This window comes from Mesoplodon densirostris, chromosome 1, assembly GCF_025265405.1.
Source record: "Mesoplodon densirostris isolate mMesDen1 chromosome 1, mMesDen1 primary haplotype, whole genome shotgun sequence".
Taxonomy (NCBI): Eukaryota; Metazoa; Chordata; class Mammalia; order Artiodactyla; family Ziphiidae; genus Mesoplodon; species Mesoplodon densirostris.
In genome coordinates, this window is record NC_082661.1 from 143765144 (window position 1) to 143909322 (window position 144179).

Genomic DNA, 144179 nt, shown 5'->3' on the forward strand with positions numbered 1-144179 from the left:
TTTTTTTTTTTTTTTTTTTGCGGTACACGGGCCTCTCACTGTTGTGGCCTCTCCCGTTGTGGAGCACAGGCTACAGACGCGCAGGCCCAGCGGCCATGGCTCACGGGCCCAGCTGTTCTGCGGCACGTGGGATCTTCCTGGACCGCACGAACCCGCGTCCCCTGCATCGGCAGGCAGACTCTCAACCACTGCGCCACCAGGGAAGCCCAGGATAACCACTCTTAAATATGAGAAGCGAGACAATACAGGAAAATTTCCTGGACAGTCTGGAAAAATGATAAAGGCATTTATGATGAGATTAATGCTTTATTTATTTATTTATTTTTGGCTGCATTGGGTCTTCGTTGCTGCACGTGGGCTTTCTCTAGTTGCGGCGAGCAGGGGCTACTCTTCATTGTGGTGTGCAGGCTTCTCATTGCAGTGGCTTCTCTTGTTGCAGAGCATGGGCTCTAGGGTGTGCAGACTTCAGTGGTTGTGGGAAATGTGCTTAGTTGCTCCACGGCATGTGTGATCTTCCTGGACCAGGGCTTGAATCCGTGTCTCCTGCATTGGCAGGCGGATTTAACCACTGCACCACCAGGGAAGCCCGAGATAAATGCTTTTAGTACACAACCTATTGGGCAAATGAAACTGCCACATAGGTTGGTACTTTCGCTTCTGAATATTTGTGGTATGGTATTACCCATTTATCTGACATTCATACATAAAATTTCAAGTCTGGTTCTCAAAACGGTTGCTTGATGTTTTTGAATAGTGTCTGGTGTACTCAAGAGTGCTTTTTCCATTTATCTTTTCTTCTTTTGTAAGGTTTAGTGGGACTGCGCAATGCTGGAGCAATAGTCCAGAATGTCCTGAATAGTGAATTCCATTGTAACACCAGATCCAGGATAACAGCGAGCTATCAAACCTTCAAAATGCTTGTACTGGCGTATAAATTCATCCTGCATGGAGTGCCACACCACCTATAATAAAAATGAAAATAAGAGTCATTAAACTATGAATGGAAATAATACACAGTCAAGTATGTAGAAATAATGTCAAGATATATTCTAAGGATTTAGAATAGCATAAGAGTTAAGAACATACATTCTGGAGCTAGAAACTAGCTCCTTCCACTTATAAGGTTTGTGACCTTGAGTACGTTACATCATTGCTCTGTGCCTCAAGTTCCTTATCTGTAAACTGGGGTAATGATAATAATACCTTCCTCACAAGCTTCAGCTGAGGTTAAATGAGTTGATACACATAAAGTGCTCAGAACAGTGTGACACAGTAAGCACTCATTACATTTAGCTGTTATTGTATTTACTCCAATATCCAACACCGATGTGGATATGCACAACTATGTATGAAACTAAGACTAATGATTAATGAAATGCAGCACTGAATGCTTAAATTTCATTTCATATGAAAGTTTAACAATTTCTTTATCTAAAACTGATGATGCAAAACATTGCTTGATGCCATGGAGGATACCAAGATGAGTCAGACCAATCATCTGCAATCAAAGGAATTTATAATCTGGAAGTGGAAATCATGATGCAGACAACTATCAAGACAGAATCTGATACACACATTGACATATTAGCTAATATTAATAGGTTATATTTATTGACTTATTTCATATCAGCACAGTACAAAGTGCTTTATGTATACATTATCCTTTTTAAGTCTCATGACAACCTGGTGAGGGTGGGTACTATGAAATCACCCCTATCTGCCAGTTGAGGGGATTTTTCCTTATAAACCCTAAATCTCATAAACCCTAAATTCCTAATAGACAACTTAAGACTATTTACTAAACAGTTTTACTTACACTTTTTTGCTTCTCATCTTTTAGCTCATGGTATTTCACCCACCTGGAAGGCCACTTCTCCTACTTTATCTGTTAAGTTAGTATCTGACTTTCAGAGCCTAACACAAATGCTTTCCTTCATGAAGCCTTCCATGGTGTTAAAATCAGAATTATTCTCACGCATCTCTGGGCCTTTTAGTATGGCTTATAAAGAATGATGGCTCAGTTGGCAGTTTAAATCTGACTCTACCATTCATTAGCTATGGGATCATGGTCATATTACTCCACCTCTCTAAGCTTTGATTTTCTCATGTATAAAATGGCAATGACAGTAATAGTAGTGCCCACTATACAGGATAGGTATTGTTTCTACTTTTCAAATAAGGAAATTGAGGCTCAGAGAGGTGAAGTAATTTGCCCCAAACCATGAAGCTTTATCTGGAGCCAGATTATGAGCCCATTTCCAGCTCCAATCCCCATGCTCAGAATCACTCCACTGTACTATACACCATTCCATTTCCTTGCCACCCTCAAAACTAAAACAAAACAAAAAAGCAACGAAAAAACCCATCCCCAAACGAAAGAAAGACAACTTAATGCCTCAAAACAATAAAAAAGAAATACAAAATAAACAGGAATAGCCATGTAAATTTATATAAATATTATTATTTTCTTCCTCTCACAATTCATTAATCTGGTCTGTACCTTGTGGAACTTTCCTCCTACACTAAAATTAGAAAATGCATAGTATTTCTAGAGGAATATTTTGGAGAAAAGCAATATATGTAAGGATGTGCAATCTAGGATGGTTCAAAGAAGTAAAGCATACCTGAAGTAAGTTCTCCTCTTCACATAAATGTTTGTCAACCTTCTTGTAGAGGTTATCTAGACCTTTTTTTACTTCCTTTCCAGGATACTCTTTAATAACTTTTCGGAGTTCTTGTTTGTTAAATGCAAGTTGATAGCTTACTTCCTCTTCTCTTATACCCTGTGCTACCCGAGCTTCAACGCCTTCAAAGAAATGCTTCGAGGAAATGGAAAGAAATAATGACTAAGAACTGCTTTCATTACCACTTAAATTAAAAAATAATCGGATTATAAAATAGTATATATTCATTATGTAAAAATCAGACAATGTGTGAAAACATAAAGGATAAAATAATAATCAGCTATTATACCACTCAGAGATAACCACTGTCAACATTTTAGATTTCCTGCTAGTCTTTTGATGTGTGAGTACATAAATGAGATTACAATTTTGCATGCTGTTTTTCCACTTAATATTTTATATATTTTCCCAAAGTATAAATTTTAATGGCTGCATAATGTTCCATCCAATGACTGAACTACAATTTGTTTATTCATTCCTCCAGTATTGGGTATTTAATATTTTTCACTCTTTTTTCTTGGAGTTGGCAAAATCTACTCATCAAAAAAAAAAAATCTCTTATAAATACAGTTGTCACAAATAACTTTCATATGTAAGTATTTACCCACATTATTGATTACTACCCAGCATAAATTTCTAGACTATAATTCCTCAGTTGAGGAGTATAATTGTTAAGCATTCTGAAGACTCTTCATATACACGAATTGCTTCCCAGAAAAGTTTATATTTATCTATCATATCAGTTTATATTTCTGTCAACAGTATATGAGACTTTTATCTTACCACACTATCTTACCATACTATCATCAGCATTAGCATAATTGAAAAACAAATCTTTGTCACTTTAAAAAGTGAAAAAAGTTTGTCATTTTATTTCACAATTCTTTGGCTATAAATGAAGTTAACCTGCTTTTCAGATGCTTAGTGGTACATTCAGAACCCTTGCCCATTTATATGTTGAGGTCTTAGTGCTTTCCTCATTGATTTTAAAAAGATCTTTTAGATTAAATATACTGACATGGTGTTACAAATATTCTCCTCAGGTTGTCTTTTAAGTATAATTGGTCTTTTAATATGCATATTGATTGGCAAGTCTTTATTTGAGCACAATATGACTTAATACTAACAAGTCAAATCCAGTCATTACTTTTCTCTAAAATTTTCTTAGCAATTATTATTTATTTATTCTTATAAATTATTAATTTTTTGACAGTAATTTTTGGATAAGTCTATCCCTGGTAATTTTATAATTTTGTTTCTACAGAGACTTTTAATTGGTTATTATAACATACAGGAAATAAACTATTTTTTGATATATTTATCTTGAATCCTATTACCTTACCAGATAAAATAATTCCAACATATTATATATAGGTAATTATAACCTTGACTCTCCTTTGTATATCTTTATGTTTTGGTCTTATTGCATCCGCTAGATTTTCCATAACAATGTTAAATAATAAGGGGTCTATCAATGTTTTTGCTTTAAATTTGATTTCAAAGGAAGTGTCTCTGTGTTGCAGGTAAGTATCATGTAGGCTTTAGGTCTGAGACCAACCTTCTACCCTAAAGGAATATCTGTCTGTTCTTAAGTTTTAGAAAGAACTGGTTCTGCATTTGATTAAATGTCTTTTAATCAAAACAATTCTTTGAATTATTGACAACAGATACATAATTTTTATTTGACTCATTTCAAGTTAAAAACTTATAGAAGATGACTAATCATATTGTGGACAAAGTTAGTTAGAAGGGTCCATTTAAGCTTCTACTATGTTGCACAATCTCTAAAACTATCATTTCTCACTTTTTAAAAAAATATTTATTTTGTTTATTTATTATTTATTATTTTTTGGCTGTGTCGGATCTTAGTTGTGATATGCGGGCTCTTTTGTTACGGCGCACAGGCTCCAGAGCGCATGGGCTCTGTAATTTGCGGCACTCGGGCTCTCTAGTTGAGGTGCACGAGGCTCAGTAGTTGTGGCACGCGGGCTTGGTTGCCCCGCGGCATGTGGGATCTTAGTTCCCCGATCCCGTGTCCCCTGCACTGGAAGGTGGATTCTTTACCACTGGACCACCAGGGAAGTCCCTCATTTCTCACCTTTAATGATCAGACTTGCTCTGGGGAATGAGAAGTCAAGAAAAGAAGGGAAAAGAGAAGGCAACGAACAAAACAATTTTTGGTTTTCCTCTTATCTTGATAAGGTTTTCAAAATCTTCATCTGAACTAGGGATAAAGGTTAGCCATTTATGAGGTAAGAAGTAAGAGTCTGGTATAATGGAAAAGCCTAAATCTACGGTACACCCCCCAGCTTTGCTACTTTCCAGTTATTATAACTTTTCATTTACTTTCAGTTTCTTCGTTTGTAAAATGGGGGTAATACCATCTTACTCCACATCACTGTTTATAGGAATTAAAAGAAATAATGTATATAAAACATCTAGCAGTGTCTTGGCACACTGGCAGCTTAAGTATCTGAGTCTCTCCTTCCTTATCCTCCTGCATCAATATATTAGCAAATTCAAAACAAATGTGTATTGTGTCATTCATATGTACACAGGTTCAAAACCAGGAAAAATATACTTAATGAAAATATACTTACATTTAGTTTTTCAAGAGGTTGTCCTAAAGAGTAAATGACGTAAGACTGAAGGTGATCTGTGTATTTTTGTTTGGCTTCTTTTTTTTCAGCTTCTAGACATGAGATTTTCAAACGAGAAAGCGTTGCAAAAATATGGTGGAAGTTTTCCATCATGACTACATCCCTGGGTGTCTTCTGGCTTTCGTTAGCTACTTTCTCCACTAAAATGAAAACAGAAAAAACATAGTAACATCCTGATATAAGTATAACCATATTTGCTAGGAAAAATTTACATGATTTTTTTCATTTGTAAGTTTAAGAAGTAAGCACATTTCTGGACTTAATAAAATAAAATATATTGTATTGAAGGATTTTCACATCTACCTAAACCTAATAAAAAATCGTTCTGAAACTGTCCCAAATATATATATATATGGAAACTTAGTATAGAATAAAGGTGGCTTTTCAAATCAGTCCCAAATATATATATATATATGGAAACTTAGTACAGAATAAAGGTGGCTTTTCAAATCAGTGGGGAAATGATGAATTATTCAAAATGTTTAGGACAACTAGCTGGTCCTTTTGAATACACTAAATTTGGATTCCTATTTCACATCTTTCAGACAAACAAATTCTAAATTGCTCAAGTACTTAAAATGTTAAAAGCAAATAAATAAATGAATACAATCGTAAGTACTAAGAAAAATAAAGCCAATTAAAGAAATAATTTTGTGATAGTACGAACTTTCTAAGAATGGCCCAAAACTTAGAATCATAAAGAGAAAGATGAATAAATATGATGAATAAATATTTCAAATAAAACTTGAAAGCTCTTGCGTGGTAAAACATACCATAAACAAAACTGATTTATAGTCTTTCAGGTTTACAAAGAATAAAAAGATTGATAATACCTAGTAATATTGGGCTTTGATGCAGATGTGATAGAAACTTTCACCAAATGCTCAAAGCACTAAACTGGTATAATCTTTCTGTGTGGCTATTTGGCAAAAGCCTCAACACAGACACAAAACTTTTGACCCAGTAATTCCATTTCTAATAATTGATCCTAAGGAAATTATTGGACAAGTATACAAAAATATATGGAGGAAACTGGAAACAAACTAAATGTCTATTAACAAAAGATCTGGTAAATAAATAATGATACATGGAATACTATGCAATCATTAAAAATGATTATGGTTATCTATATTAATAGACAAGGAAAGACACTAGAAGTATAGAGACTAGTAGGTTCCAAAACAGTGTGTAAGGTATGATAAAACTTTTAAAATTAGAGAACACACACACACACAATATGTACATATACACCAGTGAGAGAGATATACTCAAAAGTTTAGCAGGGAAAAAATTAAATGTTATCTTTGCATGATTAGATTACAAATTATCCTTATTTTCTTCTTGATTTTTAAAATTAGTTTGCTGATTTTGGGGGTATGTAATGAGCACATATTACTTTACAATCAGAAAAAGCAAAGCTACTTTGAATTTTAAAAGAACTATCAACCATACAAACATTCAATCATATAATTTATCTATCTTTCCCCTAAACCTTTTTCCACTGAAAATATGTTATCTATAAGTGGTGAGATAATTCCAATTCCTGTCAATTTTCTAGCTTTAAAAATTCCTGAATAGATGCAATCAGATCATTTATTTCAAATTAAACAACACATCCACACTGTTTCTGTAATTTAATTGTGTGATCTGACATAGGAAGACGGTGAATTATAGTACTTTAGCATTAATCTATCTTATGTGACACATATGAAAACAGGCCTAAAGAAGTGAATTGATTTGCTTAAGGTTACACAGACATCACTGCTGATCATCTCTGGAAGACTCTTGCTAAAAAGCAATGTAATCCGAGAGATCATTTTTTGTGTTTAAACAATGAATTTCAATTTTGCATAGTGATGAGCACATATGAACCCTAAAATATAAGTGGTTCCTGGTGAATAAAAATGGGTTTTATGTACTGCTTATTTTTCAAATTTAAGAAATCTTTAATTTCAGAAAACTTAAAACAGACTATAGAACATGGAAAATAATGAACACATCTGTCCCCAACTTCTAACTTACCAGAAATAATGAAAACAAACAACCAAAAAATTGTTTAGAATGTAACAAAAGCTTACCATTAACAAACACTCCTCTGATAAGTTTAGTATATGCTTTATCTAGATCTCCACGACGCTCAGCATTTTTAAAGATTGATTCTGCAAGTCCAGCAAATTCTTCAAACTCAGCAACAAATGGGAGAATTCCTACTTTACTCTTCTTTGAGATCTTTACTTCCTCCATTTGCCTTATTTGGTTACTCTAAAGATAGGCAGAACGCAAAGGAGAAAAATAGCCAAGCAACTTAGAAACAGCATATAATTTAAAGCAAATGTACACATCATAGAGACACGACATAATTTAATACCTAGAACATTTTGAATGTTTACTAAATAAAGATTAATACAATATGGATAACTAAGAAAAACTACTTCTACAGATTAAAAAGTACATATATTTTACATAAGAAAATAAAGTCAAGAAAAAATATACAAAGTATTTAAAACAAGATGCAATCAAAGCTTGTGAACCTCAGGTCTTTGTTTAAAGTAAAAACAACCAATAAATATTTTTATCATTTATGAAAGATAAGTATACAGTGATTGCCCATTCTCGGGCAGAGCAGATATCAGAGCACACACAGGATTTCTCAAGATTATTTCTGGTTGGTGGCTATGCAGTCAAGTTTGAGAATCATAGATTATTTCCAAATCACAGCAGCCTAAAACTTGTTTGGATAGAGAAGTTCTGTATTTTTGGGGTATGAGAACAGAGAAGGAGAATAGGCATTTCTACTATTGATTTGCATTATATAATTTTCCATGTATCTATTAGTTACTTACTCTAAATTTGTAAGCAAAGTGCTTCTGTATGATGGTGACAAAGTGCAAAAGGGGTGTTTCATATAGACAGAATCTAGACACTTGGGTTCAAAATGATCCGTGTGTTCAATTACGGTTCTGTGTACTTCTCAGGTTATCTAGATCTAGTCACAGTAAGAATTACATTGCCAAGTAGTGTTGGATCATTTTCAACTCTTACTTAAAATTTCATTGTGTTGAGGTTCTGGGGGTAAAACCTGAAAACCATATGACATGTGGATTAGAAAAGTAATTGTTCTTTTATTCAGTATGTTATTGGAAGTCCCAGTCACAGCAATCAGGTAAGAAAAAGAAATAAAAGGAATCTAAATTGGAAAGGAAGATGTAAAACTCTCACTATTTGCAGATGACATGATAGTATACACAGAAAATCCTAAAGATGCCACCAAAAAACTATTAGAACTAATAAATGAATTCAGCAAGATTGCAAATAACAAAGTTAATATACAGACATCTGTTGTGTTTCTGTATACTAATAAGGAACCATCAGAAAGAGAAATTAAGAAAACAATCCCATTTACAGTTGTAACAAAAAGAATAAAATACCTAGGAATAAATCTAACCATGGAGGTAAAAGACTTGTACTCTGAAAACTAAGACACTGGTGAAAAAAACTGAAGACAACACAAACAAATGGAAAGATAAACCGTGCTCAACGACTGGAATAATTAATATTGTTAAAATGACCATACTTCCCAAGGCAATCAAGAGAGTCAATACAATCCCAATCAATATACCAATGGCATTTTTCACAGAACTAGGACAGATAATTCTAAAATTGGTATGGAAACACGAAAGACCATAATAGTCAAAGCAATCTGGAGAAAGAAGAACAAAGCCAGAGGTATTATGCTCCTTGGTTTCAAACTATACTACAAAACTACAGTCATCAAAACAGTATGGTACTGGCACAGAAACAGATACATAGATTTATGGCACAGAACAGAGAGCCCAGAAATAAACCAGTACTTATATGGTTAATTAATCTACGACAAAGAAGGCAAGAATAAACAATGATGAGACAGCCAGATCTTATCATTTTCAAAGGTTTAAGAGTGCAAATCCATGTCACTATAGTGTGAGGAATCCTGAAAAGCAAACTAAATGCAGCTAAGAAATGTACCGGACTGTAGAGTCCAGCTTGGTAGCACTTGATGTGTCAGTTACTTTCTAATTTTATCTCTGGTTCTTGCTAGGATAACATTTTTAGCACTGTTCCTTGAAGAATAGTTTGGGCTTGGCCACCAGATGAAAGTGCCAAACTCAGGTGCTATCTGTTCCACTTTCTGCAGTCATCTGACATTCATGTTTCTGTCTTAATACACAAAGACCCATTCATTACCCATTCATTATGCCCTAGGTTCTGATCTTGTCCCATGTACCAAAACATATAACACTTACTGAGCAAACACAATCAACCAGACACTGAGAAGATGTGAGTTAAAATAAGAAACAGAGAGTGATGACAGCCAGCAGAAGGAACCATCCTTCTCCCTTTGGTGATAAGAGGTATATCCTTTAGAAATACATGTAATTTAGGAGAAAATGAGTTTATACGTTTGTCTAGGTTAATTTTGCTTAATTTCTTCACTTTCCAGTCTTGAGAGTAACATGAACATTCCTTAATAAACTATTATTAATTACTAGTACTATTATCACCACCACCACCACCACCAGTGCAAGTGATCCATTAGTAAGCTCTTATTCTGTGCCAGGCAAAGTGCTAAGCACTTCATTTGAACCCATGTCTACATCTACCTGATACTACATCTTATGCTTTCAACAACTATGTTCTATTGAGTTGAGAGGTATTATATGAAGTTATATTTTCCTGATAAAAGCAACAGAACCTTCATATTCTGTAAATACATAGTGTCCTCATGATTCAGTGTTCCAGTTATGTTAAATGGGACTCATTATCTTAACTTTGGTAGTTCTTCCTTTTCCTTTTGGCTATCAGCTTGCAATCAGACCTTCCAGGTTTATCATCACCTCTGGAGAAGGCAGGGTAGGGAACAGGATAAGCCTTAAATGGTTAAATTTCATAATATTTCAAATGCCAAGTGAAATCACTTGGTAGGGATGGAGGATTAACAAGACTGTTGAGGTGACATTTAAGTTTCTACAGTGGACACAGACTGTTTTTAAACTTTTAGAATCTCAATAAATATTTTTAGAAAGTATAAAAAATGATATGGATTTTAATTGCCCTTAATATTTTTATTATTCTCCCATTATTCTATGGCTATTCAAAAGCTGGATTTAACTTAGAGGTTACATAGTAGAAAAATTCAGATGATAAATATCCACTTTTATATACTAAATATATTAATAAAATGAAATTTTTTTTTTAGAACCTGGCCCAGTTCAGTTCATACCTACAAGCTTACCAAAACCTAACAGAAAAAAAAAAAAGTTAATGATCTTTTTTCCCTATTAGAAGGAGGAAAATGGTGATTGCCAAAAGTTAACATAAGAACAATTTATTCTTAAAATAAAGCAATATGATTATTAATTAAAGCTATTAAACTAATAAACTAATTTAAATAAGCAATTAAAATAATCCAGTTATTAATTATCTTATTGGAATATATTAAAAGAAGCAAAACAATAAATTCAAGTGATAGTTTCAATTGTTTCATTAAATCTATGGTCATTAATAGTCAACTGAGATTTCAGTTACTTAGTGGATCTCTTATGCAGCTGTTGCCTCTATGCCACCTACTCCAGAACTTGCCAAAATTCACAGTGTAGATGGGAAACTAGCTGACACAGCACCATCCAACTAACTCTGTTCATGTAAATTGTAGCCAACACCCTGCTTCAAGGCTTTGGGCAGTAGATCCCACAGTGGAAAGCTGGAAATCTCTTGGTTTAAATACATTTTTTTTTGCAACGGTTAGAATTCTAAGTTATTAAAAAACAAAAACAAAACAAAAAAAACGAACTTACAATACATTTATCAAAGTTCCTTTTGACAGTCACCAAAACATTTCCCAATGTAGTACTTAGAAAAGAAGCAGGGTCCACATTTTGTGCAGTCCACACATGATGACTCATTTTGACTAGCATGTAAAGGGAGTTAAAGCTATCGATTTTGTCTCCTAATGCAATCAGGTTGTTCAGTTCTGGCTCAATGCAGCGAAATATTTTAATCATCATTTGGCGAATCATATCTTTCCTGTTCAGAAAACATACAAAACACAGAAAAGTTATTACAAGCTTCAGGTGTATTCATCTTCAACTTTATCCCTTGGGTATACACAAAATGACTAAAATTTGATATTTCAACTAACACTGTCCAAATATGATGAACTAATTATCCTATAGTGGTTTCCAATATAAACATATTTTTTTGAAGTTAAGTTTTATCACTCAAAGTAACTTGGTCATTTGTAAAACTGGGTCCTGAAATGTACTTTGTGATTTCTGAGAAATACACTGCAATTCAAATGCTACTTCCTACCAGCAAATATCAAAATTGATTGCATTTCTGTGATTGCTATAACAAAGAAGAGCTGAAGAGCCATAAACAGGACCAATTTTACTTCAGTAAGATGTTTGATAAGACACCAGGCACACAGGCTGATGCTCTGAGTGCTGTCAGTTATGGAGAGTCATGTGAACTCCTCACTGAGCAGCACTCCTTTCTGCTCAATTTAAAGTTTATTTTTTTTCCAAAATAAACAACAGATAGTAACAAACACATACTCAGATGAAACAGGCAGTGGTGTGCCAGCATTATGTTGCCGTGACGACGTTCCTCCATCTACCTCCTCTGCTTCAGTCTGCAAAAATTATTCAGGTACTTTACATGATAAAAGACCAACAATTTGACTAGTTTATATAGCAATAGCCTGCTCAGTCTTAAAATTCCTAGGAGAGAATATATTATGAGAAATAATGATTTTTAAAGGCAGTATTACAGACAAAACTATATAATTTAGTATGCTGTTTAAGAATGTTCAGGAAGTGCTTTGTTCTTAGATTTTATCTGAGAATTACTGTGGCATGAGAAGTTGTGTTTGTGTGTGTGCATTGAGGGGAAAGGAGGAGAGAGAAGGTTGAGGAGGCTCAGAGGAAGCATGGGAATGGAAAGGCAGCTCAACAAAAAGCTAAAAACATCCAGAAACAACTTTCAAGAGAGAATTTTAAAAATTAAAGAAATCTCAATGATCATTTTAATAAAATTTTGGTATTAAAAAAATGCTATCGAGGGCTTCCCTGGTGGCGCAGTGGTTGACAGTCCGCCTGCCGATGTAGGGGACACAGGTGCGTGCCCCAGTCTGGGAAGATCCCACATGTCGTGGAGCGGCTAGGCCCGTGAGCCATGGCCGCTGAGCCTGCGCGTCCGGAGCCTGTGCTCCGCAACGGGAGAGGTCACAACAGTGAGGGGCCTGCGTACCGCAAAAAAAAAAAAAAAAAAAAAAAATGCTATAGAAAGTTCTTACAGAAGCTAACAAGTAAACATATTAACTACCTGGACCACCTACAACAATAAACCCCTAACCATTTAAAATAATTCATTTGTCATTCATATTAGGCCTGCTTTTGATATGTTGGTTCTCTTTTTTAAGATGACCTTAATCTAAAAAAAAAATCACTCAATTTGCACTGTGCTTTTAAGTTCTTCAAAATATTCTTACAAATCTCTCATTTTACTTTCTTACACTTATGCCATCAGAGAGACATGATGAATAGGTACTATTATACCTATTGCATAGATGAGGAAAAACAGGGATTAAATAATTGCTTTAAGGACTCACAGCTAGTTAGTAACAAAGCCATAAGAAAAAGATTCAGATTTGAGGCCTCCCCATTTTTTTTCTTACTTTCTTTTTTATAAAAACCATGGTTATATACGCAAACATCTTTTTTATTTTTTTAATTCTATTTTTTCTTGATGATTACTAAAACTGTTTTTTAAATAGTGTTTTTTGTGGGAACTGCCTAGCAGTCCAGTGGTTAGGACTCTGTGCTTCCACTGCATGGGGCCTGGGTTCCATCCCTGTTCAGGGAAGATCCCGCATGCCACACAGCACGGCCAAAAAAAAAAACCCAAGTTTTTTGCAAAGTAAATTCAGACATTTTCCCCCTTACTAATTTAGACAATGTTCAGGCCTAAAAGAGTCTGGAATATTAGATTAGATGCCCAAACTCTATCACTGTTTTTAGTATCTTGTATGACAAAATGTGTTAAAAAAAATCCTTAATTATAAATTTCGTCTTTTTCTGTTCTAATATTGAAATTGTGGCAATATATTAATTAGGCTAATTATGCTACAGGTCAAAAATACTAGCCAATAAATAAATGTGAGCCATACCATAGTTCCAGGCATGCTTTGATGTTGCTGTAGTTTGAAAAATTTACTTATGAAGTCCTGTTCTGCCAGACACAGGGGCTCCAGTTCACTTAGTACCTGTTCAAAGATCTGAAGAAAACCAAAATGATCCTACAAAGAACTGAACCAAAATGCTTAAAATAACATTCCACATTTAATTACTTTTCTGCAGGGACCAGGGATACTTCATCTATAATCTCAATAGAATCCCCAAAACAAACGCTTTCAAGATTGAAAGGACAATACAGTATTATCAAGGCATAACAGGGCCAGAACATACTTAAAATAAAACTCACAACGATTATTTACTCAAAATCTGGAAAGAGGAACACAGAGATAAACTTTTATTTTTTAACATCTTTATTGGAGTATAATTGCTTTACGAGATAAACTTTTTAAACTTATTTAATGCATTGCAGAGAACAGTTTAGCTTCATAAAAGCTATTTCCTCTTTGCTCTGTAGTTGCTCAAGTAACTGGATCTATGATTGCAAGCACTTTATGATTTATGACAAACTTTAATAAAACTGTTTAATAAAACTGTTACATCATTTAATTGATAAATCACAGTTGACATTTGACAATATTTTTTTCAGATTCAGAACTGTAAAGTAAGATATGGTTAATTAAAAGACCCAACGGAGCCCAAATCTTTGAACACAATGAAAGGAATAACAAACTGATGCTAGAAAACTAATAGTAATGTTTAACAAGTACTTGTTATTTTATTTTACCTTATCAAATTTGGTTCTGTCGGCAACATCGAGATCAGAGGCTGACATGTTTCCCATATCCAACAAGGAAGATGACTGAGATCTGCGATTCCCTGAACTCTGAACACTGAGTTTATTTAGACTAGAAGTAGATCCAGTTAATTTCCCGGAACTTCCATGAAGACCTAAGAAATAATAAAACTTTAAAAGTTGTGACTTTCATGAATAAAAGATCCATAGCATAAATCAGGGCTATCTTCTACTGTCTTGGTCTTCTGAGGCTCATACTAGTTAGGGCACAAATCTACCACACGGGACAGACTGTAGGCTGTCCTTCTCTTTCATTAACATTTGTGTCCTATTCCTAAACATACTGTAAAGAGTAGTGAGACTATACAGAATCATAGAACAGGACTGAACAAGATCTTACAGATCACATTATGCCCTGCCCAGTCTCACCATAAAGATTAAGCTGCCTGATGATTTCTCTAGACTAAAGTAGATGAGGATTTCTTTCCCACTCAAACGACATGACTATGGATGAAAGTCACTGATCCCCTAGTGTACTAGTTAACATGACAGTTATATTTCCAAAAAAACCTGCCATATCCCAATATTACTCACCTCCACATCAAATAAACACATTAGGTGGAACCATATCAAATTATTCTTGCCCTACCAAAAAAGTCAATTACACACGATTCAACTTAACACAGTCCTGAACCCAGAAACTCTGCTTTTACAGTAAGTGAACTGATTAAAGTTCTTTAAAAACTAAACAAAATGAAGAGAAAAAAACAACACCCTGAAAATTTGTTATATTTAAAATACAACTAAAATATAATACATACATCATTAACTACAGATATATATTTTAATTTTTTAATTTAATTTTTTTATACAGCAGGTTCTTATTAGTCATCCATTTTATACACATCAGGGTATACATGTCAATCCCAATCGCCCAATTCATGACACCACCATCCCCGCCCTGCTGCAGCTTTCCCCCCTTGGTGTCCATATGTTTGTTCTCTACATCTGTGTCTCAACTGCTGCCCTGCAAACCAGTTCATTTGTACCATTTTTCTAGGTTCCACATATATGTATTAATATACTATATTTGTTTCTCTCTTTCTGACTTACTTCACTCTGTATGACAGTCTCTAGATCCATCCACGTCTCAACAAATGACCCAATTTCGTTCCTTTTTATGGCTGAGTAATATTCCATTGGAATATATGTACCACATCTTCTTCATCCATTCGTCTGTTGATGGGCATTTAGGTTGCTTCCATGACCTGGCTATTGTAAATAGTGCTGCAATGAACATTGGGGTGCATGTGTCTTTTTGAATTATGGTTTTCTCTGGGTATATGCCCAGTAGTGGGATTGTTGGATCATATGGTAATTCTATTTTTAGTTTTTTAAGGAACCTCCATACTATTCTCCATAGTGGCTCTATCAGTTTACATTCCCACCAACAGTGCAAGAGGGTTCCCTTTTCTCCACACCTGCTCCAGCATTTGTTGTTTGTAGATTTTCTGACGATGCCCATTCTAACTGGTGTGAGGTGATAACTCATTGTACTTTTGATTTGAATTTCCCTAATGATTAGTGATGCTGAGCAGCTTTTCATGTGCTTCTTGGCCAGCTGTATGTCTTCTTTGGAGAAATGTCTATATAGGTCTTCTGCCCATTTTTGGACTGGGTTGTTTGTTTTTTTAATATTGAGCTGCATGAGCTGTTTATATATTTTGGAGTTTAATCCTTTGTCTGTTGATTTGTTTGCAAATATTTTCTCCCATTCTGAGGGTTGCCTTTTGGTCTTGATTATGGTTTCCTTTGCTGTGCAAAAGCTCTGAAGTTTCATTAGGTGCCATTTGTTTATGTTTTTATTTCCATTACTCTAGGAGGTGGATCAAAAAAGATCTTGCTGTGATTTATGTCAAGGAGTCTTCTTCCTATGTTTTCCTCTAAGAGTTTTATAGTGTCTGGTCTTAGGTTTAGGTCTTTAATCTATTTTGAGTTTATTTTTGTGTATGGTGTTAGGGAGTATTCTAACTTCATTCTTTTACATGTAGCTGTCCAGTTTTCCCAGTACCACTTATTGAAGAGACTGTCTTCCCTTCATTGCATATCCCTGCCTCCTTTGTCATTGATGAGTTGACCATAGTGCATGGGTTGATCTCTGGGCTTTCTATCCTGTGCCATTGCTCTATATTTCTGTTTTTGTGCCAGTATCATATTGTCTTGTTTACTGTAGCTTTGTAGTATAGTCTGAAGTCAAGGAGTCTGATTCCTCCAGCTCCGGTTTTTGCCCTCAAGACTGCTTTGGCTATTCGGGGTCTTTTGTGTCTCCATACAAATTTTAAGACTTTTTTGTTTTAGTTCCATAAAAAATGAAATTGGTAATTTGATAGGGATTGCGCTGAATCTGTAGATTGCTTTGGGTAGTATAGTCATTTTCACAATATTGATTCTTCCAATCCAAGAACATAGTATATCTCTCCATCTGTTGGTATCATCCTTAATTTCTTTCATCAGTGTCTTATAGTTTTCTGCATACAGGTCTTTTGCCTCCCTAGGAAGGTTTATTCCTAGGTATTTTATTCTTTGTGTTGCAATGGTAAATGGGAATGTTTCCTTACTTTCTCTTTCAGATTTTTCATCATTAGTGTATAGGAATGCAAGAGATTTCTGGGCATTAATTTTGTATCCTGCAACTTTACCAAATTCATTGATTAGCTCTGGTAGTTTTCTGGTGGCATCTTTAGGATTCTCTATGTACAGTATCATGTCATCTGCAAACAGTGACAGTTTTACTTCTTCTTTTCCAATTTGTATTCCTTTTATTTCTTTTTCTTCTCTGATTGTCATGGTTAGGACTTCCAAAACTATGTTAAATAATAGCGGTGAGAGTGGAGATCCTTGTCTTGTTCCTGATCTTAGAGGAAATGCTTTCAGTTTTTCACCATTGAGAATGATGTTTGTTGTGGGTTTGTCGTATATGGCCTTTACTATGTTGACGTAGGTTCCCTCTAGGCCCACTTTCTGGAGAGTTTTTATCATAAATGGGTGTTGAACTTTGTCAAAAGCTTTTTCTGCATCTACTGATCATATGGTTTTTATTCTTCAATTTGTTAATATGGTGTATCACATTGATTTGCGTATATTGAAGAATCCTTGTATCCCTGGGATAAATCCCACTTGATCATGGTGTATGATCCTTTTAATGTGTTGCTGGATTCTGTTTCCTAGTATTTTGTTGAGGATTTTTGCATTTAAATTCATCAGTGATATTGGTTTGTAATTTTCCTTTTTTTGTAGTATCTTTGTCTGGTTTTCGTATCAGGGTGATGGTGGCCTCACAGAATGAGTTTGGGAGTGTTCCTTCCTCTGCAATTTTTGGAAGAGTTTGAGAAGGATGGATGTTAGCTCTTCTCTAAATGTTTGACAGAATTCACCTGTGAAGCCATCTGGTCCTGGACTTTTGTTTGTTGGAAGATTTTTAATCACAGTTTCAATTCCATTACTTGTGATTGGTCTGTTCATATTTTCTACTTCTTCCTGGTTCAGTCTTGGAAGGTTATACCTTTCTAAGAATTTGTCCATTTCTTCCAGGTTGTCCAGTTTATTGGCACAGAGTTGCTGGTAGTAGTCTCTTAGGATGCTTTGTATTTCTGCGGTGTCTGTTGTAACTTCTCCTTTTTAATTTCTAATTTTATTTGATTTGAGTCCTCTCCCTCTTTTTCTTGATGAGTCTGGCTAATGGTTTATCAATTTTATCTTCTCAAAGAACCAGCTTCTAGTTTTACTGATCTTTGCCATTGTTTTCTTTGTTTCTATTTTATTTATTACTGCTCTGATCTTTATGATTTCTTTCCTTCTGGTAACTTTGAGTTTTGTTTGCTCTTCTTTCTCCAGTTCCTTTAGGTTTAAGGTTACATTGTTTGAGATTTTTCTTGTTTCTTGAGGTATGCCTGTATAGCTATAAACTTTCCCCTTAGAACTGCTTTTGCTGAATCCCATAGGTTTTGGATCGTCGTGTTTTCATTGTCATTTGTCTCTAGGTATTTTTTGATTGCCTCTTTGATTTCTTCAGTGATCTCTTGGTTATTTAGTAACTTAGTGTCTAGCCTCCATGTGTTTGTGTTTTTCACTTTTTTTCCCCTGTAATTCATTTCTAATCTCATAGCGTTGTGGTCAGAAAAGATGCTTGATGATTTCAATTTTCTTAAATTTACTGAGGTTTGATTTGTGACCCAAGATGTGACCTACCCTGGAGAATGTTCCATATGCACTTGAGAAGAAAGTGTAATCTGCTGTTTTCAGATGGAATGTCCTATAAATATCAATTATATCTATCTGATCTATTGTGTCATTTAAAGCTTCTGTTTCCCTATCTATTTTCATTTTGGATGATCTGTCCATTGGTGTAAGTGAGGTGTTAAAGTCCCCCACTATTATTGTGTTACTGTCGATTTCCTCTTTTATAGCTGTTAGTAGTTGCCTTATGTATCGAGGTGCTCCTGTGCTGGGTGCATATGTAATTGTTATATCTTCTTCTTGGATTCATCCCTTGATCATTATGTAGTGTCCTTCCTTGTCTCTTGTAACATTCTTTATTTTTAAAGTCTATTTCATCTGATATGAGTATTGCTACTCCAGCTTTCTTTTGATTTCCATTTGCATGGAATATCTTTTTCCATCCCCTCACTTTCAGTCTGTATGTGTCCCTAGGTCTGAAGTGGGTCTCTTGTAGACAGCATATATATGGGTCTTGTTTTTGTATCCATTTAGCAAGCCTGTGTCTTTTCGTTGGAGCATTTAATCCATTCACATTTAAGGTAATTATCGATATGTATGTTTCTATGACCAGTTTCTTAATTGTTTTGGGTTTGTTTTTGTAGGTCCTTTTCTTCTCTTGTGTTTCCCACTAAGAGAAGTTCCTTTAGCATTTGCTATATAGCTGGTTTGGTGGTGTTGAATTCTCTTAGCTTTTGTGTGTCTGTAAAGCTTTTGATTTCTCCATCGAATCTGAATGAGATACTTGCCGGGTAGAGTAATCTTGATTGTAGGTTCTTCCCTTTCATCAATTTAAGTATGTCATGCCACTCCCTTCTGGCTTGTAGAGTTTCTGCTGAGAAATCAGCTGTTAACTTTATGGGAGTTCCCTTGTATGTTGTCATTTTTCCCTTGCTGCTTTCAATAATTTTTCTTTTTCTTTAATTTTTGCCCATTTGATTACTATGTGTCTCAGCATGTTTCTCCTTGGGTGTATCCTGTATGGGACTCGCTGCGTTTCCTGGACTTGGGTTGGCCATTTCCTTTCCCATGTTAGGGAAGTTTTCGACTATAATCTCTTCAAATATTTTCTTGGGTCCTTTCTCTCTCTCTTCTCCTTCTGGAACCCCTGTAATGCGAATGTTGTTGTGTTTAATGTTGTCCCACAGGTCTCTTAGGCTGTCTTCATTTCTTTTCATTCTTTTTTCTTTATTCTGTTCTGCAGCAGTGAATTCCACCATTCTGTCTTCCAGGTCACTTATCTGTTCTTCTGCCTCAGTTATTCTGCTATTGATTCCTTCTAGTGTAGTTTTCATTTCAGTTATTGTATTGTTCATCTCTGTTTGTTTGTTCTTTAATTCTTCTACATCTTTGTTAAAGTGTTTTTTTTTTTTTTTTTTTTTTTTCAGTACGCGGGCTTCTCACTGTTGTGGCCTCTCCCGTTGCGGAGCACAGGCTCTGGACGCACAGGCTCAGCGGCCATGGCTCACAGGCCCAGCCACTCCGCGGCATGTGGGATCTTCCCAGACTGGGGCACGAACCCGTGTCCCCTGCATCGGCAGGCAGACTCTCAACCACTGCGCCACCAGGGAAGGCCTGTTAAACATTTCTTGCATCTTCTCGATCTTTGCCTCCATTTTTTTCCCGAGGTCCTGGATTATCTTCACTGTCATTATTCTGAATTCTTTTTTTGGAAGGTTTCTTCTCTCTACTTCATTTAGTTGTTTTTCTGGTCTTTTATCTTGTTCCTTTATCTGGTACATAGCCCTCTGCCTTTTTCATCTTGTCTATCTTTCTGTGAATGTGGTTTTTGTTTCACAGGCTGTAGGACTGTAGTTCTTCTTGCTTCTGCTGTCTCCCCTCTGGTGGATGAGGCTACCTAAGAGGCTTGTGTAGGTTTCCTCCATCGTTAACTATATTAATATGGGACATGTGAGTTTAGGTATAAACAAAGGTATCTATCGTACACTTGGGGAAAAATGAGAACAATATGTCTGGACAATATCCTACATACATAAAAGTATTAAAAGATTACATTTACAAGAAAATGTGATATTTTTACTAGAATTAAATTTAAACAATAAAAACATTTTATTCTTCTTGAATATTTCTCAGCTAACCTGTATTATCTGCTCATGGTCAGGAGGGACAAATGATATAATAAGTAATAAAAAGGTATAAGGACAATTAGAGATAAACTTTGGTTTCATTATGCAAAATCTGACCATATGTACAAGAATTTTTATAGTTTCTAAACAGAGCCTGAAAACAAAAGTATAATGGTTAAGACTTTTCATAAATTTCTGACTACCCACCAAATATTTTTAACTATATTATGTATTTCTTGGATGTAGTCATACCACTACCGTCATGTTGCTTTTCTTTCACCAATACCTGGCAAGTCAGAGAAATCAGTATTTTTGGTGTAACTTTTTTCAAGAAAAATAACTAATTTCTAGACATTAAACAAACATGCATTGAGAATACCTACTAATACACTAAGCATACTCACTCTCTGTTTCCTGTTTGACAGCACTTTCTTTTCGAGGCAGTGTAGCTGTGATGGATTAGGTTGCAAGCATCAAAGACAAAGACAAGTTAATAAACTGCAATTTGCACAAACCATGCACAAGAGGAAGTTAAAGCTCTAGTTTAAAAGACACATGCAAAGAACCATGAGCATCAAGTAACGAGAGATGCAACATATGTTTAGTTGGTCAGCTATTGTTTGAAAAATTATGAGAGAAAAAACTTTACTAGTCTTTTAATGTACTGTTTTATGCAAATATTCAGGTAAAAATATCTACATCTGTAAGCCTCCCCCACACTTTTAAATGATTTTTTTTAAGTTTATTGAGCTGATGTACTTAAAGACTGTATTTTCAAGTTTTGTTTTTTGAAGAAAACAGAGTTCAAGTAAATAATTTAATACAGTGAAAATTTATCAGAATGAAGTTGTAGATTTAGACTTTAAATGCATTAACACTCTTGTATTCACTGAAAGCTCCTGAAAGGAATCTCCACTGTACTAAATAATTGTATACTCCATCTGACAGAACATTATATGAGTGGAGCTTTAAAACCATTTTAGAAAAACAAGCTGAACTACTAAGAAACTTAAACTGGCTTTGTGAACACGTAGAATGAAAGGTATGTATAAAATACTAATTATTAGGAGATGGGTAGATGGAAGGGTAAAGCTGAGGGAACAGGTTTAATGCAGGAACTGGAGCTCTTTTAGGGTCATCTGGCATTTCTTTTCTCTAAAATCTCTCTCTAATATTTATTAGATCAATTGTAGAGGTCATCTTGTGAAACATTCTAAACCCAAATTAGAAGTTAATTTGAAAGGCAAAGAAGGAAATTACAGAATGAAACAAAAAATTAAAGGATATAACTCTAATCTAGAAATATTTAAAAAATAGAAAACAATGTGTCAACTGTCACTATTCCTGCCAAACTTCAAGGCAAAATCCCAAGTATGAACTAGTAACTTGCCACACCAGAGACATGTGAATCTTCCCAGCCTTGGCTACCCGAAGCTCAAGGGAAAACGAAAAAATAAGGCTGGACATTAAAGTGGCAAGCAAGGAGGGATGTGCTGGAGCTACTAGCTGGCCATCCTGAATAGTACCTTCTGGTGGCCTTAAGGTGTCACTCTACTAAGTTCACCAATTCCAGAGCAAAGCCTAATGCTATATATATATACACACACACACATACATATTTTAGTAGTCAATAAAGAATACAGAGTTACAAGTAGTGCCCCATTTGAGGCTCATAAAAAGTGTATATTATCACCAACAAGCAACAATATGCTGGTAAACTTTTAAATATCTTTAAATAATTCCTGCTAGACTATAGCTTCAAGAGGGTAGGGTCTTTGCTCATTGCTGGATTCTCAGTACCTAGCAGTGCTTATTATATAATAGGTAATTAATAAACATTTATTGAATGAATCTTCCAGTCAGGACTGAATTCAGTCTTGCATTCAAGACTCCCTTTGGAATCAACAAGATTTCTTAATTTAGTGGAGAAACAATGAAAAAATGTTTCAGGGATATCAATTTTAAATTACAAATATGAGGAAGTAATTATGTAAATATATATGTTAATGGGCTTAAATAATATATGTATCTGTGTCTATCTCAGCTGCAGAAGGAAAAAAAAACAAGCAATTTAAAAAATAATTACTAAATTTCGTTTTCCTGCCTTTTCATTAAGTACATCTGTAGAATACAAAGGGAAAACAAAACACCAAAGTATCAGTCTTGGGGGGAGAATTTCACGCCTTTGAGGATATCAAAGTAAACCTACAGATCAAAAAAGGCAGACCTACAAAAAGACCTTATCACAAAGAAAAAGTACTTTACTGGCATTTTAACATTATTTTAAATTATTTGAACTAAGTAGATGTTAAAGACTTGAGTCAAGTGATTGAAAAAGAGAGAATTCCCCTGAATCTCCATGACTATATATTGACTGCACAATTTCCTTATGCAAAACACATTCAATCTGACTTCCTACTCTTATTAGTATCTGTGACCCAGCATTTTCACAGCAAGTCAAAACCAAATTAAAATTTTACTCATAATTACTTAATTTTAATTCATTGAAAAGTTATCTTCCTAAAATTTTAGGTGTCCCTTTTAATTATAATTACTACTAAAAACTAATTTAAACATAATTTAAATCACTGAAAAGATACCTTTAGAAAGTTTACATTCTACCTATTTAAGAACTTCTTAAGCCATTTGTATTTAACTTGAAATTTATTTTTAAATGTTGACTAACAAGTTAGATCTTCAAAGATGAACAAAACCGTTTTTATCTTCTGAATTGTTTATTATTTAGTTTTTCTTCTCTTGTAACTGATAATATCAAAATAATAGAAACTATAATTTTTCTATTACATCAACTGTTACAAATTACTCTCCTATTCCTTATTATTTAATAGATACATAGAAGAGATATAATTTTAACACTGTTTTAAAACTATAAAAGTATCTTCTCTATCTTGTATTAGGTTAATTAAAAAAATTTTAACAAGATAATTAAAGAACTTCTCAAGGGGTAAGAAAAGAAAAAACTTAACATTTCAGTTTAATGCAATGATACCATTAAGATACTACTGTACTTGGTTTAAATTAGATTTCTATTATGTCATTTATCTCAATGATGATCTTAGGCTTGATAAACTATTATGATATCGGCATTAATAACCTCCTGAGGAGATAATTTTAGAAAGATTTCTCTTTTACTTCAGTTTTCACTGTAGAAGAGTTCTCTCAAAATAAAATGGTTCACTAACAAGTGGTGACAAAGATACTAAATGAAAACATTAAACATGTAACTGTATTAATATGTCATTTACTAAAAAAAAAAAAGTATAACATACCCATGGTGAAACATTAACAAGGATATAAACACACTGCTTTTTAAGAACAATTAACCTTTAGGATGAGTTAGCATTTCTGTTTCCAAAAGCCTATTGTCCCAAGATTCTTATCATTGTCTTTACCAAAGTAAAGACAAGTAATCAATATATTTGTACACAGATTCAAACCATTTAAAAAATCTGGACTAGTATCATCAATATATTAGTGTTGGATTTAAAAAACGAAACCACAAACCAGTGAATCATGGAAAAAATTACCCACTAAAGATAGTCTTCTTTGTCCTAAAGAAAAGAATGGAAAGATGAGCTATCAATTTCAATCCTATCTCCTGATTATGGAAGTTGCTTAGGGCATAGGCTCCTTTCAACAAGCAAATGCTAAACTCATGGTTCTAAAGGGGAGCTATGCAGACACACTGAGTACACACTGTAGCCATTTAAGGCCAGGTTTTGACTTGAGTAGGCACAGAACTCCATCCAAAAGGAAGTCCAGAGATGGGTACATGCAAGAGCAGAATGTGGCCTCGGCAAATCACTTCCTCACAACTTGATACTTTCACTGGTTATCCTTTTAAATCATGTTTTTGTCTGTTTTAACATATTTAGAAGCAACAAAAACCAACTTGTTTCAAAAATATCTCTTTGGAAAAATAAGGTATAATTACAGGAGAAATTTTGGTGACATTTTTATAGCCCCTTGGCAGGGGAGAAAACACTTAAAACCTTCTTTTTGATTCAAAATAGCCAGTGAGAAGTAAGAAGCCAGGAATCACTTTCACTTCCCTGTGGAGAGCAATGACTTAAGAGATCACAGACTTGCCTCCAACTGTTATGAAAGGTCTTTTAGGAAATCAGTAACTGAACTTTCAACATGTGTCTCTTAGTTTAGTTCTTTTCTCTACCAGACTGCACTTCGTTTTCTGGTCAACTGCTTCTCCTATGAATATACACAGCTGTCCCTCGGTTACTGTGCAGGGTTGGTTCTAGCACCTGTTGTGGATATCAAAATCCATGGATGCTCAAGTCCCATAGGTGGTCCTCCATATCTATGGGTTGCACAGCTGTGGATATGAGGCTAATTGTACTTTTAAACATAGCATGAATACACAATTGCTATCAGATTCACATACTGTAGAATTTTAACTAGTAAAAAAATGTATTTACTGACATAAATATTTTTTCTATGAAATACTTATAAATTAAACCAATGCATTAGATTTACTCTTTCATTAATTCTACTGTATCTCCTTCCACTTTGCCTAAAAAGTCTCAGAATTATGTCATAAATAAAAATAAAACCATTTTTAATAGAATAGAAAACAAGGGACTGAGGTGCCTAAGCTTACCAAACTTCTTGCTTTCTTTAGTTGTGCCAGTCATCTTGATCTTTGCAACTTCAAAGAAATCTTTAATTTCTCTCTCATAGAGTCGTGATAAATAATCCATGTAATTCTTAAAAAGAAAAGTAACACGTACTTCTTATTAATAAAACAAACATAACAATTTCCATTTTCCAACCTCCCCCCCAAGTCCTTTGTGCTTGTTTTGAATTTTGTGGTCTTAAAATTTTTTTTTGAATTTTATTTTATTTTTTTTTAATATAGCAGGTTCTTAGTAATACGTATTAGTGTATATATGTCAATCCTGATCTCCCAATTCATACCCCCGCAACCCTGGCTTTCCCCACTTGGTGTCCCTACGTTTTTTCTCTACATGTGCTCTTAAAATTTTGATGCATTTCATAGGATATAAAAAGAAGGCTATTTTCCGTCCTTTAAAAAAATTAAACACATAACATTAAGAATTTACAAAAATACGAAGTTGAACATAATCACACTTACATTTTCATTTTTACGTATTACCTTTCACGTATTTTAAATATAATTGTAATCATACTGTATAGGGTATTTGGGTTACAGCAATTATGTTTCTCCAGTCTCACACTCTAATGATTGCACAGTATTACGCTTTGTTGATGTGCCACAATTTAGTAAACCAATCTCCTAATACAGGCCACTTAAGTGGTTTCAATGTTTTGCTATGATAGACAATGTTACAATAAGTTTTTCATCTCTAATGAATTATTTCCTTGGAATAATTTCCTAAGGGTGGAATTACAGTGCCAAAGAATAAGGAAATCTTTATAACTCTTCCTCCATACTGCCATGTTGCTTTAAAAACGATTATACCAATAGACAGTGTCAATGGCAATGAAGGAGTACACTGAGTTTTACCATACCTTGCCAGCATGGGGTATTACATTACCCCCAAATAGGTTACTTTCAACAAGAATTTAATTAATACATCTTACAGTTTTCATAATTAAATAATTTATTTTTTAAAAAGAAAATTTAATTTATTCTAGTTCAAATGAAAAAAATTATTATTTAACATGCAAACTCATTTCTTCATCATATTTGCTTATGATCACGTAAAAACATCTTATACCCTTACGAAAGGTTCTTCAACAGTGGGAGACCATGTATTTTTCCAAGTCCTAAGTTAAATGCCATATGTAGAGTTTCACTAAATTTAAATAAATCTACAGCAGAAAAACTGCTGTACCTGGCTATTCTTTTAAATTTATTATGGAATCTATGCTTCAACTTCTTCAAATTAACATACCCAGTTTTAGAGAAGGTTTACTTTGCTTTAAACATCAGATGCACCTTTCAAAGGTATACATTATTTAAATATGTGTATACTGATTCATAGTCCACCACTGATTTTTTTTTTAGATATTTTATAGATATATCCTTATAAAACAATTTTTGGATAAAACATAATATAGATCCTGCTTTTTTCGATCTGTAGGCCATATACATTCCCACAGTCTCTGTAAGAAAATTAGTCAAACAGGAACTTCTTTCCTGTGATCTTTGTGTAACTTTAAAAGGAAATATAAATTAAAATATACCCTAAAATTATTCCTATTTCATTGGGCTGTTTCACCTTTTCAGCATCTCATTTTTTCAAGTTTAAGTTCTCATAAAAATATTGAACACTGCAAATCATTGTAAAGGACTGACAAGTGGGAGATTAGCTTCTTACAATTCATAAAATCTTCATTAGTGATTTCTACTCAAATCACTCAATATTACAGACTGCATTCCAATACCCAAATTGTTTAAAGAGCACATTATGACCCAAGCAATTTAAACAGTTTCAAAACAGCTATTTTGGTATTTTGAAAACAGTGATTTGAGCAGACTACTGAAAATCATCTTCGTTTTCAATGCAATTCAAATGACTGAATAGCTTCCCCCAGGTCCTCAACAGAATTCACTGGTGGGAAAGGCCACATCTCAGTTCATTCATTTACCAAATTCTGACAGATATCTCTCACTGTGAGTACGTATTCTTCTTAGCACCTTGTATACAGCACCTTACTTAAAATTTAACTATTATGAGTATAAATATTGTTATTTCAGGCAGTGTTTTCAACTTTATTTTGTGCTGACTGTAGAGCCTTACAGATATCTCCATGTTTTACTTTCTCTTTACACAAAAATTCCACAAACGTAAAACTGAGGTTAAGAGAAGATGTCTGAGCAATCTTCAAGACTGACTGCCAACCTCAGGGGGCTATTAGGAGAGGAAAGCTCATTTCCTACCTAAGCATGGATGGACCATCTCCATTATGAATTGCCCTACATGCATAACCCAGGGCCACAGTTGGCGAGGAAGGACTCTGACAGCAGAGCTCATTACATGACCAAGGCACCTCTATTTTCCTTAAGCTCTAATTATGTATACCAAAAATCAGGGCTTTGCTTAGATTCAGCCATAAGTAGAGTTGGGGCAGGGTCTAGTGATTCTTATCCTTCAAGAATTTAAAACAGGCATTTCCTGGTCCTGCCAGAAAGTGTGAGCTGTGTACACCCAACCAAGTGCAAATAGTACCTGGATTTAATTATCATTTCTTACTAAAGAAACACTGGTTTAGTCTGTTTCCTTCTTTCATTCCTTTCTTCCTTCTTTTTAATAAAATCCTGTTTATGAAAACACTTCAGCTACCAAATTAGATTATGAGGCATAAAATACATGGTCTGTCAAAATTCAAAACACAGGATCAAGTAATATTCCTGGGAAATAAGTCAATTTCATTTAAAAAAGCACATTAATATTGTCAGTTGAAAATGTTGTGTGAGCAGAGAATGATTCCATAATTTAGTGCTAGATTGGCTATCGTCATGTTTCTTCACTTTAAATTACATTCATGAATACATTATATATAAAGATAGGGCAATAATACTCACTGAGAACACAATTAGGCAAAAAAGCTTATTGAGTATTTTACTCATTTGAATACTCACTAGGGGACAAAGCACTTGTTGGCACAGAACTCTTAAGGAGATGTAACCATGTTTAATTATCCAAAATATTAATCCTCTTAAAACTTCGAAAGGCAAAGATTCCAGTAATGCAAATATTTTTCTTTAAGCTATCTCCAAATCAGAATTCTGCTGAATCAAAACAAAACAACACACAACAGTAGAGTACTGAACCCATGGGTTCCTGCTACGATGGCCATGTATCTAAGTCAGATCGTGTCATTCCTCTACTCAAAGCCCACCAACACCACTCCCCTATCTCCCTCAAAGTAAAAGCCAAATCCTTACAATGGTGCAGTCTCTTCCAGATCTGCCCTGCCACACCCACCTTACCTCTCCCACCTGCCCTTCTAATCCTGAACCTGGCTTGCTGTGCTCCAACTACACTGGCCTCCTCGCACTCCTCAAGTGCTCCAGGTTGCTCTTGCCTTGGGGCACTTGCACTGTGGCAGGAAAGCTTTCCCTAGAAACTCCCGCTGCTCACCCCTCATTTTTAAAATCTGTGCTCAAATGTCACCTTCTCATGACACCTTCTCTGACCATCCTTTTTGAAATGCAAACCTTTCTGACGTCCTGGCATTCCCTGCTTTATTTTCTCTAGAGTCCTCAGGAGTACCTTCCAACAAGCTATACAACTGACCTTTGTGTCAGTCCTTCTCCACCAGCATATGCACTCCGAACAGGCAAGTGTTCACCTACTTCCTTCAGTGCTGCATCTCTAGCACTTACCACAGTGTTAGCACATAACAGGTGCTCAATTCATTTGCTTAATGAATATATGAATGACTCTTGTCCACTTGCTGATATTCAGTCAGTGGTATATACCACTGTTCTTCTAATCTCCAAGTCTAGCAACTTTGGCATCATCCCGTCCCTTGTCTTTGGGTTCTCTCTTTTGGTTTATATTCTCTATTCCTGTTATCATCTTTCTTTTTTTTTCATATATTCACTTAGATATTATTATTTACAAGTTAAATTACACAGCAGCTTTACACAGCATGAGATGGAAAGTAAAGGAGGAGAGAGAAGAGGGGAGGAAGCTGGCTCCTGAGGTCTTTGGCCACCTCCACCTCCTCCTCTTGTGCGAGGCAAGTCTTCCATGCTGCCTCTGCCCCAGTTCCTGATCAGCCCTTGGAACACAGGTGTAAGTTGGGTTCTGGCTCCGACAGCCCCAGAGCCACCAGGGCTCCCACTAGCAGCTTCTTCAGGGGCGTTGGGGGTGAGTGTGAAGGCATCAGTTTGTCTAGGCGATGGCGACAAATGAGGCCGTTGGAATTCAGGTAGAAGGTGGAATAGGCATCATAGGTCCGGTAAAGCTCTTCCTTGTCACGCTTATAGAAACGCAGAAAGAGTAGGTGGATGGGCACCCCCACAAGCCGCCAGCGGGCTTGCAGGGTCCAATTCTCAGTTCAATATTTCATTTCATTTATTACATTAAGTTCTAAATTAGTTTACCCCATCTAAGCTTTTCCCATGTGTGAAGAATGCTGTTAGGTCTCAAGGCTCAGATTCTTTAACCTAACTTCTCACTCTTCCAGAATACGGAATTTCTGCTCTAATCAGGCTTGCCTTCTTATAGTCCTGGGAAAAGGGCATATTTTCCCACTTTTGTCTGCACATCTTGCTCCTCATCCCTGGAATGCCCTTCCTCTTATTTCTGGCTAATTTAATTCCACTCATTACTTAAAAGTCAATTCAAGTCCAATGTTTTCCATTAAGTTTTCCCCCGTGGCTTCTGGTCATGGATTTCCCTTCTCTAAACTGCCACATATTTAAACTCATTCCCAGTTTAGCACTTTATTTTTTGCTGATTGTTTTAATTATAATTGCTCTTCCCAGTTGTCCCACAACCAGGAATAGAAATACCCATGTTTCTGTGTGCCTAGAAAAGTGGAATGTTTGTTTAATAATGAGGCACACTGCACTTGCTTAAAAGAACAGATTATAGATTCTTACAGGGCAAATGTCTCACTTACAGCATCTTCATACTCCCTAGTTTTTATATTGTATATAAAGAAACTCAGGAAATAATTATAGCATTTAACTAAACTGAATGATGCTTCAGGCTACAGTATGGCCTAAAACTACATTATATTGGAAGTTCAAAATCTAGCTCTTCTCCACCCAAGTAAATAAAATAAATGTTTTCCCTGGCTAATGAGCACTTAGAAATTCAATTATTTCCTACTTTGCTAAGAATATACAATATTATTTCAAATGTCACCTGGGGAACTGAACACATGGCCTCTTGATTCTAAAAGATTATGCTCTATACTCAGTAATTGGCATCAAATCCATACCTTTGTTAGTCCCTCATACTTTCCATAATCGGTACTCTTTAGCCACTCCATCAGCTTTGCATATCGGAGCAAGTCTCTATGAAATGGATGATGATTAGGTAAAGTCAGTTCAGCAGAGTGCTGAGCAAGAGTTGAACTCTGATCATGGCCCTAGAATGAGTAAGTAAGTAAATAAATATCATAGACAGTATAAAGAAACATTGTTGTAACTAAAAATTCTAAACAGTGATCAAATATGGCCAAGCAAAACCAACAGCACATAGAAAAATAAGAACTGAGTACTTACTTGGCTTCTTTTATCATCCTGTGTATGTGAACTGAACACCACCACCATAAAACAGTCATAAACACACAAGAATGGTTCTCTGATAAATCAACTACTTGTTTTATCTTCTAAAGGAGTTGAGAATGAATGTTTTAATCAAGCTTGCCTCTCCATATCATTTTACAATTTACTAAGCAAATAAATATCATGATACAAACTGTATTAAGAAACACAGCAAATAAGGAAGTCATTCAAAACAAATTGTCTACATCTATGGTATTTCCATTGGAGTCTACAATATTTAAAGCAACAGATGAAAATATATAGGATATAGAATTTCGGAACTAGGAAGGATTACAGATGACTATAACCTGGGCTTTCCAGGATAACCCCTACTAATAATGTAATTTTAATTTTCCCAATAATTTGTTAAGCAAATAAATATATGATTTTTTCATCCTTGACATTATAAATTAATAAGTTTTCAAACAGCCTGAGACAGATAATGCTTCCTGACTTTTGTTTTAGAGTATATAGAACTAGTAGATCATCTGATCCAATAGAAAAATTGAAGAACAAATTGAAACTCAAAGAGTTAAGTGATTTCCACAGGTCACACAGGAGGAAAGCTAGAATCTGAACCTTAGACATCTGAGTCTCACTTCTGTTTTCTTTTAAAAACATGTCAAACAAATCATTTTAACCAGACTCAAAAATTGCCAAAGGTCAGGGCTTCCCTGGTGGCGCAGTGGTTGGGAGTCCGCCTGCCGATGCAGGGGACGCAGGTTTGTGCCCCGGTCCAGGAGGATCCCACATGCTGCGGGGCGGCTGGGCCCATAAGCCATGGCCGCTGGGCCTGCGCGTCTGGAACCTGTGCTACGCAGCGGGAGAGGCCACAACAGTGAGAGGCCCGCATACCGCAAAAAAGAAAAATTGCCAAAGGTCAATACAAACATTACATTACAGAAATGTTTTCTAATGGCCACATCAGAAGGATGACTGGGATTCCATTAAATCACAGATATTAGATACTAAGCATAAATAGATATTATAGTTTTAAGTCTGCTAAGGTCTCCAAATTGTCTTAACTAGATACACTAAAAGCAAAGAACATTTGACAAAACTGTTATAGCTTATAAATGTTTTTCAAACATTCTGTCTTTATTAATAACAATATTAGATATTTTTTCATTATCCCAATCTTCCTCATTAATTTTTCTCAATGACTTAAGACTCAAAATCATTGTTTATGTTCTTCTACAACTGTGTACTCAGACCATTACATGTTAAGTTATATTATTTAATTTAATGCCAGGAAAGCTCTTCAATTAAAAACCTTCACTTCTGCAAAATGGAAGAGTTAACATTTATAGAGGATTTTACAGTTTACAAAGATCTTTCACATATATTACTATTCAAAGCTTTCTTTTGCAAACAGCATTTTAAAGATCACCATCATTTGAAAATTCACTCTGATATAAAGAACATCATTACCTTCAAACTATTACTATTAAGATAGATTAAATGTTATTAGTGTTAACAGAAAGATTTTAGAGAAAATGGTTCCAAAATACCTACAGGAAACAGGAAAATCAAATACTTAAATTGTTTAGTTCAATCAATAATATAGAGGGACTTCCCCCGTGGTCCAGTGGTAAAGAATCCACCTTCCAATGCAGGGGACGCAGGTTCAGTCCCTGGTAGGGAAACTAAGATCCCACACGCCGCTGGGCAACTAAGCCAGTGTGTCACAACTACTGAGCTTGTGCACCTCAACAAGAGAGCCCGTGTGCCACAAACTACAGAGCCTGCACGCCACAACTACAGAGCCTGCACACCACAACTACAGAGCCCATGTGCGCTGCCCATAAGCCACAACTAGAGAGAGAAAACCCGCACGCCACAACTAGAGAGAAGCCTACGTGACACAATGAAGAGACTGCATGCCTCAACAAAGACCTCACGTGCCGTAACTAAGACTTGACGCGTCCAAAAAAATAAAGAAAATAAAATAAATTTTAAAAATATAGAAAACGATCACATCTAGAACATGTGCTAAGAATTTCATTCTTTATATATTTTTAAAATTAAGACATTGTTTAAAGTTTCTTATTATAGATAAGTAAATTAGTAACAATAACAATTTACTGAATGCCTACTACCGTGCTAGGTTCTTTATATATATAAATTCTAATCCTTATAATAACTCTGCAGACTACTTTTCTCCTCATTTAAAAAATAGCAAAACCCTATTATTAATATAATTTTAAAACAATATACTAGATTTTCTCCAAATTAAGCTAAGACAAATACATTTTCTAAGAACTTAGTGAATTATAAATTTTCATTAGTGTGTGTATATATATGTGTATATATAATATATATTATTATAATATAATATGTATTATTATATAATATGTAATGTATATATACAATATATATACATATACATATACCTAGAATTTATAATAAAATTAGCTATTTTTGAACACTTTACTAAAACCAAGCACTGTTCTAAGTGCTGAGCATATAACAACACATTAATCCTCACACCAACCCTATGAAGTAGGTATTTTTATTACTCCCATTCATTTGATAGGGCAACTAAGATGGCACAAAGAGGTTCACTTGCCCAAGGTCACCCAGGCAGCAGAATCAGGATTTGGAATCCAGGAAACTTGGCTCCAGCATCCATACTCTTAATCACTTTGCTTTACTGACCTTCTAACAGAAATGACACATTCATGTTAAATACTGAGCAAATTTTCAAGATTTGGGAACTCTTTCTATGTTATGGCATGTTTATTTTTATTTTCTTAAAGGAAAAAGAAAATATGAGCAAAGTTTCAACAAACATGAAAACCGATCTTAAGTAATCATAGTTCTTTCTAAGTTTTTAACCACATCAACCTATGTTTAGAAGATTGTGAAATATGCTTAAGGAAACAATTTTTGTGGCATGAACTGAATATTGTTGGTTTATTACACAGGTTTTATTTTGCTATATAATGTTTCTGTAAATATATGTTGAAAGAAAAATTTCCAAATTTAAGCATATAGCAAAACCTCCCACAATTTCAGTTTTTTCCTGGCTGTACTTTTAGCTCAGTGCATAATTGGTCTTATCATGTTGCTAAAGGTGGAGCACAGAATCATGAGGTCTCTGTAGAACCAAAGGGGGAAAAGGGGCAGAGAACAGTTATCCTTTCAAGACAAATCTTTCAAAAAACCAAAAAATTTTTTACAATGACATCCCTTTTGCAAATATTTCCTCAATTTTATTAGCCTTAATTTGACTGCCTGCTTCCAATATCAGAATCCTAATTAGAGTAACTGGTCTGATCCCCCCAGATGAATATATTTCTAGATACATGAATCCCTAGTAAATATGTAAGTTATGGGTAAGAGTCTATCATTTCAATGGAAGCTGAGTATGTAAAAAGATCTTAAAGAGCCAAAAAATTTTGCCAATTGTTAAAAATATTACTCTTATATTACAGTAAGAAGTGAATATTGGGCTTCCTTGGTGGCGCAGTGGTTGAGAGTCCGCCTGCCGATGCAGGGGACACGGGTTCGTGCCCCGGTCTGGGAAGATCCACATGCCGTGGAGCAGCTGGGCCCGTGAGCCATGGCCGCTGAGCCTGCGCATCCGGAGCCTGCGCTCCGCAACGGGAGAGGCCACAACAGTGAGAGGCCCGCGTACCGCAAAAAAAAAAAAAAAAAAGAAGTGAATATTAAAGACACATTTCAAGTTTCATTAAAATGTAGCTATGTGGAAGTATTACTGTGAAAGTTGCATACAGAGAGTGTGCTCTGAATCAGTGATTCCCAAATGTGAAGATGTTCTCACTGGCCTGCAGCAATAAGGAAACAAGAAAAGGATGGGAGCCAGTTTCTCATTAAGGTAAATATTCATTTAGAAAGTCTGAAGTTATGTTCTTCCTTTCCTTTTAGTACCAAATGACATTTTAAAAATAAAACGATAGTGAAAGCAGATGGAGATATTTCTTTTTTAAGGTTTTTACTTGGTAAAATAAATTGGTGACTTGGTCAGTCTCCAAATTTAATTTTATTGATGTGTGAATTTTAAAAAGACCAGAAATCAGTGCCCTTAAATCACTGTTATGTTGTGGTCATTAGATTATTTCCACCGGATTCTTCTGTACAGTAGTTATAATATTATATCTATACATTTGCTATAAACTGCATTGCACGAACTCTGTTCAAGACCTGTCTTAATCTGTGATGCCATATCTGACTATTTAAATCCTCAGTAAACTCACTTTTGATTAAACCTCTTTAGCACTTATACATATGAATATTATGTATATGTGGCTATACAATTAGCAATTTAATATACAAGCGTATCTCATTTTATTGTGCTTTGCTTTTACTGTGCTTTGCAGAAATTGCATGTTTTACAAATTGAAGGTTTATGGCAACGCTGTGTCAAGCAAGTGTACTGGCGCCATTTTTCTAAAAGCATTTACTCACTGCATGTCTCTGTGTCACATTTTGATAATTCTTGCAAAATTTCAAACATTTTCATTATTATATTCGTTATGATGATCTGTGATCGGTGATCTTTGACGTTACTACTGTAATTGTTTTGGAGCACCATGAACTGTGTCCACATAAGATGGTGAACTTTAATTGATAAATGTTGTGTGTTCTGACTGCTCCATCAACTGGTCATTCCCCTATTTCTCTCCTCCGGCCTCCCTATTCCTTGAGACACAGCAATATTGAAAGTATACCAATTAATACTCTGATAATCGCCTCTAAGTGTTCAAGTGAAAGGAAGAGTCATACATCTCTCACTTTAAACCAATGATTAAGTTTACTGAGGAAGGCATGTTGAAAGCCAAGATCGGCTGAAAGCTAGGCCTCTTGTATCAAACAGCCAAGCTGTGAGTGCAAAGGAAAAGTTCTTGAAGGAAATTAAAAGTGCTACTCGAGTGAACACTTGAATGATTAGAAAGCAAAACAACCTTATTGCTGATATGGAGAAAGTTTCAGGGGTCTGGAAAGAAAACCAAACCAGCCACAACATTCCCACAAGCCAAAGCCTAATCCAGAGCAAGGCCCTAACTCTCTTCAATTCTATGAAGGCTGAGAGAGGTGAGGAAACTGCAGAAGAAAAGTCTGAAGCTAGTAGAGGCTGGTTCATGAGGTTCAAGGAAAGAAGCCATCTCCATGACATAAAAGTGCAAGGTAAAGCACAACTGCTGATGTAGAAGCTGAAGCAAGTTATCCAGAAGATCTAGCTAATTAAAAAAGGTGGCTACACTAAACAACAGATTTTCCAAGTAGATGAAACAGCCTTCTATTAGAAGAAGATGCTATCTAAGACTTTCACAGCTAGAGAGGAGAAGTAAATGCCTGGCTTCAAAGCTTCAAAGCACAGGCTGACTCTCTTGTTAGGGGCTAATGCAGCTGGTGACTTTAAGTTGAAGCCAATGCTCATTTACCATTCTGAAAATCCTAGGGTCCTTAAGAAGTATGCTAAATCTACTCTGCCTGTGCCCTAAAAATGGAACAACAAAGTCTGGATGACAGCACATCTGCTCACAACATGAGTATTTTACTGAATATTTTGAGCTCACTGTTGAGACTTACTGCTCAGAAAAAAAACCTCCTTTTAAAATATTGCTGCTCACTGACAAGGCACCTGGTCACCCAAGAGCTCCGATGGAGATGTATGAAGAGATTAATGTTGTTTTCATGCCTGCTAACACAATTTCTATTCTGCAGCCCATGACTAAAGAGTCATTTCGACTTTCAAGTCTTTTTTTGCGGTACGCGGGCCTCTCACTGTTGCGGCCTCTCCCGTTGTGGAGCACAGGCTCCGGACGCGCAGGCTCAGCGGCCGTGGCTCACAGGCCCAGCCGCTCTGCGGCATGTGGGATCCTCCTGGACCGGGGCACGAACCCGTGTCCCCTGCATCAGCAGGCGGACTCTCAACCACTGCACCACCAGGGAAGCCCCTCAAGCATTATTATTTAAGAGATAACATTTTGTAAGGCCACAGTTGCCATAGATAGTGATTCCTCTGATAGACCTGGGTAAAGACAACTGAAAACCTGTTGGAAAGGATTCACCACTCTAGATGCCATTAAGAACATTCGTGATTCATGAGATCAAAATATCAACATTAACAAGAGTTTTAGAAGAAGCTGATTCCAACCCTCATGAATGACTTTGAGGGGTTCAAGACTGCAGTAGAGGAAGTAACTACAGATGTGGTAGAAATAGCAAGAGAACTAGAATTATAAGCGGAGACTGAAGATGTGACTGAATTGCTATAATCTCACTTAATGGATTTTAATGGATGAGGAGCTGCTTCTTATGGCTGAGCAAAGAAAGTGGTTTCCTGAGATGGAATCTACTCCTGGTGAAGATGCTGTGAAGACTACTGAAATGACAACAACGGATTTAGGCTATTACATAAACTTAGTTGATAAAACAGTGGCAGGATTTCAGAGGACTGACTCCAGTTTTGAAAGAAGTTCTACTGTGGGTAAAATGCTATCACCAGCATTGCATGCCCCAGAGAAATTGTTTGGGAATGGAAAAGTCAATCATTACAGCAAACTTCGTTGTCTTATTTTTAAAAACTGCCATAGCCACCCCACACTTCAGCAACCACCACCTTGATCCCTCAGTGCCGTCAACATCGAGGAAAGACCCCTCACCAGCAAAAATATTATGACTCATTGAAGGCTCAGATGATGGTTAGCAATTTTTAGAAATAAAGTATTTTTTAAATTAAGGTGTGTACATTTTGTTAGACATAATGCTATTGTACACTTAATAGGCTACAATATAGTGTAAACATAAATTTTACATGCACTGGGAAACAAAAAAATTTGTGTGACTTGCTTTATTGACATATTCACTTTATTGTGGTGGTCTGGAACTGAACCTTCAATGTCTCCAAGGTACTCTGTATACACTGCTGTAGAGCTTTAACTACATTACTTTTAACACCTCCTCACAAGCATCTTGAGGGTGGGAGTCATTTCTTATTCTTATATATGGATGACAGTGAGTACAAAATAGGCATGCAATAAAAATCTGGTGACTGACAAAGAGATAAACCATAATGCGGTAAGCAAATTTTCCCAGCTAGTGTGTCCCACAACCAGGAATAGAAATACCCATGTTTCCCAACTCTTTTGCTAGGTGACACAATGCATTAAATTTAACACACAGAAAATCTCTTTTCTATACTTGGGATGTCGTCCTCCACCTTCTTCAGCACATTCTAGGTTGTTGCAACATTCTGGTTTTCAACATGCATTACTCACGTGTAACAATACACTTTAGATTTTCAGAACTCGGAAGCATTCACTTAAAACAAAGCCATTAGTTTATAAGGCAAGGAAGCAAAATCATAAATAGTAGCATGTTACAACAAACAATTAAGGGTGCAGAAAGGATTATCGTTTACTGACTAGTAATTTCAGTACCATCTACAAGTGTGGCCTATATTACTGTTAACAGGATTATTTTTAAAAACTAGGGAACTGTGTAGAAATAGATATTATTGAAATAATACTGTAAGTAAAATGTGCATTAGTATTTCCTATGTGATTTCTAGGTTTACTTTTTTCTTGATGCTTTTCACGTCAAGTAAAATGTTAAGAGAGTCTTCCCCAATTTCCCCCTTGCATGCTTAGTTAGATGGTCTTCCTTTATGCTCCCACAGTACCACTATCATAACATATACCCCCCTCAGTCCATCAGTCTATTATATCTCCCTTCTCTAGACTGTGAGTGACTTGAGGGCAGAATCAGCCTCTCATCTATTCCAAGTAAATGGCTGGTATGCATCTCTAATCACTTGGCAAATGATTTCTAAATATATGAAGGAGAAAGTGAGTGAGTGACAGAATGACAGGAAGAAAGGCAAGCAGAATGAGATTAAATGCTTTTTTGGCCTAAATAAACTTTTTGTTATGGGACATTAAAAAACTGCTATAAATATGGTTAACAGGTAGCTTAAATCAGTAAATTATAATCTATAAAGATTCTGCTGCTGTTAAGTTTAGTAAACTTTACAGAAAAAAGAAAAGAATCAAAGAAGCTGGAGCCAAAGTTGATGTACTCACAGGCACCGAAAGAAAGTAGGACCTGTTATAGAGTTGAAGGAGGGCCTGAGTAAACTAATCAGAAATAAAATATAGTAAATACAATTGTTTTAGAATACTACAAAGTGAAAACAAAATAAGAATCTAGTATTTCAGACAGCATTTCTTGATGAACAGAATTTCCCTCAATTTTTTTTTGCCCAATAACCCTATTAAAATAAAAGAGATGAAAAATATACGAAACCTAATGTATTAAAATGCCCAGATATTAAAATGCCTTCTATTCAAATCCCTCTAAGGTACCCTTAATAATATTATTAGCATTATTATCATTGCCACAACCTTAATTATAACATCCCTTTCCATATAAAAATGCAGGCAAAGGGTTTATATAAGATTAAATCAACAGGAATTTACAACTGAGTCATTTTTCTCATATATGTAAATACATGAAGCCAATGAAACACTTCAAACATGGAATCAAGCCCTAGTTCTCAATTCAAAACACTGAAAAATAAAACAAGCCAAACAGTAAACATGTAACAGGTTTGGACTTATTTTTATAAATAAGAATGTCTAAATGGTATATGCAACATGTAAGCATAGTTATTTAAAACTCAGGGAGTTTTAGCTAAAAGGAACTAGACTGTCTTCCTAAGGAGGCCACTGAGGCCCCAAATACATCTATGAGCAAATATGCACATATTTGCTCATAGATGTATTTACAAATATTAAAACTTAAAAATATTAAAAATATTAAAATCAAAGAAATGTGTGCAGGAATATACTGTGATCCCAATTAAACACACTAAAATTTTTTCTGGGAATTTAATTTTAAGCTAATATATACTAATTTTAAGTTAATATATATATAAACAGGTTACAAGAACATGTCAGTATTAATAATAAAATAAAATTACCTGTTGAACAAAAACATTGTTGAGGTGACTGGCTAGTCTCCGGGCAAAATGCTCTCGCAAATCACTGAAACGCTGCTGTTGCTGTTTGACTGCCAGAAGCATGTCATGGCCTGAAATCATAACATTTTTTGACTTATTTAATGCGTAAAAAGAGTTCCTCAATGTTTAATGAATACCTTTATAACAGTATCCATATTTCAGTTTTGAAGAACCCAAAGTTTTACTGGTTTATTCGTACGCTTTGTAAAAGAAAGGCAAGGGGAAAAAAACAGTATAGCACAGTGGTTCTCACAGTGTGGTCCCGCCGCAGCATCACCTGGGAACTGTTAGAAATATGGATTCCAAGGTCTCAGCCCAGATCTACTGATTCTGGAGGTGGCACCTGGCAATCTGTATTTTCGTAAGCCTTCTAGGTCAGTGGTCCCCAACCTTTTTGGCACCAGGGACCAGTTTCGTGGAAGACAATTTCTCCACAGATGGTGGTGGCGGGGATGGTTCAGGTGGTAATGCACGTGATGGGGAGCAGCAGATGAAGCTTCGCTCACTCGCCCGCTGCTCACCTCCTGCTGCGTAGCCCAGTACCTAACAGGCCACGGACCAGTACCAGTCGCAGCCCAGGGTGTTGGGGACCCCTGCTCTAGGTGATTCTAATGCAAACTCAAGTTTTGGAACTGCTGGCATAGCAAAACCTTATGTCATCTACTTTGTGCTAGGTCCTATGGACAGTACTGAAGAAAAATCCTGGTGTTAACCAGTCATTGATGGTCAATCAGAAGGAACTGAAATGAACAATTTCTTAGTGCTAATATGAATTATGTTTGATAGTAAGTGAAACTTGTTTTAATAGCTAAGAATGTAACCCTAAACCACTTGCCCCATGCACTTCTTGTCAAAAGCTTTATACTAAGTCACAGGCTTAGTCTCAGGTTCTTGGGCAGATCTTATTGTCACACCTGGTCGAAGAGCCACATTCATGCACTGCAGAAGGGCATCCGCGGCGTTGGTACAGGCCTCGATGCCCCTGGAGGAAGCAAGATCTCCTTCCTGAAGGGCCTTTATATGACCTTTGGCCAAGTCCATGTGGTTCTGGAATATATAAAAATACACTGTTTGTACATGTACTCTTCAGGAAATTTACAGGTAAGATGCTACTCAATCCTATTACTAGGTCTTTGCAATTTCAGTATTTTTAAATCTTGCTCTCCTAAAGAAATTAGAAAATGTTTACAAATGGGCTTTACATATTATCATTAGATTTTTTTTATTGTTGTTGGTAATTTATAATCATGCTTACCACAAGGAACTCTATCTCTGATAGGAGTTTTACATTATTAGTGTTACTAAGATGAATCAGGTGGTTGCTCTCAGAGATCTGATCCATTTGTTCTTTTACACTTTGGAGCATTTCCTCATAACTACTCAGTTTCAATTCAATCTGATCCACCTCCTTTAGAGCCTCATCCAGCAACTTCATTAGGATGTTTACTTGTTTTTCGGAGGCCATGATTGACTGGATGTTGGCCTACAAAGTTAAAAAGATAATACTTCGTATTCTTCAAATGTGTAAAAGAGGTATAAAAGTGAAATATTGATAAATCTCTGACAGCAGAGTAACAAAGGTTGACATACACATTTAAACATCTAATTTATCACTTTGTGTTTACATTCCACTTTTTTACACAGTATTTCAGGAAAGTACACTTTCCTTTATATCAAGGTTAGGGACCATACCTCAGTATTCATATTTCTGCAGACTGAACAAGTAGGGCTCTGCCCCACGATGTATCATCAGTAATGGTATATTCTCATTTCTATAAATTAAGTGGCATTACACTATGCCATCTCTGCTACTCCTTCCAACTCTATCAGCTATAAAAATTTTCTATACTCTGTAATATTTACATAAAACCCTAAACAAAAGCAGAATCATCTATGTTAATACCTTAGTCAAGAGGGTAACAGTAGTATGCCAGTCTTTGAAGAATTCATGGAACTAACTTATAACTGTTGTATGATTTTTACTAACAGGATGTGGAAGAGCCTGTTGCCATAAGATAGCTCCTTCCATGGTATTCTTTCTTTTCTCTTTCATTTGTGACTACTTTTTTTTTGAGGCAAAGCAGTAACAAACCACCATCCCTTTATTAATGTTTTCTAAATGATTCTGACTATTGATTCTGAATCCCCTGAAATATGGAAGCTTTCAAATCCAAAATTAAACTGCAAAGTAATATGATGACTTGCAACACAGATGTAATATTAACTAGAAAAGAAAATACAAATCACTAAGCCACATTAAGAAGGCAGATAACAAATATGAGGAAAAAATTTGGACAAGGAATTAAAAGAGTATCATTGTACAGTTGATGCTATAATTTCACATGTGTTATATTATACACTATTCATAACTCAATTATAGGTGCAGCCCAACTGTAAAGGCAGCAGGGCTCAGACCCACTGACATCAAGCAGCAGAGGTGGGCTTGAACTGACCCAGGACAATTCCTACTTTAACATCTTGAAGTCTCTTCTAGGCTTTACTTCCAGAGGGTTTTATAGATTTGTAAGCTTGGACTGTTCGTGTAAACTCTGGGCCTCAGTTCAATCTCATAACTCTGTATCTTTCATGTACCTTAACATTCTTTAAGTCTTTAAATATTTTTTATTCTGAGGATTTTTTTTTTTTTTTTTTTTTTGCGGTACGCGGGCCTCTACTGTCGTGGCCTCTCCTGTTGCGGAGCACAGGCTCCGGACGCGCAGGCTCAGCGGCCATGGCTCACGGGCCCAGCCGCTCCGCGGCATGTGGGATCCTCCCAGACCGGGGCACGAACCCGTGTCCCCTGCATCAGCAGGCAGACTCTCAACCACTGCGCCACCAGGGAAGCCCTGAGGATTTTTCTTAAATGCATACCTTGTCTAAACAAAACAAAAAAACCCCCAAATGTTCCCATTTTAGGTTTTTCTCACAACAGAGGTGCTACTTGCAGCTTTTTACTTTCTAAAAAAAAGTAAATAAAGATGTGCATTTAGATACAAACTTAGAAATGTGCGTACAAATGAATAGAGTCTATTCCAAAACATTTCAGCAAGGGAGTCAAACATCCTTTTCCCCTGGCTCTCTGTTTTCCCCACACTATCTTGCTCTCTTTGGGTACATGATTCACTTCTTTCGGCCCAATTTCTCTCTTTCTAACCTGTACCTATTTTTTTTTTTTTTTCAAACCACAAAAACGCTATTCTTTTGCACTGAACTATTCTGAGGTGTTTCAGAGGCTGGGGGAATCAACCCTCAAGTTGGTTTCAGGTTGGCTACTTTTTACTTCCATCACTTCAAATCAAGAAGCTCCCCAATCCAGAACCTCAGCCAACTGCCTTCATTGGCCTATTAGGAATGGTTGTCTTTTGAACAAGAACAGTGAAAGACTGATGGCAGCTGGTAATGAACTTATAGAGAAAGACAGCAATAGTCACACTACCCAGGCTTAAGTGCTCAGGCAGTAAAATATAAACATCACCAGTCTCCTCAATCTACTACACACACATCACTAATCATAGATTACAAGAAAGGCTTACCCCATCTAGCACCTGCAGCTCTCTGGACAACCTTTCTGCAAAGGCCTCGGCATTTGAAATTGCATACTCACAGCCTTCCATCATTATCTCAATATCCTGCTCTTCTCTTGCATTTAACTCTTGGTATTCATCCACTGCTTCTTCATCACCTCCTGTCACACTCTGATTTTCTCCACTTGGAACAGATTCTTAAAGAGGGTAAAAATTAAAAATAAAGTAGTCAAAAAAAGTAGGATGGACAAGAGCACTGTACTTATAGGTAAGGTCAGTTATAATCACAGGTCACATTTAGTGGCTGAAAAATAGGAAAAAATGATTCAAAATATATGAAAAAAACCCTTATTATTATGAAGAACCGCATGTGTTAACATAATTATCTATTATAACAAAAGCATGCAGTCTAATTCATTGACTTGTGTTAAAATAGGTTTTAGTCACAGTTTCCCAAAACATAATCAAACTATAAAACAAATACAAAACCAGAAACAAAGCACGTGTGCAAGACTAACCTTTTCCCCCTACCTGAAGTGACTGTTGCTCTAACAAAACAATGATTATGAGTTCAGGACACATGAAAAACAATTTGCTTCCCTTATTTTCCCAGGTAACATTTTCTTCTGTTATCTTTTTTCTTTTTGTCTTTGTTTTGTTTTTTCTCCAAATAACTTTCAACTGAAATTTTAAAAATGCATCTACAATTCACAATTTATTTTGGGCACTGAAAATATTAACTGAATTTTCCACTTCTTTGTTTAAAAAATTTTCACATGTGTTAATAAAATTTCTAAAGATCAGCTAATAGAAACTTTCTCAGTAACTGTACACTGTAGTAAGAAGAGCAACAACTACACGGCTGAGTGAAATTACAAAAATTTAAACTTTTCCTGCTTCAAAACAAAAGACCACGAGGTCAAATCTGAGATGCTTTCTGGGTAAATGTCTCAGTTCCGTTTTTTGAGAGAATACACTCAGCATGTGGGATTTATATAAATCTTTAGGTTAAGAGAGGTAAAATGAAAAAAATAATTTTTACCCCTAAATAAACCTCGAAACAAAGTCACTGATTTTCATCAACTCATATGACATGTTAAAATGACAAACACTGGATGTCTGAAATATTATTTTGTATGAAAATGAATACTTGCATTCAGCGTGACATGACATATGTTCATTTGTCCTAGAACAAAAAACACCTAATTCAAAGTAACGAAGAGTTTACTCTTAAGAATGGCAATTAGGCCGATTTAGTTAATGTCCCAGAAAAAAAAGGAGGGGGATAAAACTTTTGGTACAGGCAATTACAGATTACAGTATATAAATATAAGTTCCTTCAGTAGCATCGCTGAGCTCCTAGTCCTTTGAAACAGTCACTGTGGAAATGTTAAACTGTCATGTGTGACAGCTTCTTAGCCGCTAGGGAGCAGGGAATGCCTAAACCATTCTGTACAGCTCCTTGCACAAGTAAATATTTAAAAATAAACAAATAGTTTAAATGATCATAACTGCTTCCGAAGTATTTTCTCTTCCATAAAAGAGCCCTTTGTAAGTGAATAATGAATACTATCATCGATTTTTATTACCATATGGATTTTGTAGTAATATACTTTTCCCTGCACACAATTTCATAAAATATGCAACCAACAGTACATAACAACGTCAAGTAATAAATATCTATGGAATAGAATAAGAAGAAAAGGTGTTACGCACCTTCTGTAACTTTAGGCAGTTCTGGAGAGTAAAAAGGTATGAAAAAAGCAGAGGAAAGTAAGCAAAGAATATTAGCTGGCTAGAAACGTACACAGGTTTAAATTTTAAAAATACTACCCATATTTCATTCGAACTTCATGCTACATTAAAGCTTAAAAGACAATGTCAAATACAACTACAAACAGGAAATATCCACAAGAAGCTAAATTTCCAGTGTTCATTTTTTAAATTCACTTTCTGACAGTGACTAAAAATACATTTATCTTTCTATTTTCTCTTAGTCGTTTATGAAACAGTACTGCCCAGTCTTTGGAGGAGAAAACTGGGAAACAGATCACTTCCTGGGGATTGTTTATAGGTCAGTTGTGACTCATGCGTTCAGTCTAGTTATTTTCACTCAAGGTCCAAACCTTTACCCAGACACTCCCTCAGAATGGATTAGTCATAAAACATTGTTAGAAAGGACAAGATGGAAGCAGTTTAAAAAAACACACACAATTATCAGTTCAAGCTGGCTTTTAAGGATTCAAGTCAAAGATTTAAAAAAAAAAATCTGGCTGCAAGAATGAAAAAGAAAAGGCCAAACAAAAACTTCACTCTACTTCAACTGCTAACAAAGTCCTGTTTTAAGAACCTTATTCTACTAAGAAGCCCCAATTATTAGCACGAACATTCAATTGTCACCAATAAAAACTACTAAAGCTGCTACTGCTAACATTCCCAATGAACAGTCTTACTTACTTGAATGATTACTTAGCTCTTAAAAGGAGATGTTGATAATTTCTCATTTGTTTTCTAATTTCTCATTTGTTTTCTAACATAACCCAAAGCTTAGAGACTTTTTTTTTAAAATGGGAGTTAGTGGCCATGAGTTTAAAGTCCAGTAAAACATTAAAAAAGTTTATGGACATTAATAAAGCTACTATATGAACTCCATTAAACCAGAGCAACAGTTACTGATTTATAGAAAGTGATTTTCAAAATGAGTTCCTTAAGGATCTCAGTATTCTTAAAATTGATCTCAATTAGGTAATATTTATAAAAATAAAAATGTCTACACCTTCGTTTAAGGCCCTGAAAAATTAAATGTCTTGTCTTTTTTTAAAGCTAGTCACCTCATTCTCAAAAAATAGCAATACTCTTCTCATTGATTTTGGTAATATTCCTTAATGAGGTAAATACAGGTAGGTATGTACTTGCCCATATTGTTGACTGAATGAAATATACTGGTTTAAAATACATCTTAGGCAATAAGTAACATCTGGAAACACATCATATTCAACAACAGAACAGAAAGCTTATGAATCATTCACTGATCAGAATGTTCAACCCTGAAATGGTTTAAAAAAAAAAAATGAAAGCTACTCAGAACAAATTAAGCCACTATTCAAGGCATGGAAAATTACCATAAATTTCTTAAAGGTTATTTCCTCAACACACTCAACCACCAAGACACTGGAGGCTAATGTTGGCGAGATGGCAACCCTGAGGGCTCTGACACAAGGCCAGCCCCACTGCAGGGAGAAGCATGTGGCCAGAGAGACGTGACTTGCCTCTGCAAGTTCCAAGCATCAAGCCTGAAACCAGTAATGGCCTCACTAATTAGTAAGTGATGGACAAGAATACTACATTTAAGGAGAGAAAGATAGATGACCAAACAGCAAAGGAATTAAGTAAAACAAAATGGAGAAAGGACAGAGGCAAGTGACTAAGTCAAGGAATAGTCTGAAGCATCTGAAATTGCCATTTTTATAGGTAAAAATGGTTGAATATTGGCAATTTCAGATGTTTCACTTGACAGAACAGAAGCTTCTATTTTGAAATGCTAATATACAACTTAGGACAAATCTAAGTTTTCTTTCTAATATATAATTTAGAACAAATCTACTTTTTTTTTTCTCAATAAAGAGGGGCAGGGCTTCCCTGGTGGTGCAGTGGTTGGGGGTCCGCCTGCCGATGCAGGGGACACGGGTTCGTGCCCTGGTCCGGGAGGATCCCGCATGCCGCGGAGCGGCTGGGCCCGTGGGCCATGGCCGCTGAGCCTGCGCGTCCGGAGCCTGTTGCTCCGCAACGGGAGAGGCCACAGTGGTGAGAGGCCCGCGTACGGCAAAAAAAAAAAAAAAAAAAGAGGGGCAACAACTCTGTCCACCTGCTGTTACTTCAATTGCTTTCTTTGAGATAAAGAATACAACACAAATTGCATCCGCAAGGCACACAGAACCCATCTTCTCACAATGTGTATGTCTTCATAAAAGAAATTTTAAAAGAGAAAAACCTCATTGTATGTTTTCAACAATTAACAGTAGAGTTTTTCTCTTATAACACAAAATAATCCCTAGTAATATTCCTGAAGACATACTGATCTAAAATACCCTAATTAACCTCATGTCTTAGGACTTTATCCTGATAATAGAATAATAATTGTTAATATATAATTGAGTTCTTACTATATATCTGGCATTGTTCTCATCATGTTCATATATTAATTTAATCCTTAAAACAATCCTATGGAGTCGATACTATTATTATCTCTGTTTCTGACATGTGAGAAACTGAAACATAGAGTAACCCAAGGTCACACAGCTATAGTAAGTGACAAAGCCAGTATTTGAACCCAGGCAGTCTGACTCCAGAGTTGTTTCTTAAACACTACACCTACAGTCTACACAAAAATACAGCTACAAGGATATTCATCTCAGAGCTGTTTAAGATAAGCAAAGATTGGAAAAATTTTTTTAAGTGATTAGTTAAAAAATTATAGTATATCCAATACAATGGAATACTATGGTGCCATTAAAAATAATGTTGGGGTAAGTGTTTAATAACATGGAAAATGTTCATGAAACATTATATGAAAAGCCATGTTAGGTAGCAACATAAATTTCTTTATTTTAAAAAAAGCATTTCAGTATGCATAGAAATGCATAGTTATCTCCGAGGATTAAGTTTAAAAGTGATTTTCATTTAAGTTAATGAATCAGTTTTCTATAATGAACAAGCATCACTTCTGCAATAAGAAAAATTATCTTAAAATTCCTTTACAAAAAAGATAATTCAGAGTTTTAAATACTTTGAGTAATGCCAAATTATATATTCACTTATAGATATACCTGATTTTACATATACATTTTTATTTAACTTTACCTTCCAAAAGCTGTGAGCTAACACTGACAAAATCAATTTTCTTCCGGAGATATCGCTGATTCAGTTTCCAAATGCATGAAATAAATGCATTCTTTTCAGCAGTGCTGCTGGCAACCCATTTATATATTTTTTCAAAATGTAAATCAAATTCAGGATTTTCCTGAAAGAAAAATATACAAAAAATATTGTTTTTGATCATATCCTCTTTTCATTATTGTAAAATATATATTTCAATAAAACAAAAAGAAGCTGAAGCTATTGTTGGAAAAAAAATCACCATTACAAATCTACTAAAAGGAGGACTTCCCTGGTGGCACAGTGGTTAAGAATCCGCCTGCCAGTGCAGGGTACACAGGTTCGAGCCCTGGTCCGGGAAGATCCCACATGCCGCACAGCAACTAAGTCCATGCACCACAGCTACTAAGCCTGTGCTCTAGAGCCCGTGAGCCACACCTACTGAGCCTGTGTGCCACAACTACTGAAGGCCGCATGCCTAGAGCCCGTGCTCCACAACAAGAGAAGCCACTGCAATGTGAAGCCCATGCACTGCAATGAAGACTAGCCCCCAATCGCTGCAACTAGAGAAAGCACGTGCGTAGCAACAGACCCAATGCAGCAAAAAAAAAAAAAAAAAAAAATCGACTAAAAGGTTTTTTCCCTCACTGAAACTGGTAATGTCAACACAAGCAAAACTAAGTTATGTTTATATAATGTCATACCTAAATATCTACACAAAGAGATACCCTCCAATAACTATAAATAAATCAAAATGAAATTCTACTCGAAATGGATGAGATGGAGAATAGATTAGTGGTTGTCAGGAGTCAGGGATTGTTGGGGGGAGGAAAAAGGATGGGTGTGCTATAAAGAGGTAGCTGAGGGAGCTCTTTAAGGTGTTGTAATACTTCTGTATCTTGATTGTAGCGGTGGTTACATGGACCCGCACATAATAAGATGGCAAAGAAGTGTGCACACATGCGCGCGCGCACACACACACACAAAATCGACTAAGTGACTTGCAGAGAATGGTTCGGAGAATTCAATTTATAGCACAAATTTTGTTTACCTCTCAAAAGAAGCTGGATTAAAAACAACACAGTGTTCTGGTAATTTCCTTTCTATGCCCCTTAGGTCTATGAGTGAAAGTATAGGATGTCTACTTAATGGCCCGTGTCTCAGCTTCCTAGTTTATAAGATGACAACGGTTTCTGGTTTTGATGTGGACCTAATTTTTCTTTCAAAATTGCCTATGGGGTTTTAGAGTTATACTTTTTCTTTGATAATGTGCTATTATTCACAGCTGTGAACCTTCTCATTATAACATGTGAGAAAAAATACAATCTATACCCTAGTGTGATTTCCAAGAACAAATGAGGTGAAAAGCAGGGACTGCTCCTGTTTACAATTCTGAAAATACAGAACAATTAAAGGTGTCTCAAAAGTAAAAAATACTGGCCTTTTAAGGTCCTTTCAAATGAAAAAGAAGTTCAACTGGTGTGAGAGAACTGCACTATGCTCTCTACATGTCTCTTAAGCCACATTACAGAAATATTTTCATGCCTTGATATTCTCCCTTGAATTCAGAACTACTTGACTACTGTATAAAATATGAAAACATATGGATGTATACTTTCCCTCACATCCAAGGAATTAAAAATAGGCTCAAATGTTTTTAATGTTCTATAGAAGGCTAATCATGTATTCAATTAATTTAAGGTGTTATTTAGGGGGAATAAAATGTAATAAAGACCATAAGTAGGCAAGGAAAGTGATATGACTTTCACTGTGAAGATCTGGGATAATTTAGGGATCAAGACTTACCTATGGTACAATCATATTACAGTAGCATGGATGTACTAATGAATTTATAGCTCAATAAGCAGAATTAAAGTGACAAAAGATTAAAAACTTTCACTTACAACAAAAAGGTAATTGCACTATAAACTGGTGCAGCCACTATGGAAAACAGTATGGAGGTTCCTCAAATAACTAAAAATATAGAGTTGCCATATGATCCAGCAATCCCACTCCTGGGCATATACCTGGACAAAACTATAATTTGAAAAGATAAATGCACCCCAATGTTCACTGCAGCACTATTACCACAGCCACGACAGAAAAACAACCTATGTGTCCATCGACAGGTGAATGGATAAAGATGATGTGGTACATATATACAATGAAGTACTACTTAGCCATAAAAAAGAATGAAATAATGCCATTTGCAGCAACACGGATGCTACTGGAGAGTATCATACTAAATGAAGTAAGTCAGACAGAGAACAAATACATATGATATCACTTATATGTGGAATCTAAAATGTGACACAAATGAACTTATCTGTGAAACAGAAAAAGACTCACAGATGTAGAGAACAGACTTGTGGTTGTCAAGGGGGAGGAGAGGTGGGGAAGGTATGTACTGGGAGTTTGGGATTAGCAGATCCAAACTATTATACATAGAAAAGATAAACAAGGTCTTACTGTATAGCACAGGGAACTATATTCAACATTCTGTGATAAACCATAATAGAAAAGAACATGAAAAAGAATATATATATGTATAACTAAATCACTTTTCTATACAGCAGAAATTAACACACATTGTAAATCAACTATACTTAATAAATTTCTTTTAAAAAAAGGTAATTGTGGACAAGGATGTCCACTCTCACCACTATTCAACATAGTTTTGGAAGTCCTAGCCACAGCAATCAGAGAACAAAAAGAAATAAGAGGAATATAAATTGGAAAAGAAGAAGTAAAACTGCCACTGTTTGCAGATGACACGGTACGATACATAGAAAATCCTAAAGATGCTACCAGAAAACTACTAGAGCTAATCAATGACTTTGGTAAAGTTGCAGGATACAAAATCAATGCCTAGAAATCTCTTGCATTCCTATACACTAACAATGAAAGATTAGAAAAAGTAAGAAAACAATCCCATTCATTCACCACTGCAACAAAAAGAATAAAATACCTAGGAATAAACCTACCTAGGGAGACAAAAGACCTCTATGCAGAAAACTATAAGACACTGATGAAAGAAATTAAAGATGATACCAACAGATGGAGAGATACCATGTTCTTGGATTGGAAGGATCAATATTGTGAAAATGACTATACTACCAAAAGCAAACTACAGATTCAATGCAATCCCTATCAAATTACCAATGGCATTTTTTACAGAACTAGAACAAAAAAATCTTAAAATTTGTATGGAGACACAAAAGACACCGAATAGGCAAAGCAGTCTTGAGGGAAAAACACGGAGCTGGAAGAATCAGACTCCCTAACTTCAGACTATACTACAAAGCTACAGTAATCAAGACAATATGGTACTGGCACAAAAACAGAAATATAGATCAATGGAACAGGATAGAAAGCCCAGAGATAAACCCACACACCTATGGTCAAGTAATCTATGACAAACGAAGCAAGGATATACAATGAAGACAGTCTCTTCAGTAAGTGGTGCCGGGAAAACTGGACAGCTACATGTAAAAGAATGAAATTAGAACACTTCCTAACACCATACACAAAAATAAACTCAAAATAGATTAGAGACCTAAATGTAAGACTGTAAGACTATTAGAGGAAAACATAGGAAGAACACTCTTTTTTTTTTTTTTTTTTTTTTGCAGTATGCGGGCCTCTCACTGTTGTGGCCTCTCCCGCTGCGGAGCACAGGCTCCGGACGCGCAGGCCCAGCGGCCATGGCTCACGGGCCCAGCCGCTCCGCGGCATATGGGATCCTCCCAGACCGGGGCACGAACCCGTATCCCCTGCATCGGCAGGCGGACTCTCAACCACTGCGCCACCAGGGAGGCCCGGAAGAACACTCTTTGACATAAATCACAGCAAGCTTTTTTCTGTTTTTTTTTTTTTTTTTTTTTTTTGCAGTATGCGGGCCTCTCACTGTTGTGGCCTCCCCCGTTGCGGAGCACAGGCTCCGGACGCGCAGGCTCCGGACGCGCAGGCTCAGCGGCCATGGCTCACGGGCCCAGCCGCTCCGCGGCATGTGGGATCCTCCCAGACCGGGGCACGAACCCGTATCCCCTGCATCGGCAGGCGGACTCTCAACCACTTGAGCCACCAGGGAGGCCCTGTTTTTTTTTTTTTTTAACACAGGTATCTTAAAAATTTATTTCTACTTCAGTAAAGAAACAGCCCCAATTACAAAGTCTTAGCCAGTGGAAACCTTGAAATTGACACTCAAGAGTTAAGTAAGATTCAATTTTTTTTTTTTTTGCAGAGCAGCCACATTTAACATTATTATTATTATTTTTTTCTACATCTTCATTGGAGTATAATTGCTCCACAATGGTGCACCAGTCTCCGCTCCACAGCAAAGTGAATCAGTTATACATATACATATGTTCCCATATCTCTTCCCTCTTGCGTCTCCCTCCCTCCCACCCTCCCCATTCCACCCCTCTGGGCGGTCACAAAGCACTGAGCTGATCTCCCCATGCTACAGCAAGATCTTTTTTGATCCACCTCCTAGAGTAATGGAAATAAAAACAAAAATAAACAAATGGGACCTAATGAAACTTCAAAGCTTTTGCACAGCAAAGGAAACTACAAACAAGATGAAAAGACAACCCTCAGAATGGGAGAAAATATTTGCAAACGAATCAACGGACAAAGGATTAATCTCCAAAATATATAAACAGCTCATGCAGCTCAATATTAAAAAAACAAACAACCCAATTCAAAAATGGGCAGAAGACCTAAATAGACATTTCTCTAAAGAAGACATACAGATGGCCAAGAAGCACATGAAAAGCTGCTCAACATCACTAATTATTAGAGAAACACAAATCAAAACTACAATGAGGTATCACCTCACACCAGTTAGAATGGGCATCATCAGAAAATCTACAAACAACAAATGCTGGAGAGGGTGTGGAGAAAAGGGAACCCTCTTGCACTGTTGGTGGGAATGTAAATTGATACAGCCACTATGGAGAACAGTATGGAGGTTCCTTAAAAAACTAAAAATAGAATTACCATATGACCCAACAATCCCACTCCTGGGCATATACCCAGAGAAAACCATAATTCAAAAAGACATATGCACCCCAATGTTCATTGCAGCACTATTTACAATAGCCAGGTCATGGAAGCAACCTAAATGCCCATCGACAGACGAATGGATAAAGAAGATGTGGTACATATATACAATGGAATATTACTCAGCCATAAAAAGGAACGAAATTGGGTCATTTGTAGAGACATGGATGGATCTCGAGACTGTCATACAGAGTGAAGTAAGTCAGAAAGAGAAAAACAAATATCGTATATTAACGCATATATGTGGAACCTAGAAAAATGGTACAGATGAACCAGTTTGCAGGGTAGAAATTGAGACACAGATGTAGAGAACAAACGTATGGACATCAAGGGGGAAAGAGGTGGAGGGGCGTGGTGGTGGTGGTGGTGTGATGAACTGGGAGATTGGGATTGACATGTATACCCTGATGTGTATTAAATGGATGACTAATAAGAATCTGCTGTATAAAAAATAAAATAAAATTCAAAAATTCAAAAAAAATAACTGCATTAGTATTTATAAAGAAATTTAAGAGTCTTGGCAACTCATATGAAGCTTGACGGGAAATGATCTCTTCCCTGGGAATATTTCACATAATGCCATAAAAGACACTGACTGCTCCAGCAGCAACACTCACACAAATCAATACGTGATGCAGGGACTTCCCTGGTGGCGTAGTGGTTAAGAATCCGCCTGCAAATGCAGGGGACACGGGTTCGAGCCCTGGTCTAGGAAGATGCCACATGCCACGGAGCAACTAAGCCCAGGAGCCACGACTACTGAGCCCGTGTGCCACAACTACTAAAGCCCATGTGCCTAGATCCCATGCTTCGCAACAAGAGAAGCCACGACAATGAGAAGCCCGTGCACTGCAACGAAGAGTAGCCCCCGCTCACTGCAACTAGAGAAAGCCCACGTGCAGCAACGAAGACGCAACACAGCCATAAATAAATAAAAATTTTTTAAAAATTATTAATGTGGGCTTCCCTGGTGGCGCAGTGGTTGAGAGCCCGCCTGCCGATGCAGGGGACATGGGTTTGTGCCCCGGTCCGGGAAGATCCCACATGCCACGGAGCGGCTGGGCCCGTGAGCCATGGCCGTTGAGCCTGCGCATCCAGAGCCTGTGCTCCGCAACGGGAGAGGCCACAACAGCGCGAGGCCCACATACCACAAAAAAAAAAAAAAAAAAAAAAAAAATTATTAATGTGTGATGCAAAATGGCTAATATTAGGCTATGTATAAAAATTTTATGTTTTATATCCACATGTAGCATACACACACCAAGGTGCCTGCATAAAATGAAAAAAAATCCATTAAGCAAGTCAGCAATGAGGTGTCAGCTGAGGAAAGCATTCAAATAAGCATTCAGCAATGTTAGTGAATTACACAAGTCAATGGGGTTATGAAGTGTGGAACTAATGAAGAGAAAAAGGCTTTTTAATAAAGGTGAATTTCTAAAAAGCCTTTGAAGTATTTTGTCTTAACAGAAAATCTCTACTCTTGATCCTTCCCATAAAAGAAATTATTAAATAATTGAAGTGTTTTTTAAAATCTCATTTTCATGTTCTTTCCAAATACATATACATGTACCCACATTCAAAGCACCTGTCAGACCCCGTTTTCCACATCCCACATTTTTCTAAAAACTGGGTGCTTTTTAGGAATAAAGCAAAGGCCCAGTTTGCCTAAAATATTTAAAGAAAAGGCATTCTCTACATTTTGGAAGAAATCTCAACTCTACAGATATGCAGGAGTCTCCTAAAGCTGTTTCTGCTTCATTAAAAAAATCTTCTTGGGCCTCCCTGGTGGCGCAGTGGTTGAGAGTCCGCCTGCCGGTGCAGGGGACACGGGTTCGTGCCCCGATCCCGGAGGATCCCACATGCCGCGGAGCGGCTGGGCCCGCGAGCCATGGCCGCGGGGCCTGTGTGTCCGGAGCCTGTGCTCCGCAACGGGAGAGGCCACAGCAGTGAGAGGCCCGCGTACAGCAAAAAAAAAAAAAAAAAAAAAAAAAAAAATCTTCTTGCACCTGACTCAACTGCCTGTCATGCTGTCCAGCTTTTAGTTCCTCAGAGGTTTGTACCAGGTCAGCATAAAACCAGATTTTTATTTTATCAGACTGCTCTACAAAGGTAGTTCTCACTTCTCTGTGCCTTTTTAATCACTGTATGAGACTTGTAGAGTTCAGTCAATGGGCACATGTAGTTACAGTACTGTAAGCCTTGCTATCAGCCCCATCCACAGTACAGTAGATGCGGTGCAAGGCATTCGCTAGAGCTCTGGAGGTGCCTCTGGGCTGCAGAGGAAGATGAGGGGGAGGGTTAGAGAGGCTGAAGAGGAAGAAGCACCTACTTTAACCTGAGGGGCTCTACTTTATTTCTTTTTTTTTTAAAAAAAGGGTATTGCTGTGAAAAGCCTTGAACTGTCAGGAATAAAGGTGGCCCTTTATCACGATTATTCAATTTTCCTGGCGTTTGAGTGTGACTTAAGGTGTAAGGCATCTTATTCTTTAAATCTTGTTTAATACCTTATTTAATGTCTTATATCTTATTCTTCAAAGTCCTTAAAATAAGGGGTGAAACTCACTATCACTGCCATCACCTGAGCCACAATATTACCTAAGGAAGATTCACTTTGGTTATATTTTCTGTGATTTCTGAATTAGGTTTTACCAAAACAATGATTTTTTTAAAAAACTACTCACACAACACACCACTTTAAAATCCATACTAATTTATGGATTTTATACTAAGTATACCTCATCTAAATATAGAAATGTACAGTCAAGGTTATTTTGCTCTAGTTATGTAGCCTGTGAACAAACATAATTGTAGCTCAAAAAAAAAAAAGCACAAACAATGAAACAAGCTTACATACATACTTATTTTAAGTAGCCTGCGAATGAGAAGTGAGAGAATGGAAGGTTGGATAATACATTTTAGACTAATTGCTGGTTAGGTGGTGAACTACTGGGTCACAAAACAAGTTTAGATCATCTTAGAAGACAACATACTATGTTATAAAATGAAAGACACTTTCTGCATTCATGTCAAAGAACTAACAAAAACATACTTTAATAGCATCCTTGGCATCTACCACAGCAAGGTCTCGAAGGGCCCAAGCAATCTGCCTTTTGTAGAAATCTCCTTTATCAGATTTCTTGACTTTGACCACCTTCACCTGCACGGGGCGTTCAGTTGTCACTGTTGAATAAAACACACACTTTCATTAGAGACATTATTCATTTCCTCATTCTTCATTAATTCATTGCAAACACAGCTGTCAGGTGCCTGTACACAATACTAAAACAGGAATAGTATTTCATAACAAATGCTGTGACTGAGGAATACAAGGAATACTAATGGAATAATCTAAATCGGACTAGAAGGTCAGAGGCAGATTACTTGAGAAGTAAAACTCTTAAAACTCAAAAATAAGAAAAAAAATTCAGATTAAAAAAATGGGTCAAAGACCTTGACAGACACCAGACTAAAGAAGATATATAGACCACAAATAAGCATATGAAAAGATGCTCCACAGCATATGTCATCAGGGAAACGTAAATTCAAATGACAACGAGATACCACTACACACCTATTAGAATGGCCAAAATCCAGAGCACTGACAACACCAAATGCTGGTGAGGATGTGAAGCAACATGCACTGTCATTCACTGACGGTGGGAATTAAAAATGGTACAGTCACTTTGGAGGAGAGTTTGGCAGTTTCCTAACAAAACTAAACATATTCTTACCATATTATCCAGCAACTGCATTCCTTGGTATTTACCCAAAGGAGCTGAAAACATATGTCCACACAAAAACCTGCACACGGATGTTTATAGCTGCTTTATTTATAACTGCTAACTTGGAAGCAACCAAGATGTCCTTCAGTAGGTGAATGGATAAATAAACTGCGGTACATCTAGACAATGGAATGTTATGCAGCACTAAAAAGAAATGAGCTATAAGCCATGAAAACACATGGAGGAAAGTTAAATGCATATTACTAAGTGAAAGAAACCAATCTGAGAAGGTTACATACTATTTGATTCCAATTACTATATGACTTTCTGGAAAAGGCAAAACTGTGGAGACAGTAAAAAGATCAATGGTTGCCAGGGATTGGGGAAGAGATGAACAGGCAGAGCACGGAGGATTTTTAGGGCAGTTAAAATACTCTATATGACATCCATTTGTCCAAACCCAACACCAAGAGTGAAACCTACAGTAAACTATGGACTTTGGGTGATTATGATTTGTTAACGTAGGTTCATTCTTGGTAACAAATGTACCACTGTGGTGAGTAGTGTTAACAAAGCGAAAGGCTATGCATGTGTGGGGAAAGGGGCATAAGGGAAATCTCTGTACCTACCTCTCAATTTTCTTATAAACCTAAAGCTGCTCTAAAAAAAATAAAGTCTTAAAAATGTATTAATGCTAACAGGAGTTATTATTTGCGATAGTATTAAAAATCTAGGAATAGGGCCTCCCTGGTGGCGCAGTGGTTGGGAGTCCGCCTGCCGATGCAGGGGATGCGGGTTCGTGCCCCGGTCTGGGAGGATCCCATGTGCCGCGGAGCGGCTGGGCCCGTGAGCCGTGGCCGCTGGGCCTGCGCATCCGGAGCCTGTGCTCCGCAACGGGAGAGGCCACAACAGTGAGAGGCCCACATACCGCAAAAAAGAAAAAAAAAAAAAAAAAAAAAAAAATCTAGGAATAAACAAATACCTAGGGGTAAATATAACACATGTGCAAAGCCTTTAAAATTATAAAACTTGGGACTTCCCTGGTGGTCCAGTGGTTAAGACTCCATGCTCCCAATGCAGGGGGCCCAGGTTTGAGCCCTGGTCAGGTAACTAAATCCTGCATGCCGCAACTAAGAGCCCACATGTGGCAACAAAGATCCCTCGTGCTGCAACTAAGACCCGGCACAGCCAAATAAATAAATAAACATTAAAAAAAATCATAATAAAATCATAAAACTTATTGAAAGTCTTTAAAACTATAAACCTTATTGCAAGGCATTAAAGAAGACCAAGATAAATGGAGAACCATACCATATTCATGAACAAGAAGACTTAATATCATAAAATGCAAGTTCTCTCCAAAGTGAACTACAGATTCAAAACAATTCCAATCAAACTCCCAACAAAATTTGGAACTTGATTCTAAAATTCAGATGAAAAACAAAATACCCACAAGACAACACAAAATCCATATATAAGAAAGGACCCAGAAACAAACACACTCACACTCATCACTATAAACATGGACACAGGTAAAGCAAAGACTGAAATGCAAAAGGTAAAATTATAAAACTTTTAGAATGTAGTATAGGAGAATACTTTTATTACTCCAGGGCATGGAAGGATATCTTAAAGAAGACACAAAGGGCCTCCCTGGTGGCGCAGTGGTTGAGAGTCCGCCTGCCGATGCAGGGGATACGGGTTCGTGCCCCGGTCTGGGAGGATCCCATATGCCGCGGAGTGGCTGGGCCCGTGAGCCGTGGCCGCTGAGCCTGCGCGTCCGGAGCCTGTGCTCCGCAGCGGGAGAGGCCACAACAGTGAGAGGCCCGCATACCGCAAAAAAAAAAAAAAGAAAAAAAAGAAGACACAAAAAGGGGAAGCCATAAATGATCAGACTGATTAATCTGATTTCATTAAAAGGCATCACAAAAAGTGAAAAGATAAGCCATAAACTGGGATGCATACAATCAGCAAATTAGTATCCAAATTACATACAGAACTTAAAGAAATCGGTAAAAGGACAACCAACAGAATAGAAAAACGAGTAAAAGGCTTCAACAGGCAAATTTCTTAGGCAAGAAAATTAATGGCTAATAAATCCATGAAAAGAGGCTCAATCTCATTATTATTTAGGGACATGCAATTTAAAACCACAATGAGATTCTATTTCACACCCACCAGATTGGAAACAACAGTCTGTCAAAACCAAGTTTAGACTCGGATGTGGAGGACCCGAAACACACACTGCTTGTGGGAGTGAAAACCAGTACAACTACTTTTGAAAATAATCTGCTATTAGGGTAGTGTTGACCATTCACTGCCTATGACCCAGCAATCTCACATCTAGGTGTCTACCCTAGAAGATTCTTGCCTGTGTACACTAGCAGACAAAGACAAACATGCTCACAGAAGTGCTGCCCGAATAGCAAAACCTGGAAACAAACCTCCTGGTCATCACTGGTAGGATGGGTAAGTAAACAGCAGTACTCTCAGAGTAGAATACTACACAGCAGTGGAAATGAAAGAATTACAGCTATGGGAGAAAAACAAGAGATAACACTCACAAACACAAACATACTGTTGAGTGGAAAAAGTCACAAATGAATACCTGTGCTATGATTCAATTTATGTAAAGTTCAAAGACACGCAAATATAACAATGTATATTCGAGATTACAAACACATATGGTAAAATGATAAAGAAAAGCAAGGAAAGAGTAAATCAAAACTCAGGATACTAGTTACCTCTTAATGAGGGAGGGAAGGGAATGGGAGCAGGGCAGGGCACACAGGAGACTTCAAAGGTAATGGTAAAATTCTTCTTATTCTGGATAGTGGTATATACAAGTGTTCACACCTTGTATGTATGTTACAGAAATACTTTTGTGGGACTTCCCTGGTGGTGCAGTAGTTAAGAATCTGCCTGCCAGTGCAGGGGACACAATTTGATCCCTGGTCTGGGAAGATTCCACATGCCACGGAGCATCTAAGGCTGTGCGCCACAACTACTGAGCCTGTGCTCTAGAGCCCTGAGCCACAACTACTGAGCCCGTGTGCCGCAACTACTGAAGCCCAAGCACCTAGAGCCTGTGCTCCACAACAAGAGAAGCCACTGCAATGAGAAGTCTGCGCACGGCAACTAGAGAAAGCCTGCGCACAGCAACAAAGACCCAACGCGGCCAAAAATAAATTTTTTAAAAAAAGGAATACTATTGTATCTACTCAAGATTTAATTAAAGACAATTGAAAAAAAACGAATTTGCTGGCCCAATTTTCCAATCACAGAAACAATGAGAATATTTTATTTATGAAATTGAATTTCTTTTTTTTTTAAGTGATACATGGTCATTCTTTTATTTTTTCAATTTATTTATTTGGCTGCATCAGGTCTTAGTTGCAGTTCACAGGATCTTCTTTGTGGGATGCAGGATCTTTCATTGCAGCACACAGGCTTCTCTAGTTGTGGTGCGCAGGCTTAGCTGCCCCGTGGCACGTGGAATCTTACTTCCCTGACCAGAGATGGAAAGCATGTCCCCTGCATTGGAAGGCAGATTCTTAACCACTGGACCACCAGGGAAGCCCGAGAATATATTAAACAATGAGGAAATGACCCCTAGGGAATAAAAGAATAAAAGAATGCCAAACAGGAACCTTGACTTACTAAATACCCACCTGTGGCGCACAAAAAACAGTTCTTTTTCTTTTTTCCTGCTTTGCAGACATTGACAATACTCAGCAGGCGTTCGTCATTTGGTGTAAAAATGTCTCTTTGTAATGCGTGCTTGATTGCTGTCATCTTTACTCAACTGAAAAAATTCAGAGTACAGATATTATACTCATTCTCAAAATCATTCTATCTTACATTGTTCCATTTAGGATTAAAAAAATGATCTTATTTATGGCAAATAAGTGTAGGTTGAATGATTTAATACATTAGTACACCTACATCATAAAAATAAAAAGTTGTATGTTTGGAAAAGAAATTAGAGAACCAGTATATCAAACTCTCAAATCTTTGGAAGTGTTCACCAAATATTATAATATTTTTTAAAAATTTAGGAAAAAATTTAAAAACCCATGCCCAATCTTCAAATATAAATTCCCTATATAAAGAACTCTTACAACTCAACAATAAAAAGACAAGTAACCCAGTTAAAAACTGAGCAAAGGATCTGAATAGACATTTCTCCAAGGAAGAGATACAAATGGCCAATAAGCACATGGAAAGATGCGCAACATCATTAGCCATTAGGGAAATGCAAATCAAACCCACATTGAGATACCTACCACTTTACACCGCTAGGATGGCTAAAAATTAAAAAGACAAGTGTTGGTAAAGGTGTGGAGAAAAAGGAAGTCTCATATATTGCTGGTGATTATAAAATGCTATAGCCACTTCAGAAAACAGCTTGGTGGTTCCTCAAAAAGTTAAACATGGTTTACCATATGACCCAGCAATTCCACTCCTAGGTATATACTCAAGAGAACTGCTAAACATATGTCCACACAAAATCGTGTACCTAAATGTCCATAGCAGTATTGTTCACCATAGTCAAAACGTGGAAACATCTCAAATGTCCTGATGAACAGCAAAATGAAATATATCCATACAGTAGAATATTATTTGGCCATAAAAAAGGAACAAAGTACTGATACATACTACAACATCAGTGAATCCTGAAAACATGATGCTAAGTGAAAGAAGACAGTTACAAAGAACCACATATTTTAGGATTCCATTTATGTGAAATGTCCAGAGTAGACAAATCCATACAGATGGATTGATTTGTGGTTGCCAGGGGCTGAGGGCAAGGAGGAATGGGGAGTGACTGCTAATGTGTATAGGGCTTCTTTTTGGGGTGATGAAAATGTCCTTGAATTAGATAGTAGTGATGTTTTTATAACCCTTTGAATATACTGGAAACCACTGAATTATATACTGAAAAAAGGTGAATTTTATGGTATATTAATCATCTTTTTTCAAATATAACTTAAGTTACATACTTCAAAAAAACTCACTGCAACTTTATTTTTTGAATATACTGTATATATATATTTGTGTGTATATACATTATTATTTCCAATACAGATGTATAGTATTTCATACGTGTGAGCTTGCTTAGGAAATTAACTCCTAGTTCTAACACTGCTTCTATGGGAAAATGAAGAAATTATGAGTTTTAAAAAAATGACTTAGAGTGAATTTTTATAACACACGGACACTTCTGTAAACTATAGGTATCTCCTATATTTTACTCAATCTGTAAAACTTCTATCTCTGCTCCAACTCAAAAAATTGCTTTTCTCACAAAACTCACACTTCTATCCCTCTTTCACCTCATCTCTGCCTCTAGTCTCCTGACGGCCCCCTCCTTCCTGTTATCCTAGTCCATCTGGCCTCTCCAAGCTTAATTTCTTTTCCAACCTAGCCTAGAGGCAGTGTTCATTTCCCTACACCCACACTATCCCCTTCAATGATCTTGCTCCATTTGTAGACCAGTTCACTCTGTTCACCAATCTCCATAAACTAACTTTTTTCTCTACTTTTCTTGGCTACCATATGCCATTTAAGAAGGCCTCATATCCATGTTCACTGCACTCATTACAAATATTTAAATCCAATCAAAGCTAAACTTTCAAAGTTGCTCAGCAGTTCCTTAACACCTTCTTTGATGATTCCTCTTCCTACTCCCCATCAGTATTGCAAATCCTTATTTCTCTCCTTCAACCCCCAACTCTAGTGTCAGCCTCCTCCCTCTCTGCAAATGGCTTCACCGTCTACCCTGCAGAGAATATAGAAGCTATGAAGAGCAAGTTTCCCCAACTGCTTTCTTCTTCATCTCTCTACATTTTTACCCATCCTAACCTCCATTCCACCTATTATAAAATGTCCATGTTACTATCCCTTAATATGTTTTAGGGCCTACACACTGTGTTAAAAGCTCAACTCTATCCTACGCCCAAGCCACGCTGGATACTGGCCAGTTTGCTTTTCTGTCTCTAGGCTCTTGTTTGTGCAATTTCTTTTCCTGAAATTCTTTTCTCCCTGGGAAATTCCAATTCATCCTTAAGATCTTGCTGAAATGTCACCTCTTCTGTGAAGCAGTCACACACTCAAGGAAAAAAAGAAATTCCTTTCCTACTTCTCTAATATTTCCCCTCTATTCTGCTAACATAGCACTTACAAACCATATTGTCTAGCTAGTTGTATTCTCTCCCCCATTAAAAGTATCTCCTTGCAGGCAAGACCACGTCTTATCCATCTTTGTATTCCAAGAACTTGGCAAAGACATACCAGGTATTTAATAAATTAACCAAAATGACAGCACCAAATAACATGACAACTAAAGCATTCTGATGATTTTCCTTCATCTACACATAATTTATCTTTTCTGCTCCTGCTGCCAACACACTAACCCAGGTTCACATCAACCACATCTATTAAACACCACAGCATCTGGTTATCTCTTTGCAAGCTTCTACAACCCCCAAACTCTCGACAAATAATATTAAAACATAGCTTTCATCACAATTACCCTTGCTCAACATTTTCCTAATGTTCCAAAACACAAACCTTCCACTCCAAGCTCTCTGTTCATTCTGGTCTTTAAATCTTTGCTTAGGAGCTTTTCCATGCAGGGAGTATCATGTATCCAAACCCTAATTACACTCCATAATTTATATGAAGTTGATTCAATAAAGATCTTAATCCAAACTGATCTCTCCTCTCAACTGCTACAGCACTTATTGTATTTACTAAACAATCAAGCACTTGCTGTCCAACTGGTTTGTAAAATCACAAGCTCCTGGATCTCAACAACTCTCTTTAAAGAAAAGGGGGGTGGGGGTGTTTTAGCATAGTTTTGTGTCCTTTATTAGTGGGTACTCAACAAATATCTCTTGCGGTAACTTGAACTGAATAGTAAAAACTGGTTAAATGAATGACTAATAGCGGTCAGCATCGACCACCCAGTCCCTGTTTGGTCAAAAGCAAAGGACTGACTGTATGGTAAGTGGTAAAACAAGACTGGACTGGGAAGAGTTCATAAAGGAGTTAGTAATAATGAAAACACTATGCGACTCTCATTCATTCGGCAAATATCGATGCCTGCGAAGTGCCAGGCAGAATTCTAGGTTACAGTGGTGTATATGACAGATATGTCCATGAAGACAGGAAGAGCCATGACTTCAATGGCATCTACATTCTCAGGGTGGAGTGATTAACTCTCCAGTCTTTACAGTACATTTTTTGTAAGTCAGTGAAGGAACCATTAGAGGTCCTCCAAAACTATTTCCCCCGTTTAAGAACCCATGTCTGACCATGCTCCAGTGGCAGTCAGCCACAATACTCTACATTGGTTCTTGTTTCCTTAAATTCAGCTGGATCATTACAGGGTGTGGCAGGTAACTTGTCTGTAGGAGTGCCATGTCAGTGAGTGAGTGTGGGCTGGGCCCTGTACGCTCTCGAGACATCTTAGCGCGTGCAGCACTGTCCTCCAGAAGAGAACACGGTGCCTGGAGCCAGGGAAATGCACTTAAAAGATTTAGAAGAAAATGTGGATTTGGACCCCTGCTGCTTCACGCCAGAGAGCAAACGGATCAGGGCCCTTTTTTACAGTGAAATCTGGTTTTCATGGGCGGAACCGGAAAGGGGTGTCAGGATTGCCCTCCCAGCCCCCCGGGGCGGGGGATGCTCCTACCGGACTCTGCGTCTTACCCAGACAGGCAGGAAGAGAAGTGGGCCCTGACGGCGGAGGGAGCGGCACCCGACCCCCCGGTGCTGGGCCAGCGGCGGAACTGAGGAGCCGCCTCAGACCCTGGCGTCCACCCGTCCGCTCGTCGGTGCGCCGCCGCCAGGACCGCCCGGCAGCCGCGGCCGAAGGCTTACCGCAAGGCCGAACCGAGCCCGCCTGTGCCGAGGCGAGTCCTCCACGACAGAGATGGGACGGGGCTGGAGCGGCCACGGGTACGAAGACGCGCTCCTCACTCGAGCGGCCAACCGGAAGCGGCCGATCTGCCCCACCTCCCATATCCGGATACGCCGGAAGTCGGTCGGGTAGAGCCGGAAGGAGTCGGCAGAGGCCTTGGCGAGGGGTGGGGGTCGGGTCTTGCCGTAGGGGAGTGTCTAAGACAAGCAGGGGCGGGACTCCGTCGCTCGGAGACTGACTCGGGAGCCGGGGCATTTGGTGCTGCGTGTTAGTTTCTCTTGAAGAGTTATTTATTTAGCTGTTTTCAGCCGTTCTTTTTTTTTTTTTTTTTTTTTTTTTTTGCGATACGCGGGCCTCTCACTGCTGTGGCCTCTCCCGTTGCGGAGCACAGGCTCCGGACGCGCAGGCCCAGCGGCCACGGCTCACGGGCCCAGCCGCTCCGCGGCACGTGGGATCCTCCCAGACCGGGGCACGAACCCGCGCCCCCTGCATCGGCAGGCGGACTCTCAACCACTGCGCCACCAGGGAAGCCCTCAGCAGTTCATTTAAGAAGAGATGCGATTACATGTTTTCTTTCTTGCACACGTAAAGCTCTGTTAACTCTAGATACTTGCTGCTTATGGCATGGAGAGTTTAAATGAATTAAATCAGAATTGGGGGGGGACGCGGGGGACCAAGACACCAGCACTTAAAAAAAATTTTTTTAACTTTTTTAGGCGCGCAGCATATGTGATCTTAGTTCCCCCACCAGCAATCGCACTCGCACCCCCTGCAATGGAAGGGTGGAGTCTTAACCACTGGACCGCCAGGGAAGTTCCCACTAGCACTTTTCACATCTTTGGGGAAAATTCTAATATGCAGCTATGGTGGAGAACCATTGATACAATGACGTTGGTATTTTAAAATGTGATCTGTGGACCAGCTGCTTGGGCATCATCTGGGGGTTCTTTAGAAAATGCAGCCTCTCAGGCTTACTTCAGATCTACTGAATGGTAATCTACATCTTAACGAGATGACGCCTGTTCACGTTTAAGTTTGAGAAGCACAGGTGATGCCAGTGTTGCTGGTTGCAAGGCAAGTGATTTATTTATTCCATATGTTTGGCACCTGTTTTATGCCAGGCACTTTGATCCAGGTGCAGAGGTGATTCAGACATGAATCTCACCCTGAAGACGTTCCCTGTATGGTAGGGCCAAACAAAGTATACATACAAATACATATAAAATAAGACAAAATAAATGACCAAAGAGAGATACAGGTCAGATAAATGTGCTGGTAATTCAGAGGAGCGACTTCTTTGCTCTAGCTCAATACCGTCCTTTGCAAGGGTTCTGCAGGGACCCATTCAATGCAAGCATTCGTTCATTTGAAAACGGAGCCACCTCAATGCTGGGCACTGTATTCGGTGCTGGAGATACAAAGACAGGGATCCCACTAAGAAGGGGACACACCGTCATTGGAGAGACAGAATTAAATAGAGGGATAAATTACAGTCTAGTGTGGTAAAGTAAACAACAAAAGTAGAAAAAAAGAGATGTAGCGCCATAGGAATGCAAAAGAAGGTGTAACACTCTGTCGAGATGGATTCACTGAGAAAGGGACAAATGAACTGTGCAAAGTATCTTTCAGTGTTTAGCTGAAGATATAATTTGGTAGAAAAATCAGCAGACACAGTAGGGACCTCTTTGCTCCTGAGATCAATATGCTGTAGTCAATGCTACTTGAAATGCTTTTCAGTTTCATTGAATGACTTCCCTTTTAAGAGCAGGATCTGATCTGATCTTTAGAAAGACCTCTTGGGTCCTTCCTGCTCAGTCCCAGAATGCTTACTGTGGACACTCTTTATATGACAGTTGCATGTGCTATTTTGTCCTTTTTTTTCCTTTCTCTTTTCTTTTCTTCCTTTTTTTTTTTTTTTTTTTTTTTTTTTTACCTGTATGTTTACAACCCTCTTCAAAGTTGGGAAGTGAATTGCTTTTCAGAAGCCTGGACTTCTTCCCTGAACTCTAGATTTGTTGTTGTTGTTCTCTAGTTTTTTGGTTTTTTAAATTAATTTTTACTGCAGTATAGTTGCTTTACAACGTGAACTCCAGCTTTGTGTATCCACTGCCTCCCCAACATTTCCACTCGGATGTCCATTAGGCATCTCAAACTAAAATTTAAAAATTTCTAAAAATTAAATTCTCATTTCTCCCCTCCTCTCCTGGATTCCCCTCAAAGTAGAGGCTGAAACAAAGGCTTACGTGCAGTATTTTATTTGAGGCTTTGATAGCAGGGAGCAAGTGTGAGAGAAGAGGGAGGGGAAGTAAAACAAGGAAGAGGGAGAGGCATATAAGGATGTGTTATTGAGTTCGTCATCACCATATCTGAATGTTTTCTTGATCCCTTAGGACTTTCTGGGAAGCTTCGTGAGATGATTCGCAAAACTGTCCACTGAAAGCCAGAGTGGAAGAGGCATTTATCTGTCAGCTCCTGTCTCCCTTTGATCAAAGATTAATGCCCCTGGCCATTAACTACTCCACACTTCCCAAATGCACAATTGTGAATGCCAAGCTGACTTCCACATCAGAGAAGTCCTGAGGAAGAAGAGAGGTGCAGTCATGTCGTACTTGCCCAAAGTTCATCAAACTCTCTTCAGAAAAGTTTGCTGCAGCAGTGGTTGGAATACGAGGCTGAAAGGATTTGAGGTGGTGACAGAAGATACACAGATGCTGTCCATTTCAGTCCACTCTTTGTACCACTCACATCCGCTTGGCCTTTCATTACGTCTGGTCTTTTACAGAGTCCCCTTCAAGGTGATGGCCACCTACTATCTCTGCGAAGACTTAATATAAGAGAGTTGGTGGAATAATCTTCAGTCCCTGCTGCTACACTGATGCCAAGACCATGCTTGTTTTCATTAACTCCCTCCTCTACTATCCATCCTAACCTCCCTTCACCCTGGGCCAGCACGTCAGCTGATCTAGGTTGTTTCCTCAGCGAGGTAACTGGAACCTTCAGCCTTTGTTTACCTTGCTCTGGTTGGGCCATGATTGTGTAATTGCCTGTTCAACTTATCCCTGGGTACAGAAACACCAAGGTAAGCCTCAGTTGAATTCCTTCCAGATTTATTCCTCCCTACTGCTATTGTATAGCAACAATCCCAGATTTTTCTGCCAGTCACAGTTGAGTACTCCCACTACTGTAGTAACTCTTTCCGTTGCTACGTGACTACTGCCTTGAGAAACCAAGTAACCAAGTGATAGTGAGGGAGTTTCAAGTTCAGTGAAGCATCCTCCACCCAACTCGTGGAGAGCTAATTATTGTAATCTAGCAAAGCCTAAATTTGGGAGGCAGGAAACACAAATTCTGTGAGTGCATCACTGGAAGTGATGATAAAATGGGCCAATCCTGCTCCCATTCTGGGGTTTCCAGAGCTATGTCTTTAGCTGTTGGGGACAGCTGGCTACTTCTGAGTGATGAGGGATATGGCAATATCAGTGGAGTCTCTGGTCATGTGTATATTGTCACCTTTTTTTTAGGAGGATGCTGTAAAATGGATTCCTTGGTTAAAGGAGCATTGATCAGGATACTATAATTCTGGTGTTATGGATGTTGGCAGAGTCACTTCAGGCAGGAAAGACAAACCTAGGAGTCTGTAAATATTTGTACTTAGGGCCACTTCTCTCTATAAACAAAGCTAACAATAAAGAATACTGCTCCAAGCTCTACCAACTGGCAAGATTTTACTTCACCTTTGTTCTTTAAAGCCACCCCTGAGTGGGGCTATGTGCAACAGCAGTCCAGTTTTTCCTACACACCAACACAATGTGCCAACCCATCTGTGAACCAGGCTGAGATAGGTAGTCATAGGGAACTCCAAGAGGGCATAGGAGTGAGCTGAGGAAGAGATACCAGTGCCATGGGAGTCTGAGTCACCCATTCATGTAATTTACAATACTTGTGTCTTCTGGACCTGCTCAGGCTCAGTCCTATACCATTTACAGACTTCATTGGATTGCTGCTGTACCCATGCACTTATAACTTAGTGGATCTGATAATATCCAGCTCTAGTGTTCCCAAGGAGAATAGTTCTCTGCCTCAGGCATGGCCTTGCAGAACAGTAAGGCTCTGTGATGCAACTCTCTTACTGGGGGCTTTCCAGAGATTTCACACAGGGCTCTTATCCATCACAGATACCTCTAGCACCCTTAGATCTGTGGGAACAAATGGCCTGAGCGTTAGGCAACTAGCATCATAGCCCTTCTGTGCAACATATCCAACCGATAGGTACTTTAGTTTTACAATAAGTTTATTCCAACATCCTTCTGGGAAACATATTCTGGTGGTTCTCTCATCTCACATAATAAATTCGTTCTAACACTTCTGCTCCCCTGAGTCTTCTGATTCCTTTCTCAATACTCGTTCAGAATTGTTCTATGACATCTCATTTAGCACAGGCCATCAGCATAGCCAAGCTTTAAGGAGGTGTTGAGGCTTTGTATTAGGACTGGGTCTGGGTGTCCTTGCCAAAACATTAAATCCAGAATCACAGGTGAATGGCCCCATGTCATAAATTCTCCCTTATCCAGCCTTATAACCTGATTTCTCTGGTTTAGTGCTCTAAATATTCACTCTTACAAATAACCCCCTGGTTTCTATTAGACAGTTTTGAAATTCTTTCTAAGTTCATCTATAGTTCAGTGGTTCTCACCTGGGATGATTTTGACTCCCAGGGGACTTTTGGTAATGTCTGGAGACATTTTTGGTTGTCATTACCAAGGGGGTTCTACTAACATCTAGTGAGTAGAGGCCAGGGATGCTGCTGAACAGCCTGCAATACACAGGCTGTTCAGCCTGCTCCCACAGCAAAGAATTATCCAGCCCCAAATGTCACTAGTGCCAAGGTTGAGGAACTCTGGTCTAGTTCTCCCTGGAGCAGGGATTGCAATCCCCACATAGGTTTGCTGAGCTCTGACCCTGGTTACAGGCTTGAGGCAGTGGTCGTTGGGGGAAGATATTGGGAAAATTAAGGTAATAAATTAGGCTCTTGCTTCAGATATATTCTTTGAAGTAGTTCCAGACAATAAGAGGCTGCTTTCCTTTATCAAGAGAAAGGAGTCTGTTGGCACAGAGGATGACAAAAAATCTGGGGGTTTAAGATTATAAGACAAAAAGCCAAAAAAAAAAAAAAAGATTATAAGACATGTGCACACAAATGTCCCCATTCTAGATCTCAAAGTTTCATTATTTTCCTATCAGGGCCCTAGGTTTGACACGAGTAATATTTTAAGGCTGTGCATTTAGACTCCTTTGCCGCTCTGCCACCCTTTTGATTACATGTCGGAGCTGACTTTTAGCACAGTCGGCTCAGTGGCTACTCTGCCCTAGAGGCTTCTGGCTTTCACAGTGTGCCATGATTTGATTGTTGGCTGAACAGAGCCTGTCATTTTCTTTTGTTAAGATCTCCAAAGCAGTTAACAGAAGTTAGCCCACTTTATGACTATCATTGCTCATAATGCTCAAGTACCATAGCCACATGTAATTCAATGTTTCATCTTCTGTCTGCACCTCATTCTAATCTACAACAGTAGAGAGTCTTGGTAATTAGCAATGCTACTGTATGCCAGGGGTTGTCACCACTTGCAATTTACCACCAACTACTTAACCACCAGCAAGGGTCCTTATTGTCTTGTGATCAGTGCTGTAGGATCAGCCTCCAAAATCCCATACTGAGGCTTTACATTCTGGAGTCACTTTTTTTTTTTCTTAAATCAGATTATAGTTGCTTTACAATGTTGTGTTAGTTTCTGCTGTACAGCAAAGTGAATCAGCTATATGTATACATATATACCCTCTTTTTTGGATTTCCTTCCCATTTAGGTCACCACAGAGCACTGAGTAGAGTTCCCTGTGCTATACAGTAGGATCTCTGGAGGCAATTTTGATGCCCAGTGCTCCCCTGAAAGCAGAGCCCCAAACAAAGGCTTAGGTGCTAGTAGTTTATTTGAGAAAATGAGTTCAGGGAATAGACTAAGGGGCCCAGGGGAAACAAAATGGAGAAAGCGGAAAAGCCAATACAGGATGCATTATTGAGTTGACAAATGCAGTGGGCGATTTGTTGTTTGATACTGTCGAAACTTCTGAGAAGACTTAGCGAAATGGGTCTCAGAATTCTGTACTGAAGTGAAGAAGAACAAAGAGAACGCACTTATCTATCGGCTGCTATCTGCCATTGGTTAAGCTTGCACCACATGCTTCTAATTGCGCGTGTGCACTGTGGGCTGGTTTCTGCAGTATCCCACGCTAGAAGCAGGGAGTGAGAGAGGCAAGGTGCTGGAATATTGTTCTTGGGAGATGATCTTGAGGTTGAGGCCTGCACAGAATTGGTCATTGCAGCAACACCTGGAATAAGAGGTGAGGCTGAAAGTATTTAAAATAATGCATGAAAGATTTCTAAACATGGCTTCTCCCTGAGTTTTCTCCATTTGAGTTAATGGTATCTCTATCTTCTCAGCTGCTCAGGCCGGTCCTTGACTTCTCTCTTTCTCTCATATTCTACATCCAATCTCTCAAGAAATCTTATGGGTTCTACCTCTAAAGTATTTCCAGAATCTGACCACTTCTCCCCATCTCCATTGCTACTCTTTCCTTGGTTATTGCTGTTATCTTGTCTCCTGAATTACTGTCTATCTCCCTACAGTGTATTATTAATGCAGCTGCCAGAGGGATCCTTTTTAAAACATGAGCCATACATGTTACGCTTTGCTCAGAACCCTCCAGTAGCTTCAGAGTGAAAGTCAAAGTTCTTACAAGGACCTACAAGATCCTGCACAATCTCCCCATTTCCCCACCCACCAGGACTTCATCTTCTTCTATCCACCTTGGTCACTCTACTCCAGTTCCTTAGACCTCCTTGTTGTTCCTTGAAAAGTCTAGGCAAGCTGGACTTTTGCTCTTGCTTTTCCCTCTGATTTTCCATTAAATATCTGCATGGCTCACTACTGCATCCTTGTCATGTCTTTGCTCAAAGGTTACCTCAATGAGGCCTTCCATGATAGCCCTATTTAAAATAGTGCCCCAACCTAGCATTCTTTATCTTTCATTTTTGCTTTGTTTTTCTTCATGGTTCTTATTACATTCTGCAATACTATGGCATTATATCTGATATATATATATATCAGATATAATGCCATATATATATATATATATATAGATATATATGTATATATAGTTAACATATGTTATTCATTTATTTATTTACTTATTCTTTCCCTTTCACCAGAATGAAGGCTTATGAAGACAAAGACTTCTGTTTTGCTCACTGATGTATTCCCAGTTCCTAGAACTCATATCAATTCACTTATTATGTTCTCTGTACTATCCTAAGCATTTTACATGTATTAACTACTTTGGTCCTATGAGGTGGGAATCTTTATTATCCTTATTCTAAAGATTAGAAAGCGGCACAGATTATTTAGCCCAAAGACACGTAGTAGGCACATAGTAGTATTTCGGTGAATATCTCTTTGTATTACTATAGTTCTCTGCATAAAGTACACTTGGGAAGCAACATAAGACAGTGGAAAGAACATGGTTGCTGGGGTCGTGCAGACCTGGGTTCAAATCTGGTCTTTATTGGTTCAGTGATCACAGGACAGATTACTTAACTCTTCTGAGCTCGAGTTTCCTCATCTGTAAATTCAAAATTATAAATGTCATCTTTTGGGACTGTCTTGCAATTCGCTGGGATGTATTTCTTGTAAAGCACTTGCACATTACTCGGCACATAGTAAGCACTCAATAAATGGTAGCTATTATTTATATGCAGGTTGGTTAGAAGATTAAATTGGGTAGATTTATGTTCTCAAAAGACATGAAATAGTCACTCAAGCCCTGCAGTCCTGCTTCCCTTTCATAGGCAGAAGGCCACATATATTAACATATATCATATATGAGGCAATCTCATATTTGGATAGCATGGAATAAAGTTTTCATTGTTAATGAGCTCCAAGGTAAAAGTTTCTTCTAAATGGCCAGGAGTAGTGAGTATTGATGTTTGAACAATATTGGCAAAATTGAAATTGGTTCAAGATGGTGGAGTAGAAGGATGTGCCCTCACTCCCTCTTGCAAGAGCACCAGAATCACAACTAACCACTGAAAAATCATCGACAGGAAGACCCTGGAACTCACCAAAAAAGATACCCCACCTCTAAAGACACAGGAGAAGCCGCAATGAAATGGTAGGAGGGGTGAAATCACCATAAAATCAAATCCCATAACTGCTGGGTGGGTGACTCCCAAACTGAAGAACAATTATACCACAGAAGTCCACACACTGGATTGAAGGTTCTGAGCCCCACGTCAGCCTTCCCAACCTGGGGTCTGGCAACGGGAGGAGGAATTCCCAGAGATTCAGACTTTGTCGGCTAGCAGGATTTGATTGCAGGACTTCAGCAGGACAGGGGGAAACAGAGACTCCACTCTTGGAGGGCACACTCAAAGTAGGGTGCACATCAGGACCCAAGGGGAAGAAGCAGTGATCCCATAGGAGACTGAACCAAACCTACCAGCTAGAGTGTTGGAGGGTCTCCTGCAGAGGCGGGGGCTGGCTGTGGCTCACCACAGGGACAAGGACACTGACAGCAGAAGCTCTGGGAAGTACTCCTTGGCATGAGCCCTCCTGTAGTCCACCATTAGTCCCACCAAAGAGCCTGGAGCCTCCAGTGCTGGGTTGCCTCAAGGCCAAACAACCAACAGGGAGGGAACTCAGCCCCACCCATCAGCAGAGAAGGGGATTAAAGTTTTACTGAGCTCTGCCCACCAGAGCAACACCCAACTCTACCCACCACCAGTCCCTCCCATCAGGAAGCTGGCACAACCTCTTAGATAGCCTCATCCACTAGAGAGAAGAAAGCAGAAACAAGAAGAACTACAATCCTGCAGCCTGTGGAATGAAAACCACAGTCACAGAAAGGTAGACAAAATGAAAAGGCAGAGGACTATGTACCAGATGAAGGAACAAGACAAAACCCCAGAAAAACAGCTAAATGAAGTGGATATAGGCAACCTTCCAGGAAAAGGATTCATTATAATGATAGTGAAGATGATCCAGGACCTCAGAAGAAGAATGGAAGAAAAGATTGAGAAGATGCAATAAATGTTTAACAAAGACCTAGAAGAATTAAAGAACATACACCTAGATAGGAATTAAAGAACAGACAGAGATGAGCAATACAATAACTGAAACGAAATATACACTAGAAGGAATCAATAGCAAATAACTGAGGCAGAAGAACAGTTAAGTGACCTGGAAAACAGAATGGTGGAATTCACTACTGCGGAACAGAATAAAGAAAGAAAAATGAAAAGAAATGAAGACAGACTAAGAGACCTCTGGGACAACGTTAAATGCACTAACATTCGCATTTTAGGGGTCCCAGAAGGAGAAGAGAGCAAGAAAGGACCTGAGAAAATATTTGAAGACATTATAGTCAAAAACTTCCCTAACATGGGAAGGGAAATAGCCACCCAAGTCCAGGAAGCACAGAGAGACCCAGGCAGGATAAACCCAAGGAGAAACACGCTGAGACACATTGTAATCAAACTGACAAAAATTAAAGACAAAGAAAAATTATTAAAAGCAACAAGGGAAAATGACAAATAACATACAAGGGAACTCCCATAAGGTTAACAGCTGATTTCTCAGCAGAAACTCTACGAGCCAGAAAGGAGTGGCATGATATATTTAAAGTGACAAAAGGGAAGAAACTACAACCAAGATTACTCTACTCAGCAAGAATCTCATTCAGATTTCATGGAGAAATCAAAAGCTTTACAGATAAGCAAAAGCTAAGAGAATTCAGCACCACCAAACCAGCTCTACAACAAATGCTAAAGGAACTTCTCTAAGTGGGAAACACAACAGAAGAAAAGGAGCTACAAAAACAAACCCAAAACAGTTCAGAAAATGGTAATAGGAACATACGTATTGATAATTACTTTAATGTGAATGGATTAAATGCTCCAACCAAAAGACACAGGCTCACTGAATGGATACAAAAACAAGACTCATATATACGCTGTCTACAAGAGACCCACTTCAAACCTAGGGACACATACAGACTGAAAGTGAGAGGATAGAAAAAGATATTCCATGCAAGTGGAATTCAAAAGAAAGCTGGAATAGCAATACTCATATCAGAAAAAATAGACTTTAAAATAATGAATGTTATAAGAGACAAGGAAGGACACTACACAATGATCAAGGGATCAATCCAAGAAGAAGATATAACAATTATAAATATATATGCACCCAACATAGGAGCACCTCAATGCATAAGACAAATGCTAACAGCTATAAAAGAGGATATCGACAGTAACACAATAATAATGGGAGACGTTAACACCTCACTTACACCAATGGAGAGATCATCCAGACAGAAAATTAATAAGGAAACACAAGCTTTAAATAATGACACAATACCAGACAGATTTAATTGATATTCATAGGACATTTCATCCGAAAACAGCAGATTACACTTTCTTCTCAAGTGCACATGGAACATTCTCCAGGATAGATCACATCTAGGGTCACAAATCAAGCTTTGGTAAATTTAATAAAATTGAAGTCATATCAAGCATCTTTTCTGACCACAACACTATGAGATTAGAAATGAATTACAGGAAAACAAAAGTAAAATACACAAACAAATGCAGTCTAAACAGTACATTACTAAATAACCAAGAGATCACTGAAGAAATCAAAGAGGAAAACAAAAAATACCTAGAGACAAATGACTATGAAAACACGATGATCCAAAACCTATGGGATGCAGCAAAAGCAGTTCTAAGTGGGAAGTTTATAGCTATACAAGCCTACCTCAAGAAACAAGAAAAGTCTCAAATAAACAATCTAACCTTACACCTAAAGGAACTAGAGAAAGAAGAGCAAACAAAACCCAAAGTTACCAGAAGGAAAGAAATCATAAAGATCAGAGCAGAAATAAATGAAATAGAAACAAAACAATGGCAAAGTTCAATAAAACTAAAAGCTGGTTCTTTGAGAAGATAAACAAAATTGATAAACCATTAGCCAGACTCATCAAGAAAAAGAGGGAGAGAACTCAAATCAATAAAATTAGAAATGAAAAAGGAGAAGTTACAACAGACACTGCAGAAATACAAAGCATCCTAAGAGACTGTTACAAGCAACTCTATGCCAATAAACTGGACAACCTGGAAGAAATGGACAAATTCTTAGAAAGGTATAACCTTCCAAGACTGAACCAGGAAGAAACAGAAAATATGAACAGACCAATCACAAGTAATGGAATTGAAACTGTGATTAAAAATCTTCCAACAAACAAAAGTCCAGGACCAGATGGCTTCACAGGTGAATTCTATCAAACATTTAGAGAAAAGCTAACACCCATCCTTCTTAAACTCTTCCAAAAAATTGCAGAGGAAGGAACACTCCTAAACTCATTCTATGAGGCCATTGTCACCTTGATACCAAAACCAGACAAAGATACTACAAAAAAATAAAATTACAGGGGCTTCCCTGGTGGCGCAGTGGTTGGGAGTCCGCCTGCCAATGCAGGGGATATGGGCTCGTGCCCCGGTCCTGGGGGATCCCACATGCCACTGAGCAGCTGGGCCTGTGGGCCATGGCTGCTGGGCCTGCGCGTCCGGAGCCTGTGCTCCGCGGCAGGAGAGAACGTAGCGGTGGCGGGGCCCGTGTACCGCAAAACCAACAAAAAAATTTACAGACCAATATCACTGATGAATATAGAAGCAAAAATCCTCAACAAAATACTAGCAAACAGAATCCAACAACACATTAAAAGGATCATACACCATGATCAAGTGGGATTTATCTCAGGGATGCAAGGATTCTTCAATATATGCAAATCAATCAATGTGATACACCATATTAAAAACTTGAAGAATAAAAACCATATGATTATCTCAACAGGTGCAGAAAAAGCTTTTGACAAAATTCAACACCGATTTATGATAAAAACTCTCCAGAAAGTGGGCTTAGAGGGAACCTACCTGAACATCATAAAGGCCATATATGACAAACCCAACAAACCCAACAACAAACATCATTCTCAGTGGTGAAAAACTGAAAGCATTTCCTCTAAGATCAGGACCAAGACAAGAATGTCCACTCTTGCCACTATTATTCAACATAGTTTTGGAAGTCCTAACCATGGCAATCAGAGAAGAAAAATAAATAAATAAAAGGAATACAAATTGGAAAAGAAATAAAACTATCACTGTTTGCAGATGACATGATACTATACATAGATAATCTTAAAGATGCCACCAGAAAAGTACTAGACCTAATGAATTTGGTAAAGTTGCAGGACACAAAATTAATGCATAGAAATCTCTTGCATTCTTATACACTAACAATGAAAGATCAGAAAGAGAAATTAAGGCAACAGTACCATTCACCACTGCAACAAAAAGAATAAAGTACTTAGGAATAAACCTACCTAAGGAGGTAAAATACCTGTACTCAGAAAACTATAAGACACTGATGAAAGAAATTAAAGATGACACAGATGGAGAGATATATCATGTTCTTGGATTGGAAGAATCAATATTGTGAAAGTGACTATACTACCCAAAGCAATCTACAGAATCAATGCAATCCTTATCAAATTACCAATGGCATTTTTTACAGAACTAGAACAAAAAATCTTAAAATTTTGTATGGAGACATAAAGACCCCAAGTAGCCAAAGCAGTCTTGAGGGAAAAAAACGGAGCTGGAGGAATCAGACTCCCTGACTTCAGACTATACTATAAAGCTACAGTAATCAAGACAATATGGTACTGGCACAAAAACAGAAATATAGATCAATGGCACAGGATAGAAAGCCCAGAGATAAACCCATGCACCTATGGTCAACTAATCTATGACAGAGGGGGCAAGGATATACAATGAAGAGAAGACAGTCTCTTCAATAAGTGATGCTGGGAAAACTGGACAGCTACATGTAAAAGAATGAAGTCAGAATACACCCTAACACCATACACAAAAATAAACTCAAAATGGATTAAAGACCTAAACATAAGACAGGACACTGTAAAACTCTTAGAGGAAAACATAGGAAGAACACTCCTTGACATAAATCACAGCAAGATCTTTTTTGACCCACCTCCTAGAGTAATGGAAATGAAAACAAAAATAAACAAATGGGACCTAATGAAACTTCAAAGCTTTTGCAACAGCAAAGCTGTAAACTTAAACATCACTATAAACAAGATGAAAAGACAACCTTCAGTATGGGAGAAAATATTTGCAAACGAATCAACAGACAAAGGATTAATCTCCAAAATATATAAACAGCTCATGCAGTTCAATCTTGAAAAAACAAGCAACCCAATCCAAAAATGGGCAGAAGACCTAAATAGACATTTCTCCAAAGAAGACATACAGCTGGCCAAGAAGCACATGAAAAGCTGCTCAGCATCTCTAATCATTAGAGAAATGCAAATCAAAACTACAATGAGTTATCACCTCACACCAGTTAGAATGGGCATCATCAGAAAATCTACAAACAACAAATGCTGGAGCGGGTATGGAGAAAAGGGAACCCTCTTGGGCTGTTGGTGGGAATGTAAATTGATGCAGCCACTATGGAGAACAGTATGGAGGTTCCTTAAAAAACTAAAAATAGAATTACCATATGACCCAGCAACCCCACTCCTGGACATATACCCAGAGAAAACCATAATTCAAAAAGACACATGAACCCCAATGTTCATTGCAGCACTATTTACAATAGCCAGGTCATGGAAGCAACCTAAATGTCCATCGACAATGAATGGATAAAGATGTGGTACATATATACAATGGAATATTACTCAGCCATAAAAGGGAATGAAATTGGGTCATTTGTAGAGACGTGGTTGGACCTAGAGGCTGTCATACAGAGTGAAGTAAGTCAGAAAGAGGAAAACAAATATCGTATATTAATGCATGTATATGGAACCTAGAAAAATGGTACAGATGAACCGGTTTGCAGGGCAGAAATAGAGACACAGATGTAGAGAACAAACGTATGGACACCAAGGGGGGAAAGCGGTGTGGGTAGTGGTGGTGTGATGAATTGGGAGATTGGAATTGACATAAACACACTAATATGTATAAAATAGATAACTAATAAGAACCTGCTGTATAAAAAAATAATAATAAAATAAAATTTTAAAAAAGTATTGGCAAAATTACCTAACAATATTGGCAGGAAGTTGTCCTCATAGAATTCACTCTTGATACCTGCACCAATAAATCAGAGGTGTGAAGCTTGTGGAGACTTGATCTCAGAGCCCTCAGAGTAACCTGCACTCATTTCACCCATTTGAAGGGACAGGGGAGTCCCTTTTCCTCATTTTGAAAGCCCTGAAGGAGAAGGACAGAAATGTCCTACTGAACACAGAACTCTGCCTGATGAAGTACCAACAGCTGGGCAGCGCCACTGGCTTTGAGGACTTTGGTGAGAAACCCTGCAGATCTCACGGAAGTGGGTTGAGGCGTAGCCCACTTTTACTGCAGTCCCAACTGTCCCTTAATTTAAGTCTAATTGACTTTAATTTGAGTCTGAGGCCAAGGGATCTCTATATTTTGAAGAAATCATATGGGTTTATTTAATCTCATTTTTTCCTTATCCCTAATTTTGGGAACTTTTTATTATGTCAGTTACTTTGGTATTTCTCTTTTCTATTTCTTAGCATTGTTTTCTTATAACTCAATTATGCACATTCCTGTCTAAGGAAGGAAGAACAATTTTTCAGAGACGTCAGACCATTAGTATCAACACAAAGAACTCCAGGAAAATTTTTTGGAACAATGAGGATTACAGAGCTCCACTTTCCAGATTCTTTCATTATAAATGGCTTTAACAGTGACTGGATGAGAGGAGAGCTTCTGCTATTATGCACATAAAGCAATCAGTGTTTGTTTTGGTTTTATTAGAAACAGATGTAAATATCCCCACAGAATACTTTCCATTTCTTTGCAGCTTTATAGAAGGAAGTCAGGAGACACTAAATGAGGATGGTAATTACTTGTGTTGCTATTAATTAAATAAATACTAAAAATAGATGTTAACTAGATATAGATACACATCTGAAAAACATAGAAAAGTAATACAATGAGGCATACGAATACTATAAGGAAGGCAGAGGTTGGCTTGCAGAATCGCATTGCATCTCCAAGCTTTTTAAATGCAGTTGCCTTATTCAATGTACACATTGTAGGGTGATATTATAATAAAAGGCACAGTGCTAAGCTCCCTATTTACGTTTGGAGAGATTCTCTCAGAAGTGCAGAGATCATCTCTCACCTAATTCAGAATCTCTTCTGGAATTGACTACCATGGACAAAAATACACCATATATTGTGGCTTGAAGTGGAGGTTAATGATTCTCAGGGTGACTTCTTTAATACACTCACATCAAGCCTTGGACACAATATTTTTCTCCTCTTTGAACTTGGGGAATTCAGGAGCAGTGCTGCTGGCAAGCCTAGACCTGCACCCTAGAAGTGTAAGCAAATCAAGATAAATATTAATGGCTTGACTGTGTTCATTTTTTAAAATAAATTTGTTTATTTTTTATTCATTTATTTTTGGCTGCGCTGGGTCTTCATTGCTGCAGAGGCTTTTTCTAGTTGCAGCAAGCGGGGGCTACTCTTCGTTGTGGTGTGTGGGCTTCTCATTGCGGTGGTTTCTCTTGCTGCGGAGCATGGGCTCTAGGCGCTCGGGCTCAGTAGTTGTGGCTTACGGGCTCTAGAGTGCAGGCTGTAGACTGCAGGCTCAGTAGTTGTGGTGCACAGGCTACGTTGCTCTGCAGCATGTGGGATCTTCCCGGACCAGGACTCGAACCCATGTTCCCTGCATTGGCAGGCTGATTCCCAACCACTGCGTCACCAGAGAAGTCCCTGACTGTGTTCATTTTTATGGAAAATCAGATTTAATGTTGACTATTCTAACTGCTTTAAACTTACATCCTTTTTTGTCCCAAAGAGTTATTAAATTGTTTACCATTTGTATGGATAAAATTCAGTGGGACGATATATTGTCACATATACTAAGTCGTAAGTGTTTAAACAGTAGTCAGTAAGTAACTTTCTGGTAAGTGGCACTTAAACTGTACAAAGATAAGGTCTTGCTGTTGCCATTGTTACTTAGTGACAGGTAGTGTAGATCATTAATTTTTACCATTAATGATGGCCCTTGAGGGTCAAGGGCTTTCTATGAGAGTCCCCAAGACTGTTTTTTTCCCCTAGAATTGTGTATAAACTCTGGGACTTCTATAATAAGCTTGTTACCTATTTTACCAGAGACTCTTCAGGCAAAATATTTAAAGTTGGTAGTGAGCAAAAAAGAGATAGTCAAACCATGAAATAGAAAAGCATGATTGTTAGGAGAAATTCAATAAAAGTGATCTGCTATAAGCTGTCCAGTCTGAAATGGTTATGTTAGAACAACTTACAAAAACTTGATATTAAGACTAGCTAGCCGTCACTAAAAAGTTAGTTTACCTGGAACAATTTCCATCAGCATGGTTAAAATAAAAGATTTCTTTCTGAAAGCTGTGGGTGTCTACAAAATTTATTTTATGTTTTCTTGACAGTGAAACATAAATGGGGCTTGTCAGTATTTGCATTGGTGGAGAATTACAGTACAGGTATTTCTATTTGGCTTAACATCCTCAGCAGTGTTCATTTTGGGGATAGTTTATGGTTTTTAGGTTGATTTGTTTAAGGGTGGGAAATTTGAAAGCACAGTGGATTGTTCATTTTCTTTACATTTTCAATTATTTTTTTTAACTTAAAAAATTGTGGTAAAATACATATAACATAAAATGTACCATCTTAACTATTTTTGTTGTGGCCTCTCCTGTTGCGGAGCCCAGGCTCCGGACACGCCGGCTCAGCGGCCATGGCTCACGGGCCCAGCGCATGTGGGATCTTCCCGGACTGGGGCACAAACCCGTATCCCCTGCATCGGCAGGTGGACTCTCAACCACTGCGCCACCAGGGAAGCCCCGAACTGCCTGCTTTGATAAAAGGTATTTTTACCTGTTGTCCTAACTATAGGACATTTCCCATTTTCAGCATAACTAGATAAAGCAGTGATTTGGTTTCCAGGAGGGAGATGCAGCTAACTCATTTTACCACAATTTGATACTATCTGTATAGATGGCCTTCTTCATCTTTTAGCTGCTTCATAGAAATCAACTCAAATAGGTCTTAATTTTTTTAAAAAAATTTAATCTTACAGAGCAATTGCAAATATAGTAGTGAGAGCTCCCATACCCTCTTGGCCCAGCTTTTCCCAAAGCTAACATCTTGCATAACCATAGTCAAATTATCAAAACTAAGAAATTAACTTTAGTATAATATCACTAAGTAAATTACAGATCTTATTCAGATTTCTTCAGTTTCTCCACAATATCCTTTTTCTGTTGTAGGCTCCAAACCAGGACCCCACATTGCATTTAGTTGTCATGTCCCCTTAGGTGTCCTCCAATCTGTTTCTCAGTGTTATGGATTGAATTGTTACACCCCACCCCTCGCCTTCCCCAATTCATGTTTTGAAGTCCTAATCCCCAGTATCTCAGAATATGACCTTACTTGGACATAAGGTCTTCAGAGAGGTAATTAAAATGAGGTCATTAAAGTGGGCTCTAATGCAATATGTCTCTTTGCAACATGACTCTTCCTCATAAAAAGAGGAAATTTGGACACAGATACATGCACAGAGGGGAGATCATGTGAAGACACCAGGAGAAAATGGCCATTACAAGCCATCTTGTAGAGAGAGAGATGCCTGGAATGGATTCTTTCCTCACAGCTCTGGCCAGATAATTGAAAAAAGTCAATTAAGTCAGGAAATTATACAGAATATACACACCTTATACTTTTGTTTCCTTTACTTTCCTTCCCTTTGCCTGGCTCAGAAAGCTGATCTTATTGTTTTTTCATTTTTATTTACTTTATTGTAATTATTTTTTCTTTTTACCTTTGACCACCTTCACCCATTTCTCCCACCACCACCCACCCCCTGCCACTGGCAACCACCAGTCTGTTTTCTGTATCTATGAGCTTTTTTCTTTCTTTCTTTTTTTAAGATTCCACATATAAGAGAGATCATCGGTATTTATCTTTCTCTGTCTGACCTATTTCACTTAGTATAATGCCCTCGAGATCCATCCATGTTGTAGCAAATGGCTAGATTTCACTCTTTTTTATGGCTGAATAATATTCCACTGTGTGTGTGTGTGTGTGTGTGTGTGTGTGTGTGGTGTGTGCATGTATGTCACATTTTCTTTATCCATTCATCTATCTATGGCTGTTTCCATATCTTGATTATCTTGAACAATGCTGCAGTGAACATATGGGGTATATATATCTCTTTGAGTTAGTGTTTTCATTTTCTGGGTATTTAAAAATACCCAGAAGTGGAATTGCTGGATCATATGTTAGTTATATTTTTAGTTTTTTGAGGAACTTCCATACTGTTTGCACAAATTTACATTCCTACCAACAGTGCATGAGAGTCTCCTTTTCTCCACATCCTCACCAACACTTGCTATTTCTTGTCTTTTTGGTAGTGGCCATCTTAACTGGTGGGAGGTGATATCTCACTGTGGTTTTGATTTGCATTTCCCTGATGATCAATGATGTTGAGCACCTTTTTATGTGCCTGTTGGCCATCTGGATGTCTTCCTTGGAAAAATGTCTATTCAGATCTTCTGCCCATTTTTTAATTGGATTGCTTAGTTTTTTGCTCTTGAAGTGTATGAGTTCTTTATGTATTTTGGATATTAGCCCCTTATCAGATCTAAGATTTGCAAATGTTTTCTACCATTCACTAGGTTGCCTTTTCATTTTGTTACAACAGCCATTTTGTTATGTTTCAAGAGTAGTAACTTACAGAATGTCCCTCAATTTGGATTTGTCTGATGTTTTCTCACAATTAGACAAAGTTTTGGATTTGGGGGAAGAATATAGCACAGAGGTGATGTGCCTTTCTTGAATAAAAGGATACTTTGAGGCTATGAAAATGTTCTTTTTTTTTATTAGTTTCTGCTTTATAACAAAGTGAATCAGTCATACATATACATCTGTTCCCACATCCCTTCCCTCATGCATCTCCCTCCCTCCCACCCTCCCCATCCTACCCTTCCAGGCAGTCACAAAGCACCGAGCTGATCTCCCTGTGCTCTGCGGCTGCTTCCCACTATCTATCTCCCTTACGTTTGGTAGTGTATATATGTCCATGCCTCTCTTTCGCTTTGTCACAGCTTACCCTTCCCCCTCCCCATATCCTCAAGTCCATTCTCAAGTAGGTCTGTTCTATTTCTCCTTAAACTTTCATTCACTAATTTAACACACATTTATTTATCTTACCTGCAGCAATTATTACTGTGGTGTTTTGATGGTGACTCTCTATTTCCCTCATTTTTCTACACTTACTAGTTTTCCTCTTTCCTTCTACTTCTCTTATTTGGAATTATACCATAAGGAAGAATTATCCCTTCTTCCCTCATTCATTCATTTTTGTCAGTATGGACTCAGATATTTACTTTATTCTTGTTTTGTTGTTCAAATTGTTCCAGTGCTGGTCATTGGGAGCTATTTAAAGTTCTCTCCTGTGTATTTTTGCTCTCATTCTTTTTATTTATTTATTTTTCTGAGCACTTTCTTATCCTCTGGCACCTAGATGTTCTGGGCTCATCTAGTATTTTCCTTGCCCCAGCCATTCTCAAGTAACTCTGCCTCCTTTTATAAGAGAATGGTATTTCAAAATGATCTTCAACCTTTGTTTCAGAATGATAGATGTAAGTATTTAAAAATGTTTTATCATGAAAAATTAAAAACATACACAAAGGTAGAGAGACTGGTATAATAAACTCCAATGGATTCATCACCCAGTTTCAATAATGACTATAACAATCCTATTTTACATTGTTCTCCATTTTTACTTCCTGCAACATTGGACAATAAATCCCCACTTCATGCCATATCACCAGTAAATATCATAGTATCTAACTGTCTTATCTAATTTATAAAGACTTTTATAAAACATACTCATCACAGCCTTGTAACACTTAAGAAAATTAACCATTGTTCCTTACTATCTAATACTCTCCAAATTCAAATTTCCCTGTTTCAGTCTTTTTATACTTGGGATATTCAAATCAGGGTCCACACCAGGTCCCTGGATAGCATCCAACATGCTATATTTGGATGTTATTTTCTTAAGTCTCTTTTATATTAAGAAATAAGATAATAATAAACAGTTTTCCTACCCCTTCCCCCAACACACTTAAAAAATTGATTTGTAGAGAAACTGAGTCATTGGTGCTATAGAATTTCACATTCTGTATTTGCATGCCATTTAGCTTATTCCTTCATTTCCCATATTTCTTAAAACTTAGTAACTAAACCTAGAAGACTGATTAGATTCACATTCATTTTTTAGATAAGACTCCTTCATTGATGGTGCATATGTACTTCTTACCACATCACGTCATGAGCACTTCAGGCTGGCTGACCCACTTTTGGTGATACTAAGATTGCTCATTGGGTTCAGGTAGAGTCAGCCTGCTCCCTCCATTATAAAATTCCCCATAACCTTTCACCTAATGGTTTTTAACATTCATTTATAATTGTTGCCTAAATCCATTATTTCATTAGAGATTGAAAAATGGTAATTTTCTAGTTCTATCATTCCTACAGCACTCACTATTTGGAATTCTTCTTTAAAAGTTCCCCTTATCGTGTGTCACCTGAAATACAGTTCCTATGGGAACAGCAAGATACATGCTTGAGTCTATCCTTTATTTGTCTATTTTCAGATATTTCAATGACAACAAATGATATATTTTTGTTAGTATTGTAAATTCATGAACTTAAATATATCTGTTGTGCTTCATTCTATTTTAGTCATTTTCCTGTTATGCTCAAGTTGTGTCGTCTTAGGCCAGTGGGAGCTACTTCAAGTTGGCTCCTGTGTCCTTGGACTGACCCCAGTTGACTTTGATAGCTTCCTTTCTTCCTGGTACATCAAGATGTCCCATGTTCATCTTGTACATTTTCTGTCCCAGACCTGGAATCAGTAATTTCTTTAAATAGACTCCAGTCTTTTCAGTGGCAGATGGTATTTGCAGAACATTCTTGCATGCTAAGATGCTCATGCCTCACGATATCTTTGCTTCACGGTTTCAGTAGACAAATCTAGAAAATGCATGCTTTTTTTTTTTAAAAAGAGGGGTTTATATTAGTAAGTTTATATTACCATTTCCAGTTAAATTTACTGTTACTGGGCTTTAATTTCTTTGATTTTTTACTTGTATATTCCCTCTGTTAGGCTTAAAAATCTCAGTTTCTAATGACATTAACGTGATAACATGTGTTTAATCTTACAGTACTCACACTCCTATGATACTGTCAAAATAACACTACCAATATTACTAACAATTAAGCTTCTGGATATGGTTTTAGGTTCGATGGATTTTGACAAGTGTATACAGTTATGTAACCATCATCATAAACAAGATATTTCTGAATATACAAATGGACAATGGCCAGATTATATATAAAAATAGAACTCTGCCCCACCACCTGCAGCCACCAGCTGAGGAAGCCAAACTAGTATGTTCAGTAACCAGTCCAGGAAGTCAAACTACTATCTGTAGCAACCAGTCTAGAAAGCCTAATAATAGCCCTGTAGTAATGGGCCCCAAACGACCAGGACTTGATTAATAACCCGGCTTCCCTAATTTTGGCCCCCACTTCTGACTTAGGACCAACTATAGAGAAAGCCATATACATACCTTTAACCAGTCACCTAGTATGCTCAGCTTCTTGTTAGCCGGCCAACACCTCCCCCATGCCAATGACCTCCAATCAGGCCTCTTCCTCTAAAGATGGATATTCAGACTATTTGAAATATTTCACTCTTGCAAACAATGTCACATGTCTTATGCATTTGTCATTCTGTATCTTTGCCAAAGTACCTTTGGGATGCCTCTGAGTCCTAGAAATAAAATAAAATTTCCATATCAAAGAGTAAATGTATACATAGTTCTGCAAGATATTCTCAAATTCCTCTCCTATCAGATTTGTACTCTCTTGCATTTCCAACAGCCGTGAATGAGGGGAACTGTTTTCCCATTCCCGATGGAATATTGTCAAAGTTTTGAATTTTTTCCAATAGAGAGATAAGAAACAGGATCACATTGTATATTTAATTTGTATTTTTCCTATTATGGGCAAGGTTAAACATCATATGTTTATGTGTCATTTGCAATTCTTTTTCTATGTATGTATCTTTTACTAATTTTTCAGCAAATTGCAGTTAGTTTTTTTAACTCTTCAATTTTAGGAGCAATCTGTATATGAAAGATATAAGTGTATTGCTACATAACTTGCACTTTTTCAAGTTTGTCATTTGTCGTTTGATTGAATATAGTTTTTCTTTTCATGCAAAGTCTTCTTATATTGATGCAGTTAAATTAATCATTTTTCTTCATTGTTTCTAGATTTGAGTGATAGCTAGGAGTTGTCCCCACTCTCAGTTTATAAAAAAATTCACCCATGTTTTCTTCTAGTAGATTTAAAGTAGTCCTTTTCTTCTTTTTCTTTCTTTCTTTCTTTTTTTTTTTTTTGCGGTACACGGGCCTCTCACTCTCATGGCCTCTCCCGTTGCGGAGTACAGGCTCCAGACGCTCAGGCTCAGCGGCCATGGCTCACGGGCCCAGCTGCTCCGCGGCATGTAGGATCTTCCTGGACTGGGGCAAGAACCCGTGTCCCCTGCATCGGCAGGCGGACTCTCAACCACTGCGCCACCAGGGAAGCCCCCTTTTTTTCTTTTTAACATTTTTATTGATGTATAATTCACACACCATGCAATTCACCAATTTAAAGTGTACAATTCAATTATTTTTAACATATATTATTTTTAAAAATTATGGTATAATATATATAACATTAAATTTGCTATTTTAACCATTTAAAAATGTAAAATTCAGCAGCATTTATTACATTCACAGTGTTGTGCAACCATCACCACCATCTATTTCCAAAACTTTTTCATCACCCCAAACAGAAACTCTATAACCATTCAGTAATAACTCCCCATTTTTTCTTCCTCCCAGCCCCTGGTAACTGCTAATCTACTTTCTGTCTCTGACTTTGCTTCGTCTATATATTTCATATAAGTGAAAGCATACAGTATTTGTCCTTTTGTATCTGGTTTATTTTACTTCACGTATTTTCGATGTTCATCCATGTTGTAGCATGTATCAGAACTTCGTTGCTTTTTATGGCAGAATAATATTCCACTGTATGGATATATCACATTTTGTATATCCATTTATCTGTCAATGGACACTTGCGTTGTTTCCATCTTTCAGCTGCTGGGAATAATGCTGCAATGAATATTGGTGTACAAACATCTATTCAACTCCTTGCTTTCAATTCCTCTGGGTATATACCTAGGAGTGAAATTGCTGGGTTGTTTGGTAATTCCATGTTTAGCTTTTTGAGGACAAGTCAAATTGTTTTCCACCATGGCTATACCATTTTACATTCCCATAAGCAATGTATGAGGGTTTCAATTTCTCCACATCTTTGCCAACACTTCTTGTTTTCAGTGTTTTTTAAAAATAGCCATCCTAGGGCCTCCCTGGTGGCGCAGTGGTTAAGAGTCCGCCTGCCGATGCAGGGGATACGGGTTCGTGCCCCGGTCTGGGAGGATCCCATATGCCGCGGAGCGGCTGGGCCCGTGAGCCATGGCCGCTGGGCCTGCGCATCCGGAGCCTGTGCTCCGCAACGGGAGAGGCCACAACAGTGAGAGGCCCGCATACTGCAAAAAGAAAAAAAAAAAAAATAGCCATCCTAGTAGATGTGAAGGGGGTTACAATTTGGTTTTGATTTGCATTTCCCTAATGACTAATGATGCTGAGTTTCTTTTCTTGTATACTTTGTATAGATGTCTATTCAAGTTTCTTGTCTATCTTTGAATTAGGTGTTTGTCTTTTTGTTACTGAGTTGTAGGAGTTCTTTACATTAAACCTTTATCAGATATACAATTTGCAAATGTTTTCTTTCATTCTGTGGGTTTGTTTTTCACTTTCTTGATAATGTTCTTTAATGCAAAAGTAACTCTGTTGAAGTCCAATTTATCTAATTTTTCTTTTGTTGCTCTTCCTTTTGATGTCATAAAAATCCATTGCCAAATATAAGGTTCTGAAGATTTACCCCTATGTTTTCTTCTAGGAGTTTAATGCTTTCAGGTTTTACATTCACATCTTTAATCCATTTTAAGGATATTTGTGTATGCTGTAAGAAAGGGGTTCAGTTTCTTTCTTTTGCATGTAGATATCCAGTTGTCCCAGCACTATCTGTTGAAGAGATTATTTTTTCTCCTTTGAATGAACTTGGCATCCTTTCCAAAAATCAGTTGACCATAGATATATGAGTTTATTTCTGAACTCTCAATTCTATTCCATTCATCTGTATGTCTATCTTTATGCCAGTACTATACTGCTTTGATCACTATACCTTTGTAGTAAGTTTTGAAATTGGGAGGTGTGAGTCCTCCAACTTTGTACTTCTTTTTCAAGATCATTTGTCTATGTGGGGTCCCTTGCAGCTCCATATGAATTTGACTATTGACTTTTCCATTCCTACAAAAAAAGCCATTGGAATTTTGATAGGGATTATATTGATCTGCAGATCACTTTGGGTAGTACTGACATCTTGACAATATTAAATCTTCCTGTCCGTGAAAACAGGATGTATTTCCACTTATTTAGACCTTTCAAGATAATTTTTGATACCCCTTAGTAGAATACTAGTTGAGTCAAAACCATCCAACTCCTTCCAAAGTTACGAAAGAACACATAGGCAAAAGTACAGAATATTGAATGAATGCATCGAAACACATTTCACTGCAATTCACAAAGCATCACTTTATTTTCATATGAATAGGAGTCACTGATAAAGGGAAAAAACAAAATCATGACTATCAATATTTACTTAGGGAACCATTTTCATAGAACACTGATGAAGGAACATGGTATACATATTCAGAGTGGCAGGGGACACAGGGACAAGCACACTAGATTGAAAGCATAAAAGCATATTCTCATAAGGACCAAGCAATCCTTGTTGTTGGAGGACCAAATGGAATCATCATTAATGTAAGTAGAATCAAAGTTCACAATCCGTAAGTCCTTCTTAAGGTATGCATGATTCAGCTTGTTTAGAGTTCGAACAAAGGCATATTTGGAAGCACAACTATATGCTTCCAAACTGTACACTTTCTTGAAGTGCAGATCAAAAAATGGATTGTCCTAGAAGAAAAAGAGAGACATGATTTTGTTTGTAGCCAGGAAAGTAGCTAGATTTCCTGGATTCTCTCATATTGATTGTTGTATTGATTGTAAAGTATCAGTATCAAACGTTTTCCCAAAATCTACAAATGAGCTTTCCAAAACTACCTGTTTCAAACATGTTGCTTCTAAAAAGAACAACAATAAGAAAGATTATTTTTGAAGCATCTGTGATTTTTCAATTATGCAAATAAATATGTGTCAAAATGCGCAGTTACCAAGTCTTCCCAGGGTAGTGAATTTGAGAGGATGGATGGGGATGGAAGAAAAGAATAAACCCAATTATAGGCTTCCACAGGAGAGAAAAGGTTTCTCCTTTTCTCTACTAGGAGGTTGGTCCCTTGTGCTATTTCAGTAGTAGAAGGGGGAAATACAGAATGGCTAATCAGCCTTTGGCATACAACAGATCACCAACTTGCTGGCTTTGAAGTTAATAGCAAGGAATTACTTTTAAAGTTAATAGCAAGGGGGCCTCCCTGGTGGCGCAGTGGTTGAGAGTCCGCCTGCCGATGCAGGGGATACGGGTTCGTGCCCCGGTCTGGGAGGATCCCATATGCCGCAGAGCGGCTGGGCCCGTGAGCCATGGCCGCTGAGCCTGCGTGTCCGGAGCCTGCGCGTCCGGAGCCTGTGCTCCGCAACGGGAGAGGCCACAACAGTGAGAGGCCCGCATACCGAAAAAGAAAAAAAAAAAAAAAGTTAATAGCAAGGATCATTAAATCATTTGACTGAAACTGACAATTTACTAAAGACTGACTCACTGGATTGCTCTAGGCTGTATACTTCTAGTGGAGATGTTTCAGGAAAAAGTAGGCATCAAACCTAATCTAGGTCCTACATGTTAAAATAATAATCATTGCTACTGTTACTAATAGCAGTAACAACTATGCCTTGTATTTATAAAGTGCTTTTCAGTTTACAAAATGCTTTTGCATTCATTATCTGCCTAACTCCTAACTCTCTTTGAGGACAGAGGTTTTCAGTTATTTATCTTTTGTGTATCCACAGCAACTTCTAAGTTCTCAACAAATGTGTGTTGATCTGAAGTCATCCTATAAAAAGAGAAGTGGAGGTAAACATTGCCCTAAATGATAAAGAGGTAGAGAGAGACCAGACCAAGCAAAAGTATTAATGACTTGTTACCATGCAGTGTGTAAAGTTTGTATATAAGAACTTATGTATTTGCAATTTCTTTTTCAAATAGGAAAATTCTTAGAGGAGACAGGAAAAAGAACAAGGGTTTTGGAGTTAGCCAACCATTTTGACTCTGATGTAACCATGGGCAGGGCACTTATTATATTTGGCCTTCACTTTTTAGATAAGGTTGCTATGAAGTTTGTATGAGATTAATCATTTAAACTTTGATACTAGTATGGAGCTTAATGAATGATAATTCCTTTTCCCAAATCTGTCCCCAAAGATTGTGATACAGGTGTTAATATCACCTTGCTTTACACTATTAAAATTTTTAAAAAACAATACTTTAAAAAAAAGAATGTACAAGGGTGATGTGATTTTAAGTACAATGTTCTCTAGTCACACCTTGCAAAATGTTTCCTAGCTGTCATGATTGCAGATTGAAGGACAGTTCTTTAGAGAATCTCAATGAAAGGAAATCACACCCATTCCATCACCAGACACTAATCATACTCCTTATGTAGTTTCCTCAGAGAAACATTTACTCCTTATCATGTAGAAAATATCCTTTGTTCTTTTGAGATACTTGGAGAGGATTAAGTTTTTCCATTAGCCTGATAATTGAAGCCTAAGCAGGCATGAACATAGAATACAAGTTCATCCATCTGTCCCTTCCTTCCTTCCTCCCTCCTGCCCTCCCTCCCTTCCTTCCTTCCTTCCTCTCTCCCTCTGTCTTCCCCTTCCTCTCTCTTTCTTTCTTTTGATAGAGCTAAAAGGGAATCTCATAGTTCATTCAGTTATAGTAGATTAAATATAATGTAATATAATGCAATGTAATAGTGAATAATAGTTTCCAGAGGGGTGAAGCCCAGGTCACACATGTAGTTATTGGCAGAGCCAAGACAAGGACTAAGCTCTCACTCAGCCCAACCCCATTTCCTGCTACATCATTCTCTCTTCTGTTGCACCACGTCAGTCTCCAAATCCCCAGTCATTCTGATTTCTGCTTTATAAATTGACTTCAATTTCAATTCCATTCCATTTTAAGGTTGACAACTTTTGGCTTGAAATAGCTCTATTTAAAACTGTATCATTGCTATCGAGAAAAATATAATATATGCTGACTCCTGGGGATTCAATTACAAAAGGGAGGACAAGTGGAAATTCCCAGAACAACTGAGATATTTTTACTTCAACCACAGAAAAGAAATATTTAAAAGAACTACTCTTTGGATATTTTAGGTTTTCTTCTGGGAATTTAATATTTTAGACCCTAAAGTGATCAGAAAAATAGAAATACTCAATTTCCCTTTTGTATCTAGCTCACTATGAAAGATAACAATCTTTAAATGGGAAAGGGAATAATTAACAACATAGAGATGGAATTAAAGGCCAGAAAGGTGAGGAGAAAATAGAGCAGAGCTAGCTGCTTCCAATGAATCTAAGCTGACAGGCTTGATCCCCGGGCACTGACCAAGCTTATAGAAAATAATTATGACATTAGTAACATTTGGGGTATTACTCTTGGGGTGGGTATAAAAGATGGGGTCTGTAAAATCTTTCTTTCTTAGAAATTTATTTCCTAGTTCTGTAGAAATAGTTGTATTAGATGTTCTCTATCATTTAATAATATACTTGCAGACTAAAAGATATAAGTGCTGTATAATTGGCTGTATAAAATCAGCCAATTGTGTTAAACTAGCATATCTACCTTTATTGTGTTTGTCATTAGCCTGAATAGAAAGGCCTTTAAAATTGATTTTTTTTAGAAAGCATTTGAATGCATTTTGTTTGGTATTATATTTATTCAATAAAGTATTTAATTAGTGCTAATTTGGACCCTGTTGCTAAGCCCCAGCAAGTAATCATCCTAGATAGGGTTAAACCCCTAATAAAATTGACATATTGCACATGTCTTAATGAAGTTTGAATGTTAAATAAATTGTATATTCACTTGAGGACTTGAGAAAAAAATAAGAAAATGGTCAAAAAAAGAGGTGGGCATGATTAATTCTTGAAACTACAGATTAGTCAACTTAACACTGACTTGTGATAAAATTCAATGCAGTATAGAAATTTTGGCAAATACCTAAAAGTATATAGAAGAAAATACTTTAAAAATTTGTACTCCTATGATACAGAGATAATTATTGTTAAAGTACTGGTTAGTTTCATATATACATTTACATACCCACATACATTTTTTTGTATTAAACTTTAAGGTTCAGCTTTCAATTTTCAGTACTATGATAAATTAAATATGTAAAATGAGATAATATTATAGAAAAGTTTTGTATTCAGCTGACTTTTAAAAAACTTATTAAATGGTGAACAATTGTGTTCTGAGGTATTCTTTTGGAAACATGACTTTTAATGACCATGTAATGTTCCAGCATATTGACATGAAAAAATATATTTAACTATTTCCTAAGTGTTGAACATTTAGGTAGAATATAATGTCAGAAAAATGCTATATGATTACTTAGGAAAGAAAGCAATGATTTCCAGCATGCCTTCACCAAGAAGTCATGCCAAACACACCAAATTTTAAAAATAGGATTCCTAGGTGATAAGATAATAGCAGATAACATATATTGATTTCAGTAAAGATCTTAAGGGGAAAATTTAGATATTCAGACTAGATAATTAATAAGGCAGAATTAAGAGCTTATGTCCATCTAACTTAACACTGTATCCTCAGAGCCTAGCAGAGCCTGGTATACCATAAATTCTCAGTGAATGACTGAATAAAAAAATTTGTAGAGATGATAAACAACCAGTCCAAAGAAGACAAATTGATAGATTTGGAGGTAAAGTCTAGTTCCATCTCTAGAGTAGTTATTTGACCTTAGGCAAGTCAGTTAATCTCTTTATGTCTCATTTTCCTCATCTGTAAATCAGGAATAATGATAGAATCTAATTCATGGGATTTTTGTGACAATTATGTGAAGTTATATAGGGAAAGAGCTTTTTGTGGTTCCTGTCATCTGGTAAGAGTTTACTGAGTGTGAGATGGTAGCAGGTAGCAGTGCTGCTAGTAGTGGTAATAATAGTAGTAGTAATGATAACCTACCAATTACCTAGAGGTATGCACTTAGCCCTGCCTGCTTCATCATTTTTGTTATTGACTTGAATGAAGTCCTAAATGCTGTGCGCATTAAATCTACATCATACTATAGTGAATATTAAAAAATCAAAATATTAGAAGATTTGATAGGTGGGAACAATAGGCCAACCTAAGAATATGGCATTTAATCAGTTTAAGAATAAATGAGCTTAAATTCTAATTCATCCAACAATAACAGAAATATTTATTGAGTCCCTGATAACTGCCAGGCAGAAGGCTACAATAAAAGATGAAAAGGAATGGTTACAGTTTTTTATCCAGAGGGGAGACAGAGTAAGTCAACAGTTGCAGTTTGTTGGATTATTTACATCCACTGTGCAATGGGGTTATAGGGCAGGGGGACATGAGTAGGACTTTACTCCATAGGGAATCTGAGAATGGGGTGAGGGATGGAGGTGACTGAGCTTTCTAAGCCCCGAGAGTATTAAAGCACTTTTGCTGTATAAAGTTTTAGGGGAAATGACCAGATATAAAGAAGCCAGATCATGAAGGGCTTTTATTTAGACTTTATTCCATGTACGTAGAAGGTACGGCAGATCAGGTTAAATGGCAATTCATGCCCAAAAGACCTGAGGTCTCAGTTGAGTGTTTACTAGAAATAAGAATCCAGATCAAAGGAAATACAAACTGGTCATGCTAATTCTAAAGTATTGTATTTAATTCTGGAAAAACTGAAACATTCCAGAGGAGAAGAAATTGCATAGTGAAGGGTGTTGCAGCAATGTCATGGGAGAAAATAACAACAGTGTTATGACCTCTTAGTGTTTGTATAATCCTGTCCTGTTATCTTATTTGATCGTCATATGAGCATTATTTAAAGAATGGAATGGTTACATTTAACCCAGAAAAGAGAAAACTTGAGGGAAGATTATTAGTGTCTTCAAACATTGGAAAGGCTGCTATGTGAAAGGAGGATTGGGTTTATTCTGGTTGGTTCAAATGACAAAGCTAGGACTGATGGGTGAATGTTATAGTGAAGGAGATTTTAGTTAAACATAAGTGGGACATGTAAAAATAAAGGATGTTAATTTGGAAATAGAATGGATTTACTCATGTGGTAATGAGTTCTCCATCAGTAGAAGAGTTCAAGGAGAGACTGGGAAAACCACTTTCAAGTGGTCATACAAGAGATTAAAGTACACACCCTTTCCCCACTTTCAACACTGAGGTTGTAGGATTTCCAAGGGTTATTGATCCTTCCAGAGGATCAAGCAGCTAACTGACAGTAAAATCTGAAGAAGATGAGGGAAGGAATCCCCACAACTTATGGAGGAAACTGGGCTGGGGAGAGAGTGGTGGTGGAAGCATCAGATATTTAAAGTTTCAGAACTGACTGGAAGATTGTGTTTAACCTGTTAAAAAGACCTTAGAAAAGATGCTTTAAATCTAATTGACAAAATTCAAATTTAAACTCATAAAAACAGAACAAATAAACCAGTAGATCATCCCAGTAGATTAAACTGTACCACTTAAGAATAATATGTCATTTTAACACTCAGTACATGCCAAAAATATATGAAGTAAGATATTAACCATAAAGGTCTCCAGCATATTGATCCCACATCTCCCTTACAAAACATAACACTTACTGTATCTGCTTCTTTTCCATCGATCATCCGCAGATCGTTCAAAGACCACTTTTTGGTTACTTCATATTTTTCATCTAAACCTATTCTGTAGTGTTTCACCATAATTATTTTTACTTCTTCATTTTTGGTCACTGTAGGACAGAAAAACACTTCATTTACATAGACTCTTAGAAGATAATAAATTATTCATCGTCATACTTTTCAGTATTTATGAATCTCCTTTTCCTATAATAAGCTTGAACGTACATTGTATCTGCACCCCAGTTATGAACTCTGAGGTATCTGAAGCTTCATGAGTATGCCCTCAAATTTCCTCAGTGTGTTAACTTTATTTTTGCTGCAATTGTGGTCACGTACAGCCGCGGTAATGTCTGTCAGATAGAACACCGAGCTCTGTGCTTTCAGCTCTGAGCTTTGTGGTGGAGGATAGAGTTCATCTCAGGTCAGGAAATAGGAGGCTTAGTGTGAGCATACAGTCAGTGCCAAAGTGTTTACCAGAACAAGTTGGAATTTTAATTGATGACAATATAAGAAAATGAGCACAGGAAAGTCAATGGTTCTGCTCACACAGCAACCCACTGTTGAAGACTGACCATGCAAATACTTGTGCACACTTTTTTTTTAAGTTGCTGTGAGATTTTTGATGTAAGAGTGCTTGCAGAACAGCAACTACTGACCTATTTGGTATCATTTGAGATTTTTAATCCTCTGTAGTATGTATCCAAAATCCTAGTATTCAAAATGTGCCATCAAGACAAAAAACTTTAGTACTATACTTTGAAAGATATGGGAAAATCATTGCTTATTTTATGTGAACAACATGAGGGAAATAATTTCCTGGTCTTAAAATCATTGTGTTTGGTCTCATATGAACACATTAGAAGAATCAACATTTGATGTTAGAGTTCCTGGACTGAAAGTTATCAATGAGTTCCCAAGGGAGTATTTACTGGGTATCCACTATTTGCCTGATAGAACTATTACAAATGCCACAGGGGGTACAAGTATGAGACATGGTTCCTGCCCTCTGGAAACTTATGGTTTTGTTGAAGAGACAAGGCTAACACACATGTGTCCCATAAAATATATAATATGAAGGTATACAGGTATACTATAAAGAAGTGGCAGTGGGAATTGAATATCTTAAACTTTCAAGATGGATGATGTCACTTGGAGAGTTACAAGCTGGTTCTGTCTTCTAAGAATGAGACTGGAATTTGTCTTTGGGGAAGACTCTCTTCTGGTTCTGGAAAGCATCACTTTGGCATGACCTCTTAGTTAAGAAGATTAAAACAATATATTACAATATAATCATAGTGATAGATAAGCAATATGGAACAGACTATATGTTCAACAGAAGTTCTAAGAAGGGAGAGGATTCGAATAGTAAAGGAAATAATTATGGAAGAAATAGAATTGGAGATAGAGCTTTAAAATTAGTAAAGGCAAGGATGATACTGATGGCATTTCTAGGTGAAGGACAGTATGGCAAAATGAGTAGACAATAGACCCTGAACTTCACCATGTATGATTAGAGACAGTGGATTGTATAGATTGATTGGTGTTAGGATATGGTTGACAACAAGGTTAACCAGATTGTGAAAATGTTTTGAAAAGTGACAGAAACCACTGTGGACTCATGGTGTCTCAATCCCCCTCTGATGGGAGGGATTGGAATCTGGCCTGGACAGTGAGGGCTCCAGAGTTGGGACTGGTGAAGGGAGTAGTTATCCTCTGTAAGTGCAGGTGATACTGAAATTAAGGCAACCAGTTGAGCTTAGACTTCATGATGGAGCTGAACTCAGTCTCCCAGAGAAGGGAGTCTGAGCAGGTTGACAAATCTAAGGAGAGGGCACTATGTCAGTTCAGTGAAAGTTCATACTGTAATACATATTCAGTAAGTCTCTTTCCTCCTTGAACAAGAGACTAATACAGTGGTGCCCTGTTGAAGGAGTATTTTTCTGGAATCAGTGATGCCCAGGATACACTGAAGAAGAAAAGAAAGAAGAACTGGAGGTCCCTAGAAGAGGTAGTGTGTCTTAGTGGGCTCTGGAATTAAACATTCCGGATTCAAATCATGACACCACTTCTTACAGTGTGGTCTGTAATCTCATTATTTAATCTCTAGAGAGATTAAACCTCAGTTTTCTCATGTTGTAAACTGGACATCAGAGTGATACAAACCCATAGGGTATAAAGATTAAAGTATATAAATGACTTAGGATAGTGCCTGGTTTATAGTAATTGTTTCCGTTTTTGTTCTGTTTTCTTTATGAGGCTGTTGTTGGAATCTAGGCATAGGATGTAGGCAATGGAAATAGAAGTGGTAAATCTAAGTTAGATTTTAAATGAGGCATTCACAACACTGGATGGAAACCAAATACATAAGCATGGTTGGGTGGAATAGTGAATTTAGTCTTTGATGTACAGATGAGCTCCATAAACTATCTCAGAAGAGAAGGAGATGATGGAAGTTTATAGTTTAGGAATGAAGATACAGACTTGGGATTTTTCTGTGTGGACAGGTTTCCAAAACTAGGTTTATAGGGAAAAGAGCAGAGGAAAGAGGTGAAACAGAGTAGAGAAAAAAAAGGTGCCAGCAGAGAGGTCTAAGAAGGGGCCAGCAGAAAAGAGACAAGCCCAACAGTGCAATGCTATGGAAATCAAGAGGACAGAGAATTTCAAGAGCTGGAGACAATCCCATGAAGTTACTTTGTTGGGTAACTTTGTTCAGTCCTGGCATTGAATCTGACTTGGGGAAGATCATTGATTTCTTCCCTGAGGGCAGTTTCTCTAGAATGGGGAGGGCAGAAAACAGCTTGTAGAGGGCTCCTTCATGGACTAACTATACTGAGTGCGTACTATGCACCAGTTCTTATGTTAGGTAAGGTTTAGAAAGAGAGATAAGAGAATAAAGGCTATGATTTAGATCACATATTCCAAGAATTTGGAAGAGGAGTGATTGCATATTTTGAGGACAAAAGGAGTGATTGAGGGGCATGTCCTGGAGGGGACCTAGTGTGGAAGATCTTAAGCCTGGGTAAGAAAACTGGCTCAGAGACTGTGAGTCTCCTGAAACTGCAAAATTTGGTGGGTTTCTGCCCGTGTACACTTCTCCAACCCTAAAAATGGTCCACTTCCACTGGTCTAGATGTTAGCGTCGGGAAGAGGAAAGGAAAAGAGAAAAGAAGCCATTAGGCTGGTGTGTTGAAGTGGAAGCATGTCTGTCATACTTAACTAAGGACAAGATTTTGGAGGCAGTTCCTTCCACTAGGAGGTAATTGTCCAGACAAAGGCTCTACCTCAGAACCAAATAATAATGTTCTTGTTCTGACTAGCTATCTCACTGGCGACTTAGGATGTGGGAGAGGATGGGGATGGGGAGAAATAACTGGATACTGTATAAAAATATCATTTGAAGCAAATTCCACTGCCTCATCTACATGTTATGATAACAAGCTAATTGACTGTAGACCTACTGATTTGTTTCATTAATTTGATAAGTATTTGAGTGCCCCTTTTGTACAAAGCCCTGGGCTAGGCATTGAAAAAGTGCATTCCCCTATGGCACCATTCCTGCTCTTGCTGAAATTCCAGAGTGAGGTTTCAGAGAGAAAACACACGATCAAGTGCTGTGAATGAGGCATGGACAGGGTCTTATAGGAACATGGAGAAGGGACATCTTCATCCCACTAGGGGTCAGAGAGAGCTTCTTGAAGGAGGTTATCTGAGTTGTAAAGGACCATGGGAGTTAGCAGAATGAAGAAAGGGGTAAAGGGAGTTCTGGAACAGCATGTGTACAAAAGCGTAAAATACTTGAATCTTTTGAGTCCTTACAGGCATTTAGTATTGCTGGCATGAAGGGTAGGGGTGAATAGGTGGTAGCAAGCAGGGTAGGCAGGAGCTGGTGCCTGAATGGTCTAGAATGCTATGCTAAGGAGTTCAAATATTATCCTGAAAGCTCTGTTTTTGGGGAGATTGGTGAGGGTGAGGTGTGTTGTCGCTGAAGGACTGTAAGTGAATGGTCAGGCTGAGCTTTACATTTTAGAAAGTTTTCTCGGGCAGTTCTGTAAAGGATGGGTGGGAGGGAGGGAATGAAGAAAGAGATGTTAAGAAGGTAGGACCTACCAGTCATCAAGTTTTCTTACATTAACGGTCACTGTCCCACTAATAACAAACTAAGAAAATAAAATGCACACTTTAAAAGTTAACCTTTTGATACAGTGATGCAGCACAGAGATGGTACAACCTCCTTAATTTGGCAAAATAGCCTCCTCTGTAGCCAAGGAGGTTCCAAGAACTGTCTTTAGCCAAGAGTAAAAGTCTGCGCAGGCTGGAGTGGACCCGATCCCTAAGTTCCATACTTGAGTTCTGCTGCTAGCTAAAATTAAATGGCCGTATTCACATTAAGGCAGTGGCAAAGTGGAAACATCTCATTGTCTTAAAACAGAAATGTTTATATAGTCAAAATGTTAACAGAGATGGTTTCCGTAACATCAGATGTGCCGCTATCTAATTAAGATTTAGTGATATCTCTAGACCCAGGGACTTTCAGAATGAACCTGCTCCAGTTTCCCTATTTTAGTTAGCATTTTCAGAACAACCATCTTAACTTCACGCTAACAACTTATCTTCACTTTTAATTTCAAAATAAACATTGTTGTTAATAACTGCCTTTATTATCACGGTGAAATAGTCACTATTATTCATGAGGCTAAGTGGAAAGAAGATTGGCCAAGTGCACCAATATAATTTGGCAGAGCAGGAAAAATAGTAGCTCACGAGTAAACTGCACAGAAAAACTTTAAATACATAAACCACTGTCATTTTACAATCCCAGTGTTACATAATTGTTTTCATCATTGAAATTAAGTAATAGGGAAAAACTACCATGAGATATCAAAGACAAGAAGCCTCAGTGAAAATGTTTCAATGTATTGGTGATGTCTTGGGGTTGTTGAGAATGCTATTACTGATTTCATCAAAAAAGTAACTTTCAAATAATTTTTCTAGAAATATTTTAATCAAATCGATTTGGGGGCAATACTGGATACTCTAGATTTAATGTTTGTCCCTCCTTCCCCTCAATTCCTATGTTGAAATCCTAACCCCCAAGGTTATGGTAGTAGGAGGTGGGGGTCTTTCAGAGGTGATTAGGACATGAGGGCAGAGGCCTCATGAATGGGATTAGTGTCCCTATAAAAAGACCCCAGAGAGCTCCCTTGCCCTTTCCACCCTGCAAGGTTAGAGGGAGAAAAAGGTGGTCTATGAAGATGCAGATCCCCACCAGACACCGAATCTGCAGGCACCATGTTCTTGGACTTCCCAGCCTCCAGAACTGTGAGAAATAAATGTTTGTTGTTTATAAGCCCCCCAGTCTCTAGTATTTTGTTTCCTTTTCTTGTTAACTTATTTAACACTCTTATTACTGTGAACAGTATAAATGATTTCACAAAATTATTCAATTCTCCGGTTCACAGAGAAGTTCTTTTTTGGCATCAACATGTAATAGGTATGGAGAATTTATGCCTACTATCTTCATAATTCTAGCAAATGCCATTTATTTTCAAATTAATTACCTGTGAATGGAGAATGTTTTTCTAAATATATGTGAATACTTAAATCTGTATCTGAATATGTATACAATTTTTATTTATAAAATATAAATATACAAACTTCCATGTGTTTACTGTATATTTATTTTTATTATAAATATTTATTTACCACATATACTATTTATACATAAATATTTCAGCATATGTTTTCACAGTACATACATTCTTTTCTGTAATTTTAACAATATAACCCCACCTTCCAATTTGGAATAAAATTCTAGCCCTATTTGGAATAGAATTTATCATTTTCCCCCCTAGTTAGGATTTAAGAGGAGAGCACTATGTGTAGATGTAAATGTTATTATTTCTGGTTCAGAGAGGTCAACACCGAGGCCAGAACGTTGCCCCATATATCACAGCTGGCAGGTGGGCAAAGCAGAGTCATGTTTCACACCAGCTGTGTCTGACTCCTAGCCTTCCAAGGTCCATTCCACCATGCCCTGCTACTTCCCATCCAATCAGCCATAATCACTTTACATGCGATTTCAAGTCCTTCAGAATTTCTTTAACTCATTTGCATTCTCATCACTGCACAACTGACTTGTCCCCTTCTTTTTCAGTACTTTATAGAGCTCCTCCCTCCTTCCTAAGAAGTTGCCACTTTTAACAGCCAGGGATAATGATGTTCTAGGCTAGGGGAAGCTAATTTCAAGGGGAAATGACCATGTAAACCCTGATGTGGGAGGAGACAGAGGTGCCAGGAAATCCCCAACGTAAATCCTAGCAAACTTCAGAGAGGGAGACAGAATTTAAGACATCTGCTTTTTGACCTTGACAAAGTAAGTTATAAAGGCAACAGTAAATCACAATCATCTGGTTGTGAGACCCCTGCAAAAGACAGACTCTGATTGGATAAATAGAAAGTTTAACTTATTTAAACATATCTTCTTAAATTTGAGAAATGCATGATGAGATTTAACTACTCTAGACTTAATTCTCACAAATTTAGAACTGCTGGATTGTAGGATATAAAGAGGAAATCATAACTATATGTCTCCCTACTCCCAGAAGGTGGCCAGCATTCAAAACCTGGAGTTACCTGCCTCAACAGTTGAGATATGGCCTGCTTGATTCCTATCAATGGAGATTTTCTGAGTAAAGCGTCAAAGATTTAGGACTAGCAAGCATCACACTGACTTTATTTTAAATTACTGTTCTGTCTAATTGCATTTGAAATGGTCATAAAGAGATACCACATTTGGGGAAAGTGCTCTCAAGTTGATGGATGTGATATGTAGAAGAGTCATAAAGTTGGTGAATGAACATGACTTATAATGTTAACTTTTACCTGGAATATCACAGTATTGTCTTCTCTTTCTCACATCTAAGAGAACCTTGTTTTTCCTTTGCTTCTAACATGACAGAATCATTGAATTTTACTAATGAAAGTGATCACCTACTTCATGTGGTCATTGTCCAGGTGAAAACATTGAACCCTAAAGAGGTTGCCTTCACACATGTTAACAATGCCAACCCCTTGTTGTTCCAATCCTGGTTAAAAGGATTCATGTCATTTATGAAAACAGACAGCAGGTGACCCCAGCCCACAGTGTCTTTCTCAGAACTTGAGGATATTGGGGAAAAAATTACATCCATTTCCAAAAATTTAATTCTAGGAGTGTTTTTTTTTTTCCCGTGCCAGATAGAACAAGTTAATTATATAGTTGGAGGCGGGCATTAAGATACATGTGGTAAATTAGATGTAAATAATGCCTGGTAAATAAATATGCATTATTGATTGTTCTATTTTTTATAAGTTTCTTAAAAAACACGTATACACTAATGTTATGTGATGAGTAATTAGCTTTATAAAGTAGGATTATAATAGGTATAAAATTATTAAATTTTAATGTTGGAATAAGCATATTCTCTAATATATTAAGTCAAGATACTTTGAGATATAGTGATCTGATCGTTTGAATATAATACAGTTTCTAAAATTGTTTCATTTGACCTTTTTCCATTTGATTCCTTTCTTTTTCCTGGACTGATTTTAAGTTTTGTAACTTGCTGATATGCTAAGCCTTACACTTTTTATTTATTTGGCAAAATATGCTAGGTAAAGTATTAGATAAATGTTAATATTCTTATTATTAAGTAAATATTCATATACTTATTAGGAATTACAGAATTTTAAAGAGTTCTTAGCACTTTCTTTAAAGATGTTCTACTTCCCTTATAGTACCCCCTCTTGACAACTTTTGAAAGTTCTTCTAAGCAAATTATCAGGAAAGGAATTATAACAAATTTTCTGAAAAAGCTGAACTGTGTGCCTTAAAAAGCAAATTTTACAATGAAAACTTAGAGTTTCTAAGCTCTTTCCTCCGAAGCCCCTGAAAACTATTAAAAAGCATGGATTGGGAAAAGGAAATGCTTAGATTAAATTCGATAATGGCACAAGAATTTCTGTCTAAATTCAGCACAAAAATTACAGGTTAGGTAAATCATAATTAAGTGCAAAAGCTTATTCCTACCTTTGGACAATTTTCATGAATTTTTAAAATATGAGGGAAAATATTTTAATTAGTTTAGAGAACATTTCCTTAAAGTTCCATCTTCATGAACTAATTTCTATCATTAAAATAGTGTTTCTGCGAGCATACTGTGAGAAAGAATTTTTAAAAGATCATTTCTCTTCTCAAAATAAGCCACCAGGAAGTCTAAATAAGCCTCAGAAGAAAATCTAAGGTCTTTTTTTTTTTTCTTTCCTAGCATGAAAAGAGAGAACCCTAGTTGTCCAGATTGGTTGGAAATAGAGCTATATAACTCAATTCTCCAATATGTTTAAAAATATATAGAGATCTCTCCGTTGAATTTTTTAAAACAAGCTCTTACACAAGAAAACTGCATGCCATGCAAGTGAATTAAATAAAAGACTGGAGACTAAATAATCAAATCAGCAAAAGCACATACCCAGTTTCATTTCTGAACAATTAACCAAAATATCCTTAATACAATATTTTTTTGTCTTCCATTTTAGCACTTAAAAAAATTCTGTAGAATCTACATTCTTCATCTTCACATAGTTAAGTTCTATCACAAGAAGATACACCTACTGTTATTGCATAGGAAAATAAACACCCAAAAATGTCCTTCTATCACCCAAGCATCTTGGGGTTATTTACGTTTTGAAATGATAACAGAAAGAACAGATTACCTGACACACAGAGGTAATACCTGTCCTGGACCGAGAACTCTATTTCAATAAACTCGTACAGATTCTGCGAGAGTGGCTTAAACAGTTTCTTCTCCAAGTCCTCCTTTACCAATGATGACATTTCCTCCAGTTCCACTTGGCCTGAGGTCTTGGCTCCAGCTCACTCTCTCTCCTTCTGCTCCCTAGATTTCTTGTTTTGGTTTGCAGCTCCTCGGTGAGTCCTGCCCACTTCCCAACCCTCACTTTCAACTTCTCATTCCTAGCCAGACCCAGGCTCCTGAGAGCACTCAGCGCGATCAGACCCCTCACTGCGGTATCTGACTGGTGGCAGCAGCGGCGGCAGCCAAAATACAGCAGCGGCATCAGCCCCGCTGTCACTCTCCAGCATCCAGGCTCAAGGAGGCTGCTCTCTGGAGCTCTCCTGTGGTTTGTGGATGGGCAACATATTTATGAACACCAGCAGATACACTTGTGGAGTCCCCTGGTCTCCCTAGTCTAGTAACCTTTTCCGCTTTCACATCACTCTGCAGAAGAAGACCACTACTTCAGCTTGATTCCGTTACATAAATCTGTCTGGCTCTATCGATTGGGATCATCTTCCATTAAGAACTTTGCTGTCATCGGCAAGAGAAAAAGCACGCGTGCTTTCTCCTGACACTTCCAACAAGTCTCTTTCCCTCCTTTCTTTCCCCTCCTGCAATTCATTCAGACCTTTATTTTCAAGAGAGTCAGCATCCATTCCTGCATCCAAATTATTTTTAAAATGGGCTTACTTTAATGTTATTCATTTCTTTACTCACAAAGAGAAATTTACTAGGTACCTACTGGAGCAAAGCATGGTATCTGTTTCTTGGGAGGGTGGATTTCCTATCCTCAAGAAGCTTATAATTTAATAGAGATGAGTACACCAAATAATTATCATAAATGTTTAAAAGTGATAAATGGCACAAGAGAAAGGAAATATAGAAAAGTTATTTGTACCTGGAGAGTATCAGAGACAGTGCTATGGGGGAAGATCTGGAACTTGAAGGGTGAGAGGGAAGTATCCAAGTGGAGGAGGGGGAGATGCATATTCTGTGGAAGGAATGTTGGAATGAAAGCTCTGATCAGTAAGCCACAGGGGGTGCTTGGGAGGACAGGAAGCAGTCCGGTTTGCTGAAATTATATAATTTGTGGAAGTAAAAGATAAGGGTGGAAAGGTAAACTGAGTGGGACCAGCTCATGAAGGGCCTTGAATGCCAGAGTAATCCTTTGGATTTTATTCTAAGGAAGTAGAGAAGCAATGAAGATTTGGGGGCATTCATTCATTTGACAAATATTATTCAAGGGCTGATTTTTGTGCCAGGCTCTGCTCTAGGACTGGGAAATGGCAATGAAGAAATAGGTCCATTCCTTGCTCTTCTGGAGCTTAGTGGGGTAGATGGAAAATAAATAAACAAAGCAGGAGTCCATCCAAGGTATACTCAGCTGCAAGTAACAGAATACATGACATCAAGTTGTAAATAGGAAAGATGTTAAACGATCTCTCATAATAAGAGGTCTGCAAGTAGGCAGTCCCAAATTTAGCTCAGGACTCATAAGTGAGGGTCCCAGGTGCTTGCCATTTTCTGATCTTCTGTCTCAGAGGTTGGCTTTTTATCCTCAGGCCACTGTTGTTCAGCTCCAAAGACAGGAAGAAAGAGGAGGGGTTGTTGCTGTCCTTGATTTCTCTTTTTGTCAGAAGCAAACTCTTTCTCAGAAACCAGCCAACAGACTTTCTTTTACATCTTGGTGGCCATGACTGGGTCACATGGCCATCCCTAGGAAAGCCAGAATTTGTCATTTTTGGTTCCTATCATGGGAAGACAGAGTTTCTAGCAAGGGAGAAGGGCTGGGAATGACTGCAAGCAGGCAGCCAAAAATGTCATCCATGGCTCTCCTGAGAAACGTTAATGGCATGTGTGACTAGGCTGAATCGTGGGGTCCTGGGAGAGACATTTGCCGTTCTGAGCCTGTTTCCTTATCTGAAGAATGATCTCTAGGCTCTTTTCCTACTTTAATATCTCCTATTCTGTTTGTGATTCTGGGAATCTATTAAAGTAATTAGGGTAAGAGGACCAGAGAACTGGTACTCTGCTTTTGGGTATGGAAAATGGAGAAGAAGGAATGAATATAAGATGTGTTTGGATGATAAAATCAATAAGCTGTGGCATCTAATTGGATGTGAAAGGAGGAAGGTGGAGTCAATATGACCCAACTACTTTCCACTTTCACCCAGACAATGAGTAAATGGGTTCACATCATGGGAGGTAGGTTTTCAGAGAATTATTTTCAGCTTTCACTTAAAAAATTATTTTCCTATGGAGGATAAAAAGACTGCTATGACAATCAGAACAACTCATCAGCAATACTGTCATAAATATTTGATTAGATATTTATTTATGTGATTCTTTGTTTTATGTTTTTCTCCCCTCCTAGACTGTAAGTTTCATGAGGGCAGGAACCCATGTTTTTCCCACTTGCTATACAACCAGGGTATGTGATACACAGTACCTAGCACATCATAGGCATTCTTGCATTCATTTATTCACTCAATTTATTTGTAACAATTTACTAAAAGAACAAATAAGAATCAAATAGTCTTCTAATGACTTAAATTTTTTTTTTTTGCAAAGTTGATTTGGCAGTGAAATATCTTCACAGCTGTTAGTGCTGGGGAGGGGGAAAATTTCCCTTTACCTCTCTTGAATTCTTTTGGCTGGTCTAATAATTAAATTGACACTAGACAGATTAACAGGAGAAAAAAAAACTATTTAATTCGTACACACAGAGGTCTCATAGAAATGGGACTCCTGAAGTGGCTGAAGCAGGCTGTATACATATCATTTTTAGATAAAGAAACAATTATTTGTGAAGATTTAACAAAACAAAGAGGATTGTGCTTGGGGTGGTGACTAATGGAGAAGTAATAGGGTTTTTCTATACAGCTTTCTTAACCTTGAATTCCCTAACAGTGATAAGGATGCTTTCTATCCTCCTGGTATAGGGAAAGTAACTTCACATGAGAGATTTATTTCCTGCTTTCAGGGGGAAAGAAAAGGGTCAGAGTTGGTTTTTTAACATCATTTTTTCCCACTGGCTGTTTCTCAAGTAACTTTAATTCAAAATAATCAATATGTCATTGAGGCACATTTTGGGGCAGCCTGTCTTGGGCTCCAACATTAGTCTTACCAATCACTTATCCTGTATCAATATGCATTTGCTCTTGTTTCCATGAACACATGGACTTTAGCTGTGAGACTCAAATACACTTCTGAAGGAAATAAATGCTAAAACTTTCTCTGGACGTTCTTAAGAAAAGAGTGGCTGTGCCGAGATAAACCCATGCACCTATGGTCAACTAATCTATGACAAAGGAGGCAAGGATATACAATGGAGGAAAGACAGTCTCTTCAATAAGTGGTGCTGGGAAAACTGGACAGCTATATGTAAAAGAATGAAATTAGAACACTCCCTAACACCATACACAAAAATAAACTCAAAATGGATTAAAGACCTAAACTAAGACCGGACACTACAAAACTCTTAGAGGAAACATAGGAAGAACACTCTTTGACATAAATCACAGCAAGATCTTTTTTGACCCACCTCCTAGAGTAATGGAAATAAAAACAAAAATAAACAAATGGGACCTAATGAAACTTCAAAGCTTTTGCACAGCAAAGGAAACTACAAACAAGACGAAAAGACAACCCTCAGAATGGGAGAAAGTATTTGCAAAGGAATCAACGGACAAAGGATTAATCTCCAAAATATATAAACAGCTCATGCAGCTCAATATTAAAAAAACAAACAACCCAATCCAAAAATGGGCAGAAGACCTAAATAGATGTTTTTCCAAAGAAGACATACAGATTGCCAAGAAGCACATGAAAAGCTGCTCAACATCACTAATTATTAGAGAAATGCAAATCAAAACTACAGGGCCTCCCTGGTGGCGCAAGTGGTTGAGAGTCCGCCTGCCGATGCAGGGGATACGGGTTCGTGCCCCGGTCTGGGAGGATCCCATATGCCGCGGAGCGGCTGGGCCCGTGAGCCATGGCCGCTGAGCCTGCGCGTCCGGAGCCTGCGCGTCCGGAGCCTGTGCTCCGCAACAGGGGAGGCCACAACAGTGAGAGGCCCGCATACCGCAAAAAAAAAAAAAAAAAAAAAAAAAAAAACTACAATGAGGTATCACCTCACACCGGTCAGAATGGGCTTCATCAGAAAATCTACAAACAACAAATGCTGGAGAGGGTGTGGAGAAAAGGGAACCCTCTTGCACTGTTGGTGAGAATGTAAATTGATGCAGCCACTATGGAGAACAGTATGGAGGTTCCTTAAAAAACTAAAAATAGAATTACCATATGACCCAGCAATCCCACTCCTGGGCATATACCCAGAGAAAACCATAATTCAAAAACACACATGCACCCCAATGTTCATTGCAGCACTATTTACAATAGCCAGGTCATGGAAGCAAGCTAAATGCTCATCAACAGACGAATGGATAAAGAAGATGTGGTACATATATACAGTGGGATATTAGCCATAGAAAGGAATGAAAATGGGTCATCTGTAGAGACGTGGATGGACCTAGAGACTGTCATACAGAATGAAGTAAGTCAGAAAGAGAAAAACAAATATTGTATATTAACTCATATATGTGGAATCTAGAAAAATGGTACAGATGAACGGGTTTGCAGGGCAGAAATAGAGACACAGATCTAGAGAACAAATGTATGGATGCCAAGCGGGGAAAGCGGGGTGGGTGGTGGTGGTGTGATGAATTGGGAGACTGGGATTGACATATATACAGTAATATGTATAAAATAGATAACTAATAGAAAAGAAAAAGAAAAGAGTGGCTGTGTATTCCAGTGTGGTCTCAAGTAACATTGAAATTAGAGGCTCAGGAACCGACAGAGTGAGCTTTCAGCTCCAAAATGAAATGTTTGCTCTCAACTAAGTGTGTTTGGAAATGATTTGCCAGTTGGTTTGAATATTCTTAAAGTACCAATTTGGTTGACAGGGGAAAATCGTGTTAAAATGATAATAAATGTCTATTTTAAGGTTTTAAATAATTCTATAAGAACGATCTATCAAAGCATTATCTACATTATAAAGAATCAAAAGAGTCAACCTTAAAAGAAATGCAAATAACATTTCATTAAAAGTGGAAATAAGGAAGATCTTTAGAGACCCTAATTTCTTTGTCATTTAAGAGGAGTATAGTACTAACCCTTTGGAAACATCAACAGAAGAGGTAATAGAAAAAAACAAATAGACCCTCCCCAAAGTGTTCATTAAGATACTTAATAGAGATATTAAAACATTCTTTTCTCATAGCCAAAGATTATTCTAGTCTCTAAATTTATTTTCTGAAATGCTATAGAATTGTCAATGAGATGAGGGGAAAATGATAACAAAATGGCATATTTGGGGAAACACTTATTTTTAAAACTCCAAAATTCCCTAAATATATTTCCAACCAGGAAAGAATTTTTAAAAATCCATTGATTCACTAATGAGGCCCTGATAGTCCACAATCCTGGGTAAAGTAATGAAGCTCATGTGTATGTAGATATAGCCCAGCTGGTGTACAGGGAGGCCAATTACTCAGAAGAATTTCCTTGCTTATAAGACTCATAGATTAATGAACTTTTGTGTTAACTGAGGAACTGAAGCCTGGATTCTAAAAGACCCACAACTACAAGAGTGGACTATAATTTCTAAGTCTATAAACAGTCCAGATCTATTTTATTCTTACTATTCTTTTTCAGAGACCAAGGAACTCTTTTTCTTTTAATTTTCAGTTTTGGAATCTTGCTTTAATCACTTTCCAACACAGTCTTTAAAAATTTTACATTCTCTTGCAACCACAGAATGATTTACTTGCTGAAGAAATTGGGGAGCAAATGTCCTACCTGTTCATAAGTAACAGGATCATAGGGTTCAAATGGTAATATGATTCTTCCTTTTGCACATTCACAAATTAAAGGAGGGTAGGTCTCCACAGAGCTCAAGGCTAAGGCAGCTCATTGGTCTTCAGGAATTACATATTTGGACTAGTTGGGAGTATGTTGACCAAAGTTCTGTTCTTCTCAGCGTGCCTGAGGAAGTAGTGGTAAACACTATAAATACAGGCTGGGCCCCAACTCTGTGTCTTCTTTCAGACTCACACCCCACATCCCTCTTGCTTCAGCAAAATATTTTGCTTGTGTCCACCCTCATGTGAGTAAGTCCTGGAGTGGCCTCCAGGAGAGGAGGGAAAATACTATTTGTCAGCAGGAATCATTGCCAGACTCTGTGTGTTGGCCTTTGCAATACATGTTGTTTAATCTTCCAGCAAAGCTAAGAGATAGATATGATTGTCCCCATTTTTCCTCTTAGGAAACAGAGTATTCTGTGGAAGCGTGGTAGCCCTCCTTAAAGCTTGACGAGGAAGATGATGCACCTCTGTCCCACATTTATAGCTTCTACCTTTGGTAAGAATATCTTCAGTAGTAAAATGTTTTGTAAATCTTCATTCATAGATCGTGAACTTGATAACTTTTTATGTGTGATTCTATACCAGATTGAAAAACACCAGTTCTATGTTGTATCTGTTAAACTTTTATTGCAGGAATCAGGATCGTGTTGGTATCAAAATATTTAACCTTTTTCATACACAAAAAATTCTATTACTGTACCATATCATATTTTACTTAATCCAGCAAATATTTGTTCTTTAATCAAGGTATTCCTTGGTAATTCTAGTTTAGGGACATTGTGTGTATGTGTGTGTGTGTGTGTGTGTGTACGTGAGTGTGTGCAATGGGCTGAATATTTATGCCCCCTCAAATTCACATGTTGAAACTCTAACCCCTAGTGTGATGGTATTAGGAGGTGAGGCCTTTGGGAGGTGATTAGGTCAAGAGGGTGGAGCCCTCATGAATGGGATTAGTGCCCTTATGAAAGAGACCCCAGAGAGCTCCCTTGCCCCTTCCATGAGGAGGACACAGGGAAAAGAAGCAGGAGGCAGGCCCTCACCAGAAACTGAATCTGTTTGCACCTTGAACTTAAACTTCCCAGCCTCCAGAACAATGAGAAATAAATTCTGTTGTTCAAGCCACTACTTAGTCTATAGTATTGTTATGGCTGCCCGAACAGACTAAGCATGAGTGTGTGTGTGTGTGTGTGTGTGTGTGTGTGTGTGTGTGTGTACACTTTGATGATTTAGGATAGATTCCAAATGGATGTACTTTGTAAGGTGTTTTCTCTTGTTTCTATTCGTTTTCTTCCATATATGGATACTCTATATATTCCCATAACTCTGACTGTTGTAAGAGTTATTAGAGAGCACAGCCCTATCCCTGAGAGGAGAAGGAATGCAGTTCCTTCTTGTCATGCCCATTCTTCCCTGACATCTTTCACCGACATTCACCGACGAGGCCTTGCTGAGAGACTCAGTATCTGAGACTTCAGTTTATCACTAATGTTGCAGAATGTGTCACTGTTGGAAGGCTTCAGTGGTTCACAGTCAGTGCCAGAGTCCTCATTAGGAAAGGGTTTCTCTGACTCAGCCAGAGAAGGAGTACATTTCTCGCTCGGAATACTCAGAGGCAGTTTCCTTTTAAAAACAAAAAAGAAGTTCTAAAAGTACTCTGTGAACAAGTGTTCTTTTGACAAGATATATACACAAATCCATTTTCAGGGAAAAGTTTGTCTTTTCATACAATTTTATAAACATTTAAAGAGAGATGATAAAGGAAAGGTTTGTATTTTCTTTCATATGCTGTAGAATAACACGAAGAACCAGTTTTTGTTTGCTTTTACTTGGTTCCATGGGACACATGATTTATGTTCATAAAGAGACAGAAGGTAGTGAAAAGAATAAAATTATTTTTATAGAATGGCCTCTTCTGTGGGTGCTAAAATATACATAGCAGTTAGATACTTCTAAACAAAAAATTTTTTTCTTTTCTTATTTTGAAGATAAAAGCATTTCAAATTAGTTAATGGAGAGAAAGTCGCATTACTTGATATCCAGCTAATAATGGCAAATTCATAATAAGTGCTAATGGTCATATAATACTTACTTACTATGTGACAAGAGTTATTCTAAGACCTTTACAGATGTTAGCTTTTTAATCTTCCCAGCAATCCTAGGAGGTGGGTATTATTGTTATTCAAATTTTGTATGTGAGAAAACTTTCATACAAGTTACCACTTCCCTGCCCCATGTCACATTGTAGTGAGACTGGATTTGAGTTCCTGCATCCTGCTCTATAATCTGTGCTCTCAACCATGCGGTCATACTGCCTTGTTCTCATTTGACCATGAGTAGTATTTTTTTTTTTTTTTTTGGGGTACGCGGGCTTCTCACTGTTGTGGCCTCTCCCGTTGTGGAGCACAGGCTCTGGACGCGCAGGCTCAGCGGCCATGGCTCACGGGCCCAGCCGCTCCGCGGCATGTGGGATCCTCCCGGACTGGGGCACGAACCCGTGTCCCCTGCATCGGCAGGCGGACTCTCAACCACTGTGCCACCAGGGAAGCCCCCATGAGTAGTATTTTAAAACTTTGCTACAAAGGTGTAGATACATCTCTTAGGACATTTAACCTGTAAATAAAGGTACCATTTTCTTGTCTCAGCCTTTTTCCAACTGCCTTTTCATTTTTAGACCTTTTAATTCATCCTGTGTCCAGAACGATGTCAGCGGTCCAGGACTAGTGAGGATGAGCTCCTCTTATAGTAGGTGCTTAATAAACATCTCTTGAATGAATTAAAATGCAGTTATCATTCTTAAAGAAAGGCTTTAATTTTTCCTTTCCTGTATGAACAAATCCAAATAAAACCAGACGTTGACCAATATACAACATACAAAGGATAGCTATTGTTTTTATTTGCCTAGCACTCTCCTTTCTTCTGGTTGAAGAATCCACCTGTTCTACGGAGAAGCCACTCCATGCGTAGTGGTGGGGCTGCTCCTCCTACCACTTGGTTGGTCACAGCACAGGTATGAGCACATGACCCTGGCCTGCTGGTCACAGGGGAATCTATGACCTGAACCTGGTTGGTTCGGGACTGTGTGGTGATCCAAGTAGGATGGTGCCTAACCTATTGTCTCTCCAAATCCACCCTTCTTTGCCTTGCTTTTTGATCTTAAATTTGAGCCCTTTACCTGCTAATGGAATACTAAACTTCATCAATAGAAGGCAATAGAGTGACCTGCACGGCAATAGCAGCAGGAAGATACTTCCCTTCCGGCTTCTGGTCCTCCATCATTACTACTATTTAGGATGGGAGCCTAGCAAGTGCACAGGAGAATTCTAGTTGTGCCCTCAGGCCATGCTCTCTTCAACAGCAGCCACCTATCCCCTCTGGCAACAATTGACTCTTGTACAGATCAGCTGCAGCCTGTCCACACCCTCTCTCAAGGGCAAGCTGCTTCTATAGCTTGGCCCTGGCTGGTGCCCTGTGACAAGTTTCTTGGCCAGCAGCAAGCTTCTGGCCCTTGTGTTAGTTCTGCCCTCTTCAAAGGGGCCTGAATCTCATCCTGGGTGTAGAGGGGGCTCCTTTGGTCCTTAGTCTTTTATTGTTCAGTCATCCTTAATCTAAAGTAAATAACTGCTGTTTTGTACCTGTTCCCTGATCCAATAACCAATGTGGTTTTTATCTCCAGACTGGATACTGACTGATATAAAGGTCCATCAGTTTCCTCTCTGAAATTTTATATAGGGAATCTAGGGGAAAAAAGATGGTTTCTCTCCTTACAGAATCGAGAGCTGTAAGTATAAAGTAAGCTGGAGCTGCTTGAGGCCATTGTCCCCAGACACAGAGAAGCTATTTGGAGTTAAAAAAAAAAAAAGATGAGGTCATGAATAGAGATAAATAGATGTGAGAAACAAATGAAGATGGAGAGAATTCTGATGATATCATTTGACCCCGTAGATCCAGCCATGCCTGAAGACAGTTTTCCAGTCATATTATCAGTAAATTCTATTTAAAAAAACATTTTATTGGAGTATAGTTGATTTACAATGTTGTGTTAGTTTCTGCTGTACAGCAAAGTGAATCAGTTATACATACACATATATCTGCTCTTTTTTAGATCTTTTTTCCATATAGGTCGTTACAGAGTATTGAATAGAGTTCCCTGTGCTATACAGTAGGTCCTTATTAATTATCTATTTTATATATTCTAGTGTGTATATGTCAATCCCAATCTCCCAATTATCCCTCTCCTCACCTTTCCCCCTCCATTTTTTTTCTTAAGCAAGTTTGAGTTAGATTTCTGTCTCTTGAAATTGAAAGAACACTAATTATGATACAAAGTAGTTTTGCCATAAAAGAAGTAACCAGTCTTATTCATTTTTCATTTTTTGTTTTAATAGTATCTTTAATTTTTGAAAGAATCACTTATCTAATTTTTGTTCACAATCTCCCAAAGGCAGACTCAGAAGGCTGTCTGCTGTCAACCCTCCTTCACTGAAGGGGGACTGGGGCCATGAGTTGCAGTGTCCACCTCAGGGATGCCTCCCTTAGTCTGAGGGCCTCCCTGAGAGAGTGACCACCACTGAGATGACACACAATCGTATATGAGAGTTGTCCAACTCCAGCAAAGTTTAAGAGTCAAAGAGAGGATGTATTTACCTGTCACTCAACAAACCTTTACTGAGTCTCTCCATATTATGTACAAAGGATCGTGGTGGGTGTTAGGGACACAAAACTAAATAAACTCCCTCCCATACTTTTAAGGAGATTGTATCAATATTAACCGTGTGTTTTTTTTTTTTCTAAGCAGCGCTTTAAGGTATATTTGTTAACATACAGTAACGGCAGAGAAATCAAAGCGCTTGATAGGTAAATGTCATGCAGTCTTTTAGACATCCTTCACAATAATTAAAACTTCCGTTATCAGCATTCGAGTGGAGTTCGCTTAAAATCTACAGAATAACTTCAAGTATCCACTTACGTCCCCTTACTGGACACATTTCAAACATTTAAATTATCCCAAGCTTCATTAACCAAATCAGCCCGGTGTCCTGCCCTATCATACCCCCGGCCCCCTCCTCTTCACACATTAAAAAAACCTGACAACTGGTCAGGCTCCTGAAATTCGGGTTGGGGGGGCTCACCTGCAATGCCCGCTGGTCCCGGCCGAGCTGACTGGAGTCTGCGTACAGTCTGGTAGCGACACGCTTGAACCGGTCACCCACGTAACCAGCGGAGTTTGCGATTCTCTTTGCCAGCTTAGATGGCTTCGGGTTCAGAACTTTGCCATCGGTTGATCCTGCCTCATCAGCTCCGTCTTTGGTGTAGGTGGGGGTGACGTCCACACTCGGTGGGGCACTGCCCACGCAAAATGGTTTGGGATCCTCTTGGGTTTTCCCGAAAGTGACCGCAGAGCTGTCGCTCCCCAGGGTCGGCTCCAGGAATGGAGTCGAGACCGGCGTCGCCAGGTTCTCCTTGTTGGTTACCGCTGGAACATTCTCCTTGCTTAAGCCGGAAACTGGCTGGCCCGGAGCCATTGATGTTCAGGAAGGGGAAGGCGTCCTGGATGGGAACGTGGTGCTGTGACTGGTCCAGCTCATCTTCCTCATCTTCTTCATCCACATCATTATCTTTCTCCTCCCAAGGAGCAGATCCAGTGGATCCTGGGTTAATGATAGAGCCCTGGGGCTGGGGGATGTCACACACTTGATATATCTTCACTGGGTTCATGGGCACCTCCTTGGTGCCGTCGTACATCAGGTTGAATTCCCTGCTCTTGTTGAGCGCACAGCGGAGCTGGGCCTTCCGTTTAGCTGGGTTGGGGTCGTCCACCCCTTCCTGGTACTTCCCCTGTCTCCACAGCCCAGGCTCTTCTGCACGTCAGTGGACTCTACTGCCATCTCTTCCTCCACAATGACGTCACTATCGCCATCTTCAAGATTCATTTCTGTCTCATCTAGAACACTGTCTTCTTCCTCTTCCTCCTCCTCATCTTCCTTGGAGACATCCTTTAATGTGGCAAGTAGTCTGTTGTAACCAGAAACTTGTTCTGGTTCACTCTATGCTTCACTTTCAGAACTTGAAGTATCTATAAACTCTCTGACAGTTGACAAGTCTGTGGTTTTGCTTCCTTTCTGGAAACCCTGTCACAGAAGGGATGCTCCTCGCCGAAATCCCTTAGATGCTGCTTCTGCTTTTTAGTTAGGGAGTCGAGCAGCTGGCTCTGGCTCCGGCTCCGGCTAACCGTGTGTTTTATTTTCTGTACTCTGTTGGTTTGACATCTGCGGGCTTGCTGACCCTGGAAGGGTCACACCCACATCACCTTCTTTATCAGGTTCTCATACTCTGCGCCGCTTGTCATAATCACCGCAGAGCCATGTAGCAGAAATACAGGGACAGCCCCTAGCCCCAGAGCCTGCTGAAATTAATCAAGCTAGCCAATCCTAAGCCCGCTTACCCTACCTTGCTTTTTCCTTCCCTTTCCTTCTGGTGGAAACCACAGTAAAGACCCTTGCCCATGATTTCCCCCTCCCCCTCTGCCTCCTGACAGACCCCGGTGCTCCCCTTGTGGTCCCCTGTGGTGTGGCATGGCATGCCCCCTCCTCTTGGGATCTGTGAATTTAACAAACCATCTCTTCAGTGACAATTGTCTCCTGACCTTTTGATCTTATTGAACCTCCGATATCCTATTTCTATACTATATTTAAAAACAGAGACCATATTAGGGAAATTAAAAAAATTTTTTTCCTACTCCCAACTAATCTAAAGCTCACTGAAAACAGAGGCTGTGCCCACCTGTTCACCGTTGTATCCTTACCAGTAACTCAGTTACTATTATAATTATCAGCACTGAATTTCTAAGCGTTGTTCATCTCGTATCACTTATACTCATTTCTTCTGTCTGATTTCTACTAATTCCACTCCACTCCAGACTCTTATTGACAACTAACTAGGCTCACTCTTCTGGTCATTCCCTGCATCTTTCCTTCTTTCAGGTTTTTGTTCACTGTCAGTTCAAATAGCACTAGACCTACAAAGCCTCTTCTGACTCTCTCAACTACATGTATGCCTTGTGTTTCATTAACTGCCACGCTGATTTCTTTCAAATTTAACTGCACATTCTACCACTTGTTCTAGTTATCTGTGGCCTTGTTTTGACTCTCTATCAGATTATGAGCCCCTTGAGTGAGAGAGCCATATTTTAGATATCTCTGTATTCTTAACTCCTGGCACAGTGCCTGGAAGGAGGTGCTCCATAACTGTTGAATGCATAGAAAAATACTGGAGTATAAATTCCTTGAAGTCAGGGACCATGTTTTACTTCTCTTTGTATATCTTGGAATACCTACCTATAGGTGATCTATAAATACCTAGTGAATTGAGTAAGCCTGTAAGGTACATGGAATAAGTAATATTAATAATCCCATTTGACAGATAAGGAAACTGAGGCTCAGAGAAGTCAATGCTTTTCCCAAGGTCACCAAGTTAGTATGAAGTAGTATAACTGGATTAGAACTCAGGTACTTTGCCATCTACCAGAGTACTTCTCACTACCCACCATCACAGTAATAGCTGGCATACCTGAGTCATTCTTGCATACTAGAAGATAAGGATGTCCTCTCACAGGGCAAGATCTTGTTCTCTATTATACATGTTGTGGACTGAATGTTTATGTCTCCCCAAAATTCGTATGTTAAATCCTAACTCCCAGTGTGATGGTATTATGAGGTGGGGCCTTTGAGAGGTAATTAGGTCAGGAGGGTAGAGCCCTCATGATGGGATTATAAGAAGAGGCTAACAGCTAGCTTACTCTCTTTCCTTCATATGAGTATACAAGGAGAAACCAGCTGTCTGCAACCCAGAAGAGGGTTCTCACTAGAACCCGACCATGCTGGCACTGATCTCAGACTCCCAGCCTACAGAACTATGAGAGATAAATGTTTGTTGATAAGCCACCCAGCTTATGGTACTTTGTTATAATGGCCCAAATTGACAATGACATAAGTTTTTGAAACCTTCTTGATTTTCATAAGATTAGAAATGTATCATGACCTTTATTGACAACAAATACTTGGATATGTCTCCAGTATTGATCTAATAAAATGTGAAGATGTAGAATAGCATTTCTGCATAAGATGAGGAATTGGCAGGTAGGAGGAATTTAGCATTATTTTCTCGAGAATGACACCTCATAAATTGATCTGAATCTCTTTGAGTTCCCAGAATTTTTACTGGCTGAGTTTATTCCACACACCACCCCTTCTACCTTGGCAATATCTCCTGAGCTATTGATAAATTATTAAGCACTGATGCAAACCCAAGTGCCAGGATTAACCATAAAATTGTGTATTCATCAGGGTCTAGTCAAGAGGCAGAAAACAATGGTTATTTTGACAGAGAAAAATTAATATGAAGAAGATATAAAGAGTCTTTATTGAAAAGGTAAAAGGAGCACTCAGTGTCATGGATGTAGCAGGAAGCTACCACTGCCTTAGGACTAGGGAAACAAAGGAAAGAAGTTGAAATTATTAAGACTTAGAAACTAAGAGGAGAAGCCCCCTGGAGCTGAAAGTCAGGTCTCTGAGGAGGGGTGCTGTTAGGCTGGTGTGTTGAGAAATGTACTTGGGATTGTTTTTAATCAGGTATGGAGGGCTTCCCTGGTGGCACAGTGGTTAAGAATACACCTGCCAATGCAGGGGACATGGGTTCAAGACCTGGTCCAGGAAGATCCCACATGCCACAGAACAACTAAGCCCATGTGCCGCAACTACTGAGCCTGCGCTCTAGAGGCCACGAGCCACAACTACTGAGCCCGTGTGCCTAGAGCCCACGCTCTGCAACAAGAGAAGCCACCACAATGAGAAGCCTGCGCACCACAATGAAGGGTAGCCCCTGCTCACCGCAAATAGAGAAAGCCCGTGCGCAGCAACGAAGAACCAAAACAGCCATAAATAAATAAATAAATAAATAAATAAATAAATAAATTTATTTATTTATTTAAAAAAATTAGGTGTGGTAAGACATGCAGACAGAAATGATTTTCATGCAGGAGGAAATTTATACTCGTAGATGTCTGGAAACAGGAGGTACAACATTCCATGCAGGGCTGCATAGGGAAGCACCAGGGTGGGTCAGGAGGCAGAAGGAAGAGGAGAAAGCATGGGCACAAGCTTTACTGTGATCTCTTCAGGAAAGGCAAAGCAGGGCACGTTAAACAGTTTAGGATTGGGTAGTTTGAATAATTTCTTCAGGTTCTGGGCTATAGTAGTGGTTCCTAGCTATCTAGTACCTGGCTCTCGAGTGATTTAGGGCAGGGGGAATATTGGCTTGGTGTGTGAGAGTTTGATAAAAGAGGTGGTTGGAGTATGGGCTCTGGGTTGGTTGATTTGCATATAAAGGCATGCTCATGGTAAGTTGTTTCCATCTCTAGAAATTAGCCAACCCTGAGAGGGGCAGCCCTCCAAGGTCTGCAAGGCCCCCACAATGTCAAAGTATCATAAAATATAGAAAATAAAAACCATGATTAATAGAGCTGGGCTGGTGTTTCTAAGTTCCGAGGGCTGCCACATGCTTTCCTAGGCCTCTCTTCCCATAACTTAAACCTCCTCCCTCCTTCAGTATCTGAGAGAGTAACTAACATATACCTTTCAAAGGGAAGAGAGTTTCTGCCCTAATCATTGAACTTAATGGCCATTCAAAGAGTCTATACTAGAAGTGACTACCTAAGTATTCTAGATATCCTAGAAGAATATACACACCCATCTCCTCACCTCACTTGAAGACTTTCTTTTCTAGATTCTATGTTCATTACTAAACATCAAATATCTGCAGAGAGCAGTGATGTTAAACTGCTTTCTAAACTGGAGACAAAAGTGGGGGCCTGTGATGAACATTACGTTACCTTCGATCTCTTCTGTGCTTCCTCCTGTATGTCCCATCTCCCCATTACCAGGACTCAGGATATCTCAGGGAAAAAAATTTTTTTTTCTAAAATAATTTCCAGCTGAGTTTGTGAAAAGATATTTTTAATCTGTAAGAATTTTATTTCTCCAAAATGGACACTTTTATGGTATGAGTTGACTGAAAAACAGAGCCCAAGACAAAGCCTTCATTTGAATGTTTTATGGGGGATGCAATCCCAGGACAGCAAGAGTGAGGAGGAAGGGAGTGTGAGGCAGAGAAGGGTGGACCATTCCTGCACTGGCCACAGCTTCAAAAGAAAACACAGCTGGAACTTTGCTCACACAAGATGTCTCCAGATAGGCCTAATCATTGAACTTAATGGCCATTCAAAGAGTCTATACTAGAAGTATATGCAACCACTGCATGTTGAAGCAGTTCATTGCGGGAAAGAAACGAAATGAATTTACCTGTTGGTTCCCTCCTTATGACTCTCATCAGTCAAAATTTGCCCCATTTTTGTGGTGTTACTTGACCCCTTTGGACATCTGATGGGAAATTCATATCCCATGCTTTGCAGCCCAGAGTCTATGTGGGTCTGTAAAAGCTGCCATGGCTTCTGCTATGGTGGGCATGACGGAGGCCATGCCAGCCTCCAGTCTTCCCCCCGTAGAAGAAGGAGACTTCAACAGTGTTCGGTGGAGCGGCAATGGTTGCAGTAGCCAGAGCTCTCAAGTTGCAAGTGGTAAAGAGCCCATGTGAGGATGCACATAAATTGCATCTGATATAGATAGTAATGGGTAAGGAGTAAATCAGAGGTTGGAAATATCTGTAAATAAAAATGAAATTAATTGGAGAGATGAAAAGTCCCAGAACGATATGTCTGGAATATGGGTTTACAGAACATGGGAGCCAGAGGTCTCTATCAACGCATGGAACAAGCGCGTGTGTGGGGGTGGGGCAGCCCTGCCTCAGGAGGGCAGGAGACCTCGTCCCAGTTCCCTGTCTTCCCTTAGCTGTGGCAGAATCTTAAATTAGTTTATTCTCTCTGAGCCTCTCTGCCTTATTTAAGAAATGAAAGAGAATCAAAGCTGACGTTTTTCCGTTCTAAGATACATGTTTCAGAGAAACAATTTTGCAGGAGTAATCTACATGTACAGTCTTTTCAAATTTCACTATATGAAAGTGAGGAATTATAATGAAGAGCATCACCAGACAGAAACCCATTTTTTAAAAAAATCTCTATTGCTTTATAATGGTGTGTTAGTTTCTGCTTTATAACAAAGTGAAACAGCTATACATATACATATATCCCCATACCTCCTACCTCTTGAGCCTCCCTCCCACCCGCCCAACCCCACCCCTCTAGGTGGTCACAGAGCACCGAGCTGATCTCCCTGTGCTATGCGGCTGCTTCCCACTAGCTATCTATTTTACATTTGGTAGTATATCTAAGTCCATGCCACTCTCTCACTTTGTCCCAGCTTACCCTTCCCCTCCCCATGTCCTCAAGTCCATTCTCTAGTAGGTCTGCATCTTTATTCCCGTCTTGCCCCTAGGTTTTTTTTTATACATCTTTATTGGAGCATAATTGCTTAACAATGGTGTGTTAGTTTCTGCTTTATAACAAAATGAATCAGTTATACATACACATATGTTCCCATATCCCCTCCCTCTTGCGTCTCCCTCCCACGTTCCCTATCACACCCCTCCAGGCGGTCACAAAGCACCGAGCTGATCTCCCTGTGCTTTGCGGCTGCTTCCCACTAGCTATCTACCTTACGTTTGGTAGTGTATATATGTCCATGCCGCTCTTTCACTTTGTCACAGCTTACCCTTCCCCCTCCCCATATCCTCAAGTCCATTCTCTAGTAGGTCTGTGTCTTTATTCCTGTCTTACCCCTATGTTCTTCATGACATTTTTTTTCTTAAATTCCATATATATGTGTCAGCATACAGTATTTGTCTTTCTCTTTCTGACTTACTTCACTCTGTATGACAGACTCTAGGTCCGTCCACCTCATTACAGATAGCTCAATTTCATTTCTTTTTATGGCTGAGTAATATTCCATTGTATATATGTGCCACATCTTCTTTATCCATTCATCCGACGATGGACACTTAGGTTGTTTCCATCTCTGGGCTATTGTAAATAAGGCTGCTATGAACATTTTGGTACATGACTCTTTTTGAATTATGGTTTTCTCAGGGTATATGCCCAGTAGTGGGATTGCTGGGTCATATGGTAGTTCTATTTGTAGTTTTTTAAGGAACCTCCATACTGTTCTCCATAGTGTCTGTACCAATTCACATTCCCACCAGCAGTGCAAGAGTGTTCCCTTTTTCCTACACCCTCTCCAGCATTTATTGTTTCTAGATTTTTTGATGATGGCCATTCTGACTGGTGTGAGATGATATCTCATTGTAGTTTTGATTTGCATTTCTCTAATGAGTAAAGATGTTGAGCATCCTTTCATGTGTTTGTTGGCAGTCTGTATATCTTCCGTGGAGAAATGTCTATTTAGGTCTTCTGCCCATTTTTGGATTGGGTTGTTTGTTTTTTTGTTATTGAGCCGCATGAGCTGCTTATAAATTTTGGAGATTAATCCTTTGTCAGTTGCTTCATTTGCAAATATTTTCTCCCATTCTGAGGGTTGTCTTTTGGTCTTGTTTATGGTTTCCTTTGCTGTGCAAAAGCTTTGGAGTTTCATTAGGTCCCATGTGTTTATTTTTGTCTTTATTTCCATTTCTCTAGGAGGTGGGTCTAAAAGGATCTTGCTGTGATTTATGTCATAGAGTGTCCTGCCTATGTTTTCCTCTAAGAGTTTGATAGTGTCTGGCCTTACATTTAGGTCTTTAATCCATTTTTAGCTTATTTTTGTGTATGGTGTTAGGGAGTGAGCTAATCTCATACTTTTACATGTCCCTGTCCAGTTTTCCCAGCACCACTTATTGAAGAGACTGTCCTTTCTCCACTGTACATTCCTGCCTCCTTTATCAAAGATAAGGTGACCATATGTGCGTGGGTTTATCTCTGGGCTTTCTATACTGTTCCATTGATCTATCTTTCTGTTTTTGTGCCAGTACCATACTGTCTTGATTACTGTAGCTTTGTAGTATACTCTGAAGTCAGGGAGCCTGATTCCTCCAGCTCCATTTTTCATTCTCAAGATTGCTTTCGCTATTCGGGGTCTTTTGTGTTTCCATACAAATTGTGAAATTTTTTGCTCTAGTTCTGTGAAAAATGCCAGTGGTAGTTTGATAGGGATTGCATTGAATCTGTAGATTGCTTTGGGTAGTAGAGTCATTTTCACAATGTTGATTCTTCCCATCCAAGAATATGGTATATTTCTCCATCTGTTGGTATCATCTTTAATTTCAACAGTGTCTTATATTTTTCTGAAGACAGGTCTTTTGTCTCCTTGGGTAGGTTTACTCCTAGGTATCATATTCTTTTTGCTGCAGTGGTAAATGGGAGTGTTTCCTTAATTTCTCTTTCAGATTTTTCATCATTAGTGTATAGAAATGCCAGAGATTTCTGTGCATTAATTTTGTATCCTGCTACTTTACCAAAGTCATTGATTAGCTCTGGTAGTTTTCTCATGGCATCTTTAGGATTCTCTATGTATAGTATCATGTCGTCTGCAAACAGTGACAGCTTAACTTCCTCTTTTCTGATTTGGATTCCTTTTATTTCTTTTTCTTCTCTGATTGCTGTGGCTAAAACTTTCAAAACTAGGTTGAATAATAGTGGTGAGACTGGGAAACCTGTCTTGTTCCTGATCTTAGTGGCAATGGTTTCAGTTTTTCACCATTGAGGACAATGTTGGCTGTGGGTTTGTCATATATGGCCTTTATTATGTTGAGGTAAGTTCCCTCTATACCTACTTTCTTGAGGGCTTTTATCATAAATTGTTGTTGACTTTTGTCGAAAGCTTTCTCTGCATCTATTGAAATGATCATATGGTTTTTCTCCTTCAATTTGTTAATATGGTGTATCACATTGATTGATTTGCATATATTGAAGAATCCTTGCATTCCTGGAATAAACCCCACTTGATCATGGTGTATGATCCTTTTAATGTGCTGTTGGATTCTGTTTGCTAGTATTTTGTTGACGAGTTTTGCATCTATGTTCATCAGTGATATTGGCCTGTAGTTTTCTTTCTTTGTGACATCTTTGTCTGGTTTTGGTATCAGGGTGATGGTGGCCTCATAGAATGAGTTTGGGAGTGTTCCTCCCTCTGCTATATTTTGGAAGAGTTTGAGAAGGATAGGTGTTAAGTCTTCTCTAAATGTTTGATAGAATTTGCCTGTGAAGCCATCTGGTCCTGGGCTTTTTTTTATTGGAAGATTTTTAATCACAGTTTCAATTCCAGTGCTTGTGATTGGTCTGTTCATATTTTCTATTTCTCCCTGGTTCAGTCTCGGAAGGTTGTGCATTTCTCAGAATGTGTCCATTTCTTCCAGGTTGTCCATTTTATTGGCATATAGTTGCTTGTAGTAATCTCTCATGATCCTTTGTATTTCTGAAGTGTCAGTTGTTACTCTCCTTTTTCATTTTTAATTCTATTGATTTGAGTCTTCTCCCGTTTTTTTCTTTATGAGTCTGGCTAACGGTTTATCAATTTTGCTTATCTTTTCAAAGAACCAGCTTTTAGTTTTATTGATCTTTTCTATCATTTCCTTCATTTCTTTTTTACTTATTTCTGATCTGTTCTTTATGATTTCTTTCCTTCTGCTAACTTTGGAGTTTTTTTGTTCTTCTTTCTCTACTTGCTTTAGGTGCAAGGTTAGGTGGTTTATTCGAGATGTTTCCTGTTTCTTAAGGTAGGATTGTATTGCTATAAACTTCCCTCTTATAACTGCTTTTGCTGCATCCCATAGTTTTGGGTCATTGTGTTTTCATTGTCATTTGCTTCTAGGTATTTTTTGATTTCCTCTTTGATTTCTTCAGTGATCTCTTGGTTATTAAGTAGTGTATTGTTTAGTCTCCATGTGTTTGTATATTTTACAGATTTTTTCCTGTAATTGATATCTAGTCTCATAGCACTGTGGTCGGAAAAGGTACTTGATACAATTTCAATTTTCTTAAATTTACCAAGGCTTGATTTGTGACCCAAGATATGATCTATCCTGGAGAATGTTCCATGAGCACTTGAGAAGAAACTGTATTCTGTTGTTTTTGGATGGAATGTCCTATAAATATCAATTAAGTCCATCTTGTTTAATGTATCATTTAAAGCTTGTGTTTCCTTATTTATTTTCATTTTGGATGATCTGTCCATTGGTGAAAGTGGGGTGTTAAAGTCCCCTACTATGATTGTGTTACTGTCGATTTCCCCTTTTATGGCTGTTAGTATTTGCCTTATGTATTGAGGTGTTCCTATGTCGGGTGCATAAATATTTACAATTGTTATATCTTCTTCTTGGATTGATCCCTTGATCATTATGTAGTGTCCTTCTTTGTCTCTTGTAATAGTCTTTGTTTTGAAGTCTATTTTGTCTGATATGAGACTTGCTACTCCAGCTTTCTTTTGATTTCCATTTGCATGGAATATCTTTTTCCATCCCCTCACTTTCAGTCTGTATGTGTCCCTAGGTCTGAAGCAGGTCTCTTGTAGACAGCATATATATGGATGTTGTTTTTGTATCCATTCAGCCAGTCTGTGTCTTTTGGTTGGACCGTTTAATCCATTTACATTTAAGGTAATTATCAAAATGTATGTTCCTATTACCATTTTCTTAATTGTTTTGTGTTTGTTATTTTAGGTCTTTTCCTTCTCTTGTGTTTCCTGCCTAGAGAAGTTCCTTTAGCATTTGTTGTAAAGCTGGTTTGGTGGTGCTGAATTCTCTTAGCTTTTCCTTGTCTGTAAAGATTTTAATTTCTCTGTCAAATCTGAATGAGATCCTTACTGGGTAGAGTAATCTTGGTTGTAGGTTTTTTCCTTTCATTTTTCATATTTCACTTTAAATATGTCCTGCCACTCCCTTCTGGCTTGCAGAGTTTCTGCTGAAAAATCAGCTGTTAACCTTATGGGGATTCCCTTGTATGTTATTTGTTGTTTTCCCTTGCTGCTTTTTTTTTTTTTTTTTTTTTTTTTTGCTGTATGCAGGCCTCTCACTGTTGTGGCCTCTCCTGTTGTGGAGCACAGGCTCCAGATGTGCAGGCTCAGTGGCCATGGCTCACGGGCCTAGCCGCTTCACGGCATGTGGGATCTTCCCGGATGAGGGCATGAACCCGTGTCCCCTGCATCGGCAGGCGGACTCTCAACCACTGTGCCACCAGGGAAGCCCTTCCCTTGCTGCTTTTAATATTTCTTCTGTGTTTTTAATTTTTGATAGTTTGATTAATATGTGTCTTGGCATTTTTATCCTTGGATTTATCCTGTATGGGCCTCTCTGTGTTTCCTGGACTTGAGTAACTATTTCCTTTCCCATATTAGGTAAGTTTTCAACTATAATCTCTTCAAATATTTTCTCAGTTGCTTTCTTTTTCTCTTCTTCTTATAGGACCCCTATAATTCGAGTTTTGGGGCATTTAATGTTGTCCCAGAGGTCTCTGAGACTGTCCTCAATTCTTTTCATTCTTTTTTCTTTATTCTGCTCTGCAGTAGTTATTTCTACTATTTTATTTCCCAGGTCACTTATCCGTCCTTCTGCCTCAGTTATTCTGCTATTGATCCTTCTAGAGAATTTTTAATTTCATTTATTGTTTTGTTCATCATTTTTTGTTTGCTCTTTAGTTCTTCTAGGTCCTTGTTAAACGTTTCTTGTATTTCCTCCATTCTATTTCCAAGATTTTGGATCATCTTTACTATCATTACTCTGAATTTTTTTTTCAGGTAGACTGCCTATTTCCTCCTCATTTATTTGGTCTGGTGGGTTTTTACCTTGCTCCTTCATCTGCTGTGTGCTTCTCTGTCTTCTCATTTTGCTTAACTTACTGTGTTTGGGGTCTCCTTTTCGCAGGCTGCAGGTTCGTAGTTTCCGTTGTATTTGGTGTCTGCCCCAAGTGGCTAAGGTTGGTTCAGTGGGTTGTGTAGGCTTCCTCATGGAAGAGTGCCTGTGTTCTGGTGGATGAGGCTGGATCTTGTCTTTCTGGTGGGCAGGTCCACATCTGGTAGTGTGTTTTGGGGTGTCTGTGACCTTATTATGATTTTAGGCAGCCTCTCTGCTAATGGGTGGGGTTGTGTTCCTGTCTTGCTAGTTGTTTGGCATAGGGTGTCCAGCACTGTAGTTTGCTGGTCATTAAGTGGAGCTGGGTCTTGGCGTTGAGATGGAGATCTCTGGGAGATTTTCACCATTTGATGTTACGTGGAGCTGGGAGGTTTCTGGTGGACCAATGTCCTGAACTTGGCTCTCCCACCTCAGAGGCACATCCCTGACTCCTGGCCGGAGCACCAAGAGTGTGTTATCCACACGGCTCAGAATAAAAGGGAGAAAAAAAAGAAAGAATGAAAATAAAATAAAATGAAATAAAATAAAATAGTTACTAAAATAAAAAATAATTAGTAAAATTTTTTAAGTAATAAAAAGAAAAAGAAAGAAAGAAGAGAGCAACTAAACCAAAAAAACAAATCCGCCAATGATAACAAGTGCTAAAAACTATACTAAAAAAAAGAAAGAAAAAAAAAACGGACAGAGAGAACCCTAGGACTAATGGTAAAAGCAAAGCTATACAGACAAAATCACACACAGAGGTATACACATACACACTCACAAAAAGAGAAAAAGGGAAAAAATATATATATCATTGCTCCCAAAGTCCACCTCCTCAATTTGGGATGATTTGTTGTCTATTCAGGTATTCCAGAGATACAGGGTACATCAAGTTGATCGTGCAGATTTAATCCGCTGCTCCTGAGGCTGCTGGGGGAGATTTCCCTTTCTCTTTTTTGTTCGCACCACTCCTGGGGTTCAGCTTTGGATTTGGACCCACCTCTGTGTGTAGGTCGCCTGAGGGCATCTGTTCTTTGCTCAGACAGGACGGGGTTATAGGAGCCGCTGATTCGGGGGCTCTGGCTCACTCAGGCTGGGGGGAGGGAGGGGCACGGAGTGTGGGGTGAGCCTGTGCAGCCGAGGCCGGCATGACGTTGCACCAGCCTGAGGCGCGCCGTGCGTTCTCCCGGGTAAGTTGTCCCTGCATCACGGGACCCTGGCAGTGGCGGGCTGCACAGGCTCCTGGGAGGGAAGGTGTGGAGAGCGACCTGTGTTCACACACAGGCTTCTTGGGGGCGGCAGCAGCAGCCTTAGTGTCTCATGCCCGTCTCTGGGGTCCGCGCTCAGAGCCGCGGCTCGCGCCCGTCTCTGGAGCTCCTTTAAGCAGCGCTCTTAATGCCCTCTGTTCGCGCACCAGGAAACAAAGAGGGAAGAAAAAGTCTCTTGCCTCTTCAGCAGCTCCAGACCTTTTCCCGGACTCCCTCCCAGCTAGCGTTGGCGCACTAACCTCTTCAGGCTGTGTTCACGCCGCCAGCCCCAGTCCTCTCCCTACGCTCCGACCGAAGCCCGAGCCTCAGCTCCCAGCCCCGTCCGCCCCGGCGGGTGAGCAGACAAGCCTCTCAGGCTGGTGAGTGCTGGTCGGCACTGATCTTCTGTGCGGAAATCTCTCCGCTTTGCCCTCCGCACCCCTGTTGCTGCGCTCTCCACCGCGGCTTCGAAGCTTATCCGCTCCGCCACCCGCAGTCTCCGCCCGTGAAGGGACTTCATAGTGTGTGGAAACTTTTCTCCTTCACGGCTCCCTCCCACTGGTGCAGGTACCATCCCTATTCTTTTGTCTCTGTTGTTTCTTTTTTCTTTTGCCCTACCCAGGTACGTGGGGGAGTTTCTTGCCTTTTGGGAAGTCTGAGGTCTTCTGCCAGCGTTCAGTAGGTGTTCTGTAGGAGTTGTTCCACATGTAGATGTATTTCGGATGTATTTGTGGGGAGGAAGGTGATCTCCGCGTCTTACTCTTCCATCATCTTCAGTCCCCTCCGAAACCCATTTTTAATATATGTGCTAATGGGTCTGACAATGAGCTAGTGCCCTGGGCAGTCAGCCAGTCTGATTCTGAGCCTGACTCTGTCAGCAGCCAGCCATATGATCACATGTTAATCAGTAAACATCTGTCTCTGGGCTTCATCAAACACAAGGTCTGGTCTTCAATCACCTTGGTCAGAATCCCAGTGTTAGTACTGACTAGCTGTGTGACCTTGGGCATGTTACTGGACCTCTCTGATTCTTTTTCCTTATCTGTCTAGTGGGGCTGCCATGAGCAAATGCACAAGACATGTGTGACATAACTGTACACACTCAAATGTTCGTTAGTATTTCCTTAATTGTAAAAAGAGGAAGTTAGACCCGTAGATCCCTGGGACACATTTCAGCTTTAATGTTCCATGATTCCATAGTCTGATTCATTACTTAATCATTGCAAATGCTTAATGAGCATTTATTACATATGCAGTCTGTGCTACCTTGCCTTCAGACAGCACAAAATCACATAAGATTAGAAACCGTACACAATAATTTACACTATCGTAATAAGGAGTGATATCTTAAAAGCACAATATATTTTATTTAGAGTTCTAAGACTGATGACCTATCAAGCACATTATTCTGGGAAAAGGTACTTTGTCATTGTTGGAGGATATGCTTATGATAGGTCCTTAAAAATTATTTTATGGGTGCCTATTATTATGTGTTCAACTGATAACTAATGGAGTATTGTTAGAAGAAGCATTCACATGGAGTTTGATTCTAAAGTCTGAAGCCTGGTAAATTATATATCATTGCTTAGTGTAACTACTCTTTATAATAATATCATTTTTCTAATGGGAAAAATCAACATAAAATTAATATTAAACCGGTGACTTGAATTGAAATGGAAATGTTTTCTGTTGCCATACAGGTTACTATGGTTAGGTTTTAGACTCAGTAAAAAATACTCCACACAAGATAAAAAGGACTGTCAAATCACTATGTAGTACACCTGAAACTAACATAATATTGTACATCACCTGTATTTGAATTAAAAAAAAAAAGTAAAGGACAGTGGTTTTTACATCAATAGCAAAGCCTTTCTAGCCATTCAGAGCAACACTGCAGGACTCAAAAATCCTGTTCAATTTGAATTATGAAAATAGAGGAGCAAATTTGGAAAGCCATGTTATTTCAAAAGTGTGTTCAGATTAGAAAAAAGTTCATTTTTAACAAATAATGCTAGGCAAAATGGGAAAATCTGTATTATTATTACATATTCAGTAAACCATGAAGAAAAGTAATTTAAGAAGGCTTTAGTCAGGACTCCCAAAAGTTTAAGATATTCAGGAAGATGCTGTTGTAAGGTACAATGTGTTGTGATGGTAAGATGCTGAACTTGATTTAGAGCAGGTTGGTTCAACTCCTTCATCTGCTACTCGCTGTTTTGGATTACCTTAGCCAAGGATTCTACTCTCTCGTGATTTGGTTATCTATAAAATTGAAGGATTAAAAAATTATTTCAAATTTGTTATGATTGTTCTTTATAGTATTATCAAAATTTTACGTGCACATAGTTTGAAGATAAATAGTCTTACAAAGCTTGTTTGAAAACAGCATCCCTTCCCCCACCACTTCCCACCCTCAGAGGGAAACACTTCCAACTCTTAGAGCTGTTTCTTTTAGTATTTGCCTCTGTGTCTCTAAGTTATATGCTTAAATTGCTTGTTTTTAAAATTGTGGTAAGGGCTTCCCTGGTGGTGCAGTGGTTGAGAGTCTGCCTGTCAATGCAGAGGACTTGGGTTCGTGCCCTGGTCCGCGAAGATCCCACATGCCGCGGAGCGGCTAGGCCCGTGAGCCATGGCCACTGAGCCTGCATGTCTGAAGCAAAATATACATAAGATTTACCATTTTAACCATTTTTAAGTATACAGTTAAGTGGAATTAAGTATATTCACATTGTTGTACAATCATTAATATACATTTAAGTGGAATTAAGTATATTCACATTGTTGTACAATCATTTTCACTATCCATCTCCAAAATTTTTTTCGTCATCCCAGACTGAAAGTCTATACTCATTAAACAGTAAGTCTCCCTGACCCCCAGGCCTTAGTAATCTCCATTCCACTTTCTGTCTCTATGTATTTGACTATTCTGGGAACTTCATGTAAGTGGAACCATATAATATTTGTCCTTTAGTGTCTGGCTTATTTCACTTGGTGTCATGTCCTCAAGGTTTATCCATGTTGTAGTGTATGTCAGAATTTCTTTTCCTTTTCAAGGTTGAATAATATTCCACTGTTTGTATATACAACATTTTATTTGTCCATTCATCTGTCAATGAACATTTGGGTTGCTTCCACCTTTTGGCTATTGTGAATAATGCTGCTATGAACACACGTGTTCAAATATCTGTTTGAGTCCCTACTCTCAATTCTTTTGACTATGAACCCAAAGGTGGAATTGCTAGATCATATGGGAACTCTATGTTTAATGTTTTGAGGACCTGCCAGCCTGTTTTCCATAGTGGCTGTACTATTTTACATTCCTACCAACAATGCACAAGAATACCAATTTCTCCACATTCTTACTTGTTCTTTTCTTCCTTTCTTTTTTAAAAATATGGAAAGTTTCATCAGTTTGTGTGTTGTCCTTGTGAGGGGCCGTGCTGATCTTCTATGTATCATTCCAATTTGATAAATATGCTTTGAAGTGAGCACTTTATGTGTTTTTGCTTTCTATTTTCTGGAAGATTTCCTTAATTTTATCTTCTAGCCCTTCTGTTGAGTTTTAATTTCTGCTATTATACATGTAATTTCCAAGAACTTTTGGTTTCCTGAATGTTTATTTTTTAAAAGGACATCTTATTCTTTTTTTTTAAACAGTGCCTTTTTTTTTTTTTTTTGCGGTATGCGGGCCTCTCACTGTTGTGGCCTCCCCCGTTGCGGAGCACAGGCTCCGGACGCGCAGGCTCCGGACGCGCAGGCTCAGCGGCCATGGCTCACGGGTCCAGCCGCTCCGCGGCATATGGGATCCTCCCAGACCGGGGCATGAACCCGTATCCCCTGCATCGGCAGGCGGACTCTCAACCACTTGCGCCACCAGGGAGGCCCTAAACAGTGCCTTTTTTAGAAGACTTTTTTAGAGCAGTTTTAAGTTTACAACAAAATTAAGAGGGAGGTACAGAGATTTCCCATATACTCTCTGCACTCACACATGCATAGCCTTTCCCAATATCAATATCGCTTACCAGAGTGGTACTTTATTTTACTAAGGATAACCCTACATTGACATCAGAATCACTCAAAGTCCATAGTTTACATTGCAGTTTACTCTTGGTGTTGTACACCCTATGGTTGGACTAATGTATGATAACATGTACCCATCACTGTAATATCATCCAGAGTATTTTCACTGCCCTAAAAATCCTTTGTGTCCTGCTTATTCATCTCCCGTCCTACCCACCTACCCCAATCCCTGGCAACTGCTGATCTGTTTATTGTCTCCATATTTTTCTCTTTTCCTGAATATCATATAGTTCGTATCATATAGTATGTAGCCTTTTCAGATTGGCTTCTTTCACTTAGTAATATGCATTTTAAGATTACTCCATATCTTTTCATTGCTTGATAGCTCAGTTCTTTTTAGCACTGAATAATATTGCATTGCCTGGATGTACCACAATTCATTTATCTATTCACCTGCTGAAGGATATTGCAGTTGCTTCCAACTTTTAACTTATGAGTAAAGCTGCTATAAACACCTTATGCAGGCTATTGTGTGGGCATAAGTTTTCAACTCCTTTGGGTAAATACTAAGCAGCATTATTGCTGGATTATATGGTAAGAATATGTTTAGTTTTGTAAGAAACCAAACTGTCTTTCAAAGTGGCTGTACCATTTTACATTCCCACCAGCAGTATATGAGAGTACCTGTTGTTCCACATTCTTGTTCATAATTGGTATTGTCAGTGTTCTAGATTTTGACCACAATAATAGGTGTATAATAGTATCTCATTGTTGTTTATTTGCATTTCCTTTATGACATATGACGTAGAGTATCCTTTCATACACTTATAGGTCACTTGTATATCTTCTTCAGTGAGGTGTCTGTTAAGGTCTTTGTTCCATTTTTTAATTGAGTTGTTTTTTTCTTATTGTTGAACTTTAAGAGTTTTTGTATATTTTGCATAACAGTCCTTTATCAGATGTCTTTTGCAAATATTTTCTCCCATTCTGTGGCTTGTCTTCTCATTCTCTTGATATTGTGATTCACAGAAGCTTTTAACTTTAATTAAGTCCAGCTTATCAATTCTTTCTTTCATGGGCCATGCCTTTGGTGTCATATCTAAAAGGGCATCACTGTATCCAAGGTCATTTAGGTTTTCTCCTATGTTATCCTCCATGAGTTTATAGTTTTGTGTTTTACATTTAAGTTATGATCCATTTTGAGTTAATTTTTGTGAAGGGTGTAAGGTCTGTGCCTAGATTCTTTTTTTGTTTGTTTGTTTGTTTGCATCTGGATGTCTAGTTGTTCCAGCACCATTTGTTGAGGAGACAATTTTTGCTCCATTATACCGTCTTTACTTCTTTGTCAGAGATCAGTTGACTATATTTATGGGGGTTTATTTCTGGGCTGTCTATTCTGATCCATTGATCTATTTGTTTATTCTTTCACCTATATCTTACTGTCTTGATTACTGTAACTTTATAGTAAGTCTTGAAGTTGGATAGTGCCTTTTTCTTTTTCTATGGGTAAAATAGCTTTTCCTCTTTGAGCACTTTAATTACATTTATTTAAGGCATTATTTTGCCTATGTGGTCTCGTTTTTCCTAAGTTGGCTCCTCTGAACCCCCCGTTACCCATTCCTTTGTTTTAGTTTCTGTCTTTTGTGATACAGACTTTCCTTCAGATATCTGGTGATCTTTGGCCGTCTGCTTATATTTAAGGGCTCTGAGCTTATTGGAAGCTCTGGGCTTGTTGATGATAGGATTCACTGCAGGGTGACTTGGCCAGAAAATTTTGTCATATCTATAGATATTATTTTGGACTACTCATGTTCTCTAGAGAAATATTTTCCAATTTCCTGCTTTGAAGATATAGCCCTAGCTCCCTTCATTCTGGAGCTCATCAAGAAAAGAGATTGAGGAGGGGTGTGTGTAAGGTCTTCTCAACATTCATTATATAAATATTCTGCTAATACTTCTGGGTTCAGTACTCTCAACTGGGCCGAATGTCCATAAACTGTTTTCTATCTCCAGGGAGTAAACTTCCAGTATTTGGATGGGGTGGTAGAGAAACATTTGATCTGCTGCATGGAGTGGGAGAGAGTGATCTGAGGGTCTAACTGCTGCTTAAACAGAAATTAACTCAATCCCTCAGTAGGCCTATATTGGCCCTATTTCAGAGGTACTTGGTGCTGCCAACCCCAGACCTTCCTGGGCTTCTGTAGTGGAACTGGTTTGCTTCTTACCTTTCCCTCTGCAGGTTTAGGATTTAAATCTAAGTCAGCTATCTGACTCAATTACCACTCATTCCCTATTTTCCAGCTTACAATATTTTGTTGCTATGCTTCCTCTCTCATTCTTTTTATCTTGTGTGTTTTAACACAATCTTTTTACTGTCGTTTTTGAAAAATTTGGAAGGAAGGAAATGAAATATATATGTGCTCAATCTTCTCTTTTTTTTTTTCCAGAATGCTAATGTGTTTTTTTTTTTTTTTTTTTTCTTTTTGCGGTATGTGGGCCTCTCACTGTTGTGGCCTCTCCCGTTGCGGAGCACAGGCTCCGGATGCGCAGGCCCAGCGGCCATGGCTCACGGGCCCAGCCGCTCCGCGGCATATGGGATCCTCCCAGACCGGGGCACGAACCCGTATCCCCTGCATCGGCAGGCGGACTCTTAACCACTGCGCCACCAGGGAGGCCCGCTAATGTGTTTTTTAGTTCTAATAGTCTGTGAGTCTAAGATTGATGATAAATTGTAAAAAACTTAATCTCAATTATGCACGGATGTGTTGCCCAGAATATAGCTTTTCCTGACTACTAGGGCTTCCTCTGCTGGCCACTCACTTGCTTAGTTCCACTACTGTCATAGTAGATGGGGGCAGAAAGTGTGGTGAAATTCCCAGCAACCTGTTTTACAACTTGTCTTTTCTGGTAAAAAGAATACAGAAAGGAAAATGTTATGGGTCATAACTAAAAGTGAGGGTTTACTATTTTACATTATTTATGGTCTTTTAGCTTCCAATTAGTTTCTATATATATATATATATATATATATATATATATATAGTTTTTGTCTTTGATTTATTAATTAATTTATTTATTTTGGCTGTGTTGGGTCTCTGTTGCTGCACACGGGCTTTCTCTAGTTGTGGCGAGCGGGGGCTGCTCTTCTCTGTGGTGTGCGGGCTTCTCATTGTGGTGGCTTCTCTTGTTGGGGAGCACGGGCTCTAGGGCACATGGGCTTCAGTAGTTGTGGCACTCAGGCTCAGTAGTTGTGGCTCGCGGGCTCTAGAGTGCAGGCTCAGTAGTTGTGGCACATGGGCTTAGTTACTCTGTGGCATGTGAGATCTTCCTGGATCAGGGCTCAAACCCATGTCCCCTGCATTGGCAGGTGGATTCTTAAACACTGAGCCACCAGGGAAGTCCCTAGTTTCAATATTTTAATGTTTTAAAATCACATTTCTTTTGGGGGAATTCCCTGGTGGTCCAGTGGTTAGGACATGGAGCTTTCAATGAGGTGGCCTGGGTTCAATCCCTGGTCGGGGAACTAAGATCCTGTAAGCCGTGCAGCACGGCCAAAAGAAAATCATATTTCTTTCAATAAATAATAAGCAAGGGGATGTATCATTTCAAGATGTTGTATTTGTTCAGAATACTTTCATGCCTATCCTATGATTATACTGATTACACATGGCATGTTCAGATAAAGAAACTGAGGCATGAAAGACCAGTCAGATAACCTCCTTTAAGTATATATAGCTAATGAGGATCTTTTGGAGGGGGTCAGAAAAATCACAGTTTTCTCTTTCATCTGTCTCTACTTGGTAGTGATAAGAAGGTGTTCACTCTCTTGAGGTCAGTCCAGTCTATGGAGGAGATTTGGGGGGCAGAAATGTTACCATTTGTAACTACTTTTTATTCAGCAGCTACTGAGTGCCCAGCTGTGTGCAAATACTTTACACGTTGTCTCATTAATCTTTATAATGGTCCTCTTTGTTTACAGATAGGAAACTGAGACCCAGGCTGATTACAAAACTTGCTGAAGCACACACAACTTATACCTGCAGGAACTGGTCTCTCTGATTTGAAAGCTCAGACTCTTTCCACATGTAGCTTCCTTCAGGGCATGGTTTGGTAGCTTAGTGGAACTGAAGGAAAATGGGTGATTACAATACTGTGTGATCAGGACTGTGGTAGGGTTACAGTGTAGTGTTATGAGGGCCGGTGCGAGGGGAACCTGAGAGACTACTTGGAGGAAGTCATCTAATCAGAGACCTGATGGGACAGTAGGAGCTAGCCAGGGAAGAAAGGGCCAAAGAGCATTTCAGGCTGAGTGGGCCAAGAGACATTCCTGTACTTGGGGGAATTCAGAGTAACTGAGCAACGGCCATGGCAGAAGATGGAGAGGTGGGCTTGGCAAAAAGGGTAGAGGCTAAAGAGGAAGGCAAGGGTCGGCGGGTGGAAGGGAGGGAACTATAAAGAGCCTTGAAAGTCTACTGAGGGGGTTAGGAGTTTATCCTCAGGCCAGTAGGGAACGATTTAAGGGTTTTTAGCAAGAGAGGGACATATGTAAAAATTTGCATTTTATAAAGACCATTCTGGTAACTTCGGGGAGAATGGATCTGTGAGGGGCTGGAATCGGGGAGAAGTCGAGAATGATTCTCAGATCTCTTTCTCGGACAAGTGAACAGAGTGGTGCCATTCACTGAGACAGGGATCAGCCTCAGGAAAAAAGTCTATTACATTATCTAGGCGAGTGATCTGATTCATTAGAACTGATTTTGCACAAAAATTCAGTGTATGTTTAGAACTAACTGGATAGACCTATGTTCATAACCATTATCTACATCAGGTTCAGAATCAGGTTCAATCTTAAGAGATTTGGGTATCCTTGTACTCATCCCCGTATCCTCTCCCATTTAAAAAAATCTTGATGGTGTACATGGCTTTTTTAAAACATTAAATTGAATTATAGAAGCAACAGTGAATTTCATACATTTACTGTTTCAGGCAAGTTTCTTTATAAAAAGGAAATACCAACGTGGGATTTAAAAAAATATGTATTATATCATCAGATTTGCAATTTTTCTAGGTAGTGGTAACTACTAAAAATGCACAAGATTGAAGGAGTAGTGGAATTATACAATACAACTTTTCAAAACAGGTATGGTTGCATGATATGGAAAAAGTTGCCCAATGTACTATGCTTGCTTACTGATTCCTTCCTCTAATATTTATGATCTTTAGAAAATGTTACTGTTGGTTGTTCTGGGCATTCTGTAGAACATACAATATTAAAAATAATAAAATTATAGAGCTGGAAAGAAGTTTAGATAATTCAGTTCTCTCATTTTACAGTTGAGGAATCTGGGCAAAAGAAAATCCACTTCTTTGGTGGTGGAATGAAATCACTATGTATCCTTGGACGCTCATACAGGAAAGGAAACTGATAACTTCAATCTTCATGTTCTTTCATTGTAATGAAAAGTGGGAAAAAATACAGTTTTGTGGAGAGGATTTGTATTGTTTCTTAAATACATCATTGGGTCTTAACATTTATTTTTAGATGGAATGAAACTTCTCCACAGCTGTTTTGGGAAAATATAATACAGATCAACTTCACATTAAAGGTGTCAATAGCATATATGTATATAGGATATTGGCTTGTAAAATATGAAAATGGAAACCAACTAATAAAGGCTATAGTGTGCCAAAGAAATTGTTACCATTAAACATTTGTAGAGCTTAGAGTAGTTGCAAAATATCTGTCATTTGCATAACCACAATTTCCCCACATTCTAACAATGAAATTTCTTCTTCTTGAAATTTCTTCTTGAAAGTTAATAAAAATATAAAGCACTTTTAAGAGCTATGTATTTCATGTACACTTAACATCATACATTCTAAACAGTTCATACTACTGTTATGGCAAAAGAGAATAAAAATTTATATTTCTATCAGGGACAAAATGAAGTAGGTGAAAAAGTTTATTGAAATAGACTTCTGACAGATAAAACATTGTTTCTAACATGTTCAGCAACTGATCTGAGGCAACATAAAACTACAAATTAAATATTTAATTCTTCACTATTGGAAATGATAAAGCATAGTAGAAATTCCTCAATAAATGCAATGTAATATTTAGTGTATCAGATGCATCAAATATGGTACAGTCTAGAGTCTGCGTGTGAGATAATAGAAAATATATATATTGGTCTATGGTCTATATTGGTCTATGTCCCTGGTTCCTGACATAGTGCTCCCCAAACCTTTGTAAATTCTCAAGTGGCAAGAGCACTAGAAGCATCTTTTGTTCTATTGCAGTGACTCTGAGTGGGCTTCTGGTCACCAGAAAGACCACGCCATACTTAGAAGCTTGAAATTTTCAGGCCTGCTCCCCATTTCTCCAGAGAGGGCAGAGGGGATGGAAATGGAGTTAATAACTGATCGTGCCTACGTGAGGAAGCCTCCGTAATCCCAGTGGTACCCTTTGGAGAGCTTCCAGCCCAATGAATACATTCACCTTTGGAGGGGTGATGTACCCCAGCTCCACGGGGATGGGGGTTTCGGCGGTGGCACCCTTTCAGACTATGTATGTTTTCATCTGGCTGTTCATCTGTATCCCTTACTTATCCTTTAACAAACTGATAAACATCAGTAAGTTTTTCCCTGAGTTCTGTAAGCTATTCTAGCAAATAATCGAATCAAAGGGGAAGTGGTGGTGGGAAATCAGACCGAAGTTGTGGGTAACCTGGGGACCTGCTACTTGGGATTGGTATCTGAAGTAGAGTGGGAGCAGTCTTGTAGGACTGAGCCCTTAACCTCTGGGATCTGACACTGTCTCCAGGTAGATAGTGTTAGATTTGAGTTAAATTGTAGGGTACCCAGCTGGTGCGGTAGGGAATTGCTTGGTGTGGGAAAAACCTCCATATACTTGGTGACCAGAGGTGAAGTGTTTTGTGTGAGTAGCAAGGGAGAAACACAGAAGGAAGACACAGCAGGAGAACTGTAGGTTAATTCCAATGCACTGTTTCTCTCCTAGGACCCTCCACTCTTGAGGGTCTCTGAAAAGACAATGTAAACTTGGTATTTTTTCTCTCCAAGAAAACATAAAAAGGCAACCTTCTTCTACATCTGTATTTTCTCCCAACTGAACATTGCTGTAGAGAGATTCCATATATTACTGGCATAATTCCGTTTGAGGCCTTTGTAATGGAAGGAACCTGTTACATGGCAGGTGTCTGACGAAATTGCAGGTGTTTGACGAAATTTTAAGTACTTGAAAACAACCAAAGTGTATTTAACTTCGTTTCCCAGGAAACTTAAAGCAAACGGGGCTATTCTGTTGTTAAGTTGCCCCACCCAAACGGGTAATCACATAAATCGGCCTAGTAAAAGACCTCCTAGGGCCCTTTAAGCCGTCAGTACCATCTACACTACAGCCAGTCTCTTGGCTTTCAATGCCCAAGTTCCCTCAAGTTCTGCTTGTGGCTATTTAAAGCCCGTCCTTACAGTTATTGCCAAGAAGGTCCAGATGCAGCAGGTCTCACGATGTTTCAGTAAACGAGTTTGACCGGGGGGGCGGGAGGTGGATTTGCGGTCCTCTTCTCAGAGGGGCTCGCCGCGGGGAAGCTCCACGCCCAGCGCGGGACAGGGCGTCTCCTGGATCCGGGCTCAGGGCGCGCATCGAGAGGCAAGAACTCGTTTGCAGAAAGAAGCATCCGCGTAGGTGACAGCGTTTCTCAACCTTGCCCTCGAGGGCGCCTCCCTCCAGATCGCTACCCCGAGGGTCTCCCTCCCCTTCGCTGAATTTATTTTAAAGTCATGTATTATTCTAAGAACGCATGCATATGTTACACTTACTTCCACAGCTTAGCCTCATTAGTTTCAATATAAAAATAAAAGTTCACTTTTCCCCACCTCCACGCACCCATTTCCGTTCCTGCCGCAGCGGAAGGTTTGCGTGCCCTCCCCGGACCCCGCCCCTCGCCGCCTCCCTGTAGGGAGCGAAGCTCACGGCGTCCAGGGGAAGGGGAGGCCAAAGGCTCTCCCGTGGCCATGGCCGGGCTTCCGAGCCCCGCCGACTCCTCCCGACCGCGCCCGGCGGGGGCTAGGGGAAGGCTCCTGCGGGCGGCCCGGATCCTGGCGCACGTCTGCGGACTCACCCAGAGCAAGAAAAGGTAACAGCCGCCCAGGGGCCTGTCCGCAGCGGCCAGGGCCTCCTCTCCCGCGAGGGGTTCCCTTGGTGTGCTTATTCCCAAAAGCCGCCGAGCCGAGGCGAGCCAGCCACCTCACAGCGAGGCCCGCTCCCTCCTCGAATTCGCTGGCATTCCTTCCCTCTCCTGGGAACCGAGTCTAGTCGCCACTGACCCATCCTACTTTCTTTAGTCATCTGTGAATAAGAGATGTCAATTTGGTTTCCAAAACTAGGAGAGAGAACCAGAGGAAGAGTCTAAATTTTCTCTGTATTTGCTTCTGGAGAATGCAAGAACCAGAGAATTAGCCCCTGGGACTTTAAGTGTTGCTCCAAACTCTGCTGCTTGAGGAAGACTGGTTTCATGATTGGGGTCACGCAGCATAGGTGAGAGAGGGGTTTTGTTTGTTTGTTTGTTTTTGTGGTACACGGGCCTCTCACTGTTGTGGCTTCTCCCTTTGTGGAGCCACAGGCTCCGGACGCGCAGGCTCAGAGGCCATGGCTCACGGGCCCAGCCGCTCCGAGGTATGTGGGATCTTCCCGGACCGGGGCACGAACCCGTGTTCCCCGCATCGGCAGGTGGACTCTCAACCACTGCGCCACCAGGGAAGCCCGGGGGGGTGGTGTTTTTGGTTTTGTTTTTCCTATCACACTCTAAATGAAGACCATTTACTGAGCATCTCCCACAGAAGTAAAAAGCAGCTGATGTGGGACTTCCCTGGTGGCACAGTGGTTAAGAATCCGCCTGCCAATTCAGGGGACACGGGTTGGAGCCCTGGTCTGGGAAGATCCCACGTGCCGCGGAGCAACTAAGGCCGTGCACCACAACTACTGAACCTGCTCTCTGGAGCCCGCGAGCCACAACTACTGAGCGCATGTGCCACAACTACTGAAGCCCGTGTGCCTAGAGCCCGTGCTCCGCAACAAGAGAAGCCACTGCAATGAGGAGCCCACGCACCGCAACGAAGAGTAGCCCCCGCTCACCACAACTAGAGAAAGCCCGCATGCGCCCAGCAATGAAGACCCAATGCAGCCAAAAATAAATGAATAAAGACATAAATTATTTTCAAAAAAAGCAGCTGATATTGAGATAGCACCATTCCCACTCTTTAAAGAGAAACAGAAAAGGTTATATCCTTGCTTGATTTTGAACTTGGGGAAAATGTCAGATAAAATGGATATGTTTATCTAGGCAGTCACCTAAATGTGAAATCTTTAGATTGCCCTTAAGTAATGTTGGGGCAAAAATCTCTCCTGGGTGTGCAGCTGTGTAGGGCGTTTGGATTACACCTGGGCAGTGAGACGCCCAGTGTGGACATCTCTGAAGGCACAACAGCAACAATAACATATTTATTGAGCATGTGCTATGTGTGATTCTAAGCATATGAAGTAGCTGATGTCGTTAGTCCCATTTTACAGACGAGCAAACGGAAACACTGGGTTTTTCAGGTGGGTAGGTGACCTCATTCTCCAGCTGCTATGAGTATAGGCTGCCAACAGCTCACAGTTGTACCTTCTCTCAAGAACTGCCCTTGCTGATGGAAGCTGCCTTTCCAGAACATGCCCAGGTGGTTACACCCCAAGGCTTTCAGGTGTGGTCTGTAGCTAAAGGATGATTGCTAGGAGGGCTCCTTCCTGCTCCAGGGGGAACCAGTTGGCAGTGTCATTCCTGCTCCACAGTTGCTTGTGGGATCAGGCTGGGGTGGACTACAGCGGCACCCACATCTTTGCTTTGCTTCTTCCCTTTCCCTGTCTTGCACGCCCCATTTCCTTATAGTTTTCACCTGAGAACCTCAGATCACTAGCACAAGAATCCCCATCTCAGGCTTCTGTGAAACCCAACCTAAGACAGCTACTGTGCTCTACAGGCATACCTCAGGTTCGGTTCCAGACCACCGCAATAAATCGAATGTCACAATGAAGTGATTCACATGAGTTTTTTTTTGTTTCCCAGTGCATGTAAGAGTTATGTTTACACTATACTGTTGTCTATTAAGTGTGCAATAACGTTATATCTAAAAAATGTACATACCTTAATTTAAAAGTACTTTATTGCTAAAAAATGCTAACCATCATCTGAGCCTTCAGTAAGTCGTGATCTTTTAGCTGATACACTTGCTCAATGCAGGGTTGCCACAAGCCTTCAATTTATAAAAGCATAACAAAATGCAGTGTCTGCGATGCACAATAACATGAGGTATGCCTGTACTGGATTGTGAAGTTTTCAGAGTTTTATTTTTAATTCCCTAGAGATAATTCTGTGGAAAGACACCCCACTAGTTTCGAACATATTTCAGATGAGTTTTTCCTCTGGTTAACACAATGAAATACATTAAGGAAGCTATGCTGCTAAAATACTACTTTATTTGCGTAAAGGAAATAATAGAATGGCTTCTTTTAGATGCCGTTTGGCCAAGAAAACACTATTTCTACCAGGGATGGAGATAGCCAGAGTAGGTGATAGATAAGTATTTATTCATTAATTTCTTGATTGATGAAACTGATTATGAGAAGGAAACATGTTAATACTGTTTTTAACAGCTTTTTGGAGGTATAATTGATATAATGAAGGTGCATATTTTGATAATATGTGTATACCGATAAACCATCACCACAATCAAAATAGTGAAAATATGCGTCACTCCCCAAAGTTTCTTCAGCCCCCTTCTGGCTCCAGGCAACTGCTGCTTTTTGTTTTAGTAACATAAGGTTGAAAAAGGTCCTGAGCTTCAGGTGTTCAGTAGTTGGGCATGCCTGAGCACAAGGCATGCAGGGATTTCCGTGGGGTAAGAACATGAGTGAAGTTGAAGTAACTGGGGCCAGGCTGCCATCTGCTTGTTGGAAAGGAGA

The 144179-nt window shown here is 38.5% G+C and overlaps 2 protein-coding genes and 1 non-coding gene across 4 annotated transcripts; all 3 read right to left on the reverse strand.

Moving 5' to 3' along the window:
* Positions 1 to 286: 286 nt before the first annotated feature.
* On the reverse strand, positions 287 to 65104 carry EXOC1 (exocyst complex component 1). 2 transcript variants are annotated; one of them, XM_060109412.1, is made up of 18 exons: positions 64816 to 65104; positions 60771 to 60904; positions 56427 to 56557; positions 48299 to 48458; positions 43448 to 43635; positions 41170 to 41397; positions 40829 to 40961; positions 39876 to 39985; positions 30598 to 30747; positions 25310 to 25415; positions 14303 to 14466; positions 13551 to 13658; positions 11938 to 12014; positions 11179 to 11407; positions 7423 to 7606; positions 5285 to 5484; positions 2625 to 2819; positions 287 to 962 (listed from the first exon to the last, which is right to left on the reverse strand). In XM_060109412.1, the coding sequence occupies exons 2-18, from the start codon at positions 60892 to 60894 to the stop codon at positions 810 to 812; spliced, it is 2640 nt and encodes an 879-aa protein (XP_059965395.1). In that variant the 5' UTR covers positions 60895 to 60904; positions 64816 to 65104; the 3' UTR covers positions 287 to 809. The 2 variants fall into 2 exon arrangements, with proteins under 2 accessions (XP_059965395.1, XP_059965404.1); XM_060109421.1 differs by having other exon boundaries at positions 64987 to 65076.
* Positions 65105 to 90127: 25023 nt separating this feature from the next.
* On the reverse strand, positions 90128 to 105176 carry EXOC1L (exocyst complex component 1 like). The gene is made up of 3 exons (XM_060090923.1): positions 105056 to 105176; positions 96284 to 96414; positions 90128 to 90394 (listed from the first exon to the last, which is right to left on the reverse strand). The coding sequence occupies exons 1-3, from the start codon at positions 105174 to 105176 to the stop codon at positions 90128 to 90130; spliced, it is 519 nt and encodes a 172-aa protein (XP_059946906.1).
* A 27351-nt stretch (positions 105177 to 132527) lies between these two features.
* Positions 132528 to 132631, reverse strand: LOC132501506 (U6 spliceosomal RNA). The gene has a single exon (XR_009534253.1). It is a non-coding gene; the product is annotated as a U6 spliceosomal RNA (small nuclear RNA).
* Positions 132632 to 144179: the final 11548 nt, after the last annotated feature.

Bases quoted from the DNA above. Each gene is read 5' to 3' on its own strand.
- EXOC1 (XM_060109412.1), bottom strand. From the start codon at position 60,894: ATGACAGCAATCAAGCACGCATTACAAAGAGACATTTTTACACCAAAT. The intron at 25,416-30,597 runs GTATGGATTTGA...TTTCTTTTTAAG, and splicing joins AGTATGAGGGACTAACAAAG to AATTACATGGATTATTTATC. The intron at 14,467-25,309 runs GTAAGCTTAGGC...ATTATTTCTTAG, and splicing joins TAAAGAAAGCAAGAAGTTTG to GTCTTCATGGAAGTTCCGGG.
- EXOC1L (XM_060090923.1), bottom strand. From the start codon at position 105,176: ATGTCATCATTGGTAAAGGAGGACTTGGAGAAGAAACTGTTTAAGCCA. The intron at 96,415-105,055 runs GTAATCTGTTCT...TCTGTCCTACAG, and splicing joins GTATTACCTCTGTGTGTCAG to TGACCAAAAATGAAGAAGTA. The intron at 90,395-96,283 runs GTAAGTGTTATG...TTTTTCTTCTAG, and splicing joins ATGGAAAAGAAGCAGATACA to GACAATCCATTTTTTGATCT.